The following is a 125,398-nucleotide window of genomic DNA, read 5'->3' on the forward strand; positions in this document are numbered from 1 at the left end:
CCGCCGATACGCCTTTTAACGGCTGTAATTGAGTGTACATAAACCACAGTGCCGCTAATTCACGGCCCTGTGGAGAAAGTGAATAGCGCCCCCCAGTGTCGGATTTTCTCTGGGGTCTCGGCAGCCGGGGGTAGCCGAGACCCCAGAGAACATGAATCAGTCGGTTTTTACCGACCCCGCTTTTGCGATCGCCGTTATTAACCCTATAACGGCGACCGCAAAAAAAAAAAGCCGCGATTTTGCATTAAATTTCTCTTTCCTCTGATGTGATCGCACATCAGAGGAGAGAGAACTAGGGTCCCCGATCCCTCCCAGTACCTCTCCGTGGTCCAGGGTCCCCTCCCGGTGGTCCCGCGTCCCACCAGGGTCCTCCGGTGGGTGCCGCCATCTTGGATCCGGAAGAAAATGGCGGGCGCATGCGCAGTACACATCAAAGTGGCAGAACTAGCTCTATTATTTAAAGCAAATACGGCAAGGGCAAAAATGAAACCCAATCATCCTGATCGGCAGAAATAAAACATCTCAAATACGACTCCAAAGTCTGGTTTGTTCTCTCCGTCTGCCCATTGGTCTGAGGGTGAAACGCAGAGGAGAAGGACAACTGAATTCCCAGCTTGGAACAGAAAGTCCTCCAAAATCTAGACACAAACTGAACTCCTCTGTCAGATACAATGTTCTCAGGAATCCCATGCAAGCGAACCACCTGTTGCAAAAACAAGGGCACCAACTCAGAGGAAGATGGCAACTTAGGGAGTGGTACAAGATGGACCATCTTAGAGAATCTATCACAAATCACCCAAATAACAGTCATTCTCTGAGAGACAGGCATATCAGAGATAAAATCCATTGAAATATGGGTCCATGGCCTCCTGGGCACCGGCAAATGCATCAACAAGCCACTAGAGCGAGAACAAGGTTTAGACCGGGAGAAAGTCCCACAGGACTGCACAAAATTCCTGACATCATGAGACAAGGCGGGCCACCAAAAAGACCGACTCACCAGATCTCTAGTACCAAAAATACCTGGATGACCAGCCAATGCAGAGCAATGAACTTCAGACATCACTCTCTTCCTCCACTGGTCAGGAACATACAACTTTCCACTGGGACAACGCTCAGGTTTGTCCTCCTGAAACTCTTCCAGAGCACGTCTCAAATCGGGCGAGATAGCAGAAAGAACTACCCCCTCGCCTAAGATGGTAGCAGGCTTAGTCACAACAGGAGAATGAGCAAGGAAACTCCTAGAGAGGGCGTCTGCCTTGACATTCTTAGTGCCCGGAAGAAAAGAGACCACAAAATCAAAACGTGTGAAAAACAAGGCCCACCTAGCCTGTTTAGGATTCAAGCGCTTGGCCGACTCCAGGTAAATCAAATTCTTGTGGTCAGTAAGGACCACGACTTGGTGTTTGGCTCCCTCCAACCAATGTCTCCACTCCTCAAATGCCCATTTCATGGCCAACAGTTCCCGATTCCCCACATCATAGTTACGTTCGGATGGGGAGAACTTTCGGGAAAAGAAAGCACAAGGATTCATTTTAGATGTCACAGGATCTTTTTGGGACAACACCGTTCCTGCACCAATCTCAGAAGCGTCCACCTCCAGCTGAAACGAGAGTGAGACATCAGGTTGCCGCAAAACCGGAGCAGAAGTGAAACTTCGCTTCAGCTCCTGAAAGGAAGAAACAGCCTCCGGAGACCAATTCAGCACATCAGCACCCTTCCTAGTCAAATCCATCAATGGCTTAGCAATACCAGAAAAATTAGCTATAAATTTCCGATAAAAATTAGCAAAACCCAAAAACTTCTGGAGGGCCTTCAAAGAAGTGGGCTGAACCCAATCATAAATGGCCTGTACCTTGGCCGGGTCCATTTCAATAGTTGACAGAGACAAAATAAATCCCAAAAATGAAATCCTCTGTACCCCAAAAAGGCATTTCGATCCCTTGACATACAGGGAATTCTCCCTCAAAATCCGGAACACAGTCCGAACATGTTCCACATGAGAGTCCCAATTCTTGGAGAAGATCAAAATATCATCCAGATAGATAATCAAAAATGTATCCACAAAGTCTCGGAATATATCGTTCATGAAGCACTGGAAGACAGAAGGGGCATTAGTGAGCCCAAAAGGCATCACCAGGTACTCAAAATGTCCCTCCGGAGTATTAAACGCCGTCTTCCATTCATCCCCATGCTTAATGCGAATAAGATTATACGCCCCCTGAGGTCAAGCTTGTGTCACGGGGGGCATAGTTCAACTAAGGCTGTAACTCCCGGGGCCCCTGTGATGTCCCTATAACTAGGGGAAACCCTGTCTGACCCTCAACCCAGGGTTTTTGCTGATGGTGCAAATGCCTGAGCCTCCACCCTTTCCTTATCTCCTGCTCAGCCCTGCACTTAACCCTCCACCCTCCACCCAGTGAGGAGTCACAACACCAAAGCCCCCACACAAATATGACAGACAGGGAGAACTTAAACTGCACTGCGCCGCACACACACAGGAATATACAGTAATGTGAACAGGGCACAACTAAACACAAATATGGGAAGGAGAAAGGAAAACAACGGATCATACGCCACCAGACACGAATCTCTCTCTCTCTGCAACACCTCCACTCCAGACCGGAACCACTTGGTATGAAACACAAGGTATAATCGGCGACGCCCATAGGCCAGCATGACTATTTAAAGACCGTGGGCGTGACTAACCATCCAACCTGGTCTCCAGCAGGATTAACCCCCGAGAGCCTGAAGATCAAGCCGGCGCCACTGAGGCTATATTGGCTGGAGGTGGAACTACCTCTGCCTGCCGGACGCAGTGGTGTGAACAGCGTCCGACATGACATTACCCCGTCTTCTACGAGGGACCTCCGGACCCTCAAGACTCATAGGACCCGGCTTGTCCGGATGACGACGGTGAAAAGAACTGACCGGCCGATCCGTATGTATGTCTGAGGCTGGAACCCAAGACCTCTCCTCCGGACCATACCCCCGCCAGTGCACCAAATACTGAAGAGTATGGCGTACTACTCGAGAGTCCACTACCTTGGCGACCTCAAACTCTAAATCGCCATCCACCAAGACTGGAGGTGGCATCGGCGTCGTGTCCACCAAGCCTACCACCTTTTTCAATAAAGCCCTGTGAAACACGTTGTGTATCTTGTACACCGCGGGAAGTTCCAACCGATAAGCCACTGGGTTAATGATGGCAGAAATCCTAAAAGGCCCAATAAACCTTGGACCCAGTTTTAAAGATGGAATTTTGAGTTTTATGTTCTTCGTAGCAAACCACACCCATTCACCCACACACAGGTCCGGACCTGGCACGCGTCTACTGTCAGCCATCCGTTTGTACCTGGCACTCATGCTCAACAAACGCTGTTTCACCCGCCTCCAGACTGATGACAATTGGGCTCCTAGCTGATCCTCCTCCGGGACACCCCCCGAGTCACCCTGACGTAAGGTACAAAACTGAGGATGTTGACCGTACACACAAAAGAATGGAGACTCTCCCAATGACTCTTGGCGGTGATTATTTAACGCGAATTCGGCCAGAGGAAGGAAAGTAGACCACTCCTCCTGGTTGTCGGACACAAAGCATCGTAAATACTGTTCTAGATTTTGGTTCATGCGCTCAGTTTATCCATTAGACTGTGGATGAAACGCCGATGAATGTGACAACTTGATCCCAAAACGTGAGCAAAAAGCTTTCCAAAACCTCGCCACAAATTGCATACCCCTATCAGATACTATGTCCGACGGTACTCCGTGGAGTCTGACCACCTCCTTCACAAATACCTGAGCCAATGTCTTAGCATTGGGCAATGAAGACAACGCCACAAAATGCGCCATCTTTGAAAAACGGTCAACCACCACCAGGATGACCGTGTTCCCCGCCGAGGCTGGCAAGTCAGTGATGAAATCCATGGAGATTTCTGTCCATGGCCTATTGGGTACCCCCAGAGGCTGTAGCGTGCCAGCAGGACGGGTACGGGGTGACTTAGCCCTAGCGCACGTGATGCAAGCTGCCACGTATGAGACCACGTCCTGCCAGACTTTGGGCCACCAGAAACGACGCGATACCAGCTCTAAGGTGCCCCTCACCCCTGGATGACCAGCCAGTACCGAGTCGTGGTGTTCCTTCAACAGCTTAAGCCGAAGATGCAGGGGTACAAATGATTTGTTGGCGGGAAGTCCTGGTGGTACCTCCTCTTGGGCCTCGGCAATCTCCGCCTCTACCTTCGTCGTGAGAGCAGAGACCACTACCCCTTTCTGGAGGATGGGTACCGGCTCTTCCCGAGGTTCTCCCCCCGGAAAACACCTAGACAAAGCATCCGCCTTGGTGTTTTTAGCCCCGGGACAGTAAGTCACAAGAAAATTGAAACGAGTAAAAAACAATGCCCAGCGGGCCTGCCTAGGAGACAGACGCTTGGCCGACTCCAGATAGAGCAGATTCTTATGGTCGGTGATGACTGTGACCTGGTGAGCCGCCCCCTCCAAGAAGTGTCGCCATTCCTCAAAAGCCAATTTGATGGCCAACAACTCCCTGTTGCCGATATCATAATTCCGTTCGGGCCGGCGACAGCTTCTTGGAGAAGTAGGCGCATGGATGCATCTCGCTCAAGGACGAGCCTTGAGACAGTACTGCCCCCACTCCCACCTCCGACGCATCAACCTCCACCACAAAAGGTTTAGACACGTCTGGTTGCACCAGAATGGGGGCTGAAGCAAAACTATTCTTCAGACGCTAAAATACACGTATAGCCACCTCAGGCCAGTTCGCTAGATCGGCACCCTTTTTTGTCTTGTCCGTGAGCGGTTTGGCGATAGTCGAAAAGTGTTTTATAAATTTCCTATAATAATTGGCAAACCCAAGGAACCGCTGGAGTGCTTTCAGACTTTCCGGCCTCTCCCATTGCAGCACCGCTTGCACCTTAGCAGTGTCCATTTTAAACCCGGCTGCGGACACAATATATCCTAAAAAGGGCAACTCCTGGACAAACAATAAACATTTTTCCAGCTTAGCATTGAGCTGGTTCTCCCGGAGCAACTGTAACACCTGCCTGACATGCTCAAAATGAGTGTCCCGATCGCTAGAATAAATGAGGATATCATCCAGGTATACAATCACAAATCTCCCCAGGATATGAGCAAATACATCATTAATAAAATGTTGGAAAACAGCAGGCGCGGTGGTCAACCCAAACGGCATAACCAGACTCTCAAAATGACCCTCAGGAGTGTTAAACGCTGTCTTCCACTCATCCCCCTGACGGACCCTTATGAGGTTATACGCCCCCCTGAGGTCCAGCTTAGAAAACCATTTCGCCCCCGCTACCTGGTTGAACAAATCCGGGATTAACGGCATTGGGTAGGGATCACGGATAGTAATCTGGTTTAACTCTCGGAAATCCAGACACGGGCGTAACCCCCCATCTTTCTTCTTAATGAAGAAAAACCCCGCGGCTACCGGCGAGGACGAAGGCCGGATGTGTCCTTTGCTCAGACTCTCCGCGATGTAGTCTTTCAGAGCTTGTCTCTCAGGACCAGAAATATTAAACATCCTGGCCTTAGGTAATTTGGCCCCGGGTTTTAACCTAATCGCACAGTCATAGGCTCTATGTGGAGGCAGTTCTGAGCAACCCTTCTCAGAGAAAACATCCGCGAAATCCTGCAAAGCCTCCGGCAGGCTGGGTGTCACGGCGGACACACATGTGGCCAAGCAATTGTCTTGGCAGAAACCACTCCATTGTACTATGTCCTGAGTTGTCCAATCAATTACCGGGTTGTGCCTGGACAACCATGGAAAACCCAGGACCATTTGTGCTGGGAGATTACGGAGGACCCTACATGTAACCGACTCAGAATGTAGGACCCCAATGTGGAGTTTCACCGCTGCCACAAACTCCGTAATCTCCTCTTGAGGGAGGGGAACAGCATTAATGGTCACCACCTGTATGGGGTGAGGAAGTTTTTCGATCTTAAACCCGGCGGTGTGTGCAAACTTCTCATCTATGAGATTGGTGGCGGAACCGCTATCCACAAATACTGATATTGGTAGCTCTCTGCCCGCGATAATAACCTTGGCAGGGAGCATACATTGAGATACCATCATGGAGGATATGCATACGCTCAGTTGGGTCTCCGCCATACCCACTGAGCTTAACAGTTTTCCGCCGATGTGACCCTCTTAGGTAGTACCGGGCAAACGTTAACATAATGACCACTTTTACCACAGTAGAAACATGCTCCGGGCTTCCGGAATCCCGGAGCGCGACGCTTAACCTGTGCCACGCCAGCAATCTGCATAGGTTCAGGGAACTCATCAACTTCAACCACACTTGCACCTCTGCTTTCCCCCAGAGGTAGCATCTCCTGTGCCCCCTGACGAAAACGGCGATCAATACGTATCACCAAACTCATGGCAGACTCCAACGATGCCGGAGTCTCATACATCAGGAGGGCTTGTTTAACCCTCCCTGATACCCCATGAATAAACTGGCTCCGCAGGGCTGGGTCATTCCACTGTGTGGGCCGATTATAATGTCACGGGGGGCTTAGTTCAACTAAGGCTGTAACTCCCGGGGCCCCTGTGATGTCCCTATAACTAGGGGAAACCCTGTCTGACCCTCAACCCAGGGTTTTTGCTGATGGTGCAAATGCCTGAGCCTCCACCCTTTCCTTATCTCCTGCTCAGCCCTGCACTTAACCCTCCACCCTCCACCCAGTGAGGAGTCACAACACCAAAGCCCCCACACAAATATGACAGACAGGGAGAACTTAAACTGCACTGCGCCGCACACACACAGGAATATACAGTAATGTGAACAGGGCACAACTAAACACAAATATGGGAAGGAGAAAGGAAAACAACGGATCATACGCCACCAGACACGAATCTCTCTCTCTCTGCAACACCTCCACTCCAGACCGGAACCACTTGGTATTAAACACAAGGTATAATCGGCGACGCCCATAGGCCAGCATGACTATTTAAAGACCGTGGGCGTGACTAACCATCCAACCTGGTCTCCAGCAGGATTAACCCCCGAGAGCCTGAAGATCAAGCCGGCGCCACTGAGGCAATAGTGGCTGGAGGTGGAACTACCTCTGCCTGCCGAACGCAGTGGTGTGAACAGCGTCCGACATGACAGCTTGGTAAACCAGCAAGCACCTTTAACTCTGGAGAATAGATCAGAAATCAGGTGTAACGGATACTGATATTTAACAGTAATTTTGTTGAGGGCACGATAGTCAATACAAAGCCTTAATGAACCATCCTTTTTAGCCACGAAAAAAAACCCAGCACCTAAGGGTGAAGAGGATGGTCTAATATGACCCTTCTCCAATGCCTCCTTAATATATGATCGCATAGCCTCGTGCTCGGGTATAGATAAATTGAAAAGCCGACCCTTGGGGAATTTACACCCCGGGTTCAGCTCAATTGCACAGTCATAACTCCTATGAGGAGGCAAAGACGCAGACTTATTCTCACTAAATACATCATAAAAGTCAGCCAAATAGTCAGGAACATCATGCGACTGGGGAGAGGTGGAGAAAACAGGAGCATCACTAAGGGCACACCGACAACCCCAACTCACCACAGACAAAGATTTCCAATCCAGAACTGGATTATGGATTTGCAACCAGGGAAATCCCAGAACAATGGTATCATGCAAATTATGCAACACAAAAAATCTGCAATTTTCTTGATGGTCTGGGGCGACCCGCATTACCACCTGGGTCCAAAACTGAGGTTTATTCTTCGCCAAAGGAGTAGCATCAATACCCCTCAAAGGGATAGGTGTCCGCAGAGGTGTCATAGGAAATCCACAACGTTTAGCAAAATCCAAGTCCATCAGGTTAAGCGCTGCTCCTGAATCCACAAAAGCCTTGACGGAAAATGTGGACAGGGAGCAGATCAAAGTAATTGCCAGAAGAAACTTAGGTTGAACACCACCCACAGAAAACGTGTGTGCACAACGTTTCTCTCGTTTAGGGCAGACAGAAATAATATGCGAGGCATCTCCACAAAAAAAACACAGCTTATTATGCCTTCTGAACTCCTGACATTGTGCCCTAGACAAAACTCTATCACATTGCATAGGTTCAGACATTTGTTCAACAGGTGGCAACATCTCTCGTGTAGTTTTGCGTTCACGTAAACGCCGATCCACCTGAATAGCTAATGACATAGAATCGTCAAGACCAGAGGGAACAGGAAATCCCACCATAGTATCTTTTACAGTTGCTGACAAACCCTTCCGAAAGAGGGCTGCCAAGGCACCATCATTCCAGGCAGTAAGGACCGCCGACTTTCGGAATTTTTGACAGTACAACTCTGCCGAATCCCGACCCTGGCTTAATGCCAACAGGGTCTTTTCAGCCTGATCAATAGCATTAGGTTCATCATATAACAACCCCAAGGCTTGAAAAAATGCGTTCACATTATTCAGAATAGGATCATCAGGTTTCAAAGAAAACGCCCAATCCTGGGGATCGCCGCGCAGCAAAGAGATGACAATTTTAACCTGCTGCGCGGAGTTCCCCGACGAGTTAGGCTTCAAGGCAAAAAATAATTTACAATTATTCTTGAAATTCAAGAATTTAGACCGATCCCCAAAAAACACATCAGGAGTGGGAATCTTTGGTTCAGCAGCATGTGAATGAGCAAGATAGGCGGAAATTCCCCGCACTTCAGCAGCGATCAGACAATTGCTTCATCTCCATTGAGAGAAAAATTCCCCCTACGGCCTCAGAGATATAGAGGAAAAAATATGCACACAAAAAAAAAAAAAAAATTCTAACACTTTTTTTGTTTTTCCCTTTTTTTTTTTTTACAATTCTCTCCTGCTATTGAGTACCCTAGGATCTGCGGTATGGCTGGTGATTCTGTTATGATGAGTCACCAAAGGAGGAAAAAACAAAATACCAGCTAAGTCCAGAAAAACCAGAGAGGTTGGCAGCTGTCGGATTGCAGACCCCTGGACCTATCCACAACAACTAGCAGTAGCCGTGGGGGGTTCCTACGGTTCCCTAGACCCCTCAATCACAGCCGGAGAACTACATAGCCTAAAGACAGAAAGGGGAAAAACTAAACTGCCCCAGAGCAGACCCCAAAGCAATAGGCAGCCCCCAACATATAATGACGGTGAAGCAAGATGAAAACACTAACACAGATAGAAAGATAGGTTGAGCAAATGATGGGGCCCAAGCTAACTACATAGGACAGGATAGGAAAGCTGCTGTCTGCCATCCGCAAAAACCCTATCAAAATGAGCCAACCGACTGATAGGAAAAACAGGCCCTGAAGTCGCTAGGCTTCAAAAGACTATATCAGCACTCAGGTATATTCTGAAGACAGAGCAAAAGATCAACAGATCAGAGACAAAAATGGAATTCAGCTCACCCCCGGCCGGGGATGGCAGAACTCCTAAAAAACAAGGCAAAACAAAAACAAAACTGAAGAGTACAAAGCAGAGCAGAAAAACTTAGCTTTGAGATGCAGGAATCAGACTGGTCTCCAAGAATCGAGCAGGAAAATCACCAGCCAGGAAGAAGGGCGTCGGCAGCCTTATATCCAGTCCTCAATTCCAGCCACCCAGTCATCATCTAGCTGCCCAGGTGTTTGGTAATCAGCCTCACTACCTTCCTTCACCAGAGGAGGAAGTTCATCAGACCTCAATGGTGAAGGGAAAAATGAACTCACAACAGCGTCCTGCATACACTAAAGCCCCTGATCATGTGACCCCCTGACTCCTCCCCTCCTGTGACCGCATCACAGGTCCTGTGTGCACAGAGCAGGCCACCGATGTCTTTGCTGGGAATATTAGCAGTGAGGGGCTGTGGTGGGTCTCTCTGGGAGGGTGAGGAATGGATGGGGTCGGTGCATGGGGGGGCGTGGCAGCTCAGTGCTGTGCGGGACAGTAAAATCCCAGTCAGGACAGCGGGGAAGACTGTGAAATTGTGACTGTCCCGCTGGATCTGGAATGGGTGGGAGGCTTGATAACTGTTGAATAACTTTTTTAAATGTCTTCAATAATCTGTTTAAACTTAAACCATAGTGTTTGTTGTTTGGTACCTTTAATATTTGGAGTCCTACAAAAGGATCTCAAGACCTTCATATTCCACTAAATGGGGGGAGGGATTAAAAGGTGTCCACCGACTGTGTTCTAGAGAAATGATTTTGTTTAGGACTAATTGATGTTTCACACTGTAAAAATGTCATCCAGAACTGTTCTATCGTAGGCCATATCCATTGCTCTGCATCTGAAGCATGTTGTCATATCTGTGATCTGAAGACCGAGAAATGTTAAAGGGAAATAGATCACGCTAATAGTGATCAAATTACTGAGATGTGTACAGAGGAATGCTGGGAGGACATAGATTGTGGTTTTCTATCAACTTCATCTGCAATTGAAAATTTTTATGTAATGCTGGTAATTAAACAAAAGGTACCCTTGTGTTGACAGGGCACAGTGCCATACCACAACTATCTGCTCTTCCTGTACAACCCTATAATTTTTTAGTAATTGATATTTAGTTGGACTCCTCATTGGGAGGGGGAGACACACAAGAAACAATAGGTTGAACTCTGCTGAGACCACAAACATCCCTTTGCAAACAGTAACGTGGCTGTTGCATCACAAAACACGTTCACTTTGGTGTTCTAGTGGTGGTGTCTGAAGAGATGTGGAGGATGTGTGGTATCCCACTAAGAAGACATTTCTATGAGATACCATATATATTGTGCATTTTCATATAAATGCTCACCATTTTTATGTGGACTGGGCATTTTAAATACATTGTGAGACCTGGTGACAGGCAGCACAAAAAGGGTTAATCTTCTCCTCCCAGGCTTTATCAGGTGACCCAGCTCTGCTTTAATATACATAAGGTATCAGGCCTACATCAAATTTTTTTGGTTGTGTCTTAGCCTACTTATTCACACAATTTTTCTGCCCCAAAAATAACAAAATACAGGCAAGATATTTGAGAGTGGCCTGTCTCCATCAGACGCCTCATCTATCTGTGTGCGACAAATTGTGAAATAGCCCTCCATTGAACTGTTTTTCCTGTCTCTTACTAAAGTTATTGACAACAGTTTGATGAAAAAAAAATTTTTTAAGTACAGGCCAGAAATTTTAAAATGTAGGTTTCACACACACGGATAACATATAAGTTCGCAAAAAATTCTGCCATTTGTAGTGAACGTGGGAAATAATGTAGTACATTTACAGTAAAAGGGGCAAAGCGTGTGGCAAGGGATAGGGAAGTGAACGTGATGGTGCATGCAGAGGCTGAGGCTGTTGGCAAGCTGGAATTGGGACACACCAAACACCTACATTTTCTCACTTGACCTTCCAGTCACAATTAATAATGGAAAGCATCAGTACACCACGTAATAAACCCACAGCAGTGTCAAAAGGTTGTTGGTTGGATAGCGGATAATGCTTCCAGTCACTTTGACACCGCCAGTCACTTTGCCACCACCACCAGCACCCTGTCTTCCACATGGTCAAGTCTGAGTAGCCGTGGGATTGGACAGCATATTCCTCACCCTGATCCTCCTTCCTCCCACCATGCCGATTGCCTGTAGACAACTGATCCCACACTTGGACACTCCCAAGAGCTGTTCATTTTAACATATATAGATTTGGGACTCTCGCACGTTACACTTGAAGCGGGGCAAGATGATATCGCATGTAGTGCTACCCAAATATTTCAGCAGCCACGGTCACACGAAGGCGACGGTGGAAAAGTATCACAAGAGGTGGACGATGATGAGACACAATTGCCAGAAAGTCAGAAGGAGGACCAGGGTGCGGAAATGGAAGACGAGGTGGTGGATGATATTATTATTATTATTAGTAATTTTTATAGCGCCTTTTATTCCATGGCGCTTTACATGTGAAAAAGGGGCACACATAGACAAGTACACTAAACATGAGCAATACAAGGCCTTTCAAGTACATAAAGAGAGAGGACCTTTCCCGCGAGTGCTCAGAGTCTACATGGGATGGGTATGGATACAGTAGGAGAGGGTAGGGCTGGTCGTGTGCTTCAGTAGACTGAAGATCACTGCAGGTAGTAGTCTTGTTATAAGAGATTGTTCTTCAGGTTCGTTTTGAATGTGTCCATAGTAGGTGGTAGTCTGATGTGTTGGGGTAGAGAGTTACAGAGTATGGGTGAAGCACAGGAGAAGTCTTGTATGTGGTTGGGGGAAGAAGAGATAAGAGGGGAGTAAAGAAGAAATTGTTGAGAGGATCGATGGTTGCGTGTAGGTGTCCATGGAGACCATGTCACAGATTGATGTAGGAAACAGGTTGTGGATGGCTTTGTATGTCATAGTTTTAGGGATTAGAGACGAGAGGCTGGGGAATAACGGGGAGACAGGTGGATTAGTTGGGCAGCATAGTTTAGGATAGATTGTAGTGGTGCAAGAGTTCTCTAGGGGAGGCCAGAGAGTCGAAGGTTGAAATAATCAAGGCGGGAGATGACGAGGGCGTGCAAAATCATATGTGCAATTTCTTGGTCAAGGAATATAAGGATGTGGGAAATGTTTTTGAGTTAGAGTCAGCAAGAGGAGGAAAGGGCTTGGATATGTGGCTTGAAAGACAGGGCAGAGTCGAGGATCAACCCGACGCACCAATCATGTAGGACTGGGGAAAGTAATCAGAGATTAACATTGATGGTTAGTTCTGGTGGAGGGGTACAGTGAGATAGATGGTTGAAAGCTGATAATGAATTCTGTTTTGTCCATGTTCTCTTTTAGAAAGCGAGCAGAAAATCTGGAGGAAATAGCAGACATACATTGTGTGATTTTGGTCAGTAAGGAGGATATGTAAGGTCAAGATAGGTACATCTGTGTGTCATCGGCGTAGGATTCTATGAGCTGTCCCAGGCCAAAGGTAGAGATGGAGAAAAGTAAGGGTCCTAGAACTGAGCCTTGGGGAACCCAGAAACACAGGGGGAGAGGTGAGGAGGTGGTGTGGGAGAGGAAAACACTGAATGTCCCAACCACCACCAACCAACACCAAGACGACGGAAGTTGCCACTACAAATGTTAGGTGTTCCCGAGTCTGGTGTTTTTTTTAAAGACTCTGCTGATAACCTCAAACAGGCTATTTGCAACACCGGCCATGCCAGTATCAGCAGGGGTAGCAAAAATACCAGCCTGATCACCACCAGCATGATCAGGCACATTGCAGCAAAGCACCCAACTTTGTGGGCCGAACACCAGGCTCCAGGAACAGTGTCTGCGGGTGATACCACTTTGTCTTCCGCTGTTGTGCATGCAAGCAAATCCCCTGTCCTGCATCTGTCGTTGCACCCAAACTCAAATAGCACCATCAACATCCTTGTCCCAGCTCAGAGTTCAGTTGTCCATACCCAATCAAAGCCTCAAAGTACACAGTCATAAATTCACACATTTCTCTTCTGCTTATGCTCGTAATGTTGCCTTTTAGCCTTGTGGAGATGGAATCTTTCGAAACCTGATTTCGGCATCCGTCTAAAAAAAGGACTCTGTCCCCAGCCGCCACTATTTCTCCTGGTGACCCATCACGGCATTACACAAGAACGTGTCCCACTACATTACCCGGCCACGCAACCATGCTGTTACTGGGAAAGTCCACCTAACCACGGACATGTGAACAAGTGCTTGTGGGCAGGGACGGTACATCTCCCTGATGGCACACTGGGTTAACATAGTGGAAGCTGGGACCCAGACAGACCTTATAATGGAACCCGTCCTCCCAACGCCGACAATTGTGGCTTCTACCTCAATCAGGGTTGCCCCCACAGTCTACAGCTCCTGCACCTCCTCCTCTTCAGCCTCCATCTCCGAAATGACCACATCAGTCACAAGCTGGGAGCAGTGCAGCACTGCCTCAACCAAGCGTCAACAGGCTGAACTGAAGCTAATATGCTTAGGTGACAAACCGCACAATGCTGAAGAGTTGTGGACAGCTCTGAAAGAGCAGGCAGATCTATGGCTGACACCGATGAACCTACAGCCAGGCATGGTCTTGCTTTGAGGCGAGGCGAGGCAAGCTCCCACACATAATATGCCTGGCCTATGTGCTTAACTTTGTTATTCAATGGTTTCTCAAAAGCGACTCGGAGCTGCCAGATCTGCTTTTGAAAGTATGACGCCCTGTGTGCCCATTTTAGAAAGTCCGCTACAGCTTCGTCCGCCCTTGACGTGCTTCAGCAGCATTTGCAGCTTCAGGCTCACCAACTGGTGGGTGATGTGCCCGCTCATTGGAACTCTACTGTCATAGTCCAATTCTTGGACCTGTGTCAGATTCAGGATTCCCTCAGTTAAACCTTTTTTTTTCCTTTCAGGCCTTTGGGGTCTTAATATGGGTTTTTGCTCCCGGTGGCCACAGGGGTTATTACGTCTGTTTTGTTTCCCTGCTGATGTGACCACTCCCTTTTCCTATATAAGGTCACATGATGTATCAGCAGGGGTGGGTGAGAGCAGGTCCTTTTTGGATTCCAACCACGGTGAAGTGAGCAGCTGGCTCTGAGGTGTTGAGACACTGCTGAAACCTTTGTGAAGTAGCAGCTGGCTCTGAGGTGTCGAGCCACTGCTGAAACTGGTGCTGAACTCTACCTGCCCGGTGTCTGCAGCAGAGATAGATGGTGAAGGTAGCAGCTGGCTCTGAGGTGTCGAGCCACTGCTGAAACTGGTGCTGAACTCTACCTGCCCGGTGTCTGCAGCAGAGATAGATGGTGAAGGTAGCAGCTGGCTCTGAGGTGTCGAGCCACTGCTGAAAGTTAATCTGGTGATGAACTTTGCTGCCTGGTGACTGCAGCAGAGAAAGATGGTGAAAGTAGCAGCTGGCTCTGAGGTGTCGAACCACTGCTGAAAGCTGATCTGGTGCTGCACTCTGCTGCCTGGTGACTGCAGCAGAGAAAGATAAGTGTTTTGGTGTTTTCCCCTTTTTCGTTTGTGTGTACTAGTGCAGCGGTGGGACCAGTGTCCACACTATCCAGTTCCCAAGCAAGGGATAGTGAGGGATTCAGGTATCCTGCTCGGCGACAGGTGAAGAGCCTGTATAGGGAATGTTAGGAGTGTTCAGGGACACTGCCTCAGGGCAGTGCAGGTCTCCACGTCCCCATTCCCTATTGCAGGGCCCACCATTGTAACTGTTTCCCCGGTGTTCCCTTTTGTCTTGTTGTTTCAGTTACCGACCTGCGGGTCGTGTCACACAGGACAGGTACACATGACATCTACACTGCACATATTGGAAAGGATTTGTGAGCATAAGATGGCAGTTGTTGACTACCAGCATCAACAAGGCCGTCGGTATTCAGTTCAGATTTTACACATAATATCTCATGAGTTGACATGGATGTCAGACATATGTACCATCCTCCATAACTTTGAGGATTCCATCAATATAGTGAAAGGCGATTACGCCATAATTAGTGTCACCATCCCGTTTCTTTGTGTTCTAATAATACTAATAATTGTTATTTATATAACATACTTACGGTTTATCTTTTTCAAACACAACAGTCCTAAGTAACAATAACAACATTAACAATAATGCTATAATTAAATCAAACGATAATGACCCTGCTCGTGAGAGCTTACAATCTACAATGAGGTGGGTGAGATATAAAGTACAGGGGTGTATTTACAATGATGTTTTTACAATGATAGCGCAGAGGTTAGTCGAAAGTCAGGGATGGCCTGAGGACAAGGAAGAGGAGGAGGAGAGCATGGTCAGTCGTCCTCTTGTTGAGGACATGGAAGTCTTGCCTGTTAGCAGTCTGGCATGCTGTGGTTGAGTTTCTTTTATGCTGCCTTTCCTGTGATCCTCGCATTATAGAAATTTTGGCTGACAGCCAGGCAATACTGATTGGTGACACTTCTGAACATCTGTTAATAGAAGAGCTTGATATCTCTTATTCCAGAGGCAGACAGGTGTACAAAAATGTTGCAGTACCAGAGGGCCCTTCTTGCGGAATTATTTAAAAAATTCACATCTCAAAATGCTGATCATAGTTCGTTGGACAACCAAGAAGTACAGGTGAGAGAGACACAACTCCAATCCAGCAGAGACAGTCTGCTGCAGTCCGTCAAAGCGCCGGCGCTTCGGGTGCTTAGTGCGCCATCCCCCTTGCTGCTCACACGCTGACAGCGGCGGACTCACTCCTGCTTTGCATGTTTTTTCCATCAGCTTTTGGCCATGTTTCCTGTCTAAACACGCCCCCTCTTCCTGGGTAATGGGGTCCGTCCGTTCCCCTATTCCTATCTACGGGAAACAGGGGACGCAGCCTTGAGAGTTCCGGACTCTGTGCAGCACAGGTACCCGGAGCCCGGTCTTCCTGAATCTGTACATATTTGGCCAATCAGTTCTTTAATGCAAGCAACATAGAAGGCATGTTCTAATTTTCACAAGCAAAGTGTACATTACATCCCAAACAGTTTCACTTTGAAGGACTTTGTGGCTCACATCAATCCACAAAATGATACTAGTCTCATACTTCAAAATTACAGGGTGGTAAATCAGTGCCACACAGATAGCTTGTGCATGTTCTGACTTCTGTAACATCATTTGGGTGATAATTATTCTTAACTATTTGCTTCATAATATATTCATCATCTTCAATGCTTCGGAATATAATGTTGTAAAAGTGAAAGCAAGTTGGTGAAGTGTGTGGTAACTCATTGGTGAAAGTAATTTTGTGCAGCCAACCACCTCATTGATCTTATTTAGTTTTTTTGTCAAGAAAAGAACAGCTCCATCAAAACCACATGTTTTTCTTATTAATTCATTATGCTGGTAAAGTAGAGATGATATTAGGAATCTAGATAACATCTGTGGACTGTAGTCAACATGGCACTGTGACAAGACCCACTTGGGTCTAGCTATCAGTTTGACATAGTTTGTGCACAGCTGAATAGAGTTGCGAGCAAAACCAGATTTTGACTCAATAACATGTTGGATGGATTGTCTAGTGGAAACACCCATATCATAGAAGTCACATCTTCGACCACCATGCTCTCCAATTGACACATCTTGAAATCCAGCAGAAATGTCAAAATCTCTAGCTCCTGGTCTAGGAGCTGCAGGGGCTCCTTTTTGACGTCCTCATCCAACAAGTTCAGTATTAATAGGTGATGGATTGTCACAATCCAGCCCAGGAACAACAGGCTTCGGTAGTTTTGAGCCCTGACCTCGTGCTCTTCCACATGCTCTTGCTCTAGCTCTTCCAGTCATGATTTAATCTGGAAGATTTTGCCTTCATAATTCAGAGACAGAGTACAACACCGCCCAAGCGTTCACCCTCTGCTCCTCAGAATTTCTATCTGCGTAGGAAATGCCTCTAGGCAGAAGATGATGATGGTGGTAGTATTTGGTGCATTAAAGACACAGTCATCAAGCAGCCATAACAATTTGAATCAGAAGTATTTTTACAGAGATACTAAACTGTTCAATATGTGACCTGTATTTTTGGTTTTGACAGCAAAATAGTGTTTAGAACTAGGGTAAGACAGAGCAAAAACAGTTGAATGGAGCCCTAAAATGCCACTTTTTGTAGACCACAGATACAGGAGGCGTGTCACGGAGATACCAAACTGTAAAATTTGTGGTCTGTATTTATATTTTTGACAGAAAGATAGGGTATAAAAATAGGGTAACTCACAGCAAAAAATGTTTCATGGGGGCCTGAAAGGCCACAATTTGTAGATCACAGATAGATCTGGTGTTTGACTGAGATACCAGACTGTTCAATATGTGCCCTGTATTTTTAAATTTTGTACCCCAAAATAGTGTTTAGAAATAGGGTCACAGAGAGTAAACACATTGGAATGTATCCCTGAAATGGCACAATTTGTAGGCCACAGATAAATCTGGCATTTGACGGAGGTACCAGGCTGTTCAATATGTGCCCTGTATTGTTAAATTTTGTACCCCAAAATAGTGTATAGAAATAGGGTCACAGACAGCAAATACAGTGGAATGTAGCCCTGAAATGCACAATTTGTAGGCCACAAACACATCTGGCATTTGAGTGAGATACCAGATTGTTCAATATGTGCCCTGTATTTTTAAATTTTTTTACCCCAAAGCAGTGTATAGAAATAGGGTCACAGACAAAATATACAGTGGAATGTAGCCCTGAAATGGCACAGTTTGTAGGCCACAAATTGATTTGGTGTTTGACGTAGATAGCACACCAGAGGCGTTTCTTGGCTTTCTGGCACACGGGGCTAAAATCAGTCATGTACCTGTACCCTCAAGCTGCTCTCCCTAAACCTCTCAATGTTCAGTTAAAAACTGAAAGCAGGAAGAGAAGCTCATTGTCACAGGACCATACCTATGAAAATCGAATATGAGTGAAGTGTCCATGTGATGACACTGGAACCTGCAGAGCTGAATCCTGACATTGCAGCTTCTGAATTCTCACAACTAATGCACTGCACACATTTAGGATTCTCCCTTGCCGATGTACAGTCATGTCAGCACAAATATGTGATTTATATACTTCTGGCCACATTCCGACTAGACGTGCCCGGCCTCGCTCTGTTCATTTTCATTGAGTGAGGCCACACATGTCTAGTCAGCATGTAACCGCATGTATGTAAATTAGCGGCACAAGAGAATCCTGACAGCGATCAGTGAGCACTGTGAGAATTCAGAAGTCTGCAGTCACATGGACTGACTGCAGACTCAGCATATACCTGGACAACCCTTTTAATGATCCTAACAAATAAAAACATGAGAATAAGTCAGTATCACAAATAATATTTACATCCAGGTACATTATAGATGATGTCGTCTCTGGAGTCGGTCTCCTTTTCTTCTTCTTGTCCAGACCCCATGATGAGTTTTCTCATCCACAGCCGTCTCTGCAGACGTCCATCTTCTCCGGTCTTCTGCAGCAAATCTCCACATGATGCCCTTAAAGATAGAAGTGTCATTATAATGCTCCTAAATAAAAATATCTGCAATATACTGTCGCCTCACACAATTCCCCTCCCTCCTCATACTGTCTCCTCTAACATCCCTCCTGTTCACCATACTGTCTCCTCATATATTAACCCCCTCACTCTCTATACTGTCTGCTCACACATACCCGACTCCCCATACTGTGCCTGCACTCATCCCATCACCCTCACTCCCCATACTGTGTCCACATACATTAACCCGTTCGCTCCCCATACTGTCTGCACCCATCCCCCATACTGTTTCCTCATAAATACTCTTCATTTTGTGTCCTCAAATCTCCCCACACAAATTAAATCCCCAATCCCTCACACACATTAAATAACCCCCCATCCCCACTCCAAATCCCCCCACACATTAAATCCCCCATCCCCACTCCAAATCCATCACGCACATTAAATAACCCCATCCCCACTCCAAATCCCACCACATTAAATAACCCCCATCCCAACTCCAAATCCCCCACATTAAATAACCCCCATCCCCACTCCAAATCCCTCACACATTAAGTATCCCCCATCCCCACTCATTAACCCCCCCACACACATTAACCCCCATCCCCACTTATTAACCCCCCACCCCCACTCATTAACCCCCTATCCCCACCCATTAACCCCCACACACATTAACCCCCATCCCCAATCATTAACCCCCATCCCCACTCATTAACCCCCACACATTAACCCCCATCCCCACTCATTAACCCCCCACACATTAACCCCCATCCCCACTCACTAACCCCCATCCCCACTCATTAACCCCATCCTCACTCATTAACCCCATCCTCACTCATTAACCCCCATCCCCACACATTAACCCCCATGCCCACTCATTAACCCCCCTCCCCACTCATTAACCCCCCACACATTAACCCCCATCCCCACTCATTAACCTCCCACACATTAACCCCCATCCCCACTCATTTACCCCCCCACACACATTAACCCCCATCCCCACTCATTAACCCCCATCCCCACACATTAACCCCCATCCCCACTCATTAACCCCCATCCCCACACATTAACCCCCATCCCCACTCATTAACCCCCATCCACACACATTAACCCCCATCCCCACTCATTAATCCCCTTCCCCACATTAACCCCCCCACTCATTAACCCCCTTCCCCACCTTAACACCCCCTATCTCCCATCTTCGGTGTATTCAGCTCCACAGTGGAGCACTTACCACCAGCGCTGATCGTTCGCTCGGGGCGCCGGGGATTGACGTCAGCAGCGAGATCACATGACATGTCATGCTGTTGACGTTGCTCTGACCCGGCGGTCAGAGCTTCAATTGTACTGGCGTCTGTATAGACGCCAGTACAATTGTTCCCTGGGAGCCGGCACGTGCACCTTCTCTGTGCCAGCTGTCAGCTTGACAACTGACACAGAGAACCGCCGACTCTCAGGCCACGGGGGCGGCAGAAAGCAGCCGCCAGGGAGGACACTGCAGACTTGCGGCCCAAGTGCACCCCCTGCCGGCTGCGCCCGGGGCAAATGCCCCGGCTGCCCCCCCTAGATACGCCCTTGTAGCACGCTGTTAAATATGTGGCCTGGTGTTTTTTGTTTTGGCCACCAAAATTGTGTCAATAAGTAGGCTATGACACTACAAAAAAAAAATCTTTGGAGGACTAAAATTGTAAAATATTTAGCACAATGATATGCGCTGCATGTGACGGACAAAACACAGTGTTAAATATATGAACTGTAGCTAAATATTTTTTTGGCAGATAAATATTTTTTTCCCAGCTAAATTTTTTTTGGCAGATAAAAAATTTTTGGTCAGCAAAATGGTGTAAAAAAATTGGATAAGACACTCCAAAAAATACTACAGTACCACAAAAAATTATCGAATCTCGCAATAGTCAGCGTGATACTTTGTCACTATCTATCTCCTTACTTGGTCTGCACATGCGCCGGTCTTTGCGTTGTAATTTGTAACTATAGCAAGGTCCACATGACTGTTGTTGTCCTAATATACAGCGGCGTTAGGAATGGTGGCGTTGTTTGTCACCATGGCAATGGCTAAATGAGTTTATCTAATGGTATGCAATCTCGTATTTTTGCTTACTTTGCTGCCATGGTTGCGATCTGTGATGTCATGACTATTCCCGCCCCCTCTATATGCGCTGGTGCTGGTTATACAGGTCGGCTGCCTGCTTACTTACCAGGTGTTTGATATTTGATTTACGGTGGTTATTTCAATTGGCTGTTGGGGCTTTTTATACCCTTCCTCTTCCCCCACTGCCATACCCCTTGAGAAAGGCATATACCGCCGAAATGCGTGTCGGGGTGGACGCTCTGCGACAGGTTCCTGCTTCCCTATTAGGTATCACGCATATGTGGCGCCCCTGAGGCTCAGTCGCCACAGAGGTACTGCACCTTCACCTAAGGTGTAGTGCCCCACCATCCTGGTAAGTTGGTTCAACTTCATCCATGACCCTAGCCGAATCTCCGATCTATTTTTCAACCGGCGGGATGTGGAGCCACACTTGAGGAAGTGGCACCCAGCAAGGAACCTGAGCCCGGGAGATAATGTGACCTTCACCAGGCATGAGGGACTGAGAAGCTGGTATGCCATGAATATTAGGCGAGCCCTGGAGGATCTCATCCTAACCCGCAGGCAGGAGGACCCAGCTGCCCCTACATTAGCACCAGCCCGGAAGCCTAGGTCAAAGTTCTCCAATTTGACACCATGGGAGGAACAATACCTGAAGATTGCCGATGAATACCTTTCCTCTGGTAGCAGTTCCAGTTCAGCTTCCAGAACCCCAGAAGGGGATCACAATTAGACAATTTTCAAAATATCTCGTTACCCAGGAGGGTTAGTTTGCACCAGTTGTGCCTTTCTGTTCATCATGTTCTGTTTTTGCTGGTAGCACTTTGTATTGCTTAATATTATTGGCAGCGTTGTTTTTTTTGATTGGAACTGAGGAGATCATGGACGCTGTATGATCCAAAGCTTTCTTGTAAATAGTTTGCACCTCTTTAGGTGCCCTTTCTTGGTTTTACATAAATAGACACATTGCGAAGATGATGTTCTGCATGGACACTTTTCGAAGATGATGTCTACCTCTAAGGACACTGTAAGAAATCCTAGCTGGGAGTGGTGTCCAGCACTTACAAGAATCTTTGCACTGTTTTATTGAAAAGTATTTGATAATGTGTTTTATAAGATTATTAGTAATTGAGAGATAGCTTTTATAGAAGAATTAGGAATGTCTGGTATAGAGATGAGCAATTTGAATAAAGAATTGAAAGTGACAGGTGATGGACCAGGTATCTGCGGTCAGTGTCTTGCGTCTAGAAGAGAGAGAGAAAAGAAAGATGAGAAAGGAATATGTTACAGAACATAGCACTTTGAAATTGAGAACTGCACTTAGAATTAAAAATTTTAGATAGTTAAATAAGAATTGTTGGTAATGTTCAAGATGAGTACCTCCTATACTAGGAAGCTTAGTATAAGAAAAGTTTGTTCTGCATTGCAAAATTTTTGTATGTTTCTTTGCTGTCTACTTTGTTTACCTTGCAGCCCGCGGACGTGCTGTGTTTAACGGGGGGTATGTGGCGCCCCTGAGGCTCAGTCGCCACAGAGGTACTGCACCTTCTCCTAAGGTATAGTGCCCCACCATCCTGGTAAGTTGGGAGCTCCTTTCCACACTCCAACACCTGCACCCACACACAGGATAGTTCAGCAAAGAACCAGATTGCAGCTCCATGCTTAGAGGGTAGCAGAGCACCTTTCGTGGGTCCTTGCTTCGTAACACGAGATGTGCTGGGAGGTGGGTGAAGTTTAGATCCATATAAAAGGTTGGGAAGGTTTAGAATTACAGGTCAGTCCCATAGAGGGTCAGTCCCATAGGGGGCCGTCTGACGGGAGGTCAGTCTCAGAGTAGACTGAGAGGAGTGAGAAGGACAGTCAGTCAGGAGAGTCTGAGGACGGGTCCGAGGAGAAGGAGAGAGACGTAGAACTGTAACCTAAGCATCCATACGAAGGAGAGACAAGTACGGAACGAAGGAGTAAAGAGAACAGAGAGGAGGAGTGGCTTGAATTGGAACCCTGCCTATAGGTTCTCAGCGCAAGGCCGGGGCCCGGTCCCCGAGATTGTATGGACACTTATGGTTCTGCAGCAGACACCGGTGGAGTAGTTGGCTGTAAATGCACTACTCCCATCCAAGACTTGGGACACAACAGCAACACGGATAGAGAGCCGGGATCCAGGAGCATCCCCGAGCAGGCTACAGCTGTCTGTCATACAAGTAGAGTTCTAGGAACATCTAGACAGGAGGTATTCCAGGGTAACTAAGTACTGGAGTGCTTCACACCACAAGGCGCATTGGAGGAGTCGTTCAGGAAAGGTACATGTTGGCGGAGTGTTGGAGAGGGGAGCCCTGACTTGCCCGGGAGGTTGATTGAGTCTTTACCCCGGAGGACATGGCACGGAGGCAGGCACCAGTGTGTACCACGAACTGTGAGTAAAGCTTTGAAACTGCAAGCTCTGGTGGCCTCCATTCCTTCGTCGCTAACACCTTCAGCACCGCTACATTGGGGTACCAGCATCCACACCATCCTGCACTTCTCCAGATACATTGCACCTACACTGCCCCGGGACTACAGCTCCACCTGTGGGGAGCTGCACCATCTTTGCTGCATCACACCATCAGTCCCAGCGGATCTGCAAGCAGCGTTGGCTTAACATCTTACTTGCCAAACACCACAGGTGGCGTCACGAACAACTATTCCATTAACCACAAAAACCATCACATAGATATTGGGCGCCCAGAGCCACGGACCGGGTCACCGCTACCCCTGTGACACATCCCCCCTGACACCGGCCCGATACCGAGTACCCCACAGCCCTGGGAGGGCGACCCACATACTATTGTCAATTCTCATTGTATATATTGGGTGCAGTGATCCTATAACCTATTACACTATTTGGGCTATGTGCAATATAACATGTAAACACATTTATGTATTTGACAGTCACATGTGTACATTTATTTGCGTATAATCGTATGATTATTATGATATTGTCGCAGTTGTCAGTTTGAGCGCCCTACCTTCACATGTGCCTTTAGGTGGTACTCCTCACCTCCTTGTATCTATTTATTCTAATAAATATTTTTGCATATTATATGATTTCCAATCTATCTTTTTTTGTGTGATCGATTATGTTCTGTTCTGTGTACTATAGCTGTATGCGATCCTTGTTGGGATGGTCCGGTGATATGGATTCACACCCTATTTAACTATATATTATTTGATTGGTGTGATGTTTCTCATAAGACATTGAGGCTGTGTGCCCACGATGCGATTTTTAAGCGTTTTTGCCGCGATTTTCGGCGCGAAAATGCTGCAAAAACATTTAAAAATCTTGTACATGACGCACCCCAAGCATTCCTATGGCATTCCACACATGCTGTGCTAATGCTGCGCTTTTTTCCGCGGCGGAATCGCATCGCAGAAAAAATCGCAGCATGATCATTCTTTTGTGCAGAATCGCAAAGAATTGCCGCGATTCCGCACCCATAGGAATGCATGAGAATCGCTTACTTCCCGCATGTGGCTATGCCCACCATGCGGGAAGTTAAGCGTCTCATGTGCGGTTGGTACCCACGGTGTGGAGGAGAGGAGACTGTCCTCCAGGCCCTGGGTACCATACCCCTGTAAAAAAAAGAATAAAAAATAAAAAATCGGGGTATATTTACCTTCCGACGTCCCGCGCTGCATTCCCGGGCCTCAGCGTTCCCAGTTAATGAGGTCCTGTGATGACGTAGTCTTGCGTGACTCTAGCGGTTTCGCGAGATTGCTATAGTAATGCGAGACCAACGTCATCACAGGTCTCGCAAGGCATCGCTGGGAACGCTGAGGCCCGGGATGGCAGCGCGGGACGTCGGAAGGTAAATATACCCCGATTTTTTATGTTTTTATCATTTTTAACATTTTATCTTTTACTATTGATGCCGCATAGGCGGCCTCAATAGTAAAAAGCTGGTCACACTTGTCAAACACTATGTTTGACGAGTGTGACCAACCTGTCAATCACTTTCCAAGCAATGCTTCAAATCGCTTGGAAAGTGCTTGAGAAAATCGCGGCAAAATCGCAAACAGAATCACGGTGAAATCGCGCGGAAAAAAACTGCGTGATTTCTGGGAAGGAGTCCGGTTTTCATTGTGCGTTTTAAAACGCTATGTGGGCCCATAGCCTTATAGTATCACAAAAAATGCCAGAATTTTCTGCGCACTCAGATGTGATACCTGGGACTGGCAAAGGTGTTTAAAATTGCTGGATTTTCACTCTGTAGTATTACAAGGATCTGGCTCTAGTCTGTAGTTCCAAAAGCAAATGGAGAAAAAAAAAGAGCTCTGGATTGCTTTGGAATAAAATAATCAGGATTGAGGTGCAAAAAAAAATTATTCCTAGCCACTGATACCTGGAGCTATGTACAGTATATATGTAATAGGCAGCAGCAGCAGACAGTAATGGACCCTTTTGATGTATGCAATGATATTTATATACCCACATACAGTGCCTGCATGCCTTGCACTGATGTGTATATACGCACATACACTCCCTGCCTACCTAGCACTGCAATCTATATACCCCGTAATTAGTCCTTAGAAGGACTGTTTGTTTAGCTGGATTTGTGGATTATATGATGGTATACCCACACTAATAAAAGCACAAATCTGTCCCTATCTCAGCAGCAGCTCTCCCTACACTGTCTGATTCCGGACGTGACTGTGATGAGCAGGGTGGCGGCAGGTCTCTGATAACGCTCTGTGGTCAGCCAGTCACTGTAATACCACAACAAATATGGCTGTGGCCTTTACAGTGCACGGCAGATAATCCCTGCATGTTGATTGGCGCTCTAAGCGCCAAAATTGCTGGGTGGAGACCCAAGCTCCTGCCGAATAATCCCGGAAATTCTCGGTGCTCGCCATGTACCGCAAGTATAGTGATACTCGGGCAAGTACCGAGTAGTGGCGAGCATGTTCGCTCATCACTAATTAGTAGTAAAATGACCTCATTATTTGGTGGGTGCTGCCCAACTTTGTCCATAAAGTGGCTCCTAACCCCTTCTCTCTTTTCTCTTGCAGGTGGGGTGTCCGGAGACCACCATCTATCAGACATGTACACGCTGATGGGCGGAGGTCTGCTCTGCGCAGTCTCTGGACTGGTGCTTCTCATCGTGGCCACAGCGACCGACTTCTGGATGCAATATCGCTACTCTGGGAATCTCAGCAATCAGGGGTTGTGGCGATTCTGTGTGGCAGGAAAGTGTCATGCTCACACCATTACTGTCGGTAAGAGCGAGCATTCGTCTAGGATGGGGAAAGGTCAGAAGATGGCGACATGACAAAATTAATCAGCCATCATTGATTGTGGATACTTCACAATAGACCTTGGAAATCCAAGCTGCTTGAGGTCTAGTGTGAAGTTTCCACAATCAGTGATGGTTTGGGGAGCTATGTCATCTTCTGGTGTAGGTCCACTGTATTTTATCAAGACCAAAGTCAACGCAGCCGTCTACCAGGAAATTTTAGAGCACTCCATGCTTTCCTCTGCCAACAAGCTTTTTGGAGATGGAAATTTCATTCTCCAGCAGGACTTGGCACCTGTCCACACTGCCAAAAGTACCAGTACCTGGTTTAAAAACAACAGTGTCACTGAGCTTGATTGGCCAGAAAACTCATCTGACCTTAACCCATAGAGAATCTATGGGGTATTGTCAAGAGGAGGATGAGAGACACCAGACCCAATAATGTAGACAAGCTGAAGGCTGCTATCAAAGCAACCTGGGCTTTTATAACACATCAGCAGTGCCACAGGCTGATCGTCTCCATGCCATGCCACATATTAGATCAGTTGGATGAGAGCTAGTAGGATGTGAGATAGCGGGGTGAGCACTAGCAGTGTGAGAGGTAGTAAGGTGAGCGCTAGTAGGGTGAGAGATAGCAGGGTGAGCATTAGCAGTGTGAGAACCAGCAAGGTGTGCGCTAGGTAGGGTGAGAGCTAGCAAGGTGAGCACTAGTAGGGCGAGTGCTAACAGGATGAGCGCTAGTTGTACGAGTGCTGGCAGGGTTAGGCTACTTTCACATTTCCGTTTTGTGGCATCAGGCACGATGCGGCGAAATTTGTAAAAACCGGATCCGGCGTCGCTTGCCACCGGATCCAGCTTTTCTCCCATAGACTTTCATTGTCGTTGCATTGCGCCGGATGGCCATGCGTCACCTCCGGCTTTTGCCGGATACGGCAAAAAGTGTCTGTCTGGCGCATGGAAAAAATGTTTCATGTCCGCTTTTTCACACAGCACATGCCCGGAATATGGTCGCTGGAATGAAATTTAACCCTGTCAGTACGGAAAAAAATTCTCTCTCTCAAACCTGAAATGTGAAAGTAGCTTTAGAAATAGCAGGGTGAGCACTTGCAGGTTTAGAAATAGCAGGATGGAAGCTAGCAGGGTGAGAGCTAGTAGGGTGAGTGCTAGCAGGGTGAGAGCTAGCAGGATGAGAGCTAGAAGGGTGAGAGCTAGTAGGGTGAGAGTTAGCAGGGTGAGAGTTAGTAGGGTCAGAAACAGCAGGGTTAGCGCTAGTAGAGAGAAAGTAAGCAGGGAGAGAGATAGCAGGGTGAGAGCTAGAAGGGTGAAAGCGCTAGCAGGGTGAAAGCTAGCAGGTTGACAGGTAGCAGGGAGAGAGCTAGCAAGGAGAGAGATGGCATGCTGAGAGCTAGCATGGTGAAAGCTAGTAGGGTGAGAAACAGCAGGGTGAAAGCTAGCAGGATGAGAGCTAGCATAGTGAGTAGTGTTGAGCGGTACCATCCGATATCGTGAAATATCGGATCGGATTGGATCGGACCGATACCCAAAAAGTATTGGATATCGCCGATTCCGATACCGGAAACCAATGCAAGTCAATGGGACAGAAATATCGGAATTAAAATAAACCCTTTCTTTCCTTGTAGGTTAATTCTACATGAAGAAAAACAACTAATAATAATGTAGAATGTATTGGGGGAGGTGGAGGAGACATTAAAGGCATAGAGGTTTAGCCCAATAAAATGGAATAGCAGGAATAAATTTTTGTTTTTAAAGACGTTCGGAGTTACAAAGATATTGACTATGTTAACCTTTTTTATATTTTGTCAGATATGTGTGTTTCACTACTTCCGTGCTCTTCACCTTCTTTTTTACTTCTCCCACACTTTCTCCTTCATGATCCTCAGCAGCAGCAGCAGCATCTTTTTCATCAACTTCTTCTTCACCTTATTCATCTTCTTCCTCTTCACCTTCTTCCTATTATTCTTTTTTTTACATTCTTCATATTCTTCTTATTCAACTAATATTCTTCTTCATATTCTACTTCTTCATCTTCTTGCTATTCTTCTTCTTCATCATATTCTTATTTGTGACAGGCATTCCTGTAGTTGTTATCTATAAAAGTTTGAAGATTACACCTTCCGTTCTGCCTGTCACAAAAGATTTACAACAGAATTTGTCCGTGTTCAGTTTGGCCTGCAGCAGCAGGCATTTTCCAGGGGCACCACGAGGAGGAACGGACTCACCCCCATACACTGCTTAGTCTTCTTCTGCTTATAATTTAGATAATATCTTTTGCTCTGATTTTTAGTATTATGCTTAATGTTCTTCTGCTTTTTATTCTTCTGCTTTTTGTTCTTCTGCTTCTTGGTCTTCTGTCTCTTGTTGTTCTGTATCTTGGTGGTTGTCTTTATGTTCTTTGTCCTCTTAGTCATCTTCTTCAGAGTCATCTTTTTGGTCTTCTTCGGGGTGGTCTTCTGGGTCATCATCTTCAGGGTCATCGTTTTCGTGGTCGTCGCCTTCTTCGGGGTGGTCTTCAGGGTCGTCGTCTTCAGGGTCATCGTCAGGGAGATCCAGAGTGATAACCAAAAACCATTTCCAAAAGCTTGAACTTGGAAATGTAGCAGAAGGTACAAGAAGGCTGAGGAACTGCCGAGAACCAGCTGACGGTACTGGAACCTGGATGGGTAGCAGAAGGAACAAGAGCCAATGGCACTACCGAGAACCAGCTGATGGTACTGGAACCCGGTTACTAAGCAGGAGGTACCTGTGCTAGAAAGCACTACCAAGGACCAGCAGACGTTGCTGGAACTCGGATACCGAGAAGGAGGCACCTAAGTCAAAGGCACTGCTGAGAACCAGCTGACGGTGCTGGAACCCGGATGGGTAGCAGAAGCTGCAAGAGCCAATGGAACTAGCGAGGACCAGCTGATGGTGCTGGAACCCGGAGGGGCAGCAGAAGGAACAAGAGCCAATGGCACTACCGAGGACCAGCTGACGGTGCTGGAGCCTGGTTACTAAGCAGGAGGTACCTGTGCTAGAAAGCACTACCAAGGACCAGCAGACGTTGCTGGAACTCGGATACCGAGGAGGCACCTAAGCCAAAGGCACTGCCGAGAACCAGCTGACAGTACTGGAATCCGGATGGGTAGCAGAAGGTACCCATGAAAAACAAAGTTGCAAGGCCGCGAGCCGGCCGCAGTTACCGAAACCCACAGTCCTACAGGGGGTGCTTGTCCTATTGGCACTACGGAATCAGCCTTTGCTGCCAGATCCCACAGCCCACATAGGAAGCCCATAAACTGCAGGCACCATAGACTCGGTTAACCTGACCGCAACACGACAGGACAACGTATTGGTGGCAAAGTGATGTTGACACTACCCGGAAACAGCAGGCGTGATGGAACCAGGCTGGGCAGGAGGGAGTGCCCATGCCAAAGACACTGCTGAGAACCAGCTGATGTTGCTGGAATCCGGATAGGTAGCAGAAGCTACAAGAGTCAATGGAACTACCGAGGACCAGCTGACGGTGCTGGAGCATGGTTACTAAGCAGGCGGTACCTGTGCTAGAAAGCACTACCAAGGACCAGCAGATGTTGCTGGAACTCGGAAACCGAGAAGAAGGCACCTAAGCCAAAGGCACTGCCGAGAACCAGCTGACGGTGCTGGAACCCGGATGGGTAGCAGAAGCTGCAAGAGCCAATGGAACTAGCGAGGACCAGTTGACGGTGCTGGAACCTGGAGGGGCAGCAGAAGGAACAAGAGCCAATGGCACTACCGAGGACCAGCTGACGGTGCTGGAACCCGGTTACTAAGCAGGAGGTACCTGTGCTAGAAAGCACTACCAAGGACCAGCAGATGTTGCTGGAACTCGGATACCGAGAAGGAGGCACCTAAGCCAAAGGCACTGCCGAGAACCAGCTGACAGTGCTGGAACCCGGATGGGTAGCAGAAGCTGCAAGAGCCAATGGAACTAACGAGGACCAGCTGACGGTGCTGGAACCTGGAGGGGCAGCAGAAGGAACAAGAGCCAATGGCACTACCGAGGACAAGCTGACGGTGCTGGAACCCGGTTACTAAGCAGGAGGTACCTGTGCTAGAAAGCACTACCAAGTACTAGCAGACTTTGCTGGAACTCGGATCCCGAGAAGGAGGCACCTAAGCCAAAGGCACTGCCGAGAACCAGCTGACGGTGCTGGAACCCGGATGGGTAGCAGAAGCTGCAAGAGCCAATGGAGCTAGCGAGGACCAGCTGATGGTGCTGGAACCCGGAGGGGCAGCAGAAGGAACAAGAGCCAATGGCACTACTGAGGACCAGCTGACGGAGCTGGAACCTGATTGCTAAGCAGGAGGTACCTGTGCTAGAAAGCACTACCAAGGACCAGCAGACGTTGCTGGAACTTGGATACTGAGAAGGAGGCACCTAAGCCAAAGGCACTGCCGAGAACCAGCTGATGGTACTGGAACCCGGATGGGTAGCAGAAGGTACCCATGAAAAACAAAGTTGCAAGGCCGCGAGCCGGCCGCAGTTACTGAAACCCACAGTCCTACAGGGGGTGCTTGTCCTGTGGGCACTACGGAACCAGCCTTTGTTGCCAGATCCCGCAGCCCACATAGGAAGCCCATAAACTGCAGGCACCATAGACTCGGCTAATCCGACCGCAAGACGACAGGACAACGTATTGGTGGCAAAGTGACATTGACACTACCCGGAAACAGCAGGCGTGCTGAAACCAGGCTGGGCAGGAGGGAGTACCCATGCCAAAGACACTGCCGAGAGCCAGCTGACGGTGCTGGAACCCAGGGAAAATACTACAAACAGAGTGGAGACAGAAGCCTAATTGGAGCAAGTTTAAAATCTGTAGTTGTGTGAGTGTGGACAGAGCAGGAGATCAGATGACATTTCTGAACCCCAATAACACTGGAGCATATGTTGACTGTGCAGACGGCACTTCTGAGCAGCAACTGGCGATGTTGGAGCCCAGGGTCAATCAGGGTGTAGGCTGAGGCCTAATTTCATCAAGTTTAATATCTGTTGTAGACTACTACTGATTTTAAACGTGCTCCAATTAGGCCTCTGGCTCCACTCTGTCTACTAGTGGGAATGTGGACAGAGCAGGAGACTTTGCCAGACACACATCAGGGGATCAGCTGATGTTACTGAACTTCAGTAACACAGGAACAAGTGTTGATTGTGCAGACGGAACTTCTGAGCAGCAACTGGCGTTGTTGGAGGCCAGGGTAAATACTAGAGACAGAGTGGAGTCGGAGTGGTGTTGGAGCCCAGGTTCAATCAGGGTTTAGGCTGAGGCCTAATTGGAGCAAGTTTTATATCTGATGTAGTTTGAATGTGGAGGCAGCAGGAGAGTTTGCCGGACACAAAGCAGGGGAGCAGCTGGCGTTACTGAACCCCACTAACAAAGGAGCTAGTGTTTTTCTCTGTGCAGACGGCACTTCTGAGCAGCAACTGGCGGTGTTGGAGCCCAGGTTCAATCAGGGTTTAGGCTGAGGCCTAATTGGAGCAAGTTTTATATCTGATGTAGTTTGAATGTGGAGGCAGCAGGAGACTTTGCCGGACACACAGCAGGGGAGCAGGTGGCGTTACTGAACCCCACTAACACGGGAGCTAGTGTTTTTCTCTGTGCAGACGGCACTTCTGAGCAACAACTGGCCGTGTTGGAGCCCAGGGTCATTCATGGAGTAGGCTAAGGCCGAATTGGAGCACGTTTAATATCTGATGTTGGGATGAATGTGGAGGCAGCAGGAGACTTTGCCGGACACACCGCGGGGAACAGCTGGCGTTGCTGAACCCCACTAACACAGGAGCTAGTGTTTTTCTCTGTGCAGACGGCACTTCTGAGCAACAACTGGCGGTGTTGGAGCCCAGGGATTACAGTTCAGGTTGTAGAAACATGAACACAACAGGAGACCTGGAAACTGTTGCCAACCAATTATTTATTCTGGAAGAGGATTGGCAAATTCCGGCGAGATCCAGGCCTTGTTCATTTTCAGAAAAGTAAGCCTGTCAACGTTATCGGAGGATAGTCGCGTGCAGCGGTCTGTTAGTACACCACATGCGGCACTAAAGACGCTTTCCGATAATACACTAGCAGCAGGGCAAGCCAGCACCTCCAATGCATACTGTATAAGCTCTGGCCATGTATCCAGCTTAGAGACCCAAAACTTGAAGGGGGAAGAGCCATCTTGGAGTACACTGAGAGGGCAAGACATGTAGTCTGTCACCATCTGATGGAAATGTTGCCTCCTGCTGACTGGAGCCGTCTGTGATGGAGTAGACATTTGTGGCGGGCACACAAAACTTTGCCACATTTGGACCATACTGGTCTTGCCTTGTGCTGAGGCGCTGCCTCTGCTCCCTCTTTGTGCAGAGCTTCCTCCACTGCCTCGACGCACAGAGCTGCTTTGTAAAACACTAGCAGCACTGCTCTCGGGTGGAATGGAGAACATGATGGAATGCACCAGTGTGTCTTGGTACTCCCGCATTTTACGCTCCCCGTTCAACGGTGTTATGAGGCTTTGTAAGTTGTCCCGGTAGCGAGGATCTAGGAGGGCGTACACCCAATTATCAGCCGTGTTGAGAATGTGGGGATGCGGCGGTCGTTTCTCAGGCACTGCAGCATGAAATCAACCATGTGCTGCAGACTCCCATCTGCCCAAGAAACGCTGTCCCCTGCTTGAGGCGTCATCTCTGCCTGCTCTGCATCACCCCACCCTCGCTCTACATACTGACTTCTAGAGCATTGTGTACCTCCCTCCTCTGGAGAGATGTCTTCCTCCTCCATTGACTCCTCCTCATCCTCCTCACAAAGTGTCCCCTGCCTAGGCCTTTGTGAGGAACCACGTTGCGCAGACTGTCCAGAAGCAGATGGCATTTGTGACTACTCATCTTCCACCTCTTCCAAAACCTCCTCCCTTAGTGCTTGCAGTGTTTTTTGAAGCAGGCAAATAAGGGGGACAGTCATGCTGACTAGTGCATCATCTGCACTCGCCATCTGCGTGGAATCATCAATGGCACGCAAAACGAGGCAGATGTCCTTCATAGAGGCCCACTCAGTGGTGCTGAAGTGTGACCGGCGCACAGTGCGACTTGTTTGCGCCTGATGCAGCTGGTACTCCATTACTGCTGCCTGCTGCTCACACAACCGCTCCAACATATGTAACGTTGAATTCCACCTGGTGGGTAGGTCACATATGATGCGAAGTTCCGGAAGGCGGAATCGGCGCTGCAGAGCTGCAATGCGCGATCTTGCCATGCTGGAACGGCGCAAGTGAGCGCACTCTATGCTGACCTTGTGCAGCAGTGCATCAAGATCTGGATAGTCCCTCAGAAAGCTCTGCACGACCAAGTTGAGCACATGTGCCAGACATGGGATGTGAGTGAGGTTGCCTAGGCCCAGAGCTGCCACCAGATTTCGGCCATTGTCACACACTACCAAACCTGCCTGGAGATTCGCTGGCACAAACCACACGTCGCTCTCCTGCTTGATGGCATTCCAGAGCTCCTGTGCTGTGTGGCTTCGATTCCCCAAAGAAATTAATTTCAGTACGGCCTGTTGACGTTTGGCCACGGCTGTGCTCATATCGGGTAAGCGTTCACGGGTCCATGTGGATGTAGACCGTGACGGCTCCTGCAGCACTGATTCTGAGGAACTGGAGTATGAGGAGGAGTCAATGTGTACAGACTGGATTCCTGCAATCCTTGGAGTTGGCAGAACACGTACAGCGCCACTCTCAAGATCTGTACCCGGCTCCACAACATTGACCCAATGGGCAGTGAGGGAAAGGTATCCTCCCTGTCCATGGTTACTGGTCCACGCATCGGTGGTCAGGTGGACCTTGCTACTGACGGCGTTAAGTAGCGCATGTTTAATTTTTCCCTCCACATGCTTTTGCAGGGCAGGGACGGCTTGCCTGCTGAAATAAAAGCGGCTGGGCACGGTGTATTGTGGGACTGCCAATGCCATGAAGTTACGGAAGGTGTCAGTCTCCACCAGCCTGAATGAGAGCATTTCAAGGGCCAGTAGTTTTGCAATGCCAGCATTCAGAGCCTGTGCTCGGGGATGGTTTGCCGAGTATGGCTGCCTTTTCTCCCATGCCTGTGCTACCGATGGCTGTAGAGTGGCCTGGGAGTGTGAGGATGACAGGGAACGTGGTGCTGTGGGTGGAATATCACTGGGTCTCTGGACAACAGTGCCAGAGGTTCTTCCATGGCGATCCTGTGAGGAAGCCGAACCAGCTGTTTGTGAGCTGGAGGAAGAGGCTACAACACGAGCTGAAGAGGTGGTAGGTGGTGCTGTAGGTTGGCCTACGTCTTCAGTGTGTCTTTGTAACTCCACCACGTGCTTGGTCCACACATGTTTCCACATATTTGTGGTATTGAGGTTGCTGACTCTTTTCCCTCTTTTGACTTTATGATTACACAGCTTGCATTTGACAAAGCAAATATCATCTGCAACTGTGTCAAAAAAGGACCACGCACTGCAAGTCCTGGGAGCGTCCGTTTTGGGTTTTGGAAGAGGAATGCTTCTAACGGGTGCCGAAGTGGAGGCTACAGGCAACCAAGTCTGCCCCCTCCCTCTCCCTCCTGTTTTGGCCGTTCGGGGAATCTCTTCCTCAGAGCTGCTCCCACCACCTTCCTGTTCCTCACGCCATGATGGGTCAAGGACCTCATCATCTACACTTCCCTCTCCAAACACCTGCTTCTCCTGGGTAGTCTCGCAAGCACAGTACGCACCAGAAAGTGGCACCTGAGTCTCATCATCTGATGCGTACTGAGGTGTGCTGACCATAGGCACTGGCCCACCCGCCTCTTCAGATTCAGAGGGACAAAGCAGTTGCGTATCACTGCATACTCCCTCTCCTTCACATTCTTGAATGCTTCTTGGCTGGCCCCCTGTTTCCAAGCCAAGAGATTCAGAGAACAGAAGTAGAAATGGCTCCTGTCCAGGGCTCTCTGACTGCCTGGGCAATTTGGCAGGTGGTGAAGAGACAGATGGTTGCTCTTCAGTGCTCTGGCCCTGAGAGGATGTGGAAGTAATTGAAGTCGATGCGTTAGCTGCCATCCATCCGACAACGGCTTCAATTTGTTCGTCCCGCAGCAGTGGGGTACGGCGAGGTCCTACAAAGCTGCGCATAAAGGACTGTTGCCTGGTAAAACTGGGGGATGCTGAGTCACTGGTGCCCGCAGCAGGCACAGAATCCTCACATCCTCTCCCTGCTGAAACTCCACGCCCACGACAACGTGCCTTACTCCCTGCCTTCTTCATCTTGGTAGACTGATAAAGATAGGCAGAAAAGTACAAAGGGGGAGCTTAGTGTGCTTATTCCTGAACAGCTGCTAACAGGTATAAGAAACACTAATTTTATAAAGTGTGTGTCTACACTTTAATATGAGCTAATGTGGCCTACACAACTGTCAAGTGGAGTGTTTGGTGAACTTTATTTGCGTGTTTTTTTAAAAAAAACCAAAAAGGATGTGACCAAAGATGTGAAAACGATAGTATCACAAACTTTTTGGAGCTATTACAATGCAGGAAGGTAACCTACAATGCAATAGATGAGGCTCCAAAAAATAGGCTAATACTAATCTGGCTGGGGCTGCAGGGCACAAGCCAGAAAAAAGTCTCCTCTATCTACTCTTATATAGTGTTTGCAACCAACCATTGTAGATGGATACGGATGGAAGCACACTAATAGGAGAAAAAAATCAGGAAAAATGAGCTGCAATAAAACAAATAAAGGACTATGTATGAGGCAGTGACGCACGCTGAGCGGACTACAACCAGAGGTGGCTGCAGAACACACTACAACGTGAGCTGCATTCAGACACAGAGACCTCACAGACAGCCATGAACAGTGCAGAGAACTGGGCACTAGCACAGAAAGGCTGCAGAAAGCCTCCGCTGTCTACTCCTATAGTGTTTGCAACCAATGTAGATGGATACGGATGGATGCACACTAATAGGAGAATTAATGAAAAATGAGCAGCAATAAAACAAAAATAAATATGTATGAGGCAGTGACGCACGCTGAGAGTCCTACAACCAGAGGTGGCTGCAGGACACACTACAGCGTGAGCTGCACTCACACAGACCTTGCAGACAGCTGTGAACAGCGCTGCAAGGCAAAAGAAAGCTACAGTGATTGATAATGTAGCCTGGGTAAAGCACAATATTATATAGCAAATCACTATCTCTAACTGTCCCTCAGAATCTTGAACAGCAGCCTGTCCCTAACTGAATTCACAGCAGAGTGAACCCTAAATGGCAGCGGCGGCGGCGGCTTTTATAGTGCACCATGACATCATTTCAGCAGCCAATCACAGCCATGCCATTAGGTAACATGCCTACATGCCTAACAGGATGTGCCCACACTTCTGAGGATTCCTCATTGGCTGAATCAAATCAAACTGGCTCATAGCATTATGGGAACTTCCGATTCTGGTATTCGATATGCAAAAAGTATCGGAACTCAGTATCGGAATTCTGATACCGCGAATATCGGCCGATACCTGATATTTGCGGTATCGGAATGCTCAACACTAATAGTGAGTGTTAGTAGGGTGAGCACTGAGCACTAGTAGAGTGAGAGCTAATAGGGTGAGAAACAGCAGATTGAGAACTAGTAGGGTGAGAGCTATTAGGGTGAGAAACAGCAGGGTGAGAGTTAGCAGGGAGAGAGCTAGTAGGGTGAGAAACAGTAGGATAAGAGCTAGCAGGGTGAGTGCTAGTAGGGTGAGAGCTAGCAGGGCGAGAGCTAGCAGGGTGAGAGGCAGTAGAGTGAGAGACAGTAGCGTGAGTGCTAGTAGGGTGAGTGACAGTAGGGTGACAGTAGGGTGAACGATAGTAGGGTAAACGATGGGTGAGTACTAGTAGGGTGATCGCTAATAGGGTGAGTAACAGTAGGGTGAGAGACAGTAGGGTTAGTGCTAGTAGTGTGAAAGCTAATAGGGTAAGCATTAGTGGGGTGAGAGGCAGTAGGGTGACCACTAGTAAGGTGAGCGGTAGTAGGGTGAGCACTAGTAAGGTGAACGCTAGTAGGTATATCAGTTTAATGATTAGAATTTTCCTTAGAGAGCCAGAAAGATGCTGTCAAATGTGACTAGAAAACATTGCTATACTGTGATTAACACCACTATACTCTGACCAGCTAATACCGCCATACAGTTAAGGGAGAACATTGCCATTCCCTATCCAGATAACACAACCTTACAGTGTCCGGATAACACTGGCATACAATGATTGGAAAGCAACACTAGACCGCGATTGGATAACACAGTCATACCATGACGGTATAGCACTACCATACGGTGTACAGTGTTCAGATAACACCGCTATTCCCTGACTGGATAACCCTGACATACAGTGTCTGATAACACAGCCATACAGTGACCAGATAACTCTGCAACACTGTAGTTATACAATAATACCATACAAAGACTGGATAACTTTACCAGAGTGTGATGATATAATACTACCATGCAGTAACCGGATAATACCGCTATACAGTGACTGGAGTTCCACATAGCCATTAGATATTACTGCCAAGCACTGAACGAATAACACCGACATACATTGACCAGATAATACCACCATACTATGACTGCGTAACACTTTCATAGTGGTAAGATAACATCGCCATATAGTGAACATAGAATGATCAGATAACACCGCCACACATTGAACAGAAAACAGCGATACTGTCCCTTCCTTGCATGGTGCCTGAAAACCTCTGCTGACTGACATTTTTCCTCCTGTTTCAGCTTTCTGGGACGCCACTCGAGCCTTCATGCTGCTTTCCATCCTTTCCTGCTTTGCCGGCATAATTTTGGGCCTTACGGCCTTTTCCAGTGGGGCAAAATCAGCCAGAACACGCTCCGCCGGGGTCACACTATTAGTTGCAGGTAAGTGTCATGTGTGCACGGACGACTCATATACAAAATTGGTCATTTAGGAAAGGGTTCCGATTTCTGCACTCATATCTCCCATACATTAGTGACCAGCACACAGTGTGAGATCAGAGGGAGAGGCTACCATATGGCATTGGTTCAGAGCATACCACCATATGTCATTAGGAATATAGGCCATAGCCCCTGCTATCAGACAAGAGAAGTGTTGCATAAAATATAATGGTCCATTCATCTATAGATCTACTGTATATCTACCCCAGATATGCAATGCCGACTGGTCTGCTCCCCTATAGATTTACATGTGCTGTGGGTACGGAAAGTATTCAGACCCCTTTACATTTTTCACTCTTTGTTTCATTGCAGCCATTTGGTAAATTCAAAAAAGTTCATTTTTTCTCATTAATCTACAACTCTGCACCCCATCTTGGCTGAAAAAAAAACAGAAATGTAGAAATTTTAGTAAATTTATTAAAAAAGAAAAACAGAACTATCACGTGGTCATAAGTATTCAGACCCTTTGCTCAGTACTGAGTAGACGCACCCTTTTGAGCTAGTACAGCCATGAGTCTTCTTGGGAATGATGCAACAAGATTTTCACACCTGGATTTGGGGATCCTCTGCCATTCTTCCTTGCAGATCCTCTCCAGTTCCATCAGGTTGGATGGTGAACATTGGTGGACAGCCATTTTCAGGTCTCTCCAGAGATGCTCAATTGGGTTTAGGTCAGGGCTCTGGCTGGGGCAGTCAACAATGGTCACAGAGTTGTTATGAAGCCACTTCTTTGTTATTTTAGCTGTGTGCTTAGGGTCATTGGTCATTGTCTTGTTGGAAGGTGAACCTTCGGCCAAGTCTGATTTCCAGAGCACTCTGGAAGAGGTTTTTATCCAGGACATCTCTGTACTTAGCCTCATTCATGTTTCCTTCAATTGCAACCAGTCGTCCAGTCCCTGCAGCTGAAAAACACCCCCATAGCATGATGCCACCACCACCATGTTTCACTATTGGGATTGTATTGGGCAGGTGATGAGCAGTGCCTGGTTTTCTCCACACATTCTGCTTGGAATTATCACCAAAAAGGTCTATCTTTGTCTCATCAGACCAGAGAATCTTATTTCTCATAGTCTGGGAGTCCTTCATGTGTTTTTCAGCAAACTCTATGCAGGCTTTCATATGTCTTGCACTGAGGAGAGGCTTCCTTCGGGCCACTCTGCCATAAAGGCCCAACTGGTAGGGGGCTGCAGTGATTGTTGACTTTGTGGAACTTTCTCCCATCTCCCTACTGCATCTGTGGAGCTCAGCCACAGTGATCTTGGGGTTCTTCTTTACCTCTCTCATCAAGGGTCTTCTCCCACAATTGCTCAGTTTGGCTGGACGGCCAGATCAAGGAAGACATCTGGTGGTCCCAAACTTCTTCCATTTAAGGATTATGGAGGCCACAGTGCCCTTAGGAACCTTCAGTACTACAGAAATCCTTTTGTAACCTTGGCCAGAGCTGTGCCTTGCCACAATTCTGTCTCTGAGCTCCTTGGCCAGTTCCTTTGACCTCATGATTCACGTTTGGTTTGACATGCACTGTGAGCTGTGAGGTCTTATATAGACAGGTTCATGCCTTTACAATTAAGTCCTATCAGTTTAATTAAACAGCTGGACTCCAATGAAGGAGTAGAACCATCTCAAGGTGGATCACAAGGAAATGGACAGCATGTGACTTTAATATGAGTGTCTGAGCAAACGGTCTGAATACTTATGACCATGTGATATTTCAGTTTTTCTTTTTTAATAAATTTGCAAATATTTCAACATTTCTGTTTTTTTCAGTCAAGATGGGGTGCAGAGTGCACATTAATGAGAAAAAATGAACTTTTTTGAATTTACCAAATGGCTGCAATGAAACAAAGAGTGAAAAATTTATAAGGGGTCTTTAAACATTAGCCACTGAATACTGATGTGTAATAGTGACTGATCTACTCTTCTATAAATCTATAGGTATCCCAATATGTAATAGTGACTGATCTACTCCTCTGTAGATCTATAGATATCCCAATGTATAATAGTGACTGATCTACTCCTCTATAGATCCATATGTATCCCATATGTAACAGTGACTGATCTGCTCCCCTGTAGATCTATATCTAACCCAGATAAGCAATAGAGACCGGTCTGCTCCCCTATAGATTTATATGTATACTGATGTGTAATAGCAACAAATCTGCTCACCTATAGACTTATATGTATCCCAATATGTAATAGTGACTGATCTGCTACTCTATAGATTTATATATATCTCAATATGTAATAGTGACTGATCTACTCCTCTATAGATCTATAGATTTCCCGATATGTAATAGTGACTGATCTGCTTGTCTTAGATTTATATGTACACTGATGTGTATTAGTTACTAATTTGCTCCCCTATAGATCTATATGTGCAGTATATCAATATGTAATAGCGACTCATCTGCTCCCCTATAGATTTATAGGCATGCCGATATGAAATAGTGACTGGTCTGCTCCCTTATATTTTATTATGTACACTGATGTGTAATAGTGACTGATATGCTCCTCTTTAGATATCCTAATATGAAATAGTGACCGATCTACTCCTCTATAGATTTATATGTATTCTGATGTGTAATATTGACTGATCTGCTCCTCTATAGATTTATATGTACAGTATCACAGAATGTTAGAGTTAGAAAGATCCTCAAGGGTCATCGTGTCCAACCCGCTGCTCATTGCAGGATTCCCTAAACCATCTCAGACAGATGTCTGTCCAGCCTCTGTTTGAAGAATTCCATTGAAGGAGAACTCAACACCTCTCCTGGCAGCCTCTTCCACTCATTGATCACCCTCACTGTCAAAAAAGTTTTTCTAATATCTAATCTGTGTCTCCTCCAATTCAGTTTAATTCCATGGCTTCTCGTGTTTCCATGTGCAACAATCCCAGATCTTTTAACCATTCCCGGTAGGACATACTTTGCAGTCCACTCATCATCCTAGTAGCTCCGCTCTGAACTTACTCCAGTTTTTCAATGTCTTTTTTAAAATGTGGTGCCCTGAACTGGACACAATATTCCAAATGAGACCTGACCAAGGAGGAGTAGAGGGGAATAATTACTTCACGTGATCTAGACTCTATGCTTCTCTTAATACATCCTAGAACTGTGTTTGCCTTTTTTGCTCCTGCATCAAACTGTTGACTCATGTGCAGTCTGTTATCTATTAGTTTACCAAAGTCTTTTTCACTCTTGTATTTTTCAGTCTTGTATTCCAAAGAATGATAAAAAGTGGTATGAGACAGTGACCGGCGTTGTTGTGAATGGCTGGTATGTGTCGCAGAGGAGGAGGTCCTCTGCGCTGTAAGCCTGGAATGTTTCTCTGAGACATGTAGTTCCATGAGCCTCCGTCGGGTCAGGACCACCCCCTGACTGTCTCTTTGCTGTCAGTCCCCTGGTCAAGCTCTTCTCTGTTCACCGTCTTCTACCGAGCTCCTCCCAGGACTAGCCTGCCTGGAACCCTACCCTGTCCTATTTATCCCCTCTCTCACTGGGAATTCCCCTCCTGGGTTCCTATCTCCCTGCCCCCCATGACTAAGCGTTTCTCAAGCCTTAAGCTGATGTTAAGTCCTAAGCTACTCCCCCCTGCCATCTTGTGGTCATTTCTAGGTACTGCACTCTCCTATCCACCTTTCCCAGCTGTCACCCTTCTATCCTGTCAATCTCTGTCTCTAGTGCACAAACCGTCCCCTCCTACTACCAGTCACGTCTGTCCGTCAAGTCACCCTCCCCACACTCCCCCTCCCTTTGTCCATTGTCGTCCCGACAATCGTACTCCCTACCTACGTCGTTCAGAAGCTTGTCCACAGTCTGTTGTCGGACCGGTCGGTGGGCCAAACCCGCTGCCCACGGGGGCCGAACTAAACCGAGAGCACCATGCTCCGAGCAGCCTACTGCTACTCGCCAGCGCGCACCCCACGTGACAACTTCGTTCAGGTTGGCGAGGTCCACCCGGACTACTCTACGGCGTGTACCTCCCACTGCTCTCTACTTCTAATACCTTCAGCTGTCCGGAACACCATGACCGAGGCCTTTCGCTTACAGGTCATCATTGGCGTCTGCCCGTCCTTTTGGGGTGTCCGTGGTGTCGGGGACCTGACTGACGGACCACTGTCTGGTTCGATGTTCTTCGTCTCTACGTCCTTCACCTAAAAAGAGTCATGGTCGGCGTCTTCGTCACATCTACCTCGTACGCGGAACCTGTTACACATATATTTTTTTTGTTATGCACACTACTCACTAAATCAACTCTTAACATACTATTACTTTTACTTTAATAACCATAGGAGTTACTCAACCGGAGTAACCCCTCTTTCTCTCTTTTTTTTTGTTTTTCTCCTTTTTTTTTCCAAACACGTTAACATTGTTTCCAACACAAATATTTTCTGCACAGCATCTTTAAAACAAATACTCTCCCTCCCTTTAACACTAGTACTCCCTTCCCCGCATCCCCGCTATATCAGGAGAAAAAGATCAAACAATTTAAAAACATTCTTTGTAACCTGGACAGAAAACTGTCCTCGTGGCCTGCACAATGGTGCAGCGAAGTCCCGACAGTCCGGGCCATCTCCTGATAGCCGGCAGCAAGGGGCCCCACAGCCGTGGAGCTCCCAGGATGCAGGGAGTGTCTCTAGGGGTCCTTTTTATGGGGGTTCGTGGCCTTTGGGTTTAGCAATTACGGCTACTGCGTAGTAGTCACGGGGACAGTACTCTTTGTAGTACGATACCAAGTTCCCCTCTCGCAATGCCCAGCCATGAGGGCTGGAGGTCACGTTGATGTACACCTTCTGGCCTGTTGCGAGATCACGAATGAACCCGTATCCCTTCTCCTGGTTGGTGTACAAGAGGCGCCCCGTAGATCGTGAAGCCGCCATGCCAGCCTCCCCTCTCTCATGGAGCAGGTTCCAGACCTCCTGCTCCCTGGCCTTTTTCTTCCGTATGACCTCTGCGACCCAGACGGAGGGTCCGGTGTAGGCCCCGGAGTCCGGTGGGTGGGACACAGCCGGGTTTGAGAGCGGGGTAGAGGCGGCTGTAGATGTCGGCGGCTCAGCAGCCGCTGGGGCCAGGCGGCGGACAGGGGCAGCCGTTGTTCCCGGTGGGTAGGCCGCAGAGCCCGACAAGCAGGCCGCAGCCGACTCCGGGGGTGACGCAGATGCGGCCGCATGGCAGGCCGCAACCGGAGTCGCAGACAGTGCCGGAGTGGCGGCCGCCTCCAGGGAATGGGCCGCTACTGACAGTTGGAACGCAGCAGCATCGGCTACGGGATGGTTCCGCACTGGCGACACCGGACATGGCGCCGCCGGGTGGAGTGGCTCGGGGACGGGAGCAGGGGCATCGCTCAGCCCGGAGGAGGCCGCAGAGCCCTCCACAGCCGGGTTTGCAGGCGTGCAGGAGACCGCGCGGTGCGGCCAGGAGGTGGGGGCCGCTTGAGGAGCCGCCGGCAGAGACGAGGGAACTCTCACCTTCCCCGGCGCTGCGGCCTCCGACAGGCCGCCCTGCGACTCCTGCCGCAGCCTCCGGTCTTCACCCCGCCGTCCGGCAGGGCTAGACTCCAGGCCCGTGGGTCCCACGGGGAGGCTCCCAGGTGATGTCTTCAGCGACCACTCCCGCAGGGCCCGCAGTCGCTCCTCCTCTCCGCCCGATGTCTTAAGGACTGTCCATGATTCCAGAAAGCAGGTCTCTGTTATGAATGAGTCACCGAGGAGGAAAAATAAAAACAAGCTAAGCCACAGAAAACCAGAGAGGTTGGTAACTAAGCGGATTGCAGACCCCTGATCCTATCCACACAACTAGCAGTAGCCGTGGAGCGTACCTACGATGATCCTAGACGCCACGTCACAGCCAGAGAACTAAATAAGCCTAAAGCAAGAAAAGGGGAATTCTAAACTGCCCCAGAGCAGACCCCAAAGCAATAGACAGCCCCCAAACATGTATTGACGATGAGACAAGATGAAAACACAAACACAGATAGAAAAATAGGCTGAGCAAACGATGGGGCCCACACTAGCTAGAAAGGACAGGAAAGGAAAGACGCTGTCAGCAATCATGCACAAAACCCTGCCAAAAAAATGTCCAATGCTTTCTGATAACAAAAACCCTGAAGTCGCTAGACTTCAATTCCCTATATCAGCACTCTGGTATATTCTGAAGACAGAGCAAAAAGAGACCAATCTGATCAGGGACAAAAAGCAAACTGGCATAAACAGAGACATAAGAATGGAAATTCAGCACAGCCCCAGCAGGGGCTGGCTGACCACAAAAACTGAGTAAAACAGACCAAATCTCATGTGAAAAAATAGCAGAGCACACTTAGCTTGAGAAGGCAGGAACAGAACTGGAAACCAGAACCTCAGGGCATGAAAAAATCACCAGCACAAAATTAGGGAGTCGGCTGTCTTAAATCCAGTCAGAGACTCCAGATGTCCACTCACAGTCCTCCTCCTCAGATGGCAGGTCTCTGCCATTTAGATGAGCTTCATTATCTATTGTCACCACTAGAGGGAGCCCGGAAGAAGAACTCACGACTCCTTTGTCAATACAGCCAGCTCCAACACCCTCACCAGAAGCCAGAGGTAAACCACAAAATGAGTGCACAACAGTACCCCCCCTTGAGGAGGGGTCACCGAACCCTCATCCACGCCACCAGGCTGATCAGGATTGGCCCGGTGAAAAGCACGAACCAATCTATCGGCATGAATGTCAGAGGCAGAGACCCAAGAATTGTCCTCCTGGCCATAACCCTTCCATTTGACCAAATACTGGAGTCTCCGTCTAACCAGACGAGAATCCAGTATTTTCTCAACCTCATATTCCACATTACCTTCAACCAATACAGGGTCAGGAGGTGCCGCCATTGGAACCACTGGCTCAACAAACCTTTTCAACAGAGACTTATGAAACACGTTATGGATCTTAAACGTAACTGTAAGAGCTAATCGAAAAGAAACCGGGTGAAGAATCTCCAAAATCCTATAAGGTCCAATAAATCTTGGCTTGAACTTTAGAGACGCAACCTTCATAGAGATATTTTATGATGACAACCAAACCATATCACCCACTTTAAACCGGGGACCAATGGTCCTATGCCGGTTGGAAAACCGCTGGGCCTTTTCTTGAGAGAGGGACAACTTATCCACCACTTGGTCCCAAATCTGCAGCATTCTCTCTACCACAGTGTCAACACCTGGGCAGGCAGAAGATTCCACTTTCCCTGAAGAAAATCGAGGATGAAACCCAAAGTTACAGAAAAAGGGCGACATCAATGTGGCAGAACTAGCTCTATTATTTAGGGCGAATTCGGCCCAGGGCAAAAATGAGACCCAATCATCCTGATCAGCAGATATAAAACATCTCAAATAGGACTCCAAAGTCTGGTTTGTTCTCTCAGTCTGCCCATTGGTCTATGGGTGAAACGCAGAGGAGAAGGATAACTGAATTCCCAGCTTGGAACAAAAAGCTTTCCAAAATCTGGAGACAAACTGGACTCCTCTGTCCGACACAATGTTCTCAGGAATCCCATGCAACCGAACCACCTGTTGTAAAAACAAGGGCACCTACTCTGAGGAAGATGGCAGCTTTGGGAGTGGTACAAGATGGACCATTTTAGAAAATCTATCACAAATCACCCAGATAACAGTCATTCTCTGAGAGACAGGAAGATCAGAAATAAAATCCATTGAGATATGGGTCCATGGCCTCTTGGGCACCGGCAAGGGCATCAACAACCCACTAGAATGAGAACAGGGTTTAGACCAGGAACAAGTCCCACAAGACTGCACAAAATTCCTAACATCACGAGATAAGGCGGGACACCAAAAAGACCGACTCACCAAATCTCTGGTACCAAAAATACCTGGATGACCAGCCAATGCGGAGCAATGAACTTCAGACATCACTCTCTTCCTCCACTGGTCAGGAACATACAATTTTCCCATAGGACAACGCTCAGGTTTGTCCTCCTGAAATTCTTCCAGGGCACGTCTCAAATCGGGCGAGATGGCAGAAAGAACTACCCCCTCACCTAGGATGGTAGTAGGTTTGGTCACAATAGGAGAATCAGCAAAGAAACTCCTAGAAAGGGCGTCTGCCTCAACATTCTTAGTGCCCGGAAGAAAGGAGACCACAAAATCAAAACGCGTGAAAAACAAGGCCCACCTAGCCTGTCTAGGATTCAAGCGTTTTGCCGATTCCAGGGAAATCAAATTCTTGTGGTCAGTCAGGACCACAACTTGATGTCTAGCTCCCTCCAACCAATGTCTCCACTCCTCAAATGCCCACTTCATGGCCAACAATTCCCGATTCCCCACATCATAGTTGCGTTCAGATGGGGAGAACTTTCGGGAAAAGAAGGCACAGGGATTCATTTTAGAAGTCACCGGATCTTTTTGGGACAAAACAGCTCCTGAACCAATCTACGAAGCATCTACCTGAAATGGAAGTGAGACATCAGGTTGCCGTAAAACCGGAGCAGAAGTGAATCTCCGCTTCAGCTCCTGATATGCCAAAACAGCCTCTGGAGACCAATTAAGCACATCAGCGCCCTTCTTGGTCAGATCAGTCAGTGGTTTGTCAATACCAGAAAAATTAGCTATAAATCTAATATATAAAGCTCAAAGTGTGTATGTATGTATGTATGTATGTATGTATGTATGTGTGTGTGCATGTATGTGTCTGTGTGTGTATGCATGTGTGTGTGTGTGTGTACAGTCATGGCCAAAAGTTTTGAGAATGACACAAATATTAATTTTTACAAAGTCTACTGCTTCATTTTTTCTAATGGCAATTTGCATATACTCCAGAATGTTATAAAGAGTGATCAGCTTAACAGCAATTACTTGCAAAGTCAATATTTGCCTAGAAAATTAACTTTATCCCCCAAAACACATTTCAACATCATTGCAGCCCTGCCTTAAAAGGACCAGCTAACATCGTTTCAGTGATTGCTCAATTAACACAGGTGTGGGTGTTGATGAGGACAGGGCTGGAGATCAATCTGTCATGATTAAGTAAGAATGACACCACTGGACACTTTAAAAGGAGGCTGGTGCTTGGCATCATTGTTTCTCTTCTGTTAACCATGGTTATCTCTAAAGAAACATGTGCAGTCATCATTGCACTGCACAAAAATGGCCTAACAGGGAAGAGTATCGCAGCTAGAAAGATTGCACCTCAGTCAACAATCTATCGCATCATCAAGAACTTCAAGGAGAGAGGTTCCCTTGTTGCCAAAAAGGCTCCAGGGCGCCCAAGAAAGACCAGCAAGCACCAGGACCATCTCTTAAAAGTGTTTAAGCTGCGGGATCGGGCTACCAGCAGTGCAGAGCTTGCTCAGGAATGGCAGCAGGCAGGTGTGAGTGCATCTGCACGCACTGTGAGGCGGAGACTCTTGGAGCAAGGCCTGGTCTCAAGGAGGGCAGCAAAGAAGCCACTTCTCTCCAGAAAAAACATCATGGACAGACTGATATTCTGCAAGAGGTACAGGGATTGGACTGCTGAGGACTGGGGTAAAGTCATTTTCTCTGATGAATCCCCTTTTCGATTGTTTGGGACATCTGGAAAACGGCTTATTCGGAGAAGACGAGGTGAGCGCTACCACCAGTCTTGTCTCATGCCAACTGTCAAGCATCCTGAAACCATTCATGTGTGGGGTGGCTTCTCAGCTTCTGAGCTCTCTCTCAGTCTTGCCTAAAAACACAGCCATGAATAAAGAATGGTACCAGAATGTCCTCCGAGAGCAACTTCTCCCAACCGTCCAAGAGCAGTTTGGCGATCAACAATGCCTTTTTCAACATGATGGAGCACCTTGCCATAAAGCAAAGGTGATAACTAAATGGCTCAGGGAACAAAACATAGAGATTTTGGGACCATGGCCTGGAAACTCCCCAGATCTTAATCCCATTGAGAACTTGTGGTCAATCATCAAGAGACGGGTGGACAAACAAAAACCTTCAAATTCAGACAAAATAAAAGCATTGATTTTGCAAGAAAGGACTGCTATCAGTCAGGATTTGATCCAGAAGTTGATTGAGAGCATGCCAGGGAGAATTGCTGAGGTCCTGAAGAAGAAGGGTCAACATTGCAAATATTGACTTGCTGCATTAACTCATTCTAACTGTCAATATAACCTTTTGTTACTCATAATATTGTTGCAATTATATTTCTGTATGTGATAAAAACATCTGACAAACACACATAAAATCCAGAGGGCAGCAGATCATGTGAAAATATAATATTTGTGTTATTCTCAAAACTTTTGGCCATGACTGTATGTCCGGGATAGGCATCCGCACCGTCGCAGCTACAGCCACAAAATTTGGCACAGTCACACGTCTGGACCCCGAGAGCGTCCTAGGCTATGTTGTGAGGCGAAATTTTAACCCCGCGCGTTCTAATTCACCAAACAATTTTGCCCCTGTCTACATAATGGGGAATCAGTGTGTGCGCGTCAAGCCCCACCCCTCATTATGATGTCACAATGGTTGCCATGGCGACGCTGATGTCATCATAGGTTGCAAGCCCCGCCGCTCATTATGATGTCATAATGCTTGACTATGGAATGGAGGATGTGTGATGGGTATATGGGCACTGGACTATGGGATGGAGGATATGTATGACGGGTATATGGGCACGGGACTATGGAATAGCGGATATGTATGATGGGTATATGGGCACTCTACTATGGGATGGAGGATGTGTGATGGGTATATGGGCACTCTACTATGGGATGGAGGATATGTATGATGGGTATATATGGGCACGGGACTATGGGATGGAGGATGTGTATGATGGGTATATGGGCACGGGCCTATGGGATGGAGGATGTGTGATGGGTATATGGGCACTCGACTATGGGATGGAGGATGTGTATGATGGGTATATGGGCATGGGCCTATGGGATGGAGGATGTGTATGATGGGTATATGGGCACAGGACTATGGGATGGAGGATGTGTGATGGGTATATGGGCACTGGACTATGGGATGGAGGATATGTATGATGGGTATATGGGCATGGGACTATGGGATGGAGGATGTGTGATGGGTATATGGGCACGGGACTATGGGATGGAGGATGTGTGATGGGTATATGGGCATGGGACTATGAGATGAAGGATGTGTGATGGGTATATGGGCACTCGACTATGGGATGGAGGATATGTATGATGGGTATATGGGCACTGGACTATGGGATGGAGGATAATTATAATTTGCTAAAACTAACCACAGTTAGTTACTATGCCCGGGCAGCGCCGGGCTCTTCAGCTAGTGATTGTATAAATCTACTTTACTGCATTCATGAAGATATTCTAAGCAAATGGATACAGGCCATCTGGCCCTCTGTTTCTAAACTGTCATCTTATAGGATGATATAGGAGATTAGGGATAGCCATCGCACTAGCGGGGGCGCCATTCTCGTATTTCTTATTTACGATAAAAATTAGCAAAACCCAAAAACTTCTGGGGAGCCTTCAAAGAAGTGGGCTGAACCCAATCATAAATGGCCTGTACCTTGGCCGGGTCCATTTCAATAGTTGACGGAGACAAAATAAATCCCAAAAATGAAATCCTCTGTACACCAAAAAGGCATTTCGATCAGTTAACATACAGGGAATTCTCCCTCAAAATCCGGAACACAGTCCGGACATGTTCCACATGAGAATCCCAATCACTGGAAAATATCAGAATATCATCCAAACAGATGATCAAAAACTTATCCACAAAGTCCCGGAAAATATCATTCATGAAGGATTGGAAGACAGAAGGGGCATTAGTGAGCCCAAAAGGCATCACCAGGTACTCAAAATGTCCCTCCGGAGTATTAAACACCATCTTCCATTCATCCCCATGCTTGATGAGAATAAGATTATACGCCCCCCTGAGGTCAAGCTTAGTAAACCAGCAGGCACCTTAAACTCTGGAGAATAAATCAGAAATCAGGGGTAACGGATACTGATATTTAACCATAATCTTGTTAAGGGAAAGATAGTCAATACAAGGCCTTAATGAACCATCTTTCTTAGCCACGAAAAAAAACCCCAGCACCTAAGGGTGAAGAGGATGGTCTAATATGACCCTTCTCCAACGACTCCTTAATATAAGATCGCATAGCCTCGTGTTCAGGTACAGATAAGTTGAAAAGCCGACCCTTGGGAAATTTACACCCAGGCCTCAACTCAATTGCACAGTCATAACTCCTATGAGGAGGCAGGGACGCAGACTTACTCTCACTAAATACATAATAAAAATCAGCCAAATTGTCAGGAACATCATGAGACTGGGGAGAGGTGGAGAAAACAGGAGTGTCACCAAGAGCACACCGACAGCCCCATCTCACCACAGACACAGATTTCCAATCCAAGACTGGATTATGGATTTGCAACCAGGGAAAACCCAGAACAATAGTATCATGCAAATTATGCAGTACCAAAAATCTACAATTTTCTTTGTGGTCTGGGGCGACCCGCATTATCACCTGGGTCCAAAACTGAGGTTTATTCTCCGCCAAAGGAGTAGCATCAATACCCCTCAAAGGAATAGGCGTCCGCAGAGGTATCATGGGAAAACCACAACGTTTAGCAAAATCCAAATCCATCAGATTCAAAGCCGCTCCTGAATCCACAAAAGCCTTGGCAGAAAATGTGGATAAGGAGCAGATCAGAGTAATTGCCAAAAGAAACTTAGGTTGTACGCCACCCACAGCAAATGTGTGTGCAAAACGTTTCTCTCGTTTAGGGCAGACAGAAATAATATGAGAGGCATCTCCACAGAAAAAACAAAGCTTATTACGCCTTCTATACTCCTGATGATGCACCCTAGACAAAACTCTATTACATTGCATAGGTTCAGACATTTGTTGAAGAGGTGGAACACCTCTCGTGTAGTCATACATTCACGTAAACGCCGATCAACTTGAATGGCTAATGACATAGAATCATCAAGACCAGAGGGAACAGGAAATCCCACCATAATATCTTTTACGGTTTCTGATAAACCCTTGCGAAAGAGAGCTGCCATGTAGTAAGGACCGCCCACTTTCTGAATTTTTGACAGTATAACTCTGCAGAATACTGACCCTGGTTCAATGCCAATAGGGCTTTCTCAGCTTGATCAATAGCATTAGGTTCATCATACAACAACCCCAAGGCTTGAAAAAATGCATCCACACCAGTCAGAACAGGATTTTCAGGTGTCAAAGAAAACGCCCAATCCTGGGGATTGCCGCACAGCAAGGAGATGACAATTTTAACCTGCTGCGCAGAGCTCCCCGATGAGTTAGGCTTCAAGGCAAGAAATAATTTACAATTATTCTTAAAATTCAAAAATTTAGACCGATCCCCAGAAAACACATCAGGAGTAGGGATTTTTGGTTCAATAGCATGTGATTGAGCGAGATAGGCGGAAATTCCCCACTGTTCAGCAGCGAGCAGCTCCACACGATCAGACAATTGCTTAATCTCCATTAAGGAAAAAAAATCCTCCTACGGCCCCAGAGAAAAAGAGGAAAAAATACATATAAAAAAAAAAATTATGACACCTTTTTTTTCCTGCTTTTGAGTAGCCTAGAATCTGCGGTATGGCTGGTGATTCTGTTATGAATGAGTCAACGAGGAGGAAAAACAAAAACAAGCTAAGCCACAGAAAACCAGAGAGGTTGGTAACTAAGCGAATTGCAGACCCCTGATCCTATCCACACAACTAGCAGTAGCCGTGGAGCGTACCTACGATGATCCTAGATGCCACGTCACAGCCGGAGAACTAAATAAGCCTAAAGCAAGAAAAGGGGAAATCTAAACTGCCCCAAAGCAGACCCCAAAGCAATAGACAGCCCCCAAACATGTATTGACGGTGAGACAAGATGAAAACACAGAGATAGAAAAATAGGCTGAGCAAACGATGGGGCCCACACTAACTAGAAAGGACAGGAAAGGAAACACGCTGTCTGCAATCATGCACAAAACCCTGCCAAAAAAAGTCCAACACTTTCTGATAACAAAAACCCTGAAGTCGCTAGACTTCAATTCCCTATATCAGCACTCTGGTATATTCTGAAGACAGAGCAAAAAGAGACCAATCTGATCAGAGACAAAAAGCAAACTGGCATAAACAGAGACATAAGAATGGAAATTCAGGACAGCCCCAGCAGGGGCTGGCTGACCACAAAAACTGAGTAAACCAGACCAAATCTCATGTGAAAAAATAGCAGAGCACACTTAGCTTGAGAAGGCAGGAACAGAACTGGAAACCAGAACCTCAGGGCATGAAAAAATCACCAGCACAAAATTAGGGAGTCGGCTGTCTTAAATCCAGTCAGAGACTCCTGATGTCCACTCACAGTCCTCCTCCTCAGTTGGCAGGTCTCTGCCATTTAGATCAGCTTCATTACCTACTGTCACCACTAGAGGGAGCCCGGATGAAGAACTCACGACTCCTTTGTCAATGCAGCCAGCTCCAGCACCCTCACCAGGAGCCAGAGGTAAACCAGAAAATGAGTTCACAACAGGTCTCCCAGCAAGATTCGACCTCTTGACGCCACCGCCATTCCAGGTGTCTGAGGCCATGGCAGCTGCAGCGTCACATCCCATCCAGTGTACAGCAGTCGAATGGCGCCAAGCAGCCGGTCTTCTCACCTGGGCCACTCCCGCTCCTCGATGGGACGATGGCCGACTTCTCCACCCATCTTCCCGGGTCCAAGATGAGGGGGCGGCGGTCTCCAGACATTCCCCGCTCCCCCCTGGGGTAAGTTGGGGATGGCCCCAGGCCGTCCAGAACAACTGCAAACGCCCGGGCCTCTCCCTGGTGCTGGAGTACCACAGCCATGTTGGACGGCTTCTGGTACCGCCCCGGATTCTCTGATGACAAGCGATGATCTGGAACAAAGTCTCCAATTTATATTCCACAGATGAGCAGTCTTGTAAACCACCGGTATTTGTAATCCACAGGGGAACAGTCCGTTTGGAGTCCTCCTGGTGCAGGCCTGCCGCAGAAGATGTCGTATTAGCGGCGGCGATCCTGCCGACTACGCCAAATGTGGTAGGGGCCAGGATTGGGGGGTGAACCACTGCTTGCCACGTCCGGATGACACAGACACCAGGCGATGCAAGGACGAGGCGGAGGCAGAGTTCAGTTGTAACAGTTCCGGATTTATTCGTCGTCTCCCTAGCGACCACACCACTGTCTCTTTACAGTTCTCCGTCTCCAGGCCCGGGTACCTGCACCTTCCTTCCAGTCGAAGTAACGTCCCTCGTGGATCTTTCGCTGGGGCTGTCCTAGACCAATCTACCGCCAGCGCTTCACCTGCCCGAGGTCGTCGTCCAATCGGTACCCCCGGGGCCTCGTCTGTCCTGCGGTCCGTCGGATCAGGGCCACCCCCCTGACTGTCTCTTTGCCGTCAGTCCCCTGGTCGAGCTCTTCTCTGTTCACCGTCTTCTACCGAGCTCCTCCCAGGACTAGCCTGCCTGGAACCCTACCCTGTCCTATTTATCCCCTCTCTCACCGGGAATTCCCCTCCTGGGTTCCTATCTCCCCGCCCCCCATGACTAAGTGTTTCTCAAGCCATAAGCTGATGTTAAGTATTAAGCTACTCCCCCCTGCATCTTGTGGTCATTTCTAGGTACTGCACTCTCCTATCCACCTTTCCCCTTCTATCCTGTCAATCTCCGTCTCTAGTGCACAAACCGTCCCCTCCTACTACCAGTCACGTCCGTCTGTCAAGTCACCTTCCCCACAAGTGTATAAGGGGCTGGGCTTGCAGGGTTAGTCGGAGAGCTGGGCGGGTCTGTATAACCACACACCTCCCATCAATTGGTCTCATGCGATATAATGAGACTGTGGTTTGGTCACATGGTCTCTGTGTTGGAAGGTCCTGAAAGTGCACAGGTTTCCTGAAAGGCACATGGAGGAGGCATGTGACTGCAGAGCCTGTGATGGCTAATTGCATTAGGGGGAGCTACTCTCCTTCTGTGGGTCTGGAACTGGCGGATGTGCGCTCGTCAAGCAAGTCATAGTATGGGTCAGTGATTACAGTAAAGCAGCTTCCCTGGAAGCCAGGACTCATGTGATGCCAGCCTTTGAAGCCTGCAACGCTGCCAAGCAGGTAACCCAGAGCATGGGGGACTGTGTGCACTGAGAAGGGTCATTTAATGAACTGTTCTTACATAATCACAGGTGAGAATGGACTGTATGTTAGGTCTGTGATGTGTAACATGGCCTACAGTGGTTTATGATTTTCATAATAAACCGCATAGACTGTTCAAGTGGAAAAACCTTTCCTGTGTGCATTAAATTCCGCTGCCATGTGATTGCCCACCAATACATTCAGTAAGCACTGCACTACAGTGGGGAACCACAAGATAGTTCCACAATCCAAAATATAATATATAACAGTGCCTAAGTCAAGTTATATGTTTGCATTTCTATCCTACATATAACAAAACTTATAAATCCTGGTGGAAGTATAATACTTTATATTAAGAACTTGTCAGATATAAAATGATTTAAACCAACAGGAACAAATGAACCAGACAAACAAATGACAAGAGAGCATGATATAATAAAGATCATTACCTCAAGTGTGATATGGTGCCTACCCCAACGCATATTTTGGCATACTGCGTTCTCCTGTGGGTGGCATCACACCAACAGAGGCAAGTTCTTATACAAATATGAGAAAAATCATCCCAAAGAATGCGTCATTAAAAGCCATACCTATACCTCATTAAGACCCATATAAACTTCAAAACACACCCTGTTAGATTACCCTATAGTGTCCAAACAGGACATGGCTGAGAGGCTGGTCTAAGTCGGCGCACATCACATTGAGACAGGTGGTCCGGTCACAGGACTCGAGTCGCCACCGACATTGATCACATGAGCGCAAGTCAGGTCACATGATCGGAGCATATACACAGAAGACACACCCAGGTTTGTGTACACTCATGTCAGCAGTGTACACACGCATAGAGGACCAAGTGCAGGCGGCAGGTAAGTACAGTGGGGAAAATAAGTATTTGATACACTGCCAATTTTGCAAGTTTCCCACCTACAAAGAATGGAGAGGTCTGTGATTTTTATCGTGGGTACACTTCACCTGTGAGAGAGGGAATCTAAAAATTAAAAAACAGAAAATCACATTGTAAGATTTTTACAAAATTAAATTGTATTTTATTGCATGAAATAAGTATTTTATCACTGACCAACCAGCAAGAATTCTGGCTCTCAAGCTCTCACAGACCTGTTAGCTTTTCTTTAAGAAGCCTCCTACTCTGCACTCATTGCATGTATTAATTGAACCTGTTTAACCTTGTTACCTGTATAAAAGACACCTGTCCACACAATCAATCACACTCCAACCTCTCCACCATGGCCAAGACCAAAAAGCTGTCTAAGGACACCAGGGACAAAATTGAAGACATGCAAAAGGCTGGGATGGGCTACAGGAAAATAGGCAAGCAGCTTGGTGAGACTGCAACAACTGTTGGCACAATTATTAGAAATTGGAAGAAACACAAGACGCCTGTCAACCTTCCTCAGTCTGGGGCTCCATGCAAGATCTTGCCCCATGGGGTAAGGATGATTCTGTGAAAGGTCAGAAATTAGCCCAGAACCACACGGGAGTACTTAGTCAATGACCTGAAGAGAGCTGGGACCACAGTTTCAAACATTACTATTAGTAACACTACACCATCATGGATTAAAATCCTGCCTGCAGGGCATGCAAGGTCCCCCTACTCACACTAGCACATGTCCAGGCCCATTTGAAGGTCGCCAATGACCATCTGGATGATCCAGAGGAGGCATGGGAGAATATCATGTGGTCAGATGACACCAAAATCGAACTTTTTGGTATCAACTCCACTCACCGTGTTTGGAAGAAGAAAAAGGATGAGTACAACCGTGGAGCATGGTGGGGGAACATCATAGTTTGAGGGTGCATTTTTGCAGAGAGGACAGGATGACTGCATTGTGTTTAAGGGATTATGGATGGGGTCATGTACCCTGAGATTTGGACCAACAACCTACTTCCCTCAGTAAGAACATTGAAGATGGGTCGTGGCTGGGTCTTCCAGCATGACAATGATCTGAAACACACAGCCAAAGCCACTAAGGAGTGGTTCTGTAAGAGACATTTCCTGGAGTGGCCTAGCCAGTCTCCAGACCTGAACCCAATAAAAAATCTTTGGCGGGAGCTGAAACTCAATGTTACCCAGCGACAGCCCCAAAACCTGAAAGATCTGGAGTAGATCTGTATGGAAGAGTGGGGCAAAATCCCTGCTCCAGTGTGTGCAAACTTGGTCAAAAACTGACCTCTATAATTGCAAACAAAGGTTTTTGGTTCTGTTTTTTATTGTATAAAATACTTATTTCATGTGATAAAATGCAAATTAATTGTGTAAAAATCATACAATTTGATTTTCTATTTTTTATTGTTTGATTCTGTCTCTCACAGGTGAAGTGTACCAACGATAAAAATTAAAGACCTCTCTATTCTTTGTAGGTGGGAATACTTGCAAAATCGTCAGTGTATCAAATAGTTTATGTATAAAAATCTTTACGTCCTATCAGACGGAACTGGATGCAATATAATCATGTGGAATCACGATAAATGCTACTGTATAAACTGCACAAATACAGGTCTCTGTCATGCACATGTATATGAATAACAAATAAATTTATACCAATCATGGCCATCTCTATTACTATCAAAAAATGGAATATTAATAAAACAAAAAATATATAATAGTAATACATATTCAGAAGTCAAGATTGTTACAGTTTTGTTTGACTTCAGCAGAAGAAACAGTAATCAAACATTTGTGTAGGAAAAAAGAATTTACTTTAGACATAGAGGAACTGTACAAATCACCAAACGAGAGGAAAATCGAGATGGCGGGATCTAAGATGGCAGCTATTCCAGGGTAGGACAGTGTAACCCCTTCACCCCAGGGCCTGTTTGCACCTTCCTGACCAGGCCAATTTTTACAATTCTGACCACTGTCACTTTATGTGGTAATAACTCTGGAACACTTTAATGGATCCCACTGATTCTGAGACTGTTTTCTCGTGACATATTGTACTTCATGATAGTGGTAAAATGTCTTCAATATAGAGTTGTGCTCAAAAGTTTACATACCATGGCAGAATTTTTGCTTTCTTGACCTTTCTTCAGATAATATGATTGGTAACACCAAAAATTTTTCTCCACTCATGGTTAGTGGTTGGTGTCCACTTTCCATTCCAGTTAGGAACTCGCAGCTCTCTGGAGCCTCCCTTATCCTCAGGTCAGTCAGGGAACTGCACCTAGGATAAGTAGTTGCCGGAAAGCCTGCCTTGTTGCATCCTGGCTATTGGGCACTCTGCAGTGAGGGCAGTATGTATATCAGCAGTCCCAGGCCGGGGATACACACATAAACCTCGGATCCTTCCCTGCCAGGGTTCCTCAATATCACCAGGATGCTACGCTGCCACCAGTTCCTCATTTCATACTAAAGCCTATATCGGGTAAGGAACCAACCCACAGGTAGCGTGATTTTGCGTGACAACATGTCGGTTCGATAAAAGAGCAAGGAGAACGAAACTAGTAAATTTATAAGTTTACTCCAGAAAATATAGGCAGCATTTACAATAATGCAAAAGATATTGCAAAAGCAGACAAAATACAGTATATACAAACTGTCATGACTCAGGACGGGGTGGTTCTGGCTCTTTCCTGGTCAGGTCAGGGTTATGTCTGTCATCCTCTCTTTGGTTCTGGGGCGGCTATTTAATGCTGGTAGTTCCTGGGTTCAGTGTCGGTGATACTTCCACCTATTCCATTTGAGGCCGCTGACCCAGGTCACTCTCTGTATAATTGTTCCTCTGCATGTGTCTGTTTGCTGTGTATGACCCGGTGTGCCCCTGACTATTGTCTCTGTCTTTCTGCTCAGTACCGACTTGTCCCTCCTGGTTATCTGACCCCTTGGCTTGCCTCTGGTTACTTGTCTGTCTTGTCCACGGTTACCTCATTCCCGTCTCGCTTCTGACTCTCGGCTTTGCTCTCTGACTACGTCATTGGTTTTGTCCCTTGTATTCTGTGCCCTCAGCTCCATGTCCATGCGTGGGGTGGCTCCGCCCCGGTGGTCACGTGACCGGCTAGCTCCGCCCCTGTGATCACGTGACTGGCTAAGCTCAGGTGCTGTGTGCAATTCGCTCCTCGATCTCCGCACACTCTGTCTAGTGGTGCACCTCCCCTGTTACCGCCCCCAGGCTTAACCCCAGTGACACTGTCCCCGTGTCGCTACATTATCACCGACCACACATTTTTTCGGGGGCTTTGGGATTCACTGTATGCCAGGGACCGACTCCATGCTCTGTCAGATCGGGTGGATAACCTGACCAAAATTATGCAGAACCTGTCGGTTGAGCAAAGAGCATTGGTCACTTCCCACCAGAAGGTGCAAAGGGTGTTAGCGGATACTGTTAACTCTATTCGGGGTGCCCTTTCCCCATCGGGCAATGTGGGTGGTGTGGTGTCAGATGTCTCTTTGTCTTGAACCCTCTGTCAAAGTTCCGGATACTGGAGGGTATTCCGGAGTACCTAAAGGACTTCGAGGATGTGTTCTCTGAATGTCAGGCTTATGGGTTGCCACTGCACCGTCCTTTTGATTGAGCCTTTGATGTGGTTCCAGGGGCTAAGTTGCCTAAGGCTCAATTGTTCATTCTGGTACTGAGCGGGTCGCCATGAAGGAATATATATCTGAGAGCCTCCGCAAAGGACATATTCACCCCTCTGTGTCTCCTGTTGCTGCAGGGTTCTTTTTTGTAAAAAAAAACAAAAAAAAACGGTGGTCTTTGCACATGCCTTGACTTTCGGAAACTTAATAAAATCACAATAACAAATACCCCCATCCACTCATTCCCGATTTGTGTAACCAATTGTCCGGGGCCAAATGGTTTTCTAAGTTGAATTTACAGGGGGCTTATAACCTTACCCGGGTGCAGGAGAGGAATGAGTGGAAGACTTACCTCTGAAGGGTTATCTGAAAATCTTGTATGACATTTGGTTTGACCAATGCTCCTGTGGTTTTCAAAACTTCATCAATTATGTGTTCTTTGATTTTATTGGGCAGTTTGTGGTCATATATTTAAATTATATTTTAATCTATTCATCAGATAAACAAGCCCACATTGGTCATCTGCATGCAGGCTGTTCTCCAGAGACTCAGGGAGAATCAGCTCTTCGCTAAATTAGAGAAATGCTTGTTTTTTGTTCAAGAACTGTCATTTTGGGGGTTCATTGCCTCTGATGAAGGCTTCCGCATGGATCTCAGAAAGGTTCAGGCCTTTGTGGATTGGGTCTTCAGCACTTTTTGGGATTCGCCAATTACAACCAGAGGTTTATTAAAAGGTTTTCACAGGTGGCCACGCCCCTCACTGACTTGACACAAAAAAGGGTGCTGATGTGAAGAACTGGTCTGCCTCAGTGGTAGCGGCGTTCCTGACTCTGAAAAACTGTTTTAAGACTGCCCCTGTTCTGGTTCAGCCAGATCCATCTGAACCCTTTGTGGTGGATGTTGACGCCTCGGCGTTAGGGGTGGGGGCGATGTTGTCCCAAGGGCCCGCCACATTGACCAATCTGAGACCTTGCGCCTTCTTTTCTAAAAAATTCTCCTCTGCAGAAAGAAATTACGATGTGGGCAATCGGGAACTGCTGGCGGTGAAGTTGACTTTTGAGGAATGGAGACATTTTTTGGAGGGGGCTGCTCATCGTATTATGGTGATTACTGATCACAAGAACCTGGCGTACATTGAGTTATAACATAAATTAGTCACGAAAAATCTGATTGGTGGCACTTTAAGCAATCATGACAACAAATGAGCCCAGCTGTCTGTAGACCCCAGACCAGATGAAGAGAACCACAATAAATATAATATTAAAGAATATTATTTTATTAATACCTGTTAAAATATGACTAAAATGTAGGCACAGAACATATTTTCACAAAAACACCCAGAAGGGGCACAAAAGTAAACACCCAAAAAAAAATAATTAGAGAAATTGATTTACCAGACAAGTAATGATGGTAAAGACAAAATATATTAAGAAGACTCACTATATGCACACAATAAAAGACAGCATAATATCCTTACAAAAAATAAATAAAATAGAGAGGTCCCAAGATAAAGAACCAATTCCAATATAATAGAGGTACTAAATTTATCTGAAGAAATTGAAAGACCCTGTTAATTCTATTATAGCGGTGACCATCCATTAATCATATAATAAAAGATGTAACTAGGAGGGTATTTACCTGGATTAAAGTGGCAGAAATGGTGAATGTGGGTGAACCAAGAGTGCCCCCTGGCATACATTGAGTCTGCTAAAAGATTAACCCTGAGGCAGACCCGATGGTCACTTTTTTTCCCGGTTCCAGATTTCAATCACTTTCCGTCCATGTTCAAAGACTGTGAAGGCCGATGCCTTGTCCTAGAGTCTGGATCAGGTTTCTTCTCCTGAACCTCCATCCATTCTTCAACCAGGAGTGGTGGTGGCTAATGTGTCGTCGGGGTTGGAATGGGAGAATCGAGAAGCTCAGTCTCAAGCTCCCTCATCCAAACTGTTTGTTCCAATTCAGTTTCGCCTCAGGGTGCTTTGAGAGTTCCATGATTTGGTTCTAAGCCATCACAAGAGTATTTTGGTGGTCCTCACTTTCGTCTGATGTTAAGAAGTTTGTGTCTGCTTGTGAAATTTGTCCCACGCCAAGAGCTCTCATAACCGGCCGGACAGGGAATTGGTGCCTTTGCCAGTTCCTGATAGACCACGGACACATTTGTCCATGGGTTTTTATCACCAATCTTCCCCCTTCCAAGGGCAATACCGTCATATGGGTAATTGTGGGCATATTTTCTAAACAAGCACACTTCGTACCCTTGGTGGCTTTGCCTTCTGCGGAAACTTTGTCCAGGTTATTTGTACAACATGTGGTTTGTTTGCACCAAAATTTGTCCCATAATTTCTTCTGAATTGAATACAACAATATGTTCCTGATTTACATATCCCTAATATATAAATCAGGAACATATATTTGAAGTGACCAAAGGGTTTATTTAAAAAAAAAATAATGTTTATTAGTTTATAGATAAGAACACTTTAAAATTTCAGGAATGGATACTGGAATAAAGGCACAAATGCAAACAAAAAATACAAAGTAGCAGCAAGGTAGAAGATATTATTATTCTTGAATTACTCACAAAACTAATCTGCCAAAAAATAATCCTATAATATCCCTTTGCGTTGTTGTGGTGTTTGGCCACTAGATGGCTACAACATACCATAATACTTAAAGTGCACGTGCATAGAAAAAGCACCCTGAAGTGTGTGTTAAATGGTAATATGCAAATTGCCTCTTCAGAGAGAAAGAGGACTTTTACTCTTTTACAGCGCCACCTATTGGTAGTAGCGATCCTACAAGTCACAATCAACCCTTTAACGAGTCTTGTAATATGACTTAGGATAAAAGCCAAATCAGAATCTCAATTTGTTAAATGGTAAGAAATTTATTCAACTGATCCCAATACTGGCCACTATTATCCAGACATTATTTTTTTTTTCCTGATAGAATTGTATATATCAGTGGCAAGCCTTGTCATGGGAAAAGAGTTCTAACAAAAATATCAGTAAGCCATGAGAAGGTTATATACTATACCTATGAATAAGCTGTAGTGTGGGAGAATTGTGGAAAGCATCTGCCAATATGTGTGTTTCGCCCTGCTTTTTCATGGGAGGCGAAAATCTTCTGTTGGGGGTTCCATATGAATCACGTATTTCAGAGATTTACATGGAAACCCCAATGTAAATGCTCAGCGTAGAGCACAGGATAAATGTGTGCCAAGCCTTAGTGCCATCTTTGAGAGGCAGAATTAACAACTCAGCAGCAGATGAAGAATTGGTGTAATTCATTTTTTATGCCGTTTCTAATGTAGTATAAGTGATTAGGCGACTGTATTCTTCGGGTTAGTGCGATTATAGCAATACCAGAATTATATCGGGTTTCTATGCTGTCACACACTTACAGTAAAGACTTATTTTTTTGCAAAAACAAGTTTTTACATCGCCACAGAGAGCTATAATTTTTCCATATTTTGGCCATGTGAAGTCTTGTTTTTTGTGGGATGAGTTGATTTTATTGGTACCATTTTCGGGCACATGACATTTTTTGATTGCTTTCTATTCTGATTTTTGTGAGTCAGTATAAACAAAAACAAGAAATTCATTTTTTTATGTCGTATGGTAAAATTGATAAGGCAGCTTTTTTTCTTGGAGTCAGTACGATTGCAGCAATACCACATTTATATCAGAACTTTTATGGGTTTTTGCGCTTTTACACAGTAAAAACTATTTTATAGAAAAAAAGAGTTATTTTTGCATCACTGTATTCTGAGAGCTATAACTTTTTTATTTTTCTGCTGACAGAATTGTATGATGGTGTGTTTTTGCAGGATAAGATGATGTTTTCTGAGATACCATTTTTATATACCTTCGTCTTTTTGACCCTGTTTTATTCCACTTTTTGTTCGGTGGTATGGTGATAAAGCAGTTTTTTGCCTCGTTTTTTTTTTGTGGTATTCAGTGAAGGCGTTAACTGGTGAGAGTCGAGTTGTTCAGCACACGGCAATACCAAATATGTGTACTTTGTTTATTTTTATTTCAGAAAAATATTTATTTATGAGTACAATATATATTTTTTATTATTATTTTGTGATTTTTAAAAAAATATTTTACAATTTTTTAAAACTTTTTTTTACTTTTGTAGTTATTCCCACTTGAGACGGGCATACTTAGATTAGAGCCATACCTTATCTCCAGGATGAAACAGGCGAATCCAGACGTCTCTTGTCCGCATGTGTCTTCATCTGCTCAGAGAATTTTATTAATGATTATTTGGTGTTCTACCTGATCTCCAAAAAACTCTTGACAAGGAAATCAGCAGTCGAAATATTGGAGGTGGTAGACTCAGGAAGCAGGATTTTGAGATGTTGACCGTAGACCACAAAAAACAGAGATTTTGCAGAAGGTTCGCTCACATGGTTTATGTATGAGTATTTGGCCCAAGGTAGGCGTTCTGCCCAGTCATTCTGGTGAGCCATTGACAAAGTGCTGGAGGAAATTAGTCAGGATTTGATTGACCCGTTACAACTGACCATTGGACTGAGGATGGTAAGAAGATGAGAAATTCAAGGTAACATTCAGTAGCTTACAAGGGGCCCTCCAGAAATGAGAGGTAAACAGAATGTCTCTATCAGAGGCAATGTGGAGCGGTAGGCCATGGATGCGGAAAATATGAAGAATAAATTATTTCATCATCATTTGCGCAGATGGAAGACCAGATAGCGGGGTGAAGTGGGCCATCTTGAAGAAGCGATCCACAACCATCAAGATGACAGTACTCCCAGCTGATTCTGGCAGATCAGTAGTAAAATTCATAGGAATATCCTACCAGGGAGCAGATGGCATCGGCAAGGGAAGCAACCAACCGGTTGGAAGCTACTTGGGGGTTTAGTTTTGGGCATACAAGGGACAGGCAGATATGAAATACGCAATATCTTTGCGCAGGATTAGCCGCCAATCGTGTTGAGAAATCAGGAGAGCCATCTTCCTCTGTCAAACATTGGCCCGTTAGCTTAGACGAGTGACCCAAGATATGAGCCCGGTTCCTATCAGGTTCAGCTACGAAAGTCTTTCTGGAGGGAAGACGAGACAGGTACAATGGAGCGACTGTAATTATTTTGGCGGGATCAATGTGTTTAAGCTCCTCTTCCTGGTAGGAGGCTTGGAGGGATCTGGAGAGAGCGTCCAACTTGATATTATTATTATCACCCGGCTGAAAATGGAGAGTGATATTGAATCGAGCAAAGAATAAAGACTACTTGGCTTCTCGAGGGTTAAGTCTCTGTGCGGATTGCAGATAGGCAAGATTTTTGTGATCAGTGTATATAACCACAGGGTATATCGCTCTTTCAAGAAAGTATCGCCACTCCTTCAGATCCAGCTTGATTGCAAGCAATTCTCTATTGCCAATAGAGTAATTGCGTTCCAGTGCAGAAAAGATCTTAGAAAAGAAGTTGCAGGTCACCATGTGACCGGATGTAGACTTTTGAGTAAAAACAACACTGGCCCTTGAGGAAGAAGCATCCACCTCCAGAAAGAATTGTTTGTTATGGTTGGGACGATGCAGCACAGGGGCCGAGGAGAAAGCCTGCTTGAGGGATACAAAGGTGTCTTCTGCTTCTGAAGTCAACTCCTTAGTATTGGCCCCCTTGAGGGTCAGGATAGAAATAGGAGCAGTTCAAAAAATGAAAAATAAATTGGCGAAAGTAATTTGCAAACCGGATAAACCACTGGATAGCCTAAAGACTGTCTGGACAGGGCCACTTCAGGATGGCGCTGACCTTCTTGAGATTCATCTCCAGGTCTCGGAAACTATGTACCCAAGAAATAGAAGGTCTGAAGATGCATTTTTCATATTTGCATACAGACAGTTCATTCTTAACCTTAGCAGAACCTGGAAAATGTTCCTCCTGTGTAGCGGAAGATCAGGAGAGAATACCAAGGTGTTGTCTAGGTACACTACTTCACACAAGTAGAGGAGGTCTCAGAAGTCATTGTTTACCAGTTTTTGGAAAACGTTTGGGGCCCTACAGAGCCCAAACGGCATAAAGCGATAATCATAACGGCCATCGCGGGTGTTAAAGGCCATCTTCCATTCGTCTCCCTGGTGAATCCGAATCAGGTTATGCTCCCCTCGTAGGTCGAGTTTCATGAAGACTTTGGAAACCTTAAGGCAATCAAACAGCTTGGAGATGAGAGGCAAGGGATACTTACAGGTGCTTCTCAAAAATTAGAAATCATCAAAAACTTAATTTATGTCAGTTCTTCAATACAAAAAGTAAAATTCATATATTATATAGAGTCATTACAAACAGAGTGATCTATTTCAAGTGTTTATTTCTGTTAATGTTGGTGATTATGGCTTACAGCCAATGAAAACCCAAAAGTCATTATCTCAGTAAATTAGAATACTTTATAACACCAGCTTGAAAAATGATTTTTAAATCTGAAATGCTGGCCTACTGACATGGATGTGGAACACCCCCTCAGGGCTGTGGGTTACTCGGTACCGGGCCGGTGTCTTAAAGGGATGTGTCACAGCAGCAGTGACCCAGTCCATGGCTCTGAGTGTCCATGAAAAATTAGAATTGATGAGGAATAAAGTCTATATGTAGATAAGTTCGTGATGCCACCTGTGGTTTCTGGTCAGAAGGGACCAGTGCTGGAGAGCAGATCCTCTGGGACTGGTGGTGATGCAGCAGAGTTGGTATAGCTCTCCACAGGCAGAGCTTTTGTCCCAGGGCAGTTGTGATAGAGAAGATGTTGTATTTGGTAATGGTAGATGTAGCAGTGTTGAATAAGTGTTGCCGAAAGAATTCAGAGGACACAGCTGTGTGCAATTCCAAAGCTTTACTCACAGTTCTTGTGTGCACGGATGCCCGCTTGGTGTTGCGTCCTCCAGGTGAGGGGTCCAGCAAACTTCCGGACAGATGGAGAACACCTTTCCAAAACTCCCTTCAATGTGTTCCTTTCCTGGCCGTCTTCCTGTGCTGATTTCCTCCCTCCTGTCCAGCACCTTCACAAGCAGTGTCCCAAGTCAGCAAACTCGGATCCTATTGGGAATAACCTCTAGGTCCCTGGATCCTATGTGTCTGCCTTTTCAGCGAATGATTGTGGATTTGGCTGCAGCACTTGCAATGCTCATAGCCTCTGGTTGATCTAGCTGAGTCCGTTGTTCACTCCACTAGTCCCTATACTGCGACCTGATCCCTCCCCTCGACGTTTAGACGGTGTGGAACGAGCCCCACGGGCAGTATGGTCGCTGCCCGTGCATCTAGGATCCCTTCCCTCTTCAGGGAGCTTCCTTCTGTCTCTTTCCTTCCCTGCAGCTCCTCCTGATAGGGAGCTGCTTCACACACGTCTTTCCACTTCCTCCCCTCCTGACAGACTCCTTACTAAACTCTCTTCTCCCGCTCTCATCACACTAGCTCCACCCACCTCCCAACACCCTTAACCACCCAGGCAGGGTTGAGATCCTCCTCCCGTAGGATACATCGAGATGCCATGCTGCTATAGGGTATGCGTTGGGTGCAGGTGTTACAGTCCTGTGAGGTGCTCCCTCCTTACCTGAGAGTGGGGTACCACACCTCTGAGTGAGGTGCAGTATCTCTGTGGCGACTGAACCCTCAGTGCTGCCACCCCCCCCATGTTAAACGCAGCACATCTGCGGGCTGAAACAAAGCAAACAGATGTTATAAGGAACATACAAAATTTTTGAACAGCACTGTCAGTAGATAAAAATAAAATAAATCTTTATATAGCGCTAACATATTCCGCAGCGCTTTACAGTTTGCACACATCATCATCACTGTCCCCGATGGGGCTCACAATCTAAATTCCCTATTAGTATGTCTTTAGAATGTGGGAGGAAACCGGAGTGCCCGGAGGAAACCAACACAAACACGGGGAGAACATACAAACTCCTTGCAGATGTTGTCCTTGGTGGGATTCGAACCCAGGCTAACCACTGAGCCACCGTGCCGCCCGGTGAACAATAGATGAACAGTAGATGAACAATATTTAACGCAACTTCCCTTTATGGGAGGCACTTTTCCTTTAACATTACATAACAGTCACTACAGTCAAATATAAAGCTACTTCCTACAAAAATATCAATAATACTCTTCTATAAGACACTAACAATTACTTCCAATAACTAGTAGCAACATTTTTAATAAAGACACTTTTGATGCAACACTAGCACATACCCTTACTATAGAACACTCTTACTCTAAATCATTCACTACAAGGTGCTTCCAAGTCCTATGACATACTATTACTATCTTTCTCTCAAATATCAATAAACATTCTATATCACATTATAAAATATTCTCTATGCTAAGTGCAATTTAACAGTGCAAGTGCAGTAAAAGCTTTTATTAAGTACAAGTAAACTTCTATCAAAAACGAGGTAGCTCTTAACCCCTTAACGAACAAGCCATTTTGTAGGTTAATGACCAGGCCTTAATTTTGAAATCGGACCACTGTCATTTTATGTGGTTATAACTCTGGAACGCTTTACCGGATCCCGCTGATTCTGAGAATGTTTTTTCGTGACATATTGTACTTCATGTTAGTGGTAAAATTTCTTCGATATAACTTGTGTTTATTTATGAAAAAAAACAGAAATATGGCAAAAAATTTTAACATTTAGCAATTTTCAAACTTTTAATTTTTATACCCTTAAATCCGAGAGATGTGTCACAAAAAATAGTTAGTAAATAACGTTTCTCACGTGTCTGCTTTACATCAGCACAATTTTGGAACCAAAATTTTTTTTGTTAGGAAGTTATAAGGGTTAAAAGTTGACCAGTGATTTCTCATTTTTACAACAAAATTTACAAAACCATTTTTTTTTAGCGACCACCTCACATTTGAAGTCACTTTGAGGGGTCAATATGACAGAAAATACCCAAAAGTGACACCATTCTAAAACCTGCACCCCTCAAGGTGTTCACAACCACATTAAAGAAGTTTATTAACCCTTTAGGTACTTCACAAGAATTGACGCAATGTGGAAGGAAAAAATTAACATTTAACTTTTTTCCCCAAAATTTTTCTTTGGACACAATTTTTTTTATTTTGTCAAGGGTTTCAGGAGAAAATGAACCACAATATTTGTTGTGCAATTTCTCCTGAGTACACCGATACCCCATGTGAGGAGGAAGACCAATCTTTAGGCACTTAGGAACTTATATACATGTGTGGTGAGAGCTCTGAACCCTCAAGGGCTTCACAGAAGTTTATAATATAGAGCCATAAAATTAAAAAATCACATTTTTTCCACAAAAATAATCTTTTCATGCCCAATTTTTATTTTCCCAAGGGTAAAAGGACCCCAAAAGTTGTTGTGCAATTTGTCATGAGTATGCAGATACCCCATATGTGGGGGTAAACCACTGTGTGGGTGCATGGCAGAGCTCAGAAGGGAAGGAGCGCCGTTTGACTTTTTCAACGAAAAATTGGCTGGAATTGAGATCGGACGCCATGTCACGTTTGGAGAGACCCTGATGTGACTAAACAGTGGAACCTCCCCATAAGTGACACCATTTTGGAAACTAGACCCCCCAAGGAGCTTATCTAGATGTGTGGTGAGCACTTTGAACCCCCCAAGTGATTCACAGAAGTTTATAACGTAGAGCCGTGAAAATAAAATAATCATATTTTTTTCCACAAAAATGATCTTTTTGCCCACAAATTTTTATTTTCACAAGGGTAACAGGAGAAATAGGACCCCAAAAGTTGTTGTGGAATTTGGTCTGAGTCCGCTGATACCCCATATGTGGGGTGGAACCACTGTTTGGGCGCATGGCAGAGCTCAGAAGGGAAGGAGTGCCGTTTTGGAATGCAGACTTTGATGGAATGGTCTGTGGGTGTCATGTTGCGTTTGCAAAGCCCTTGATATGCCTAAACAGTGGAAACCCCCCACAAGTGACACCATTTTGGAAACTAGACCCCCCAAGGAGCTTATCTAGATGTGTGGTGAGCACTTTGAACCCCCAAGTGCTTCACAGAATTTTATAAAGTAGAGCCGTGAAAATAAAAAAAATCATATTTTTTTCCACAAAAATGATCTTTTTGCCCCCAAATTTTTATTTTCGCAAGGGTAACAAGAGAAATAGGACCCCAAAAGTTGTTGTGCAATTTGTCCTGAATACGCTGATACCCCATATGTGGGGGGGGGACCACTGTGATCACCTTACTGCAATACTTGGGAGGTAAAATGCACAAATCCACAAAAGGTGAAGAATTGGTTTTATTTTTTACGCTGTTCCTCGTGCGGTATTAATGATACGGCAACTTTATTCCTCAAGTCGGTGCGATTACAGTGATGCCAGATTTATATCCTTTTTTCATGTTTAGCTTCTGTGACACACTAAAAGACTGTTTTTTTGGAAGAATTTTTTGTAAGAAAGTTTTGCATCGCCGTATTTTGAGAGCTATAATTTTTCCGTATTCCGGCCGACAGAGTCATGTGCAGGCTTGTTTTTTGCGGGATGAGCTGACGTTTTTATTGGTACCATTTTCGGGCACATACCGTTTTTTGATCGCTTTCTATTCTGATTTTTGTTGAGGCAGAATGAACAAAAACTAAAAAATTCAGGATTTTTTTCCCCCCTCTGTTCCACGTGTGGTAAAATTAGTATGGTAGCTTTACTCTTTGGGTCACTACGATTACAACGATACCTCATTTATATTTTTTTATGTTTTGGTGTTTTTTACACAATAAAAACCTTTATAGAAAAAATAATTATTTTTGCATCACTTTATTATGCGAGCTATAACTTTTTTATTTTTCCACTGATGGAGCTGTATGGTGGCTCGTTTTTTGCGGGACAAGATGACATTTTCAGCAGTGCCATGTTTATTTATATTTGTCTTTTTGATCGCGTGTTATTGCACTTTTTCCGAGCGGTATGATACCGCTTGGAAAAAGTATAATGTGCTACATTTTTGTGTTTTTTTTTACGAAGTTCACTGAAGAGGTTAACTAGGCTGACGCTTTTATATATGGGATTTTTTCGGATGCGGCGATACCAAACATGTGTATTTTTTGTTTATTTTATTTTTTTTACATAAAAATGTGTATTTTTAGGAGAATTTTTAAGGGATTTTTTTATTATTTTTTAAAATTTGTTTTAAATATTTTTTTAAAAAAATGTTTCTTTTTACCTTGTCCTTTCATGGGACTTTCGCTTTCACTTTAGGTCAAATACATTACAATGCTCCAGCATTGTAATGCATTATACTTATGCTGAAAGCTGCTGACACCATGCTGTGAGCATTGTCTCAACTTTCCGTGTTATGATTGGGTCACCGAGGAGGAAAGCAAGACCAAGCTGAGCCACAGAAAACCAGAGAGGTTGGTAACTAAGCAGATTGCAGACCCCTGATCCTATCCACACAACTAGCAGTAGCCGTGGAGCATACATACGATGATCATAGACGCCTCAACACAGCCAGAGAACTAAATAAGCCTAAAGCAAGAAAGGGGAAATCTAAACTGCCCCAGAGCAGACCCCAAAGGAATAGATAGCCCCCAAACATATATTGTCGGTGAGACAAGATGAAACACAAATGCAGGCAGAAAAATAGACTGAGCAAACGATGGGGCCCACACTAACTAGACAGGACAGGAAAGGAAAGACTCTGTCTGCAATCATGCAAAAAACCCTGCAAAAAATGCCCAACAAGTCTGATAGAAAAATACTGAAGTCACTAGACTTCGCCTACTATATCAGCACTCTGGTATATTCTGAAAAGCAGAGCAAAAAGAGGCCAATCTAATAAGGGACAAAAACAAACTGGCACAAACAATAACATAAGGATGGAAATTCACTCACAGCCCCAGCCAGGGCTGGCTGGCCACACAAAACTGAAATAGACAAAACCAAATCAAATGTGAACAATAGCAAAAGAACACCTAGCTTGAGCATGCAGGGACTGAGCTGGAAACTAAGACCTCAGGAGGCAGGAAAAAAACACCAGCAGGGATAGAGGGAGTCGGCTGTCTTAAATCCAGTCATAAACTCCAGATATCCAGTCATCCTCCTCATTATCAGGTGGCAGGTCTCTGTTAATTAGATCAGCTCCATATCTCCAGTAACCACCAGAGGGAGCTTGGGAAGAGAACTCGCGACCCCTCTATCAATATAGCCAGCTCCACTACCTTCACTAGTAACCAGAGGTAGGCTAGAAAGCGAATTCACAACAGTACCCCCCCTTGAGGAGGGGTCACCGAACCCTCATCCATGCCACCAGGCCGATCAGGATGGGCCCGGTGAAAAGCACGAACCAATCTATCGGCATGAATGTCAGAAGCAGAGACCCAAGAATTATCCTCCTGGCCATAACCTTTCCATTTGACCAAGTACTGGAGTCTCCGTCTAGCCAAATGAGAATCCAATATTTTCTCTACCTCATATTCCACATTGCCTTTAACCAATAAAGGGTCAGGAGGTGCCGCCATAGGAACTACTGGCTCCACAAACCTCTTCAACAGAGATTTATGAAACACGCTATGGATCTTAAACGTAACTGGAAGAGCCAATCGAAAAGAAACAGGATTAAGAATCTCCAAAATCTTATAAGGTCCAATGAATCTTGGCTTCAACTTTGGAGATACAACCTTCATAGGAATATTCTTTGATGACAACCAAACCATATCACCCACTTTAAACCGGGGACCAATGGTCCTATGCCGGTTGGAAAACCGTTGGGCTTTTTCCTGAGAGAGGGACAACTTATGCACCACTTGGTCCCAAATCTGCTGCATTCTCTCTACCACAGTGTCCACACTTGGGCAGGTCGAAGATTCCACTTGCTCTGAAGAAAATCGAGGATGAATCCCAAATTTACAGAAAAAGTGCAACATCAAAGTGGCAGAACTAGCTCTATTGTTTAGCGCGAATTCGGCCAAGGGCAAAAATGAGACCCAGTCATCCTGATCAGCAGATATAAAACATCTCAAATAGGACTCCAAAGTCTGGTTTGTTCTCTCAGTCTACCCATTGGTCTGAGGATGAAACGCAGAGGAGAAAGATAACTGAATTCCCAGTTTGGAACAAAAAGTTCTCCAAAATCTGGAAACAAACAGGACTCCTCTGTCCGACACAATGTTCTCAGGAATCCCATGCAACCGAACCACCTTTTGTAAAAACAAGGGCACCAACTCTGAAGATGGCAACTTTGGGAGTGGTACAAGATGGATCATCTTAGAAAATCTATCACAAATCACACAGATAACAGTCATTCTCTGAGAGACAGGATGGTCAGAAATAAAATCCATTGAGATATGGGTCCATGGCCTCTTGGGCACCGGCAGGGGCATCAACAACCCACTAGAACCAGAACAGGGTTTAGACCGAGAACAAGTCCCACAGGAGTGCACAAAATTCCTGACATCACGAGATAAGGCAGGCTACCAAAAAGACCGACTCACCAAATCTCTGGTACCAAAGATACCTGGATGACCAGAAAACGCGGAGCAATGAATTTCAGACATTACTCTCTTCCTCCACTGGTCAGGAACATACAATTTTCCCATAAGGCAACGTTCAGGTTTGTCCTCCGGAAATTCCTCCAGGGCACGTCTCAAATCGGGCGAGATGGCGGAAAGAACTACCCCCTCATTTAGAATGGTAGTAGGCTCGGTCACAACAAGAGAATCCGCAAAGAAACTCCTAGAAAGGGCGTCCGCCTTAACATTCTTAGTGCCCGGAAGAAAAGAGACCACAAAATTAAAACGCGTGAAAAACAAGGCCCACCTAGCCTGTCTAGGATTCAAGCGTTTGGCTGATTCAAGATAAATCAAATTCTTGTGGTCGATGAGGACCACAACTTGATGTCTAGCTCCGTCCAACCAATGTCTCCACTTTTCAAATGCCCATTTCATGGCCAACAATTCCCGATTCCCCACGTCATAGTTACGTTCAGATGGGGAAAATTTTCAAGAAAAGAAGGAACAGGGATTCATTTTAGAAGTCACAGGATCCTTTTGGGACAAAATGCTCCTGCACCAATCTCAGAAGCATCTACCTCCACCTGAAATGGAAATGAGACATCAGGTTGCCGTAGAACCGGAGCAGAAGTGAATCTCTGCTTAAGCTCCAGAAATGCCGAAACTGCTTCTGGAGACCAATTCACCACATCAGCACCCTGTTTGGTCAGATCAGTCAGTGGTTTAACAATACCAGAAAAATTACCTATAAATTTATGATAGAAATTAGCAAAACCCAAAAACTTCCGGAGAGCCTTCAAAGAAGTGGGCTGAACCCAATCATAAATGGCCTGCACCTTGGCCGGGTCCATTTCAATAGCCGACGGGGACAAAATGAATCCCAAAAATGAAATCCTCTGTACACCAAAGAGGCATTTCGATCCCTTAACATACAGGGAATTTTCCCTCAAAATCCGGAACACAGTCCGGAAATGTTCCACATGAGAATCCCAATCACTTGGAAAAGATCAAAATATCACCCAGATAAATGATCAAAAACTTATCCACAAAGTCCCGGAAAATATCGTTCATAAAAGATTGGAAGACAGAAGGGGCATTAGTGAGCCCAAAAGGCATCACCAGGTACTCAAAATGTCCCCCCGGAGTATTAAATGCCATCTTCCATTCATCCCCGTGCTTGATGCGAATATTATACGCCCCCCTGAGGTCAAGCTTGGTAAACCAGCAGGCACTTTTAACTCTGGAAAATAAATCAGAAATCAGGGGTAACGGGTACTGATATTTAACAGTGATTTTGTTAAGGGAACGATAGTCAATACAAGGCCTTAATGAACCATCTTTCTTGGCCACAAAAAAAACCCAGCACCTAAGGGTGAAGAGGATGGTCTAATATGACCCTTCTCCAACGACTCCTTGATATAAGATCGCATAGCATCATGTTCGGGTACCGATAAGTTGAAAAGCCGACCCTTGGGAAATTTACACCCGGGCATTAACTCAAATGCACAGTCATAACTCCTATGAGGAGGCAAAGACACAGACTTACTCTCACTAAATGCATCAGAAAAATCAGCCAAATAATCAGGAACATCATGAGACTGGGGAGAGGTGGAGAAAACAGGAGTGTCACTAAGAACACACTGACAACCCCAACTCACCACAGACACAGATTTCCAATTCAAAACAGGATTATGAGTTTGCAACCAAGGAAAACCCAGGACAATAGTATCATGCAAATTGTGCAACACCAAAAATTTACAATTTTCCTGGTGGTGCGGGGCGACCCGTATTATCACCTGGGTCCAAAACTGGGGTTTATTCTCCGCCAAAGGCGTAGCATCAATACCCCTCAAAGGGATAGGAGTCCGCAGGGGTATCATAGGAAAACCACAACGTTTAGCAAAATCCAAATCCATCAGATTCAAAGCTGCTCCTGAATCCACAAAAGCTTAGCGGAAAATATAGACAAGGAGCAGATCAGAGTAACTGCCAAAAGGAACTTAGGTTGTACACTGCCCACAGCAAATGTGTGCGCAAAACGTTTTTCTCGTTTAGGGCAGACAGAAATAGTATGAGAGGCGTCTCCACAGAAAAAACACAGCTTATTACACCTTCTAAACTCCTGACGTTGCGCCCTAGACAAAACCCTATCACATTGCATGGGTTCAGACGTTTGTTCAAAAGGCGGCAACGCCTCTCGTGTAGTTTTATGTTCACGTAAACGTCGATCAACTTGAATGGCTAATGACATAGAATCATCAAGACCAGAGGGAACAGGAAATCCGACCATAACATCTTTTATGGTTTCTGCCAATCCCTTCCGAAAGAGAGCTGCTATGGCATCGTCATTCCATGTAGTAAGGACCGCCCACTTTCGGAACTTTTGACAGTATAACTGTTGTGAGTTCATTTTTCCCTTCACCATTGAGGTCTGATGAACTCCCTCCTCTGGTGAAGGAAGGTAGTGAGACTGATTACCAAACACCTGGGCAGCTAGATGATAACTGGGTGGCTGGAATTGAGGACTGGATATAAGGCTGCCGACTCCCTTCTTCCTGGCTGGTGATTTTCCTGCTGGATTTTTGGACACCAGTCTGATTCCTGCATCTCAAAGCTAAGTTTTTCTGCTCTGCTTTGTACTCTTCAGTTTTGTTTTTGTTTTGCCTTGTTTTTTGGGAGTTCTGCCATCCCCGGCCGGGGGTGAGCTGAATTCCATTTTTGTCTCTGATCTGTTGATCTTTTGCTCTGTCTTCAGAATATACCTGAGTGCTGATATAGTCTTTTGAAGCCTAGCGACTTCAGGGCCTGTTTTTCCTATCAGTCGGTTGGCTCATTTTAATAGGGTTTTTGCGGATGGCAGACAGCAGCTTTCCTATCCTGTCCTATGTAGTTAGTTTGGGCCCCAACATTTGCTCAACCTATCTTTCTATCTGCGTTAGTGTTTTCATCTTGCTTCACCGTCATTATATGTTGGGGGCTGCCTATTGCTTTGGGGTCTGCTCTGGGGCAGTTTAGTTTTTCCCCCTTTCTGTCTTTAGGCTATGTAGCTCTCCGGCTGTGATCGAGGGGTCTAGGGCACCGTAGGAACCCCCAACGGCTACTGCTAGTTGTTGTGGATAGGTTCAGGGGTCTGCAATCCGATAGCTGCCAACCTCTCTGGTTTTTCTGGACTTAGCTGTTTTTTTTTTTTTTTCCTCCTTCGGTGACTCATCATAACATATAACTCTGCAGAAACCTGACCCTGGTTCAATGCCAATATGGTTTTCTCAGCTTGATCAATAGCATTAGGTTCATCATACAACAACCTCAAGGCTTGAAAAAATGCGTCCACATTAGTCAGAATAGGATATCCAGGTGTCAGAGAAAAAGCCCAATCCTGGGGATCGCCGCGCAGCAAGGAGATGACAATTTTAACCTGCTGCACAGAGCTCCCCGATGAGTTAGGTTTCAAGGCAAGAAATAGTTTACAATTATTCTTAAAATTCAAAAATTTAGACCGATCCCCAGAAAACACATCAGGAGTAGGGATCTTTGGTTCAACAGCAGATGATTGAGCGAGATAGGCGAAAATTCCCCGTACTTCAGCAGCGAGCTGCTCAACACGATCAGACAATTGCTTAATCTCCATTAAAGAAAAAATCCTCCTACGGCCCCAGAGAAAAAGAGGAAAATACATATATATATATATATATATATATATATATATATATATAAAATTCTGGCCCTTTTTTTTACCATTCTCTCCTGCTTTTGAGTACCCTAGAATCTGCGGTTTAGGCTGTTGATTCTGTTATGATTCGATCACCGAGGAGGAAAGCAAGACCAAGCTGAGCCACAGAAAATCAGAGAGGTTGGTAACTAAGCAGATTGCAGACCCCTGATACTATCCACACAACTAGCAGTAGCCGTGGAGCGTACCTACGATGATCCTAGACGCCTTGACACGCCGGAGAACTAAATAAGTCTAAAGCAAGAAAGAGGAAATCTAAACTGCCCCAGAGCAGACCCCAAAGGAATAGATAGCCCCCAAACATATATTGTCGGTGAGACAAGATGAAAACACAAACGCAGGTAGGAAAATAGACAGAGCAAACAATGGGGCCCACACTAACTAGACACGACAGGAAAGGAAAGACTCTGTCTGCAATCACGCAAAAACCCTGCAAAAAATGCCCAACACGTCTGATAGAAAAATACTGACTCACTCACTAGACTTCGCCCACTATATCAGCACTCTGGTATATTCTGAAAGCAGAGGAAAAAGAGGCCAATCTAATAAGGGACAAAAACAAACTGGCACAAACAATAACTTAAGGATGGAAATTCAGCACAGCCCCAGCCATGGCTGGCTGACCACGCAAATCTGAAATAGACAAAACCAAATCAAATGTGAAAAAGAACTCTTAGCTTGAGCATGCAGGGACTGAGCTGGAAACTAAGACCTCAGGAGGCAGGAAAAAATCACCATCAGGGATAGAGGGAGTCGGTTGTCTTAAATCCAGTCAGAAACTCCAGATATCCAGTCATCCTCCTCATTATCAGGTGGCAGGCCTCTGTTAATTAGATCAGCTCCATTATCTCCAGTAACCACCAGAGGGAGCCCTGGAAGAGACCTCGCGACCCCTCTATCAATACAACCAGCTCCACTACCTTCACTAGTAACCAGAGGTAGGCCAGAAAGCGAATTCACAACATTTCCGTAGGTGGATGACCCAGAGGTTGTCATGAGCTGAGCTCCTGCACTGAAATTTCAGCCTCTCCTGCCCGATCGCTGCTGTGTTTGGTTGGTCAGATTGACTGACCAATCACAGCGCTTGGGGTGCAGGGACCGACTGCAAGGGTCCCTGCACCCCTTACCATACCTCTCATCTGCAATAGACCGCTGTCGGCACTGAACTGTCACTGCAGTGACAGTTCAAAGGCAGGACGTGCACAGTCCATCCTGGTGCGGGAAGTTACCTCCTGCCATGATGGACTGTGCACATCCATAGACATTAAGGGGTTAAATGCAATCCCCATCCAGGGTGTTCTACTTATGTCCTAAGTAGGCCTTGGGCGGGCTGCAAGGCATGGCTGGTCTCCTTCTGGGACCACATTTTCGACCACGCCAAACAGGTTTTTGTTCTATGGTTACTTTAAGACAAACAAACTTTCACTTTTAAAGGTTACATGTAAGGCCTGTTTCACACATCAGTTTTTAAGGTCAGTCGAAATCCGCCAAAATAGCGGAAAACGGATCCGCAGGCGGACTGACAGCAACGGGTGTCACCGGAGTGGCGGATGGACGGATCCGGGGAGGGTTAGAATTTAAAGGAACCCGCTCCCGAATTGCAGAAATGGCCGCGAGAAGATATTGGCGCGATCTCGCGGCATTGCAGAGATGGCCACGAGAAGATATCGGCGCGATCTCGCGGCATTGCAGATATCGGCTCGATCTCGCGGCATAGGAGAGAGAGAGAGATTTTAGCAGCTCCTGGGATGGTAGTCAAGGGTTAAATTGCCTCCCGGAGTGAAAATAGCGGACCGCCACTGCAAAATAACGTTGCAGGGTCCGTCTCATCCGCCTGGGAGCCGCTAAAATCTTGGTGCCAATCCGCCAATAATGTAAGTCTATGGGTGTAAAAAATGGATCCGCCCCTTTTTTGGCGGATCCGTTTTTTACAAAAATTGGCGGATCTTGACTGATGGGAAAAAACTGATGTGTGAAACAGGCCTAAAACCAAGAGAAAGCACCTTATTTACAAATAAAGTTTTTGGATCAAACATTGTTCATGATCTCACAGTCCTGGTAACCTGCAAAAAGCCTACCAGGTTAACTTTAACTTTAAACTATTTACAGTCTCATGTGTTCTCTGTCATTTACTCTGGCTGGATGGTGCACCTTCCACACTGGGAAGAAGCATCCTGTGCTGTGGTCACAACAGGTGACTTACTTGTTGTTGCAGCAGGGATGGATTCTGCCTGTGAACCTGTCGCTGCTGCTGTGGTAGCAGGTGGGTGTACTACAGCCCCCTGGTCTTCTTTTTGGGCTACCAGTTCCTCAGGGATCCCCCTGATATGAAGGTTATACCAGCCTCTCTCACCATAGTGCCTGGTAAAAGAGACACGCTCCCCGAGGAAGAAATCATGGTCTTGGTGTCCTCTGATAAGATGGGACTCCACATTCCGCGGGTTGACAAAGAGATCTTCTCCTTTGCATGAGTCCCTGCTTAACCCTCGACCCTGTTCCAGGTCGAAGCTCACCATAGTACCCCAACTCATCGGGTTCCTTCCCTCCATGCGCATCCGGCGGGCCAAGACTGTGGCCTGCAGATTTCTTTCCTCTTATGCCACCCAGCGGGCCTGATGCTCCCCCTCTCCTCCTGCTCTAGCTTCAGGACCTGCCGGCGGCAGAACTCCTCGTCCCTGGGGAACCCCATCAGGTCTGACCCCTTGCTCTCCCACGGGATCACCTCCGGTCTGTGGCGCACTACTGTGAGCGGGTGCTCAGGCTTCACTGGCTCCAGTAGCCCACCCCTGGGATCTACCATCCGGTCCCAGGCGACATCTACTGTCACCTGGCCGGGTTTAGGAGTTGGCGGTGGTTGTAGGGGCCCCAGCAGGACTTCCCATTTCCCAGGGGCAGCACCCGTACCTGCTCCTCCAGTGCTGGTGTCATCAGTCGCAGGTTCCGGCAAAGGGGGTACCAATGGTGTGGGTAGCGGGCCCTGACAGCTTTCTCCAATACTGTCTGTTTCCACCGGGTGATTGCCGCCAACTGTGTGCGCAAGAAGCGGTGCGTAAGCTCCTCCACCTCTCCTTCCAGGAGCGCCAGGTCCGTTCCAGACAGACGGTTGAAGCCTCGGTCTTCCTGACCGTGGGAGCCATCCGCTTCCACCCCGCGCCCGACAGGCCTCCATCCACCGCTCACCATGATGCCTTCATGGTCCTCTGCCTTCTTTTCCGCTCTGTTTCCCACCACTGGGTCTTTCCCCGCCCTCATTCGGAGGCGGTGTCTTTTTTCTTTGTCGCCATACCAGGCAAGGAGGTGGACCCCCTGGCTGTTGGCCATGATGCTGTCACATAGAAGTAAAGGCAGGGGATTTCATGGTGTTTTGCGCCCATGTCTGGGTACCGCCCATGCCGGCATGCCTCACTGCACACCGCGTGGAACCACAATGGCAGCCATCTTTACAGTCCAATACATTCACCCCTTTGCACATTCTGTTAGGCGCACAAGACCCTTGTTAAAGGGTCGGTTCATCCTGTTTGTGACGCCAAAATGGAACACCCCCTCAGGGCTGTGGGTTACTCGGTACCTGGCCGGTGTCTTAAAGGGATGTGTCACGGAAGCAGTGACCCAGTCCGTGGCCCTGAGTGTCCATGAAAACTAAGAACTAATGAGGAATCATGCCTATGTGTAGATAAGTTTGTGACGCCACCTGTGGTTTCTGGTCAGAGGGGACCAGCGCTGCAGAGCAGATCCTCTGAGACTGGTGGTGATACAGCAGAGTTGGTATAGCTCTCCACAGGCAGAGCTTTTGTCCCAGGGCAGTGTTGATAGCAAAGATGTTGTGTTTGGTGGTGGTAGATGTAGCACCCAATGTTTAGATGGCTTGGAATAAGCCCCATGGGCAGTATGGTCGCTGCCCATGCCTCTAGGATCCCTTCCCTCTTCAGGGAGCTTCCTTCTGTCTCTTTCCTTCCCTGCAGCTCCTCCTGACAGGGAGCTGCTTCACACACATCCTTCCACGTCCTCCCCTCCTGACAGACTCCTGACTAAACTCTCTTCTCCCGCTCTCATCCCACTAGTTCCATCCACCTCCCAACACCCTTTACCACCCAGGCAGGGTTGAGATTCTCCTCCCGTAGGGTACATCCAGATGCCCTGCTGCTATAGGGTGTGTGTTGGGTGCAGGTGTTACAGTCCTGTGAGGTGCTCCCTCCTTACCTGAGAGTGGGGTACCACACCTCTGGTTGAGGTGCAGTACCTCTGTGATGACTGAACCCTCAGGGGCACCACATATGTTCAGTAAATGCACTCAATACTTGGTCAGGGTGCCTTTTGCATCAGTTACTGCATCAATGTGGCATGGCATGGAGGCAATCAGCCTGTGGCACTGCTGATGTGTCATGGAAGCCCATTTTGCTTTAATAGCAGCCTTCAGCTTGTCTGCATTATTGGGTCTGGTGTCTCTCATCTTCCTCTTGACAATACCCCATATATTTTCCATGGGGTTAAGGTCAGGCGAGTTTTCAGGCCAATCAAGCACAGTGATACTGTTGTTTTTAAACCAGGTATTGGTACTTTTGGCAGTGTGGACAGGTGCCAAGTCCTGCTGGAGAATAAAAATCCCATTTCTAAAAAGCTTATTGGCAGAGGGAAGCATGAAGTGCTCTAAAATTTCCTGGTAGATGGCTGCGCTGACTTTGGTCTTGATAAAATACAGTGGACCTACACCAGCAGATGACATGGCTCCCCAAACCATCACTGATTATGGAAACTTCACACTAGACATCAAGCAGCTTGGATTGTGTGCCTCTCCACTCTTCCTACAGACTCGGGGACCTTGATTTCCAAATGAAATGCAAAATTTACTTTCATCCGAAAACAACACTGTAGCACCCTTTTCATCACCTGTAGCCTCGGTTCCATTGCTTTTTCATGGGGCCCGGCGGGGAAGCCGGTCTCCTGGGTTTTCCATCCCATGTGCTGCACTGCTCCTCCTGCTGCTTCCAGGACCCTGTGTGCCCCGCAGGCCTCCGAGCATGTCTCTGAGGGTGCGCATGCACTCCCGGTCTCTTAAAGAGATAGCGTGCCATTTTAAAAGTAGGTTTCAGCCAATGGCTGAGCATCTCGTGTTATTTCAGGCACCTTTGCCCTTAGGGAGGCGCCTGAGCAACAAGTGCTTCCTGTTGCTAGTTCTCAGGATCCTGTACCTGCATGTCAGTGCTCTGCTACACCTCGCTAATACTGGTTTGTCTCCTCAGAGTGTTCTACGTTTCTTCCCATGCCTTCTGGAACTACGCCAGCATCTCCCGCATCGCCTCGTACCTGCAGCTGTCCAATACCTGCTTCTGCAGCTCATCTCCTGCCGGTTTCTCCATTACTTGCAGTACCAGCCTGCCCGCCAGACCGATCGAGTCAGTTTCCACGTACCCGGGGTCTAACTGGAGGTAGCACCTTGCATCTCCTGCACCTTCCATTCTGGCCCTGTTTGAGGGGTCTTACTTCGGAGGTCTGGGACTCGTTTAGTCACACACTCTTCGGAGGCCAGCAGGCAGTGGACTCATGGTTCTACAAAAATTTCAATAAAACGAATGCGCACTTCACAATTTGTTCCTCCGTTTCCATTTGTTACAAACACCTTCCACCACTGAACAACAGTCCAGTTCTTTTTCCCCTTGGCCCAGGTAAGACATTTCTGGCGTTATCTATTGTTCATGAGTGGCTTGACACAAGGAATGCGACACTTGTAGCCCATGTCCTGGATACATCTGTGTGTGGTGGCTCTTGAAGCAATGACTCCAGCAGCAGTCCACTCCTTGTGAATCTCCTCCAAATTTTTGAATGGCCTTTTCTTAACAATCTTTTCAAGGCTGCAGTTATCCCGGTTGCTTGTGCACAATTTTCTACCACAGTTTTTCGTTCCACTCAACTTACCATTAATATGCATGGAAACAGCACTTTGTGAACAGCCAGCTTCTTTAGCAATGACCTTTTGTGGCTTACCCTCCTTGTGGAATGTGTCAATGACTGCCTTCTGGACATTTGTCAAGTCAGCAGTCTTCCCCATGATTGTAGAGCCTACTGAAACAGAATAAGGGACCTTTTTAAATGCTTAGGAAGTCTTTGAAGGTATTTTTTGTTAATCATTCTTTTACTGAGATAATGACTTTTGGGTTTTCATTGGCTGTAAGCCATAATCATCAACAAAAACAGAAATAAACACTTGAAATAGATCACTCTGTAATGACTCCTATATAATATATGAATTTCACTTTTCGTATTGAAGAACAAAAATAAATTAATTTTTTGATGATATTCTAATTTTGTGAGAAGCACCTGTATTTTTTAGCGTGATTTAGTTAAGGACCCTATAGCCGATGCAGGGTCAAAGAGAACCATCATTTTTCTACACAAAGAAGAACCTGCTCTGGCCGGGGAGGAAGAATTCAAAGAGAAAAGGTATTTTGGCACACCACATTATATAAATGAATATATGTGTAAGATAGGGGTGCAACCAAGTAGTCAACCGAGACTATAGCTAAAGAAGAAAAAAAGCACTACTGGAATAATGCACACCACAGAAATATATATATAGAAAATATAAATCAAAACAATTTTATTGTCATACAATTACAATTAAAACACACTTAAAAACATAGAACTGTGTCCACAGAGAAAAATTGATTCAATAATGACTCCCATGCATGAGATTAGACAGTAAATGACCCCAAAATAACCCCTCTCCTAGCGGCTCATGAGGCTAAAGCAATACATATGAATGTAACCTGTCCAATATGACCTAGAAAGCATGGTAGAATAATAATCGCAAAGGGGGAATGATCTCAAGGGGAGAGCAAGGAAAAATACAATCTGTCTCACCAGTCTAACAACACGAACCCAGAAGGAAATCTCAAACAATGAAGACACCTTCCAAAAAAAGCCCCAGTGTCAGCATATTACCAGGAGAGTCAGAAACCCACTGCTCCCAAGGGTCAGAGATCTAAGTGGACCACAGATGTAACCCCACGCGTATCGCCCCCTCAAGTGAAGCTACCCCTGACGAAGCCTCACTTGAGGGGGCGATACACGTGGGGTTACATCCAAGGGTCAGAGATATAAGTGGACCGCAGATGTAACCCCACGCATATCGCCCCCTCAATTGAGGCTTCCCCTGATGAAGCCTCACTTGAGGGGGCGATATGCGTGGGGTTACATCTGCGGTGATGAAAAGGATGGCCTCGGAGAGGGGTCTTCCATCCACCGATGAAACCACCAACGAATTGTGTAGAAGTTGGTCCGGAATCTTATATTGCTCCATGAAAACCTGTTGGATGAAATTACATGCAGACCCACTGGTCCACTTGCATAGGCTTTGAGGACGATGCCGAGGCTGAGGCTTGCTGTAAGTCCTGCATTTGAAAGGTAGGTGCCATGCATAAGGATCTTCTCTCACCGTTCACGTTCCTGGAACCTGATCCATGTAGCCAGAGACACCAGGTCATCCAATGATGAAGGTATGTCATGACCAGCCAGCTTGCCTTTGTTTTGCCAAGAAAGGTCCTCACAGAAGGTGGCCACCAGAGCCTCATTATTCCCTGCAAGTTCAGACGAGAGTGTGTAGAAATGTACAGCGTACTGCCCCACTGTGTGGTTTCCCTGATGCAGATGGAGGTGAGAAGAGGCGACGGAATACGCATGTGCGGGCTCATCGCTAACCTTCCTGAAGTCCTCTAGGAAGGACTGGAAATTTGACACAAGGGGATAACCTTTCTCCCATAGGGGATTGAACCAAGCCAAAACCTGAGAGATCATGAAAGCTACTTTGGATCAGTCAGAGATGAACTGATGAGCCAGGAGTTCCAAGTGCAGTGTGTACTGTTTAATAAACCCCTGACATAAGGCAGGCTCTCCCCAGAGTGCAGGGGCACAGACAGATGGGGTCTGGAACCAGGCACATAGCTGGCAGGCTGTTGGATCATGGCTAAGGTGGTCTCAGCTTGAGTGGGTGCGGGTGCAGCCGGAATTATTAATGCATCCAGACGGGTGGTTACAGACCGTAGGTAGGAGAGTATTTTATTCTGCTGCTCCTTCTTTCGGGAGACCTCCAGATAGAGATTGGAGAGAAGAAAAGTCTGGGAGCCAGGGGATTCCATGGCCTGTGCAAATGGTAACGGGCAGGGTTATGGAACCACTGTGCCATGGACCAAGGACAGCCTGGAGGGGTGTTACTAGGTGCCTCACCAAATCCAACCTCGGACACATGGCGGCTGACAATACCATGATCTGAGGAGGAACAAAGGTGCTACTTCAGAACTGACCTTGGCAAAATGGCAGCTGAACCCTAGGGATGGGTAGCTGGGATAGCCTGAAGGATGGTCCAGCAGATGCAGGCAGGCACTGTAAGAACATGGGTGTGACAGATGCAGATGTGACCAGCTGATGTACAGAAGAGCACTAGGAAGTGTAACTGGACCAGCTGACGTAGAGTTGAGCTCTAGTAAGACTGGCCATACCAGCCGACATAGAGATGAGCTCTAGCAAGTGTGGCTGGACTGGCTGACATAGAGATAAGCACTGGCAGGTGCGGCTGGATCAGGATGACATAGCAATGAGAACTAGCAACTGCTGGCTGGACGGCTAAAATAAAGGTAGGCGGGCATGGCTAATATACAGGCAGGTGGGCACGGCTGGTAGACAGGCAGGTAGGCATGCAGACACAGCTGATAGGCAGGTATAAAGGGGAATAACAAGAGTGTTTAGGAACAAACTTACAATGTTGCACAGGCACCCCCCTTCAGGTGCAGATGCCTTAAATAATGAGTGTCTACCAGCTATAGGCTTGTATCAGTTTAGGATGGCGTGTGCTGTCCATTTAAGAGGACGGGACCACGCACCTTAAGCACAGTGCCCAGGGATCTGCATGTAACCTGGGCATCAACAGCCGCAGAAGGAACAGAGGAACAGAGGCTGCGGCATTGAGCAAGTTAGCATCTCTGCCAGGGAAGAGGGGCAGAGGGCAGAGACATCGACACTACAGGCATACATATGTTTAATAGAGGATGGTTTGCTCACCTATAGATATTTATGTATCCCAATATGTAATAGTTACCAATCTGCTCACTTATAGATCTATATGTATCCCAATATGTAATAGTGACCTGTATGCTCACATTTAGATCTATATGTATCCCAATTTGTAATAGTGACCTGTTTTCTCACCAATAGATCTATTTATAAGTATCCTGATATGTAATAGTGGCCGGTCTGTGTCAGGAAAATATGTGTTATTGCATAAATAACCGAACCACCTATCCAGAATTTCCTGCTGCAATACCTCGGTTTGTGATGGACATGCTGCCCCTCCCCCATTACGTTTGTGCAGTGTAGCACTGAGCTTCTCACGCGGCAGTTTTTCCCCCAGTCTGCCTGTGTGTAATTCTTCCCCCTCTTCCCACTCCGTTCCTCACATCAGCTAGCCACTAATTATTACTGGTTAGCAGCAGTTTTTCCCGCCAAGGGCCCACATGGTTCTTTGTCTATTCAAGATCAAAATTAATAACACAGAATGTTTATAGGGGCAGGACAAATATATTTCTGGAATCTGCATAATTAGAGCTATTCACAGCAACGTTTTGTAGCTTATGCAGACACCAGAGACCAAGAAAATGGATTTCTGCCTGCCCACACCACCTAGACACGTCATGTCTGGTCTTCAATGAAAGATAATGTCGTAATAAGAAAAATGATATCCCTGTTGTCTCTTTCCAAGGTTTCCACCCAGAGTTATGACAAATAGAAGTTTTTAACAACTTTTTAAAAGGGGGCATATATCCTCTAGCTCAGCTCCCTAGTGAGGTCAGCAAGGGAAAGGTAGAAATCTAGGATGCTCGATTAGGAAGTTGTATTTTGCCTGGAGAATCAGCTACAGCCAGCTGTGCATTTGTACCCTTTGTTCTGGGAAGATTCTCCTCCCCCCTCATCCACATGGCATACCAAAGACTGAGATGTGTAAGTTCTTAGTTTAATCCCTTTTATTTCTAACTGTCTGTATATAGTGTATTTTGTCTCTTTTGTAACATCTTTTGTACTTTTGTAAACACTGCTTATATTTTCTGGAGTAAATCTATAAAATTTACCAGTTTCGTTTTCCTTGCTCTATGGCTGGACAGTCACATCTTCCGTGCTAAATTACGCTACCCTGTGGGTGGGCCCCTGACCTGATATTGGTTTTATTGTCAAATGAGGAGCTGGTGGCAGCAAAGTTTTCTGGGAGATTTGGGAGACCTGGCAGTGATGGAACGGAGGTTTATGTGTGTATTTCCGGTCTGAGACTGGGGATATACATACTGCCCTCACTGCAGAGTGCCCAATAGCCAGTACAAGGCAAGGAAGCCTTTCTGGCGACTACTTATCCTAGGTGCATTTCCCTGATTGACCTGAGGGAAAGGAGTGGTGCCAGAGAGCTGCAAGTTTTTAACCGGAACTGAAAAGTGGGATAGACAAGTAAATACGTGACAATCTGCTCACCTAAAGATTGATACAGTATGAATGCTTATATTTAATGCTGAGACTGATCTGCTCACTCACAACAAATCTATATGTATCCTGATATGTAATAGTGATGTGCCTGCTCACCTATAGATTTATATATATCCCGATATGTAATACTGATCGGTCTGCTCCCCTATCGATCTGTATGTATGCCGATATGTAATAGTGATTAGTCTGCTCCCCTACAGATCTATATGGATCCCAATATGTATAATAGTGACCGATCTGGTCCCTTATAGATCCATATGTATCTCGATATGTAATAGTGACTGATCTGCTCCCCTAAAAATTTATATGTATCCCGATATGTAATAATGATCAGTCTGCTCCCCTATAGACCTATATGTATCCTGATATGTAATAGTGATTTGTCTGCTCCCCTATAAATTTACTTGTATCCCAATATGCAATAATAACTGATCTTGTTCTGCCTTCTTCCACATATGACGCTATGTGGATTCCAGCATACGGCTTAACCTTTCATCCACTCCCAGAAACAAGACTGTATAGGTGCTTAAGTCTATATTTATTGGGCATGATATGGGCAACAATGGGAGATGATAACAGATGGTATAGTAGAACACAGTAGTAGATAAGATCAGGGGTTGTTGTACAAAGTTGTAGATGATATCAGAGATTGTTGAACACAGTTATGGATGATTCAGGTAAAAACTATAAGAAACAGATAATGCAGCATGTCAGTACTGGAAGACAATATCACAGCAATACAGGGTACTATCACAACAGAAGCAATGATACAGATGTTATATCGGTAGCATGCATTATATAGAAGCTGAGCAATATAACACACAGCAGTAAAAAAGAAAGATATATAAAACAACTAATGGCTGCCAGCTTTGCACTCACTGACAAGAGGATGCATATCCATAGGATGTATATAACTAACATGCATTGCAAACATCATGGGGGGGCTGCATTATGGCTGCTAACACAGATGCATAACATATATACATAAATGCATTAAACCTTACCGGAATATGGTTTTGCAAAGAGCTGAGCACATGTGAGCTACTCAGAAGGCTGAAAATGGTTACATGTTGTTGACCAGGGAAGGAAGAAGGGCGGTTCTGAACAGTTAACCATTTAGAAAAACAGAAGATTCCAAACACATGTATAAGAAAGAGAAGGGCAACTTATGACACCTACTGGTGATAGCTGGAACAGCACTTAAAAATATCTTGCTGCACAGAATGGGCAGAAAAGATCTGCTCCCCTATAGATCTATTTGTATCCCAATGTGTAATAGTAATCGGCCTGCTCCCCTATAGACCGATATGTGTCCCGATATGTAATAGTCACCGGCCTGCTCCCCTACAGACCTATATGTATCCCTATATGTAATAGTGATCAATATGCTCACCTATATATCTATATGGATCCCGATATGTAATACTGACTGTTCTACTCCCCTATATCTATATATATGTACCCCAATATGTAGTAGCGACTGATCAGTAGATATATATGTATCTCGATATGTAATAACGATCGGCCTGCTGCCCTTTATATTTAAACGCATCCCAATATGTAATAGTGATCTGCCTGCTCATCTATAGATCTATTTGTATCTCTATATGTAATGGTGACTTATCTGCTCACATATAGACTTATATGTATCTCAATATGTAAAAGTAGCTGATCTGCTCCCTTGTAGATTTATATGTATCCCAATATGTAATAGTGCTTGGCCTGCTCCCCTATAGACTTATATGTATCCCAATTTGTAATAGTGAATGATCTGCTCCCCTATAGATTTATATGTATCCCAACATGTAATAGTGATCAGCCTACTCTCCAGTAGATTTATATGTATCCCAATATGTACTAGTAAGTGAACTGCTCCCCAATACATTTATATGCATCCAAATATGTAATAGTGATCAGCATGATCCCTATAGATTTATATGTATCCCAATATGTAACAGTGTCTCATCTGCTCCCATATAGATTTATACGTACCCCAATATGTAATAGTGACTGATCTGCTTCCCTATAGATCTTTATGTATCTCGATGTGTAATAGTGATTGGCCTACTCACCTATAGATTTATATGTCTACCAATATGTAATAGTGACTGATTTGCTACCCTATAGATTTTTATATGTATTCCAATGTAATAGTAACTGATGCGCTCCCTTATAGATCTTTGTGTATCTCGATACATAATAGTAACTTATCTGCTCTCCTATAGATTTAAATGTTCTCCCATATGTAATAGTGATCGGTCTGTCCCCTATAGATTTACATGTATCCTGATATGTAATAGTGACTGATCTGCTGCCCTATAGATACTGTATATATGTATTTCAATACGTAATAGTGATCTGCCTGCTCTCTATAGATTTATATGTATCCCAATATGTAATAGTGACTGATCTGCTTCCATATAGATCTGTATGTATCCCAATATGTATGTCACAATGTGACTAGCTCTGCGTGACGCGACCCGACGATCGGTCGGTCCCCAAACAACAAGACAAAACAAGGGGACACCGGGGATACAATTACAACGGTGGGCCCTTAAATAGGGAACAGGGATGGGGACGTGGACACCTCCTGCACTCCCATAAGGAAGAGTCCTGAACTCTCCTCTCGTACCTTATACAGGTTTTTTCAACCTGTCGCCGACCAGGATACCTCAGCCCTCACTCACCCTACACCTATCCTTCAGTAGGGAATTGGTAAGTGCGGACACTATTACCACCGCTGCACTAATACAACACAAGGGAAAATAACGGACAGGGAAAAACAAACAACTTAGCTTTCTCTGCTGCCAATGCTCCGAGGCAGTAGATTAAGGCTCCCGAACTCAGCTTTCAGCAGAAACACCACTGCTCCAGATAGGCTGCAAAAAGCACTGCTCCAGATAGCTCCTCTCTTCTTAAAGGTTGGTTCACAAAGGACCTGCTGTTACCAACAGTCAGCTGGTGTACCAGGTAACCTTATAAAGGAAGGCGGGAGTGGTCTCCACCAGCTGACTAAGTAAACGTGTAGTTACACCAGCGGCCAACGGGGAGAAACCCAGCAGCGGACTCACTAAACTTGTAGTAACACCAGCGGCCACCGGGGGGGGGGGGGGAAACCCCAGAACCCAGAAGCAGACTCACTAAACTTGTAGTAACACCAGCGGCCACTGGGGGCAAAAACCGCCTGAAAGGAAAAAAAGTTTATATCAGAGAATCCAGAATCTGACAGATCCAAAAATTGATCGTGATAGTGTAATAGTGACTGATCTGGTTCCCTATAGATCTGTATGTATCCCAACATGTATTAGTGATCGGCCTACTCCCCCCTAGATTTATATGTATCTCAATATGTAATAGTGACTGATTTGCTCCCCTATAGATATACACTCACTGGCCACTTTATTAGGTACACCATGCTAGTAAGGGGTTGGACCCCCTTTTGCCTTCAGAAGTGCCTCAATTCTTCGTGGCAGAGATTCAACAAGGTGCTGGAAGCATTCCTCAGAGATTTTGGACCATATTGACATGATGGCATCACACAGTTGGCGCAGATTTGTCGGCTGCACATCCCTGATGCGAATCTCCCGTTCCACCACATCCCAAAGATGCTCTATTGGATTGAGATCTGGTGACTGAGGAGGCCATTTGAGTACAGTGAACTCATTGTCATGTTCAAGAAACCAATCTGAGATGATTCGAGCTTTATGACATGGCGCATTATCCTGCTGAAAGTAGCCATCAGATGTTGGGTACATTGTGGTCATAAAGGGATGGACATGGTCAGCAACAATACTCAGGTAGGCTGTGGCATTGCAACGATGCTCAATTGGTACCAAGGGGCCCAAAGAGTGCCAAGAAAAAATTCCCCACACCATGACACCACCACCACCAGCCTGAACCGTTGATACAAGGCAGGATGGATCCATGCTTTCATGTTGTTTACGCCAAATTCTGACCCTACCATCCGAATGTCGCAGCAGAAATCGAGACTCATCAGACCAGGCAACGTTTTTCCAATCTTCTACTGTCCAATTTCGATGAGCTTGTGCAAATTGTAGCCTCAGTTTCCTGTTCTTAGCTGAGAGGAGTGGTACCCAGTGTGATCTTCTGCTGCTGTAGCCCATCTGCCTCAAAGTTCAACGCACTGTGCGTTCAGAGATGCTCTTCTGCCTACCTTGGTTGTAACGGGTGGCAATTTGAGTCACTGTTGCCTTTCTATCAGCTCGAACCAGTCTGCCCATTCTCCTCTGACCTCTGGCATCAACAAGGCATTTCCGGCCACAGAACTGCCGCTCACTGTTTTTTTTTTCTTTTTCGGACCATTCTCTGTAAACCCTAGAGATGGTTGTGCGTGAAAATCCCAGTATATCAGCAGTTTCTGAAATACTCAGACCAGCCCTTCTGGCACCAACAATCATGCCACGTTCAAAGGCACTCAAATCACCTTTCTTCCCCATACTGATGCTCGGTTTGAACTGCAGGAGATTGTCTTGACCATGTCTACATGCCTAAATGCACTGAGTTGCCGCCATGTGATTGGCTGATTAGAAATTAAGTCTTAACACACAGTTGGACAGGTGTACCTAATAAAGTGGCCAGTGAGTGTATATGGATGTCAATATGTAATAGTGATCTGCCTGCTCCCTATAGATTTATATGTATCCCAATATGTAATGGTGACTGATCTGCTTCCCTATAGATCTGTATGTATTTCGATATGTAATAGTGACTAATCTGCTTCCCTATAGATTTATATGAATCCTGATGTGTAATAGCGACCAGCCTGCCCTTATAGCCATATATTTACCCCAATATGTAACAGTGACCGGACTGCTCCCATATAGATTTATATGAACACTGATATGTAATATTGACCCAATTGCTCCCCAATAGACTTATATGTATCCCAATATGTCATAGTGACTGGTCTGCTCTCCTATAGATATATAGATATATGTATCCTGATATGTAATAGTGACTGGCCTTCTCCCCTATAGAGATTGTCATGATCCAGACCAGGGTTGGAGTCCTGTTTTCCCGATCTGGTCATTAAGGGGTTAACCTTCCTCAGCCTCAGTCTGGGTTCAGGCTTGCAATTTATCCCCACTGCTTCCTGCAGGCGATGTCAGTTCTAGTTAATGCCTAGTGCTGCTGTAGCTGACTCTGATTGCTCTAATTAGTCTTGCTACGTTTGCTATCTGATCCCGTGTCTCTGTTTTCCCCTATTCCCATCCTGACTCAGTGTTTCCCTTTAGTGTGCTGTCTCCCTGGTTTTGACTTGGCTTGTATCCTGACCTGCTTCTGTCTTTTGTCTTTGTCTTATCCGCTTCCAACTGTTGCTGATTCTCTGGCTTGTCCCTGACCATGAGTGCTTATTCCTTTGGTACTGTGCTACGGTCTAGGATTTGACCTGGCTAGTTTGACTTCTCTGCTACAACCTGTGGTAGCCTCACTGCTGCACTGCAGGCCAGCTCTGTTTAGGTGCAATCCTGCTTCCATTCTACTGCCAACTTGTGCAGTCTACACCTACATGCATCACAGCAGCATGATAGAGATGCAGTTAGGTCCAGAAATATTTGGACGGTGACACGGATTTTGGCATTTTAGCCGTTTACCAAAACATGTTCCAGTTCCAGTCCTAAAACCGATCTGGGCTTAAAGTGCCAACTCTCAGGTTTAATCTGAAGGATTCACATCCTATTTGGAGGAAGGGTTTATTAAAGAACCAAAGGTAATTAGACAATTAACTCAGATGCTCCGCAATGGGATTTACACTCATTAATCCATCATCAGTTAAGTAGGTAAAAGGTCTGGAGCTATTTCCAGGTTCACTATTTGCATTTAGAAGCTGTTGCTGTGAATCCAGAACATGTGGACAATGGAGCTCTCAATAGAAGAGAAACAGATCATCATCAGGCTGAAAAAAAAGAAGAAATCCGTCAGAGAAAGCAGAAAGGTTAGGAGCTGCCAAACCTACAGTTTGTTGCACTCTGCAAAAAATCAGAGCTGGTCAGCTAGGAATTCAGAATGACCTGGACATGCATGGAAGACACCAGTGATGGATGACCGCAGAATCCTTCCCATGGCAAGGAAAAACCTCTTCACAACATCCTCCCAAATGAAGACCACTCTCCAGAAGTCAGGGGCTCAGTATAAAAATCCACCATGTAAAGAGGATTTGAGAGTAAATACAAAAGGCATACCTTCCAACCGTCCCGATTCTAGCGGGACAGTCCCGATTTGGACCCCCCCACCTGCTGCCCCGCCCAGGAGTCTATTTTTCCCACACAGCACTGAGATAAGCCCCACGCACCCCATCCTCGCCCTCCCGGAGAGACCCACTGTAGCCCCTCACAACCAGCAATGACGTCGTGGGCTGCTCTGTGCGCACAGGACCTGTGATGAGGTCACAGGGGGGAGGAGTCAAGGGTCACATGATCAGGGGCCTTAGTGTACGCAGGACTCTGCTGTGCTGGTTGTCATGATGCTGGATGGGGGAAGTTTATGTGTGGGTCAGGAGGGGTTTACAGGGTGGATGTAGCAGAGCCATGTGTAAACGAGGTGTACGGAGCGAAGCCGTGTGTGCGAGGTGTATGGAGCGAAGTTGGAAGTGACATGCTGGAAGCTGACCAGAAATTAGGTAATTTCGGGAAGAGATTGTGACGGAACCATGGAGGCACTTCAGGGAATGCTTCAGATCCATCACCATGTCGTCCTCCGACAGCGTGGACAGCGGGATCACCTTGGAATCGAGGATGTCGGTCATGTGAGCAGATCATGATATGTCCTGCATCGGGAGGCTCAGGTGGGCACTACAATGGGAGCCGGGCTGCTATAGTATCTTTATAGAATCTTATTTTCTTTCTCTCTCTGTTTCTTTCTCTCTCTCTGTTCTTTCTTTTCCCTCATCTATCTCTATATAATCTTTCTTTTTTTCTTCCTCTCTGTTCTTTCTTTCGCTCTGTTCTTTCTTTCTTACTTTCTTTCCCCTCATATTTCTCTCTCTAATCTTTCTTTCTCTCTCTATTCTCTCTCTCTGTTCTCTTTCTTTCCCCTTTCTTTATTTTTCTTTGTTCTTTCTTTCCTCTATTTCTCTCTCTCTTTGTTCTTTCTTTCCTCTCTCTCTCTGTTCGTTCTTTCTTTCTCTATCTCTGTTCTTTCTTTCCCATCTTTCTTTCTCTCTCTCAATTCTTTCTTTCCCCTCTTTCTTTCTCTCTCTGTTATTTCTTTCCCCTCTTTCTTTCTCTCTCTATTCTTTCTTTCCCCTCTTTCTTTTTTCTCTCTCTGTTCTTTTTTTCTGTCCACTCTTTCTTTCTCTCTCTGTTTTTTCTATATTTCTTCCCCTCTTTCTCCCTCCCTCTCTGTTCTTTCTTTCTCCTCTTTCTTTTTTCTCTCTCTATGTTCTTTCTTTCTGTCCACTCTTTCTTTCCCTCTCTGTTCTTTTTCTTTCTTTCTTCTTTCTTTCTCTCAGTTCTTTCTTCCTTTCCCGCTCTTTCTCTCTCTGTTCATTCTTTCCCCTCTTTCTTTCTCTTTGTTCTTTCTTTCTTTTCCCTCTTTCTTTCTCTTTCTCTGTTCTTTCTTTTGCTCTGTTCTTTCTTTCCCCTCTTACTTTCTCTCTCTAATCTTTCTTTCTCTCTCTAGTCTTTCTTTCTGTCTGTCTCTGTTCTTCCTTTCTTTCTCTGTCTGTTCTCTTTCTTTCCCCGCTTTCTTTCTTTCTTTCTGTTCTTTCTTTCTCTCTCACTGTTCTTTTTTTCTTTCTCTTTCTCTCTGTTCTTTCTTTCCCATCTTTCTTTCTCTCTATTTCTCTGTTCTTTCTTTCCCCTCTTCCTTTGTTTCTCTCTCTGTTCTTTCTTTTCCCTCTTTTTATCTCTCTCTGTTCTTTTTTTCTGTCTCCTCTTTCTTTCTCTCTCTCTCTGATTTTTTTTCTGTCCCCTCTTTCTTTCTTGCTCTGTTCTTCTTTCTTATTTCCTCTCTATCTTTCTTTCTCTCTGTTCTTTCTTTCCCCTCTTTCTTTCTTTCTCCCTCTCTGTTCTTGTTTTCTGTCCCCTCTTTCTTTCTCTCTATTCTTTCTCTTTCTGTTTCTTTCTTTCTTTCTTTCTCTGTTTTTTCTTTCTTTCCCCTCTTTCTTTCACTTTCCTTTCTTTCTCTCTCTCTGTTTTCTTTTTTCTCTCTCTCTGTTCTTTCTTTTCCTCAGTTCCAGCCATGGTGACCATAATGCCAGCCACTGTGCCCTCAGTACCAGTCAGTATGATCAGCAGTGCTAAATGGGTGTAAGTTGGGGTGTGGACATGTGTGACTAGTTGTGAAATGTGTGTAGTTGGGGGCATTGTCTAAAATTTGTCTTTGCCCTCTTTCCCTTCTTCAAAAGTTGGGAGGTATGCAAAAGGGGTCACCATAAAGTGCAAACCATTAATTAGGTGTAAAATTGAAAGGCCAAATTAGGCTTTAGCAAAAAAACATCTTATGAACCCGCTAAGTTCTGGGAAAGCAAAACTAAGATCAACCTGTACCAGAATGATGGGAAGAAAAAAGTCTGGAAAAGGCTTGGAACGGCTCCTGATCTTCAGCACATCCTGTGTAACATGGTGGAGGTGGTGTGATGGCGCAGGCATACATGGCTTCCAATGGTACCGGGTCACTAGTGAATTATTGATGATGTGGCTGAAGTCAGAAGCAGCCAGATAAATCCTGTGTGTACAGGGCGATACTTTCTCCTCAGATTAAACCAAATGCAGTGAAGATGATTGAATGACACTTCACAGGACAAATGGAAAATGACTCTAAACATGCTGCAAAAGCAAAAAAGTTGAAGATTCTGCTATGGCCGATTCATCACCAGATTACAGGACATTGAGCCACATTTCACAGGCTGAAGACAAAACTGAAGGCAGAAAGATCCACAAACAAGCGACAACTGAAGTCACTGCAGTAAAGGCGACAAAGCTTCACATCCATGGCCTCCAAACTTCAGGTGGTCATTGCTGCAAAGCCTCATACAGGAGACCAGTGATGGTGACATCCATAGCCTACAAACTTCAGGCTGTCATTGCTACAAAGCCTCACACAGGGGGAGACCAGCGATGGTGATGTCCATGGCCTCCAGGCTTCAGGCCATCATTGCTGCAAAGCCTCACACAGAAGATCAGTGATGGTGATATCCATGGCCTCCAGACTTCAGGACGTTATGGCTGCAAAGTCTTACACAGGAGAACGCCAGCAATGGTGATGTCCATGGCCTACAGACTTCAGGCGGTCATTGCTAGAAAGCCTCACACAGGAGGACACCAGCGATGGTGACTTTAATGGCCTACAGACTTCAGGATGTCGTTGCTGCAAAGTCTTACAAGGGAGGAAACCAGCAGTGGTGACGGCCATGGCCTCCTCACTTCAGGCGATCATTGTTGCAAAGTCTAACACAGGAGGAAACCAGCAATGCTGATGGCCATAGCCTCCAGACTTAAGGCCACCACTGCTAAAAGGGTTAAACATGGACATTTTACTTATGAGTAAGTGAAATTGTCCAAATTCTTCTGAGCCTCTGAAATTAAGAGGCTTTGTAGGAAATTGGCTGCAATTCCTAATGTGTATACTGGAGATTTCTGTATAACCCCTTTAACCCCTTTCTGACAGTGGACGCACTATCCCATCCATGTGCCTTGGGACTTAATGCCTATGGACGGGATAGTATGTCATTAGCAATCGGCCGCAGTCCCAGGGGGAGCGCGGCTGATCGCGGACAGGTGTCAGCTGATTCTTGCTGCTGACACCCGGCACTAAGTGCCAGGAGCAGTCACAGACCGCTCCCGGCACTTTAACGCCCGTACCACTGTGCTCAAACATGATCGCAGTGTTCCGGAGCCGGCACAGGTGCTGACAACCCCTCCGTCTCTGGATCGGAGACCCCGCGGCACGCCGCGGGGTCCCAATTGCTGCAATGGAGAGCCGATGTAGTCATGACGACATCCGGGTCTCCAGAGCTGAGAAACTTCCTGTCATGCGCAGTGATGATCAGGAAGTCTCTCAGGTTATTATAAAATACATGCAGCGCTGACAGCTTCTATAGCATGTATATCTGCATGCTATAGTAGCGATCAGCCTGCACAAAAGAAGTGGGACAAAGTGGAAAAGTTAGAATGAAATAAATAAAAAAAATTAAATAATTGCAAAAATATTTTTAAAAAAACAATATTTATTATATTGATAAATATTTGAATAAAAGAAAAAAATCTAAACTATAAAAGTTACACATATTTAGCATCGCCGTGTCCGTAACGACCCGACCTATAAAACTGTCGCATCCTAATACTAACCCCTTTAGTGAACACCATAAAAAATGCTCTATCATCATACTGCCGAACAAAAAGTGGAATAACAAATGATCAAAAAGGCAGATATAAATAAACGTGGTACCACTGTAAACGTCATCTTGTCCTGCAAAAAACGAGCTGCCATACAGCGTCAACAGCGAAAAAATAAAATCGTTATAGCTCTCAGAATAAAGCAATGCAAAAATAATTATTTTTTATATAAAATAGTTTTTATTGCATAAAAGCTCCAGAACATAAAAAATGATATAAATGAGGTATCGCTGTCATCATACTGACCCAAATAACAAAACTGCGTTATCAATTTTACCACATGCGGAACGGTGTAAACACCCCCCCCAAAAGAAATTCATGAATTGCTGGGTTTTGTTCATTCCGCCTCACAAAAATCGGAATAAAAAGCGATAAAAAAAGTCATATGCCCAAAAATGGTGCCAATAAAAACGTCAAATCGTCACGCAAAAAATAAGACCTCACATGACTGTGGGCCAAAATATGGAAAAATTATAGCTCTCAAAATGCGGTGATGCAAAAACTAGTTTTTGCAATAAAAAGCGTCTGCCATGCACCCAAGCAGTGGTTCCCCCCCACATATGGGGTATCAGCATACTTGGGACAAATTGCACAACAACTTTTGGGGTCTAATTTCTCATGTTACCTTTGGGGTGAAAAGATCATATTTGGGGATAAAATATGATTTTTTATTTTTACGACTCTACGTTATAAACTTCTGTGAAGCACTTGGGGGTTCAAAGTGCTCACCATACATCTAGATAAGTTCCTTTGGGGGTCTACTTTCAAAAATGGTGTCTCTTGTGGGGGTTTTCCACTGTTTAGGCACATCAGGGGCTCTGCAAACATGACATGGCGTCCGATCTGAATTCCAGCCAATTTTGCATTGAAAAGTCAAATGGAGCTCCTTCCATTCCGAGCTCTGCCATGCACCCAAACAGTGGTTTACTTGCATATGGGGTGTCAGCGTACTCATGACAAATTGGACAACAACTTTTGGGGTCCAATTTCTCCTGTTACCCTTGGGAAAATGAAAAAATTGGGGACTAATTTATCATGTTTGTGGAAAAAATACGATTTTTTTATTTTCATGCCCGGGCATTATAAACTTCTGTGAAGCCCTTGGGGGTTCAAAGTGCTCACCACACATCTAGATAAGTTCCTTAGGGGGTCTTGTTTCCAAAATGGGGTCATTTGTGGGGGGTTTCCACTGTTTAGGTACATTAGGGGCTCTCCAAAGGCAACATGACACTCGCAGAACATTCCCTAAAAGTCTGCATTCCAAAACGTCACTACTTCCCTTCCGAGCCCCGACGTGTGCCCATACAGTAGTTTTCTCCCACATATGGGGTGTCAGCGTACTCAGGACAAATTGTACAACAACTTTTGGAGTCCAATTTCTCTTGTTACCCTTGGTAAAATAAAAAATATTGGACCTGAAGTAAATTTTTAGTGAAAAGTTAAATGTTCATTTTTTTAAACATTCCAAAACTTAATGTGATGCACCAGAAGGGTTAATAAACTTTTTGAATGTGGTTTTGAGCACCTTGAGGGGTTCAGTTTTTAGAATGGTGTCACCTTTGGGTATTTTCTATTGTATAGACCCCTCAAAGTGACTTCAGATGTGATGTGGTCCCTAAAAAAATGGTTTTGTAAAAATGAGAAATCGCTATTTAAATTTTAACCCTTATAACTTCCTAACAAAAAAAAATTTGGTTTCAAAATTGTGCTGATGTAAAGTAAACATGTGGGAAATGTTACTTAATAAGTATTTTGTGTGCCATATCTCTGTGACTTAAGGGCATGATAATTGCAACATTTTCAAAATTTTCACCAAATTTCCATTTTTTCACAAATAAACGCAAGTCATATCAAAGAAATTTACAACTATCATGAAGTACAATATGTCACTAGAAAACAATGTCAGAATCACCGGGATCCATGGAAGCGTTTCAGAGTTATGACCTCATAAAGGGACAGTGGTCAGAATTGTAAAAATTGGCCCGGTCATTAACGTGCAAACCACCCTTGGGGGTAAAGGGGTTAATTAATCCTGAAAGTGCAAATAGTGGACTACAGAGCTGAAATCATGATAATTAATCACTGGCTAAAGATTTCTAGAACTGACTGCATATGCCACCCTCAGTTTCCCTGGACCCGTGTCCATCCATCCATCCCCGCTAGGTGCAGATGGGGGGTCACGTGCTGCGGTTGGGTCTGTGGTTGTATCAAGGCTGTGTATGTTTTGCACAGGATTCTTCGCCCTCTTGGCCCTGTCTGTATACACTGGGGTGACGGTGAACTTTTTTGGGAAGCGCTATGTGGACTGGAGGTTTTCGTGGTCGTACATCCTAGGATGGATTGGAATCATTCTCACGGTGTCTGCAGGTAATGTGTTCATCACTCTCATCATCTGTGCCCATACAAGAAGGGACGCTGTACCCGGATCCCACACAATGCCGCCATGTTCTGGCCTCCTGAATGACATGAAACTCTTCTGTTGTGCTTGGTGTTAACAAGTAAAATGATGGAGAGGGATGTTGGGGGTAGTGATGCACTGTGTGATAGGAGATTAGATTGCAAGCTCTGGGGTCAGGGATGATGGGAGTAGTGATACCCTGTGTGATAGGAGATTAGATTGTGAGCTCTGGGGTCAGGGATGATGGGAGTAGTGATACACTGTGTGATAGATTAGATTGTGATCTCTGGGGTTAGGGATGATGGGAGTAGTGATACACTGTGTGATAGGAGATTAGATTGCAAGCTCTGGGGTCAGGGATGATGGGAGTAGTGATACACTGTGTGATAGGAGATTAGATTGTGAGCTCCGGGGTCAGGGATGATGGGAGTAGTGATACACTGTGTGATAGGAGATTAGATTGTGAGCTCCGGGGTCAGGGATGATGGGAGTAGTGATACACTGTGTGATAGGAGATTAGATTGTGATCTCTGGGGTTAGGGATGATGGGAGTAGTGATACACTGTGTGATAGATTAGATTGTGAGCTCCTGGGTCAGGGATGATGGGAGTAGTGAAACACTGTGTGATAGGAGATTAGATTGTGAGCTCCGGGGTCAGGGATGATGGGAGTAGTGATACATTGTGTGATAGGAGATTAGATTGTGATCTCTGGGGTCAGGGATGATGGTAGTAGTGATACACTGTGTGATAGGAGATTAGATTGTGAGCTCCGGGGTCAGGGATGATGGGAGTAGTGATACACTGTGTGATAGGAGATTAGATTGTGATCTCCGGGGTCAGGGATGATGGGAGTAGTGATACACTGTGTGATAGGAGATTAGATTGTGAGCTCTGGGGTCAGGGATGATGGGAGTAGTGATACACTGTGTGATAGGAGATTAGATTGTGAGCTCCGGGGTCAGGGATGATGGGAGTAGTGATACACTGTGTGATAGGAGATTAGATTGTGAGCTCCGGGGTCAGGGATGATGGGAGTAGTGATACACTGTGTGATAGGAGATTAGATTGTGAGCTCTGGGGTCAGGGATGATGGGAGTAGTGATACACTGTGTGATAGGAGATTAGATTGTGATCTCTGGGGTCAGGGATGATGGGAGTAGTGATACCCTGTGTGATAGGAGATTAGATTGTGAGCTCCGGGGTCAGGGATGATGGGAGTAGTGATACACTGTGTGATAGGAGATTAGATTGTGAGCTCTGGGGTCAGGGATGATGGGAGTAGTGATACACTGTGTGATAGGAGATTAGATTCTGAGCTCCGAAGTTAGGGATGATGGGAGTAGTGATACACTGTGTGATAGATTAGATTGTGAGCTCTGGGGTTAGGGATGATGGGAGTAGTGATACACTGTGTGATAGATTAGATTGTGAGCTCCTGGGTCAGGGATGATGGGAGTAGTGAAACACTGTGTGATAGGAGATTAGATTGTGAGCTCCGGGGTCAGGGATGATGGAAGTAGTGATACACTGTGTGATAGGAGATTAGATTGTGAGCTCTGGGGTCAGGGATGATGGAAGTAGTGATACACTGTGTGATAGGAGATTAGATTGTGAGCTCCGAGGTCAGGGATGATGGGAGTAGTGATACACTGTGTGATAGGAGATTAGATTGTGAGCTCCGGGGTCAGGGATGATGGGAGTAGTGATACCCTGTGTGATAGGAGATTAGATTGTGAGCTCTGGGGTCAGGGATGATGGGAGTAGTGATACACTGTGTGATAGGAGATTAGATTGTGAGCTCCGAGGTCAGGGATGATGGGAGTAGTGATACACTGTGTGATTGGAGATTAGATTGTGAGCTCCGGGGTCAGGGATGATGGGAGTAGTGATACACTGTGTGATAGGAGATTAGATTGTGAGCTCCGGGGTCTGGGATGATGGGAATAGTGATACACTGTGTGATAGGAGATTAGATTGTGATCTCTGGGGTCAGGGATGATGGGAGTAGTGATACACTGTGTGATAGGAGATTAGATTGTGAGCTCCAGGGTCAGGGATGATGGGAGTAGTGTTACACTGTGTAATAGGAGATTAGATTGTGAGCTGTGGGGTCAGGGATGATGGGAGTAGTGATACACTGTGTGATAGGAGATTAGATTGTGAGCTCCGGGGTCAGGGATGATGGGAGTAGTGATACACTGTGTGATAGGAGATTAGATTGTGAGCTCTGGGGTCAGGGATGATGGGAGTAGTGATACACTGTGTGATAGGAGATTAGATTGTGAGCTGCGGGGTCAGGGATGATGGGAGTAGTGATACACTGTGTGATAGGAGATTAGATTGTCATGTCCGGGGTCAGGGATGATGGGAGTAGTGATACATTATGTGATAGGAGATTAGATTGTCATGTCCGGGGTCAGGGATGATGGGAGTAGTGATACACTGTGTGATAAGAGATTAGATTGTGAGCTCCGGGGTCAGGGATGATGGGAGTAGTGATACATTATGTGATAGGAGATTAGATTGTGAGCTCCGGGGTCAGGGATGATGGGAGTAGTGATACATTGTGTGATAGGAGATTAGATTGTGAGCTCTGGGGTCAGGGATGATGGGAGTAGTGATACCCTGTGTGATAGGAGATTAGATTGTGAGCTCTGGAGTCAGGGATGATGGGAGTAGTGATACATTGTGTGATAGGAGATTAGATTGTGAGCTCTGGGGTCAGGGATGATGGGAGTAGTGATACATTGTGTGATAGGAGATTAGATTGTGAGCTCCGGGGTCAGGGATGATGGGAGTAGTGATACACTGTGTGATAGGAGATTAGATTGTGATCTCTGGGGTCAGGGATGATGGGAGTAGTGATACATTGTGTGATAGGAGATTAGATTGTGAGCTCTGGGGTCAGGGATGATGGGAGTAGTGATACCCTGTGTGATAGGAGATTAGATTGTGAGCTCTGGAGTCAGGGATGATGGGAGTAGTGATACATTGTGTGATAGGAGATTAGATTGTGAGCTCTGGGGTCAGGGATGATGGGAGTAGTGATACATTGTGTGATAGGAGATTAGATTGTGAGCTCTGGGGTCAGGGATGATGGGAGTAGTGATACATTGTGTGATAGGAGATTAGATTGTGAGCTCCGGGGTCAGGGATGATGGGAGTAGTGATACACTGTGTGATAGGAGATTAGATTGTGATCTCTGGGGTCAGGGATGATGGGAGTAGTGATACATTGTGTGATAGGAGATTAGATTGTGAGCTCCGGGGTCAGGGATGATGGGAGTAGTGATACACTGTGTGATAGGAGATTAGATTGTGAGCTCCGGGGTCAGTGATGATGGGAGTAGTGATACACTGTGTGATAGGAGATTAGATTGTGAGCTCCTGGGTCAGGGATGATGGGAGTATTGATACATTGTGTGATAGGAGATTAGATTGTGAGCTCCGGGGTCAGGGATGATGGGAGTAGTGATACCCTGTGTGATAGGAGATTAGATTGTGAGCTCTGGGGTCAGGGATGATGGGAGTAGTGATACACTGTGTGATAGGAGATTAGATTGTGAGCTCCAGGGTCAGGGATGATGGGAGTAGTGATACACTGTGTGATAGGAGATTAGATTGTGAGCTCCTGGTCAGGGATGATGGGAGTAGTGATACATTGTGTGATAGGAGATTAGATTGAGAGCTCCGGGGTCAGGGATGATGGGAGTAGTGATACACTGTGTGATAGAAGATTAGATTGTGAGCTCTGGGGTCAGGGATGATGGGAGTAGTGATACACTGTGTGATAGGAGATTAGATTGTGAGCTCTGGGGTCAGGGATGATGGGAGTAGTGATACACTGTGTGATAGGAGATTAGATTGTGAGCTCTGGGGTCAGGGATGATGGGAGTAGTGATACACTGTGTGATAGGAGATTAGATTGTGAGCTCTGGGGTCAGGGATGATGGGAGTAGTGATACACTGTGTGATAGGAGATTAGATTGTGAGCTCTGGGGTCAGGGATGATGGGAGTAGTGATACACTGTGTGATAGGAGATTAGATTGTGAGCTCTGGGGTCAGGGATGATGGGAGTAGTGATACACTGTGTGATAGGAGATTAGATTGTGAGCTCCGAGGTCAGGGATGATGGGAGTAGTGATACACTGTGTGATTGGAGATTAGATTGTGAGCTCTGGGGTCAGGCATGATGGGAGTAGTGATACACTGTGTGATAGGAGATTAGATTGTGATCTCCGGGGTCTGGGATGATGGGAATAGTGATACACTGTGTGATAGGAGATTAGATTGTGAGCTGCGGGGTCAGGGATGATGGGAGTAGTGATACACTGTGTGATAGGAGATTAGATTGTGAGCTCCAGGGTCAGGGATGATGGGAGTAGTGATACATTATGTGATAGGAGATTAGATTGTCATGTCCGGGGTCAGGGATGATGGGAGTAGTGATACATTATGTGATAGGAGATTAGATTGTGAGCTCCGGGGTCAGGGATGATGGGAGTAGTGATACATTGTGTGATAGGAGATTAGATTGTGAGCTCTGGGGTCAGGGATGATGGGAGTAGTGATACATTGTGTGATAGGAGATTAGATTGTGAGCTCCGAGGTCAGGGATGATGGGAGTAGTGATACACTGTGTGATAGGAGATTAGATTGTGAGCTCTGGGGTCAGGGATGATGGGAGTAGTGATACACTGTGTGATAGGAGATTAGATTGTGAGCTCTGAGGTCAGTGATGATGGGAGTAGTGATACCCTGTGTGATAGGAGATTAGATTGTGAGCTCTGGGGTCAGGGATGATGGGAGTAGTGATACACTGTGTGATAGGAGATTAGATTGTGAGATCCGGGGTCAGGGATGATGGGAGTAGTGATACATTGTGTGATAGGAGATTAGATTGTGAGCCCCGGGGTCAGGGATGATGGGAGTAGTGATACATTATGTGATAGGAGATTAGATTGTGAGCTCCGGGGTCAGTGATGATGGGAGTAGTGATACACTGTGTGATAGGAGATTAGATTGTGATCTCTGGGGTCAGGGATGATGGGAGTAGTGATACATTGTGTGATAGGAGATTAGATTGTGAGCTCCGGGGTCAGGGATGATGGGAGTAGTGATACACTGTGTGATAGGAGATTAGATTGTGAGCTCTGGGGTCAGGGATGATGGGAGTAGTGATACATTGTGTGATAGGAGATTAGATTGTGAGCTCCTGGGTCAGGGATGATGGGAGTAGTGATACATTGTGTGGTAGGAGATTAGATTGTGAGCTCCGGGGTCAGGGATGATGGGAGTAGTGATACACTGTGTGATAGGAGATTAGATTGTGAGCTCCGGGGTCAGGGATGATGGGAGTAGTGATACATTGTGTGATAGGAGATTAGATTGTGAGCTCCTGGGTCAGGGATGATGGGAGTAGTGATACATTGTGTGATAGGAGATTAGATTGTGAGCTCCTGGGTCAGGGATGATGGGAGTAGTGATACATTGTGTGATAGGAGATTAGATTGTGAGCTCCTGGGTCAGGGATGATGGGAGTAGTGATACACTGTGTGATAGGAGATTAGATTGTGAGCTCCGGGGTCAGGGATGATGGGAGTAGTGATACACTGTGTGATAGGAGATTAGATTCTGAGCTCCGGGGTCAGGGATGATGGGAGTAGTGATATCCTGTGTGATTGGAGATTAGATTGTGAGCTCCGGGGTCAGGGATGATGGGAGTAGTGATACACTGTGTGATAGGAGATTAGATTGTGAGCTCTGGGGTCAGGGATGATGGGAGTAGTGATACACTGTGTGATAGGAGATTAGATTGTGAGCTCCGGGGTCAGGGATGATGGGAGTAGTGATACATTATGTGATAGGAGATTAGATTGTGAGCTCTGGGGTCAGGGATGATGGGAGTAGTGATACACTGTGTGATAGGAGATTAGATTGTGAGCTCTGGGGTCAGGGATGATGGGAGTAGTGATACATTATGTGATAGGAGATTAGATTGTGAGCTCTGGGGTCAGGGATGATGGGAGTAGTGATACATTATGTGATAGGAGATTAGATTGTGATCTCCGGGGTCAGGGATGATGGGAGTAGTGATACACTGTGTGATAGGAGATTGGATTGTGAGCTCTGGCGTCAGGGATGATGGGAGTAGTGATACATTATGTGATAGGAGATTAGATTGTGAGCTCTGGGGTCAGGGATGATGGGAGTAGTGATAAACTGTGTGATAGGAGATTAGATTGTGATCTCTGGGGTCAGGGATGATGGGAGTAGTGATACATTGTGTGATAGGAGATTAGATTGTGAGCTCCGGGGTCAGGGATGATGGGAGTAGTGATACACTGTGTGATAGGAGATTAGATTGTGAGCTCTGGGGTCAGGGATGATGGGAGTAGTGATACACTGTGTGATAGGAGATTAGATTGTGAGCTCCGGGGTCAGGGATGATGGGAGTAGTGATACATTATGTGATAGGAGATTAGATTGTGAGCTCTGGGGTCAGGGATGATGGGAGTAGTGATACACTGTGTGATAGGAGATTAGATTGTGAGCTCTGGGGTCAGGGATGATGGGAGTAGTGATACATTATGTGATAGGAGATTAGATTGTGAGCTCTGGGGTCAGGGATGATGGGAGTAGTGATACATTATGTGATAGGAGATTAGATTGTGATCTCCGGGGTCAGGGATGATGGGAGTAGTGATACACTGTGTGATAGGAGATTGGATTGTGAGCTCTGGCGTCAGGGATGATGGGAGTAGTGATACATTATGTGATAGGAGATTAGATTGTGAGCTCTGGGGTCAGGGATGATGGGAGTAGTGATACACTGTGTGATAGGAGATTAGATTGTGAGCTCCGGGGTCAGGGATGATGGGAGTAGTGATACATTATGTGATAGGAGATTAGATTGTGAGCTCTGGAGTCAGGGATGATGGGAGTAGTGATACATTGTGTGATAGGAGATTAGATTGTGAGCTCTGGGGTCAGGGATGATGGGAGTAGTGATACACTGTGTGATAGGAGATTAGATTGTGAGCTCCGGGGTCAGGGATGATGGGAGTAGTGATACATTATGTGATAGGAGATTAGATTGTGAGCTCTGGAGTCAGGGATGATGGGAGTAGTGATACACTGTGTGATAGGAGATTAGATTGTGATCTCTGGGGTCAGGGATGATGGGAGTAGTGATACACTGTGTGATAGGAGATTAGATTGTGAGCTCTGGGGTCAGGGATGATGGAAGTAGTGATACACTGTGTGATAGGAGATTAGATTGTGAGCTCCGGGGTCAGGGATGATGGGAGTAGTGATACATTGTGTGATAGGAGATTAGATTGTGAGCTCCGGGGTCAGGGATGATGGGAGTAGTGATACACTGTGTGATAGGAGATTAGATTGTGATCTCTGGGGTCAGGGATGATGGGAGTAGTGATACATTGTGTGATAGGAGATTAGATTGTGAGCTCCGGGGTCAGGGATGATGGGAGTAGTGATACACTGTGTGATAGGAGATTAGATTGTGAGCTCTGGGGTCAGGGATGATGGGAGTAGTGATACATTGTGTGATAGGAGATTAGATTGTGAGCTCCTGGGTCAGGGATGATGGGAGTAGTGATATCCTGTGTGATTGGAGATTAGATTGTGAGCTCCGGGGTCAGGGATGATGGGAGTAGTGATACACTGTGTGATAGGAGATTAGATTGTGAGCTCCGGGGTCAGGGATGATGAGTGTAGTGATACACTCTGTGATAGGAGATTAGATTGTGAGCTCTGGGGTCAGGGATGATGGGAGTAGTGATACACTGTGTGATAGGAGATTAGATTGTGAGCTCCGGGGTCAGGGATGATGGGAGTAGTGATACACTGTGTGATAGGAGATTAGATTCTGAGCTCCGGGGTCAGGGATGATGGGAGTAGTGATACACTGTGTGATAGGAGATTAGATTGTGAGCTCTGGGGTCAGGGATGATGGGAGTAGTGATACACTGTGTGATAGGAGATTAGATTGTGAGCTCCGGGGTCAGGGATGATGGGAGTAGTGATACATTATGTGATAGGAGATTAGATTGTGAGCTCTGGAGTCAGGGATGATGGGAGTAGTGATACATTGTGTGATAGGAGATTAGATTGTGAGCTCCGGGGTCAGGGATGATGGGAGTAGTGATACACTGTGTGATAGGAGATTAGATTGTGATCTCTGGGGTCAGGGATGATGGGAGTAGTGATACATTGTGTGATAGGAGATTAGATTGTGAGCTCCGGGGTCAGGGATGATGGGAGTAGTGATACACTGTGTGATAGGAGATTAGATTGTGAGCTCTGGGGTCAGGGATGATGGGAGTAGTGATACATTGTGTGATAGGAGATTAGATTGTGAGCTCCTGGGTCAGGGATGATGGGAGTAGTGATATCCTGTGTGATTGGAGATTAGATTGTGAGCTCCGGGGTCAGGGATGATGGGAGTAGTGATACACTGTGTGATAGGAGATTAGATTGTGAGCTCTGGGGTCAGGGATGATGGGAGTAGTGATACATTGTGTGATAGGAGATTAGATTGTGAGCTCCTGGGTCAGGGATGATGGGAGTAGTGATATCCTGTGTGATTGGAGATTAGATTGTGAGCTCCGGGGTCAGGGATGATGGGAGTAGTGATACACTGTGTGATAGGAGATTAGATTGTGAGCTCCGGGGTCAGGGATGATGAGTGTAGTGATACACTCTGTGATAGGAGATTAGATTGTGAGCTCTGGGGTCAGGGATGATGGGAGTAGTGATACACTGTGTGATAGGAGATTAGATTGTGAGCTCCGGGGTCAGGGATGATGGGAGTAGTGATACATTATGTGATAGGAGATTAGATTGTGAGCTCTGGAGTCAGGGATGATGGGAGTAGTGATACATTGTGTGATAGGAGATTAGATTGTGAGCTCCGGGGTCAGGGATGATGGGAGTAGTGATACATTATGTGATAGGAGATTAGATTGTGAGCTCTGGGGTCAGGAATGATGGGTGTAGTGATACATTGTGTGATAGGAGATTAGATTGTGAGCTCTGGGGTCAGGGATGATGGGAGTAGTGATACACTATGTGATAGGAGATTAGATTGTGAGCTCTGGGGTCAGGGATGATGGGAGTAGTGATACACTGTGTGATAGGAGATTAAATTGTGAGCTCTGGGGTCAGGGATGATGGGAGTAGTGATACACTGTGTGATACGAGATTAGATTGTGAGCTCCGGGGTCAGGGATGATGGGAGTAGTGATACACTGTGTGATAGGAGATTAGATTGTGAGCTCCGGGGTCAGGGATGATGGGAGTAGTGATACACTTTGTGATAGGAGATGAGATTGTGAGCTCCGAGGTCAGGGATGATGGGAGTAGTGATACACTGTGTGATAGGAGATTAGATTGTGAGCTCCGGGGTCAGGGATGATGGGAGTAGTGATACACTGTGTGATAGGAGATTAGATTGTGAGCTCCGGGGTCAGGGATGATGAGTGTAGTGATACACTCTGTGATAGGAGATTAGATTGTGAGCTCTGGGGTCAGGGATGATGGGAGTAGTGATACACTGTGTGATAGGAGATTAGATTGTTAGCTCTGGGGTCAGGGATGATGGGAGTAGTGATACACTGTGTGATAGGAGATTAGATTGTGAGCTCCAGGGTCAGGGATGATGAGTGTAGTGATACACTCTGTGATAGGAGATTAGATTGTGAGCTCTGGGGTCAGGGATGATGGGAGTAGTGATACACTGTGTGATAGGAGATTAGATTGTTAGCTCTGGGGTCAGGGATGATGGGAGTAGTGATACACTGTGTGATAGGAGATTAGATTGTGAGCTCCAGGGTCAGGGATGATGGGAGTAGTGACACACTGTGTGATAGGAGATTAGATTGTGAGCTCCAGGGTCAGGGATGATGGGAGTAGTGACACACTGTGTGATAGGAGATTAGATTGTGAGCTCCGGGGTCAGGGATGATGAGTGTAGTGATACACTCTGTGATAGGAGATTAGATTGTGAGCTCTGGGGTCAGAGATGATGGGAGTAGTGATACACTGTGTGATAGGAGATTAGATTGTGAGCTCCGGGGTCAGGGATGATGGGAGTAGTGATACACTGTGTGATGGGAGATTAGGTTGTGAGCTCCAGGGTCAGGGATGATGGGAGTAGTGATACCCTGTGTGATAGGAGATTAGATTGTGAGCTCCAGAGTCAGGGATGATGGCAGTAGTGATACCCTGTGTGATAGGAGATTAGATTGTGAGCTCCGGGGTAAGGGATATTGGGAGTTGTCAGGATGTATAAAGTATTTCCTATTGTTCTAGTTACACATACAGATCCCCCTTTTGCTCATAACTCAAGTTGGTTCACGTATTCAAAGGCTAGTTTCACACTAGCGTTTCCTGGAGCTGCGGAGGGATGCGCACGGCCGCCGTGAAGCTCCGCCCATGGCCGCACCTCCTCCGGTCAGCTCCGCCTATGGGCGCAAGACGCTGCATGCAACCTGCGTACCCTATCTTTAGCATTGGGTGCGCAGGCCGTGCGCAGGTATGCGTTTGCCGGTGCTTGCGTCCTTTTGACAGTGTGCCTATCACACTAAAATGCAACACGGTGCGTTTGGAACAGGTCGGCGTCATGCGCCCATAGGCGGAGCTGACCGGAGGAGGCGCGGCATGGGGCGAAGCTTCACAGCGGCCGGGCCCATCCCTCCACAGCTCCAGAAAACACTAGCGTGAAACTAGCCTAACACTGAGCCTCTCAAGCTGTAGCCCCCTCTTCCCCACTTCCTCTTTCTCCCTGTTGGAATGACACATACTGCAATCTCTCTGCCTGTGGGTAATTCAATACCACTCTTTCCCCCCTTCCTCGGGAATGTGGCTTATGACCAGCTAAATCAGTCTCTGTTTGATGCACATGTGTTATGAATGGGCCACCGAGGAGAAAAAGACTAAACAAGCTAAGTCACAGAAAACCAGAGAGGTTGGTAACTATGCAGATTGCAGATCCCTGATCCTAACCACAACAACTAGCAGCAGCCGTGGAGCGTACCTACGATGGTACTAGATGCTTCGTCACAGCCGGAGGACTAAATAAGCCTAAAGCAAGAAAAGGGAAAAACTAACTGCCCCAGAGCAGACCCCAAACGAAAGACAGCCCCCTCACATGTATTGACGGTGAAACAAGATGAAAGCACAAACACAGGCAGGAAAATAGTCTGAGCAACTGATCTAGAAAGGATAGGAAAGGAAAGACACTGTCTGCAGTCTGCCAAAAACCCTACAATAATGTCCAACATGTCTGATAGCAAAATTAACCATGAAGTCACTAGACTTCTCCCATTATATCAGCACTCTGGAATATTCTGAGACAGAGCAAAAAGAGGCCAAATGTTATGATTGAGTCACCGTAGGAGGCAAAAACAGAAATGCTAGCTAAGTCCAGAAAACCAGAGCAGTTGGCAGCTATCGGATTGCAGACCCCTGATCCTATCACAACAACTAACAGTAGCCGTGGGGGGTTCCTACGATGCCCTAGACCCCTCGATCACAGCCGGAGAATTAAATAGGCCTACAGAAAGAAAGGGGAAATCTAAACTGCCCCAGAGCAGACCCCAAAGCAATAGGCAGCCCCCAACATATAATGACGGTGAAGCAAGATGAAAACACTAACACAGACAGAAAGATAGACTGAGCAAAGAGGGGTCCCAAACTACCTTGATAGGAAAGGACAGGAAGGCTGCTGTCTGCAATCCGTGAAAAACCCTATGAAAATAAGAGCCAACAGACTGACAGTGAAAAAGGCCCTGAAGACGCTAGGCTTCAAAAAAGCTATGTCAGTACTCAGGAATATTCTGAAGACAGAGCAACAGGCAAAAGGAGATTCAGCTCACCCCAGCAGGGAATGGCAGAATCCAGAAAAGCAAGGAAAACAAAAACAAAACATAAATGCAAACAGGCAAAGCAGAAAACTTAGCTTTAGGGAAGCAGGAATCAGACTGGAGTCCTAGAAGTCCACAGAGAAATCACCCGCAGGGCAGAAGGGCGTCGGCAGCCTTATATCCAGTCAGTGACTCCACTCAGCCAGTCATCCTCATTAGTCTCAGGTGCCTGATAATCAGGCTCATTACCTTCCTTTACCAGAATAGGGAGTTCACCAGACCTCAGTGACGAAGGGGAAAATGAACTCACAACAGCCAATCTAATAAGGGCCAAAGAAGCAAATTGGCAAATACAGATAAATAAGAGTGGAAATTCAGCACAGCCCCAGCAGGGGCTGGCTGACCACACAAAAAACTGAATAGACCAACAAAATCAAGTGTGAACATTAGCAGAAAAACTTAGCTTGAAATGACTGGAACAGAGCTGAAAACCAGGACCTGAAAAGCCAGAAGGAATCACCAGCATCAGACTAGGGCGTCGGCTGTCTTAAATCCAGTCTGAGATTCCTGAGGTCCAATCGTCATCCTCATTATCAGGTGGCAGATCTCTACTGATTAAATCAGCCTCACTACCCCAGTTACCACCAGAGGGAGCCTGGAAGGAGAACTCACAACTGGTGGACCGGAAAATGAACTCACAACAGTACCCCCCTTGAGGAGGGGTCACCGAACCCTCATCCACGCCACCAGGCCAATCAGGATGGGCCCGGTGAAAAGCATGAACCAATCTATTGGCATGAATATCAGAGGCAGAGACCCAAGAATTATCCTCCTGGCCATAACCCTTCCATTTGACCAAATACTGAAGTCTCCGTCTAACCAAATGAGAATCCAAAATTTTCTCTACCTCATATTCCATTTTGCCTTCAACCAACACAGGGTCAGGAGGTGCTGCCATAGGAACCACTGGCTCAACAAACCTCTTCAACAGAGACTTGTGAAATACGTTATGGATCTTGAACGTAACTGGAAGAGCCAATCGAAAAGAAACAGGATTAAGAATCTCAAAAATCTTATAAGGTCCACTAAATCTTGGCTTAAATTTTGGAGATGCAACCTTCATAGGAATATTCTTAGATGACAACCAAACCATATCACCCACTTTAAACCAGGGACCAATGGTCCTATGCCGGTTGGAAAATCGCTGGGCCTTTTCCTGAGAGAGTGACAACTTATCCACCACTTGGTCCCATATCTGCTGCATTCTCTCAACCACAGTGTCCACACCTGGGCAGGACGAAGATTCCACTTGCCCTGAAGAGAATCGAGGATGAAACCCAAAATTACAGAAAAAGGGTGACATCAAAGTGGCAGAACTAGCTCTATTGTTCAGTGCGAATTCGGCCAAGGGCAAAAATGAGACCCAATCATCCTGATCAGCAGATAGAAAACATCTTAAATAAGACTCCAAGGTGTGGTTTGTTCTCTGTCTGTCCATTGCTCTGGGGATGAAACGCGGAGGAGAAGGATAACTGAATTCCCAGATTGGAACAAAAGGCTTTCCAGAATCTGGAAACAAACTGGACTCCTCTGTTGGACACAATGTTCTCAGGAATCCCATGTAACCGAACCACCTGTTGTAAAAGCAAGGGCACCAACTCAGTGGAAGATGGCAATTTTGGGATTGGTACAAGATGGACCATCTTCGAAAATCTATCACCCAGATAACAGTCATTCTCTGAGAGACAGGAAGATCAGAAATAAAATCCATTGAGATATTGGTCCATGGCCACTTGGGCACCGGCAGGAGCATCAGCAACCCACTAGAACGAGAACAGGGTTTAGACCGAGAACAAGTCCCACAGGACTGTACAAAATTCCTAACGTCACGAGACAAGGCAGGCCACCAAAGAGACCGACTCACCAAATCTCTGGTACCAAAAATACCTGGATGACCAGCCAATGCGGAGCAATGAATTTCAGACATCACTCTCTTTCTCCATTGGTCAGGAACATACAATTTTCCCATAGGGCAACGCTCAGGTTTATCCTCCTGAAATTCCTCCAGGGCACATCTCAAATCGGGCGAAATGGCAGAAAGAACTACACCCTCACCTAGGATGGAGGTAGGCTTGGTCACATTAACAGAATCGGCAAAGAAACTACTAGAAAGGGCGTCTGCCTTATCATTCTTAGTGCCCGGAAGAAAAGAGACCACAAAATTAAAACGCGTGAAAAACAAGGCCCATCTAGCCTGTCTAGGATTCAAGCGTTTGGCCGACTCCAGATAAATCAAATTTTTGTGATCGGTGAGGACCACAACTTGATGTCTAGCTCCCTCCAACCAATGTCTCCACTCCTCAAATGCCCATTTCATGGCCAACAATTCCCGATTCCCCATATCATAGTTGCGTTCAGATGGGGAAAACTTTCGAAAAAAGAAGACACAGGGATTCATCTTAGAAGTCACAGGGTCTTTTTGGGACAAAAAAGCTCCTGCACCAATCTCAGAAGCATCTACCTCCACCTGAAATGGAAGTGAGACATCAGGTTGCCGTTAAACTGGAGCTGAACTAAATATCCGCTTAAGCTCCTGAAATGCTGAGACAGCCTCAGGAGACCAATTCAGCACATCAGCTCCCTTCTTGGTCAGTGTCATGGTCACATGTGTCTGGTCGCAGATGATGCCGCAAGGCGAACCCACAACACACGTGACCCTGGATACACCGCCTCCAGTGGGGCGAATTTAAATAATAGAACGTGCAGGTGGATACGCCGCCTCCACCTGGCGAATTTAGGAATTACACGTTAACATATACATTTCTGGAAACACCGCCTCCAGTACGGCGAATTTAAATAATAAGGGGGGGAACCTGGGAAACTTTAACAATGGTGGGCCCTGCGATAGGGAATGGGGACATGGAGACCTCCTAAGCTCCCCTGAGCCAGTGTCCCTGCACTCCTAACATTCCCTATACAGGCTCCGCGCCTGTCGCCGCACGCGAACCTTAAAACCCTGGCTCGCCCTGCGCCTAAACCCTCACTAGGGAATAGGTCGGTGCGGAGACTAATCCCACCACTGCACTAACAACACACATGAGGAAAGAGACAATACAGGGGAAACACCACTTAGCTTTGCTCTGTTGCGTACGCTCCTAGCAACAGAGCCCACCACCTGTGTGCATCTTCTCCTCCACCCTGATCCATCACCATAACTGGATCCGTCACCATCGTGCAGCCTGGGAGCAGAGTCCATCACCACTTGCATCAGTCCAGTACACAGAGTCCCAAGATGAGTCCAGCCTCTGCCAAGAATCCAACCATGCTCGAGTCCAGTTCTCAGCAACCAAGTCGAACATGCTGAGTGCAACTCTCTTCATAGTCGCCACTCCTCTAAGCCATGCCCGCACTTCCCGCCGACACCATAAACTGCAACTCCACCAGGCCATGCCAGTCCTTCCTGCAGACACCATTAGCTGGCACTCGTTCTCTCTGGCTGACTGCGCAGGACTTCTATCCAGCTCCATCCTTCCACCAGGCTCTCCAACAACTAAGCAAGGAATATCACCAGCCGTGAGTGAACACCCTGAGACTCATTTATAGAGCCCCACACCTGATTCCTAATTACGTGCACATTAAACTGAAACCTAAGGTGTGATACCACTAACCACCACCGGGGACAGTCAAAACACCTTTGAACTTAACCAAAGTAAAAAAAGTTCACTTTGTGCTTTTAATACCGCCAGATCCAACACTGGATCATGACAGTCAGATCAGTCAGTGGTTTGACAATACCAGAAAAATTACCTATAAATTTCCGATAGAAATTGGCAAAACCCAAAAACTTCTGGAGGGCCTTCAAAGAAGTAGGCTGAACCCAATCAAAAATGGCCTGTACCTTGGCCGGGTCCATTTCAATAGTCGATGGAGACAAGATATATCCCAAAAATGAAATTCTCTGTACACCAAAGAGGCATTTCGATCCCTTAACAAACAGGGAATTCTCCCTCAAAATCCGGAACACAGTCCGGACATGTTCCACATGAGAATCCCAATCACTAGAAAAGATCAAAATATCATCCAGATAGATGATCAAAAACTTATCCACAAAGTCACGGAAAATATCATTCATAAAGGACTGGATGACAAAAAGGGGCATTAGTGAGCCCAAAAGGCATCACCAGGTACTCAAAATGTCCCTCCGGAGTATTAAACGCCGTCTTCCATTCATCCCCGTGCTTGATGCAAATAAGATTATACGCCCCCTGAGGTCAAGCTTAGTAAACCAGCAGGCACTCTTAACTCTGCAGAATAAATCAGACATCAGAGGTAACAGGTACTGATATTTAACAGTCATCTTGTTAAGGGAACGATAATCAATACACGGTCTTAATGAACCATCTTTCTTGGCCACAAAAAAAAACCTAGCACCTAAACGTGATGAGGATGGTCTAATATGACCCTTCTCCAACGACTCCTTACCTGGTGGTAACTGGAGGTAGTGAGGCTGATTTAATCAGTAGAGATCTGCCACCTGATAATGAGGATGACGATTGGACCTCTGGAATCTCAGACTGGATTTAAGACAGCCGACGCCCTAGCATTCTCTCAACCACAGTGTCCACACCTGAGCAAGATGAAGATTCCACTTGTCCTGAAGAGAATCGAGGATGAAACCCAAAATTACAGAAAAAGGGTGACATCAAAGTGGCAGAACTAGCTCTATTGTTCAGTGCGAATTCGGCCAAGGGCAAAAATGAGACCCAATCATCCTGATCAGCAGATAGAAAACATCTTAAATAAGACTCCAAGGTCTCGTTTGTTCTCTCAGTCTGTCAATTGCTCTGGGGATGAATCACGGAGGAGAAGGATAACTGAATTCCCAGATTGGAACAAAAGGCTTTCCAGAATCTGGAAACAAACTGGACTCCTCTGTCGGACACAATGTTCTCAGGAATCCCATGTAACCGAACCACCTGCTGTAAAAGCAAGGGCACCAACTCAGCGGAAGATGGCAATTTCGGGAGTGGTACAAGATGGACCATCTTCGAAAATCTATCACCCAGATAACAGTCATTCTCTGAGAGACAGGAAGATCAGAAATAAAATCCATTGAGATATGGTTCCATGGCCTCTTGGGCACCGGCAGGAGCATCAGCATCCCACTAGAACGAGAACAGGGTTTAGACTGAGAACAAGTCCCACAGGACTGTACAAAATTCCTAACGTCACGAGACAAGGCAGGCCACCAAAAAGACCGACTCACCAAATCTCTGGTACCAAAAATACCTGGATGACCAGCCAATGCAGAGCAATGAATTTCAGACATCACTCTCTTTCTCCATTGGTCAGGAACATACAATTTTCCCATAGGGCAACGCTCAGGTTTATCCTCCTGAAATTCCTCCAGGGCGCGTCTCAAATCGGGCGAAATGGCAGAAAGAACTACCCCCTCACCTAGGATGGTAGTAGGCTCGGTCACATTAAGAGAATCGGCAAAGAAACTAGTAGAAAGGGCGTCTGCCTTATCATTCTTAGTGCCCGGAAGAAAAGAGACCACAAAATTAAAACGCGTGAAAAACAAGGCCCATCTAGCCTGTCTAGGATTCAAGCGTTTGGCCGACTCCAGATAAATCAAATTTTTGTGATCGGTGAGGACCACAACTTGATGTCTAGCTCCCTCCAACCAATGTCTCCACTCCTCAAATGCCCATTTCATGGCCAACAATTCCCGATACCTACGTCACAGTTGCGTTCAGATGGGGAAAACTTTCGAGAAAAGAAGACACAGAGATTCATCTTAGAAGTCACAGGGTCTTTTTGGGACAAAACAGCTCCTGCACCAATCTCAGAAGCATCTACCTCCACCTGAAATGGAAGTGAGACATCAGGTTGCCGTTAAACTGGAGCTGAAGTAAATCTCCGCTTAAGCTCCTGAAATGCAGAGACAGCCTCAGGAGACCAATTCAGCACATCATTGCCCTTCTTGGTCAGATCAGTCAGTGGTTTGACAATACCAGAAAAATTAGCTATAAATTTACGATATAAATTGGCAAAACCCAAAAACTTCTGGAGGGCCTTCAAAGAAGTAGGCTGAACCCAATCAAAAATGGCCTGTACCTTGGCCAGGTCAATTTCAATAGTCGATGGAGACAAGATATATCCCAAAAATGAAATTCTCTGTACACCAAAGAGGCATTTCGATCCCTTAACAAACAGGGAATTCTCCCTCAAAATCCGAAACACAGTGACGAGGATGGTCTAATATGACCCTTCTCCAATGACTCCTTAATATAGGACCGCATAGCATCATGCTCGGGTACTGATAAGTTGAAAAGCCGACCCTTGGGAAATTTTCACCCAGGCATCAACTCAATTGCACAGTCATAACTCCTATAAGGAGGCAAAGACGCAGACTTACTCTCACTAAATACATCAGAAAAATCGGCTAGATAATCAGGAATATCATGAGACAGAGGAGAGATGGAGAAAACAGGAGCATCCCTAAGAACACACTGACAACTCCAACTCACCACAGCCGTGGAGTGTACCTACGATGGTTCTAGACGCTTCGTCACAGCCGGAGGACTAATTAAGCCTAAAGCAAGAAAAGGGAAAAACTAACTGCCCCAGAGCAGACCCCAAAGGAAAGACAGCCCCCTCACATGTATTGACGGTGAAACAAGATGAAAGCACAAACACAGGCAGGAAAATAGCCTGAGCAAATGATGGGGCCCAAACTAACTAGAAAGGATTAGAAAGGAAAGACACTGTCTGCAGTCTGCCAAAAACCCTACAACAATAATGTCCAACACGTCTGGTAGCAAAATTAACCCTGAAGTCACTAGACTTCTCCCACTATATCAGCACTCTGAAATATTCTGAGACAGAGCAAAAAGAGGCCAATCTAATAAGGGACAAAAAAGCAAATTGGCAAATACAGATAAATAAGAGTGGAAATTCAGCACAGCCCCAGCAGGGGCTGGCTGACCACACAAAAAACTGAATAGACCAACAAAATCAAGTGTGAACATTAGCAGAAAAACATAGCTTGAAATGACTGGAACAGAGCTGAAAACCAGGACCTGAAAAGCCAGAAGGAATCACCAGCACCAGACTAGGGCGTCGGCTGTCTTAAATCCAGTCTGAGATTCCTGAGGTCCAATCGTCATCCTCATTATCAGGTGGCAGATCTCTACTGATTAAATCAGCCTCACTACCTCCAGTAACCACCAGAGGGAGCCTGGAAGGAGAACTCACAACTGGTGGACCGGAAAATGAACTCACAACACACATGTCTCCTTTGTTCATTCCAACTCGAATATAATAACACAGAATATTCATAGAGGCAGGAAACTTATATTATTGGGAGATGCAAGAGTAAACCTATCCACAGGTGGGTTTTGGACTTTTTGGCAACCACCAGAATCCAAGAAACGGCTTTCTATCCCACCGTGCCACACAGCCACGGCATGTTTAGACTTAAATGAAAGCTAATGTTTTCAGAAAGACTATAACATTCCTGCCGGCATGCTATGAGACTCACAGCCCAAGATATGGCCCTCATGCAGTTATTAGTAATTTTGTAAAGGGGACTACATTCCATAGATTAGCCCATTCGGTGAGGTCATAGAGGGGGAAGACAAAGGGGGGTCATTTGCCTGGGCTGCCAGCTAGGAAGCTGTGCTGATAGACCATTTTCCCTTGGGAAGGCACCCCTCCTCCACATGGTGTGCTATGGAATCATAAGTGTAAGTTCTTATTTTAATTCACTTTATTTTGTAATTGTCTATATATACAATATTTTGTCTCTTTTTGTAACATCTTTTACATTTTTGTAAACACTGCCTATCCTTTCTGGAGTAAATCTTTAAATTTCCTAGTTTAGTTTCTCCTTTCTCTATAACATATCGCCATGACCTCCACATATTGATTGTAATGTAGAACGAGAAGCTGGTGGCAGCACAGTGTTCTGGGGATTTGGGAGACTCTGGCAGTGACAAAACGGAGGTTTTATGTGTGTATTACCCACCCTGGGTCTGGGGACACACATACTGCCCTCCTTGCTGAGTGCCCAATGGTCAGTACATGGCAAGGCATCCTTTCTGCCAACTACTTATCCTAGGTGTAGTTCTCTGACTGACCTGAGGGTAAAGGGAGTGCCAGAGAACTGCAAGTTCCAAAACTGGAATTGAAGGTGGAAACAAAAGTTGTGGGTGGCTACATGACCCATGACCACTAATAAATAGTAAATTTGTGACAATTGGTGGGATATAATAAATCCCTGACAACTAGGGGCAACGTCACACCCCCAGCTCATGACAGGAGTAGTGATACCTTGTGTGATAGGAGATTAGATTGTGAGCTCTAGGGTCAGGGATGATGGGAGTAGTGATACATTGTGTGATAGATTAGATCGTGAACTCCGGGGTCTTGGATGATGGGAGTAATGTTACACTGGGATAGGAGATTAGATTGTGAGCTCCGAGGTCAGGGATGATGGGTATAGTGATCTCTCAGCAGCCATTCTTATCCACATCTCTCTTTCCTGCTTTTTCAGGAATTTTCCACATTTGTGCTTTTGCCAGGAACAATTCTCGGGAAGTCGGAAATGTCTCCAGTGGATGATATCGCCATGAGCCCCCAATCATTTCAACAGAACCCTTCATATCTGTCCTAAGTGTCCATAGGTGTTCGAGTCACCCAGTGCGCGCCACCTCTAGAAATAGTCACCTGCCTCGCTGACTGACAGTGAACTCCTCCCCCTTGGTGACTAACTGCTGATGGCTTCCTATCCTGCCACTGGCAATACTTATTAATGCTCTGTAATTTAAGTTTTGCTAATAAACTATCTGTGAAAATAAAAACAGAATGTCTGATGTTTGTAATATTCAGCACAATAAACATTTCTGTGTAACCAACATAGTCCACTGCACAGTACATGCAGAGAAACCAACCAGCTCAGGCAGAGAAAGCCACTAGTACAGGCAGAGAAATCCATCAGTACAAGCAGAGAAAGCCACCTGTACAGGCAGAGAGAGAAATTGTACAGTCAAAAATCGCACAGTCAGAGAAAGCAACCAGCACAGTCAGAGAAAGCAAGCAGCACCGGCAGACAACGTAACCAGCACAGGCACAGAAAACCATCAGTACAGGCAGAAAAAGCCACCAATACAGGCAGAGAAAGCCACCAGTTCAAGCTGAGAAAGCAACCAGTACAAGCAGAGAGAGCAACCAGTACAAGCAGAGAGAGCAACCAGTACAAGCAAAGAAAGCAACCAGGTCAAGCAGAGAGAGCAACCAGTACTGGCAGAGAAAGCAACCAGTGGAGACATAGGAAGCAACCAGCAAAGAAAGACAAAGCAACCAGTACAGACAGAGAAAGCAATCAGTACAAGCCGAGACATGAACCAGCATAGATAGGGAAAACCACTAGTACAGGCAAAGAAAGAAATCAGTACAGACGGAGAAAGCAAACAGTACAAGTAGAGAAAGCACCCAGTACAAGTAGAGAAAGCAACTAGTACAAGAAATGAGAGCAACCAGTACTAGCAGAGAAAGCAACCAGGACAGACAGAGAAAGCAACAAGCAAAGAAAGGGAAAGCAACCAGTACAGACAGGGAAAGGAACCAGTACAGACAGAGAAAATTACCAGTACATGCAGAGAAAGCCACCAGTACAAGCAGAGAAAGCCAGCAGTACAGGCAGAGAAATCCATCAGTACAAGCAGAGAAAGCCACCTGTACAGGCAGAGAAAGCAACCAGCAAAGAAAGAGAAAGCAACCAGTACAGGCAGAGAAAGCAACCTGCATAGACAGAGATAGAAACTTGTACAGTCCAAAATAGCAATCTGTACAGACAGAGAACGCAACCATTACAGGCAGAGAAAGCAACTAGAAAGCAACCAGTACAAGCAGAGAAAACAACCTGTATAGACTGTGATGTACCAACTAGTTGTGTGCTGAGGAATAGATGTGTATCACACAGACAGAAGTCTGCTGCACTCTGAATGAATCCCCAAGACAGGTTGATGGGTCTTATAGTTCCACAAGCCTGTATTTTTAGCAAAGGGCTAGATTTAGAGAGTTAACCAGAATTGATGGGTGGGACTGGTTAACCACACACCTCCCAAGGGGTGTGCTCCTGTAAAGACAGGAAGGTCCTATTTGTTTCCTGTGGGCAGCAGATGGAAAGTCCATGTGTGAGACTGGTGCTGACTGGAGCTCCTGATAGTGATGGGCAGTCTGGCTCTTTTTGGTGATCCAGCTCTCACGGCTCCGCTCACCAAAAAGAGCCAGCTCTTTTTCGACTCCTTTTGGATCCCTATTGTATATGTGTTATGGTGTCCTAAACTCCGCCCACCTACCGCATAAACCCCGCCCACTCGCTAGGAACCAATTAAATTACTTAGTGGGCGGAGATTTCTTCTGGTGGGCGGGGTTACGTCTGCCGAACAACGGGATTTTAGGCCCAGTGAGAGCCATTCAAGGATTTTAGTGGTTCTCACTGGGGTGCCGGCTTCCATCGTTCACCGTGGGGAGCCGGCTCTTTGTGTCGGATCGTTCGCGACCGACACATCACTAGCTCCTGAAGATCCAGGAGACACCAAAGGTCTGGACTACGGCCAGGAGCCAGAGGAAGCCAGGCGGGGAAAACCTGAGGTGCTGCTATCCAGGTAACTCAGAGCCTGGGGCATGGTGTTCTGACGGACATCAGGCATTTGAACTGTGTGAACGGAAAAGGACTGGAATAGACTGTTTGTGGGTTCTGTATTGTTCACATGCCTTGTTTAAAAGAGAATCTTTTCCCGTATAGTTGAATATTGCCGCAAACTCACTAGTGATCGCTATGTCACAAGATAAAGAAACTTGTACAGGCAGAAAAAGCAATCAGTACAGATAGAGAAATCAAACAGTACAGGCAGAAAAAGCAACCAGAAAGCAACTACAACTAGTACAAGCAGAGAAAGCAACCAGTACAGACAGAGAATGCAACTAGCAAATGCAGAGAAATTAACCCGTAAACAGAGAGAATGCCACTAGTACAGATAGAGAAAGAAACCAGTACAAGCGGAGAAAGCAACCAGTACAAGCAGATAAGGCAACCAGTACAAGCAGAGAGAGCAACCAGTACAGACAGATGACGCAACCAGCAAAAAAAGAGAAAGCAACCAGTACAGAGAGAGAAAAAAAACAGTACAAGCAGAGAAAGCAACTAGTATGTGACGAGTCAGCTTCAGCTGAGTCGACATTTCTTTAGAGTGGACCCTCTGGGTCGTGGCACCCACCCAATGAGGGCGAGCTGACCTTGTGAGGAACCACCCCCTATACAGGGAGTGTCAGCGGCAAGACCAAGGGGATGAGCCACCACGACTGCTGGGATCAGACGGCCGGCTCAAGGAAGACACAATGTGAGTGTCTTAGGACCAGGGACGTGCAGGAAACAAGACAAGACGTAAGTTCAAGGTATGTTCATTAAGGAAAACTTCAGGATAACATCAGGTGCAAGATGTGATAACACAGGGAAAACACAGCAAGGTGGGTGCGAGGGCACGCCAAGGTCCATGGCATGGTACGTGCTAGATGGCATGCCTGGGTACAGGCAAAGGCACTATGACGTCGGACTCCAGACAGCAGGCAAGGATCAACAGGGTCATCAGGTTCCGGAGCTCTGATGGCGATCGGCAGGATCCGGGCATCCGGCAAGCAATCCAGGGTTCAGGCAAGGAGGCACGACAGTTTTCAAGACATGGTGCATGTTAGGGAACACGCCAGAGTTCAAGGCTAAGTTCAAGGCCGGGTGGGTGCTAGGGGCACACCAGGGTCCAGGGCAAGGTGCAAGGCATGGTGCGTGTATAGGATACACGCCAGGGTTCAAGGTCCAAGGTCCTGGGCACGCTAAGGAAGCCGCCAGGATTCAAGATTCAAGGTCCTGCGCGTGCTAGAGGCACGCCAGGGGCACGGTACAAAGAATGGTCCTGGCCGTGCTAGGAGGCACACCAGGGTACAAGGTCCAAGGTCCTGGGAGCGCTTATGAAGCCGCCAGGATTCAAGTTTCAAGGTCCTGCGCGTGCTAGAGGCACGCCAGGGGCACGGTACAAAGAATGGTCCTGGCCGTGCTAGGAGGCACGCCAGGGTACATGGTTAGCGGCAGGTCCCACACATGCTAGATTACACATTGGGCTTTGAAGTTAAGGACAGATGTCCTGTGCATGCAGAGGGGCACGCCAGGGTCAGGGTTCAAGACAAAGAGCAGAGCACAGAGCAAGGTACAAGCAAGACAAAGATTCAAGACAGGTCATGGAACTCAGAACACGACAGAGAGACAATGTTCAGGACAGAGCAAGGAAAGCGAAAGACTTGTGCAAGAGTAGCACGAAAACGCACAGTGCGAGAAACAGCGTGAGTGCAAGGGAGCACGAAAAACACGACTGGAGCACCAGCAGGCGGTACCGGCTGGAGGCACAGGCAGGCGGGCACGACTAGAGGAGGCACGGCTGAGGCACAAACAGGCAGAAACCACAATAGCACAGGACAGCGAGCAAGGCTGAGGCACAGACAGGCGGGCACGACTAGAGCGGCACGGCTGAGGCACAAACAGGCAGGCATGGGATGACCAGGCACGTGCAAGAGGGCACGCAGCCACAAGGCAGGGCTAGGCAAAGGTACAGGACAGAGACCCATGCGAGACGGCACGGCAAAGCCTAGTACGAGAGGTGCAATAGCGCGCGAAAAATGGAGACTAGACAGAGTTCAAGGCAAGGTCCTGCGCGTGCTGAGGGCACACCAGGGGCAGAGTTCAAGGCAAGGTCCTGCGCGTGCAGAGGGCACGCCAGGGTCAGAGTTCAGGACAGAGAGCGGAACATAAGCAGTAGCACAGAGCCGGGTACAGAGACATAGAACTAGCAGCGGAGCGTAGACCGAAGCCCGGAGCCGGGTCAAGGCAGAGCCTTGAGACTAGTCAGGGAGTGTGCTAGAGAGCACCATAGCAGAGACATAAAAAAACAGAGTACAGAGCTAGCAGTGGAACGTAGGCCGAATCCCAGAGCCGGGTCAGAGAAAGCATAGGGCTAGCAGCGGAGCGTAGGCCGAAGCCCAGAACCGGGTCAAGGGAGAACCTTGAGACTAGCCAGGAAATGTGCTAGAGAGCACCATAGGACAGAGTCTAGCAGCGGAGCGTAGGCCAAAGCCCAGAGCCTTGAGACCAGACACAGAACATAGAACGAACAACAAGGCAAAGAAGAGCTTAGACAAGACATAGCGAAACAGGCAAAGAAAGAGAACAGAGGAAGTACTACAAGTCTAAGGATAACAAGGACAGACATGGCACAAAAGACGACACAAGACATGGCACAGGACATGAGGCAGAATACAAGCACGGAGCGTGTGCAGAGAGGCACAACAGGGCAGAGTGCAGGGGCACAGAATACAGGGAGCGACCGAGCAGACCAAGCAGCCATGGAGGGAAGCAACACGATACTCAGGTCCCGACCATAGGAAGGGGCGGTCTGATAAAGGGCATTAGCACCTGCACTTCTGGGTCAGGACCAGGGGAGAACTTCCGGTTCAGGTCCTCCAGGATCATAGAGAGGATAGCTGGATCAGACTGGGCTGGACCATAGAGAAGGTCACATGATCAGGGAGTCCAGGACCATAGGAAGGATTGCTGGATCAGACTGTACTGGAACATAGGAAAGGTCACATGATCAGGGAGTCCAGGACTATTGAAGGGATTGCTGGATCAGACTGTACTGGAACATAGGAAAGGTCACATGATCAGGGAGTCCAGGACTATTGAAAGGATTGCTGGGTCAGATACTGCTGGACATAGGGAGGGTCACAGGATCAGGGAGTCCAGGAACACAGAGAGGATTGCTGCAGGCAGAGCAGAGACGGCTGGTCACACAGCAATGGCATGTAGCCATGAGGTAAAACGCACATGCGCACTGGCAATGGCAGGCAGCCATGAGATGAGGCGCGCGTGCACACTGCTCCAGGCATCTTGCAGCACAACAGTCACGAGGTGCGTGTGCACACTGCTTCCAGGGGTCTTGCTGCATAAGACATAACGGGCATGATAGTTCAGTGCACTTGCACACTGCTCCAAGAGTCATGCGGCA

The 125,398-nt window shown here is 46.2% G+C and overlaps 1 protein-coding gene across 1 annotated transcript; it reads left to right on the forward strand.

The window, feature by feature from the left end:
- The first annotated feature begins 26,110 nt into the window (after window positions 1-26,110).
- On the forward strand, window positions 26,111-120,131 carry LOC141055627 (lens fiber membrane intrinsic protein-like). Its single transcript, XM_073552274.1, has 4 exons — window positions 26,111-26,285; window positions 38,079-38,219; window positions 99,222-99,356; window positions 119,839-120,131. The coding sequence occupies exons 1-4, from the start codon at window positions 26,111-26,113 to the stop codon at window positions 119,904-119,906; spliced, it is 519 nt and encodes a 172-aa protein (XP_073408375.1). The 3' UTR covers window positions 119,907-120,131.
- The last annotated feature ends 5,267 nt before the right edge of the window (window positions 120,132-125,398 follow it).

This window comes from Dendrobates tinctorius, unplaced genomic scaffold (assembly GCF_039654945.1).
Source record: "Dendrobates tinctorius isolate UK_male_01 unplaced genomic scaffold, ASM3965494v1 ptg000189l, whole genome shotgun sequence".
NCBI lineage: Eukaryota > Metazoa > Chordata > Amphibia > Anura > Dendrobatidae > Dendrobates > Dendrobates tinctorius.

What these genes read in the sequence shown, in the direction of transcription:
- LOC141055627 (XM_073552274.1), top strand. Translation starts at nt 26,111, where the DNA reads ATGTACACGCTGATGGGCGGAGGTCTGCTCTGCGCAGTCTCTGGACTG. An exon ending in TGCTCACACCATTACTGTCG is followed by an intron (nt 26,286 to 38,078) that starts GTAAGAGCGAGC and finishes CTCCTGTTTCAG; the next exon opens with CTTTCTGGGACGCCACTCGA. An exon ending in GGTCACACTATTAGTTGCAG is followed by an intron (nt 38,220 to 99,221) that starts GTAAGTGTCATG and finishes TGTTTTGCACAG; the next exon opens with GATTCTTCGCCCTCTTGGCC.